This window comes from Aedes albopictus, chromosome 2 (genome assembly GCF_035046485.1).
Source record: "Aedes albopictus strain Foshan chromosome 2, AalbF5, whole genome shotgun sequence".
NCBI classification, from domain to species: Eukaryota; Metazoa; Arthropoda; class Insecta; order Diptera; family Culicidae; genus Aedes; species Aedes albopictus.
Genome location: NC_085137.1, coordinates 24,934,064 through 25,078,242, shown reverse-complemented (window position 1 = coordinate 25,078,242; position 144,179 = coordinate 24,934,064). Strand labels below are relative to the sequence as shown.

Sequence of the window (144,179 nt, the reverse complement as noted above, 5' to 3'; positions counted from 1 at the left end):
TTTGTCTCAAGACAGGTAATTATGTTCCCTACCAACCGTCCATACATCACAAGATAGGCACTTTTAAGGAAAAAAAGTTTTTCTAACAAAAACTTTTTCTTGTTCGAATGATTTTTTTTTTCAGTGTATTTTGTTATCAACAATAAAACCAGTGAAGGCCATAACAATCCCAGAATCCAATGAAACTCTTTTCTAGGAGATTTTGTGTTATTTATTCAATCATTTGGAAGGGTTTTCCTATACATAAAAAACTTCAAAATATTACAAATGTATTTTCTTAGGAAATGTAATGTTTGATTTTTTTTTAAAAAAAGTGCACTTTTAAATATACAATTATTTATAATTATGAATTTTTCAAATATATATATATGTGTCTTAGAGCCAATTTCAAACATGTTCTTTTCTATTTTTTCCGATCATACTAAATATTTTTGGTTCATCTTCTGAATTAGAATACCTGTTTGCCTTTACTTTGTCGCCAGGAATAGGCAAAAAACCATGGAATTTCTGAGTGCCTGGTATTGTTTTGGCGTTATTATATATTTCTTCGAGATCTTCTGACATTTTAATGTACTGTTCAGTGGATACGTAACAGAAATTTAATTTAGTTATATTTTTATCTGTCTGTACAACTGCCCAGTTATATAACTCTCGTGGAGTTGTTATGGTATTTCCATAATCTCGAGCAAGACTTGCTCTCTTTGCCATTCGCTTGAGACCTTTACCGTGGGACGTTGCAAAAAAATGCCATTCTGCTCTTAATGCATGCTTTGACTGGAATCTACATAGACTAGCAAAGTTCTTCTTATTTTTGTATTGTGATGCTGCCCCATCAGACATAAAATAAATTTTAGAAAAGTTCGTTAATTGTTTCATAAAATCTATCATTTTTGAGATGAACAACTGGACCGCAACTGTATCGTGAGCCATTACTTCCGATATGATAATGAAGCTAACATTTACAAGTTTATTATCTTTCATATAGTAAATTTCAAATGGGTGTATTGTTGCTTGCGAGTTGTTCCAATGATATCCTTGAGCAGCGTTTTGAATTATGAATGAATAGTTTTCAGAGAAATCACAAATCGCAAGAATTTCATCATCCTTTAATGTATCTTTTTTATTTCTGATTGTTGTTTATGAATAAAGTCATGTGTTATAAGTTTGTCAATTTTATCAACAAGATACGGAACAAATTCATCAACAGGTTTAATAATCGTTTCTAAATTACAGCGATCAGTATTCAACCACTGCTGAAATATAATCTCTTCTTTGTCATTTGATTCTAATATCAATGTAAGTTCCTCTTCAATGTGTTCATTACAAGCACACTTTTCACAAGCACGGAAAAAGCAATTATCTGTTCTGGTGGAAATATCGCAAAGCATTTTTTGTATTATTTCATCTTGTGACACAATTCTTATACTGTTGAACATTAAATTTACATTTTCATGAATAGTACATATGCATACATTATGTATACCAGTAGAATCAAGTAAAATACAATGCTTTGGTCGCAGCTGTGTAAATACTGTGAAACCAATATTCACAGTTTTGTACATATCTACAAAAATCATATAAGCCTCTTTGAGCGACATCATCAAAAGTCGTTTTTGAACTTGTTGTTTTTTTTCCATTTCGAACCTCAGAAACAAAATCATTTGTTCCTGGCATTGGCCTGCTGATATCATTATCATCAAAAAATTCTCTTACTATTTGTTTTGTATCGTCATCAATACCATGCCCCCTTCTTTTTTCGGTGGTACAAAGAATACCCTGTTCATAAACAAGATCCTTCACCTGCCTCGCCATATACATTGGTGCGTTAAACTCTCTTGTGATTTTATTTACCGACCAAGACTTAGGAAGTACAGATAGTATTTTAATCTGTTCGCTTCTGTCAGTTGTAGGGTGATTGAACTTATCCTTTAACTGCATAATTATCTCGTCATACGCCTCCACTTTGCCAACATCCGTTGAATCTATTCCGAAGATATTTTTTCGAACTGCTTTCGTAATCTGCAATGATTTGTTTATGCGATATTCCATACTTCTCATGTTTCTAGATGAGATTGGCGATAAACTCAATGTTTCAGCAATGGTATTAAACTTCTCAATATTATGGGGACCCTGTAGTTGATCTGTTGACGGAATTGACTCCAATGATGGAATAGATGGTACCATATCTGTAAGATAAAAGTTAAGGTTAACAATATAATAATGAATGCAGTGGAAAGTTAATGATAGTTATTTATGCAACGAGTTGCAAAAATGATTTTTTATTCGCACAAGTAGTACATTTATCCAACGAGGCTTGCCGGGTTGGATAAATACGAAGAATACTGAAAAATGTAGTTTTGCAACGAGCTGCAAAATGAGTTATATAAAAGAAGCTAACACGTTGAAGGCTTACTTACCCAGCTCATGTTCGATTTGTTGACCACTCGTTGACGGTTCTGGTTCTGGAACATCATGATGTTGCTGCCCACTAAATGATGGTTGCATAGTTTCGTCGTTTCCATCCGATCGGCGTTTTTTCGTATTCGGGCTTCTGTTGTGACTTATCAATCCACGACATGACTCACAAATACTCATCGATTCGTCGATTTCATGTGTATATCCCATGGAATGAATTTTATCTATCAATCTTAATGACATGCCCCGTAGATTATGACGGTTGCACTTTGGATTGTTTATTTTTGCACTGCACTTGAATTTGTTGAATTTTGATTTATACGATTGATCCATTACTTTTCAGAACTGCCTTTAATAACCAAAGAGAAGTAACACGTTGAATGATACCGATTCATTTTCTTGTTTTGTTCATATTTGCTTTAGGTACAACTCTTGATTTGTTTTTTTTTCGATTAGGTAGTTCGAATCTAATAAATAGCCTTACCTAATATTAGGTAAGAACATGGGGTAGAAACGTTTGGGTAGAAATTACAGCAGCACGTATGAAATGCGTGTTCTAATTGTATATTGTTTCGTACTTCTAGAGTGCTGCTGCGTGAATATGGGTGCATTGCATTGTCGCATATGACACAATAAGTTCCATTGCATTTTGAGATTACTAGATAACCTTCACTGGTTTAGTTTGTTTTTAAAAAAAGACACTGAAAAAATAATAATTTGGACATGAAAAAGTTTTTGTTAGAAAAACTTTTTTTCCTTAAAAGTGCCTATCTTGTGATGTATGGACGGTTGGTAGGGAACATAATTACCTGTCTTGAGACAAAATTTCATCAAAATCAAAAATGGTGTTTTTTTCTAAATCAACTTTGAATTTTTAGAAATGATTTTTTTCAGTGTAGGGCTCATTTTGGATTTTTTTCAGAATTTTTTTCTTAAAATTTGACTTATTTTGTGATAATCACCCATACAACACTTTTTTGTAGGAGTTGTCATTTTTTGATTAAAAACATTTTTAAAAAATCCATAAAAAAAGTTTAGCCCTTTTCAAAAGTCAGTCCAGATAAATTTTGAAGAAACTAAGTATGCAAAGTGGCTTATCTAGTCTTGGTGTACATACCCAGAAAGTTTCATTGTAATCTGAGAGGGTGCTGCCAACTCCGAATACGATTTGGGGCGAAATTCGTCATGTCCAAATTACTTACTATTTCTGAGTTATGGACAGATAATGTTTACTTTGAACATATGTTGCACAACATTTTAAAGTCAACGTTCTTTTTATATTTATAGTAAACAGTAGGCCGAAGAGCTTTGACGTCTATGAGAAAGTTTTTTTTGTCAATATAATCAACTTTCTCGAAGAAACCAACTCTCTAGAATGTCACGGTAAAAAAGCATCCATGTTTGCTATCACTGTTACAAAACATCAAATAAATCTCAAAAATACCAGTAAATGCCTTTCCAAATTTATGATAATTGTTTTATTCTTCAATCACTTAACCTAATTTACAGCTCTTTTGTCCACCAGGGCACTGCGTGAGCGATTCCAATTGGCGGCTGCACTTACACCTTGTACAGCGCCTTAATGTATTCTATTAATTCTTCTATATCGCACTGGTTTGCCTTTTGCGCTGCTGTCACTTTTCTACCCTATCCATGAGAATGATGAGCACGAGGATGTTGATGTGTGGCTCTTGTTCCTTCTCCAGTCCGATTGGGGGTCCATTTTTGTTCTTCTTCTTTATGGCTCTACGTCTCCATTGGGACTTGTCCTACCTCGCTTCAACTTAGTGTTCTTTGAGCACTTCCACAGTTATTAATTGAAGGGCTTTCTTTGCCTGCCGGGGCTGGGATCGAACCCATGACCATCCACTTAAGGAGTGAACGTGCAGCCACTACGCCACGGGCTCCGGCAATTTATGATAATTTGTTCGCCTGGTATAGGGCACTGCACTGTTTTGATTTTGTATGGGATTTTGACGTTGCTTGGCCTTATTGTTTACAAAATTTCTGTAAGAGTGAAAGAGAAGGAGAGAATTTCATGCAGTGACCTATTGCTTTGTACTTACTGTAAATTTTAACTTGCGATCTGCTGCGTTTTGGAAGATGTTCTATTTTAAAAATTAGGTATAGGATTTTTACGATTTTTGATTTGATTCTTTGATTTTTTTTTTGTAAAAATTATGTAAAAATTCCACCAACCTCTGTACAAAACTTATTTATTTGACATATCATTCGTCAGGCGTAGGGACAATCCGCGAAATTGGGTCTTGACCGCGAAATTTGAAATATCCCGCGAAAAGCCGCGAAATCTGGTAAGTTTGAGAAAACACCCCACAAATTTTCATTATTTTCAAACTTTTTGGTAGGAATTGGCTGTTAGCTTTTGACAGTGTTCAGTAATTTACGATTCCTTATCTGCATTATAATAATTTAATGCATTTTATATCTATGCTCTCATCTGATTTTCATCAGTTTTGTTACTTTTTTGATGAATTTTTGATTACGTTTTACAAAATTCAACTTTTTCTCAACAAAACGGTCAAAAATATGAGTCCGCGAATTTGACGCGAAATTTACAATGGTAGCCCGCGAAATTTGAGATTTTTTTTCGTGAATTTCCATTGTCCCTAGTCAGGAGATATTGCAGAAGCATGGTACTAACTCGCTATTGGTCAAGTGCAATAGATCAAACCACCGGACCGATAATAATTCTTATTCCCTATCTTCCGAAGCAACAATGCAATCGTTCCCCGAAGCTACATCCTGTTCTTTGATCGAAGTCCCATGCTAAAATTAATGATGCTGCGGAAAAGCCTCATGCAGAGCGCACCGAAGGAAGTCAAGTCCAATGATGCGAGACTGGTGCAGAGTAAATGAACAGACCTGTAGGGATTTGTCCTCTGTCACTCGAGATAAATAATGACCGCTCGCTGTGACGACGGATTAAAAGTAGCAAAGGTGCTGGAACTCCAAGCGAACCTGACAATTTTCGGGAGAAAATTTTAAATGACTCCTCGGCTAGGTGACAATAATGAAGAGGAAGTCCATCAATGTGTGTGCTTTTTTCTGCTCGAAGAAGAGTATCAATCATTGCCTTTGTTAGGAAGGGCTCTGGATTGAAGTGCGTAACATTTCATGGCCTGCTTTTTGCCTACTCGGGAGTAAATGGAAGAGGCCAAAGCGTCTGATAGGTGACTGTTCCTGGAATTTCGATCAAAGCAAAGGAAAGTGGCGGCAATCTTTTGATAGTGAATCTGTTTTGGCTGCATGGTTTTTGCCAAATTTGATCCGTCAAAATATACATCTGGTTGCGTGGACAAGAAAAAAAAAACTTGCGGAGCATGATTCTCACGCTTCTATCATCAATGTTCGAGTAGAGTCCCTAAAAGTGTCCCAATCGCCAGCAATGTTTGCGGTTCACTAGTCTTTGGAGTCCCTTCATTTCATGGAAACACCCCTCGTTATCAAATGTCATCAGTCACATCGGCCCCATGTGTGATTTATTCAGCGTTGCCAGTTCTCCGGATTTATTTGGAGTCGGTTCAAACTTTCAAATGCGGTTTGATAAAAATTTACCCAGTCAACCAGTGATCGTATAAGATGTTGCATAAGATGTTAAAGTGGAGGCGATATACGTACATTTTACATGCGTCTAAATGGAGGCATGTACGCATATGGCCTCCACTTTATCATCTTATGCAACATCATATACGATTACTGGTTGTCTGGGTAAGATCAGAGATTCAGAGCAGAGCATTGTACTATTTTTTTTCCTTCAATTCGCCTGGCAACACTGGATCGATCCATCGCCGTCAAGTGACAAGAAGCGGATGAATATCATATACGCTGCAGTTTGGCGTAAAGTTATTTGAAATTTGATGTCTTGGTTTCGCCAACCGCAGTCCCTGTAGCTTCGACGTCCGATACTTATCCGTCCAGTCTGGGAAACCTGATGGAAGAGGAAAAGAACGACGAACAAAATCGGGGGCGCACATGTGTTGAAGAGTGAGCTGGTGCAATTTTCGTTCTCTCTATGTTCTGCCAACAGTAGTGATAGTGAAAACATTTTGCAATTCTTGGAGGCGATATCGAATTACCTCGTAAATATAGAAGCATTTTTTTTTCATACATTCATGAGTTCATTCTTTGCAACGTTGGTTTGCTAGTAAAAATTCCCACGATCAGTTGTCAGACCCCCCATAATGGGGATAATGTTAAGCGATTCTTGTGGGTGTTTGCATTGGCGTAGCTAGAAGGGCCTGGGGGGGGCGCCCCTCCCCCCCCCCCCCCCCCAAGCATCCGCCAGCCCCACCCCCAGACATCAGAAAAAATCTGAATAACACTGTCTTAAAAACAATTATAGATCTATAATAGACATATGTGTTTAAATTGCAATGGAATTCCAGAAAACGTTTTCGAACCTCTACAGAAAATTTAAATGATCATTGAGGAAGTTATAATATCATTAAAAGTTCTCATGAAACTCTAAGCTGATATTCGGGCGTTATCCTAGTTTCGACGTTATGCCAGAAAGGAAAAGCATTATTCCATACTTATCAGCGTGGTGCTGGTGGAGATGGCCAATTTCTAGAAGATAATAGTTATTTATGTAACGAGTTGCAAAAAGTTGATTTTTTCAGTACGAGTCGTACATTTATCCAACGAGGCTTGCCGAGTTGGATAAATACGAAGAGTGCTGAAAAAATCGAGTTTTACAACGAGTTCCATACAAAATTTTATGCAATGATTTTTTCATTATACAACTCATTTGAGTTGCATAATGTTCATAATGCAACTCAAATGAGTTGCATAATGAACATTATGCAACTATTTTTCATTATGCAACTCATTTCAGTTGCTTAATGAATCGGTACGGAAAAATAAGTCATTATGATACTGAAATAAGTAGTATAAAATAGAAATTATAATACTGAATTGCATAAAGGATTTTACTTTACTCGTACATTGTTTCTTCTGGAGCTTATAATATTTTTTATGTTTATATCTACAAAATTATAGCTGAACTACGAATTCTTTTTATGATTAACCCAGAATTTTGTTCATGATTTCCTTCAAAATTTCCTCCAGTTCTTCAGTATATAATGGAAACCCGTCCCTAGATCTTTTGAGAATGTCTACATAATGTCTTTTTTGACTAACTGGAGTTTTTTCAGTAATTAATCATCTAATTTGTCTAATGCTTATTAGCCATCTTGGAATCACCTGGATTTTAAAGAATTTTTGGGAGGTATTTCCAGAGAACTTTCAATTGATGGTGTTTTTTCCTTAAAGATTTCTCGGAGACAATTATAAAAGAATTCCTCAATAACTTCTTGAAGGATTTCCTGACTCATGTATCCAGCTAAAATTATCTTAAACAAATCCGGTACAAATTGCTGAAGGAATTTTCTTACAAATCCTTCAGGCATAATTCAGCAAATTTCCGGTTGTTCTGGAAAAATTCCTGAGTGAATCCCTGGAAGAGATGATGAACGAATTTCTGAAATTTCTGGCCGAGCCGCTGAATAAATTTTTGGAAAGATCCCGAGAGGTATTTCTGAAGGCATCACTACAGGAATTCATGGAGCAATCCCTGAAAGAACTTCAGAAGCAATCCCTGAAGGAATTCTTGGAGAAATCGCTAGAGGAATTCCTGCAGGTATGCCTGGAGTAAACCCTGTAGGAATAGAAGCAAGAGACGAACCAGCCAAGGGCTGAAAGTCTCTATAATATAGCTTAATCAATCAACCTGTAGGAATCCTTGGAGGAATTTCAGAAAGTATGTCTGGATGAATTCCTGGAGGAATCCTTAGAACAATTATGGGAGCAACCATTGCAGGAATTTCTGGATGAATTCCTGCAGGAATCCTTACAAGAATTCTTGGAGAAATCCCCGAAGCAGTTCCCATAGAAATCCTTGAAAAATTCCTGGAGGAATTTCTGAAAGAATACCTGGAGGAATTCGTGGAGAAATTGCTAGAGGATTTCTTGGTGAAATCTCTAGAGGAATTCTGAGAGGGACCTCTGGACGAATTCCCACAGAAATCCTTAGATGAATTCCTAGAAAAATCCCAGGATGAATCTGTGGAGGAATTCCTAAAGAAATTCCTGCAGAAATACCTGAAGGAAACCCTGGGGGAATTCTAGGAGAAATTCGTCGATGATTCCTTGCAGAAACTGCTGGATAAATTCCTGGAGGATTCCCTAAAGGAATTTCTGGAGGAATGCCAGAGCAATTTCAAGATGAACCTCAGAAGGAATGATCTTGTACCGACTTTTCGAACTCTCTAAGCAGAATACCCTCTACGAATGAGTGTAATCAGTTTTGTACCTTTTAATTACGCCCTTTATTGCTTATCCTTTGACAGATTCGCGTATTTCAACTACGATTTGTAATCTTCCTCAGTGTGTGATTACTAACACTGAGGAAGATTTTTTTTTTTTTTTTTTTATCTGTATTAACGAGATTTTTAGCCCTAGGCTAGTTCATCTCGGGACCCACGCTTTACTTCCCTTCCGAAGGAAGAACTCACATTTTTTGCGAGTTTGTCGGGAGTGGGATTCGATCCCAGGTCCTCGGCGTGATAGTCAAGTGTTCTAACCATCACACCAGGTCCGCTCCACGCTGAGGAAGATTATAAGTGGTAGTCGAAATACGCGTATCTGTTAAAGGATAAGCAATATAGGGCGAATTTGAAAGGTATAAAACTGATTACACTCATTCGCTCAGAATGAATGCCTGGAGATACTGGTGGACAAATTCCTGGTGGAACCCCAGGAGGAATTCCCTGAAATTCCTGAATAAACTCTTGGAAGAAACTCTGGAAGAATTACCGCAGGAATTCTTGGAACAGTTCGTAAAGGAATTCCCTGAAATAATTTCTTCAGGAATCTCTGAATGACTTCCTGGAGAAATTCCACGAGGAATTGCTGTTGTAATTCCTGTAGGAATTCCTGGAGGAGTTTCTGAAGAAATACCTTGGGTAATTCCTGGAGGTATTCTTGTTGGAATTCTTGGAGGAGTCCCTGGTGAAATGCCTGGATGAAAACCTGGAGGAATGCCTGGGGGAATACCTTAAAAATTCCTGGATAAATTCCAGTAGGAATTCCTGGGATAATTCCTGGTGGAAACTGTAGAGGAATTATGGAAGGAATCCCTGGAGAAATTTCTGACGAAACCTCTTGGGAAATTTCTGGAGAAATTCTTGGACTTATTGAAAAAATACCTGGAAGAATTTCTGGAGGAATCCCTGAAGCAATTTCAGGAGGAACCTCAGGAGGAATGCCTGGAGGAACTTTCCTGATGGAATCTCAGGAGGAGTTTTTGGGTTCTTTCATGGAACAAGTCCTGGAAGAATTCCTGAAAGACTCTCTGAATGAATTCCTGGAGGATTCTCTAAAGAGTTCCTGAAGGAATCTCCTTATAAATTCCATGATGAATTAATAGAAGATTCCCTAGAGAAATCCCTGGAGGAATTTCTGGAAGATTTTCTTGAAGAATCACTGGAGAACTTTCAGGAAAAACCCCTGGAGAAATTCTTGGATGAATCCCTGAAGGAATTTTACAGGAAACTCTGCAGGAATTCCCAGAAAAATCTTGGAATCCCCAAGGAATTTCTGGAGGAATTCTCTGACGAATTCCTGGAGGAATCCACGGATCAATTTCTGAGGGAATTCTAGGAGTAGTTTCTGAAGCAATTCCAGGAGTAAGTACTGAAGAAATCGCTGAAATTCTTGAGGAAATCCTGAAAGAATCCTGAAAAGAGTACGTAGAAGAACTCTTGAAGTAGTTCCTGAAGAAATCCCAGGAGGAATCTCGGAATCAACCCCAAAAGCAATTCCTAAGAGAATCTCTTAACAATTCCAGGAAGAAGTCTTGAATTAATTCGTGGAGAAGTTTATGAAATAATTCCAGGACGAATGTCTGAAACAATTCCAAGAAGAGTTCTTAAAATAATCCCGGAAGTTGTTGCTGACGAATTTCGCGCCAACCCTTCTATGCGGCTGGCAGCACCCTATCAGAATCGAATGAAACTTGGTGGACATAAACAATAGGTGTTTCTAAGCAACTTTGCATACTTTGTTTTTCAAAATTTTTCAAGAGTAACTTTTGAAAAGGGCCTAATTTATTTTCATTGATTTTTTTTTAAATCGATGTAACTCAAAAATGACAAGAGCTACAAAAAAGTGTTGTATGGCGGAGTATCGTGAAATTCTTTGAAGTTTTGTAGAAAAATATCAAATAGTATAAAACTACTTTCTACACTGAAAAAAAAGGTTTTAAAAATTAAAATCAATATTGCAAAAAAACCCTATGATTTTAAATCGATGATTTTTTTCTGGAGAAAGGTATTTCAATTACCTACATTTTCTTCGAACAATGTTGCTGTGACATATTTGAAGAAACAAACTTTTTTCATGTCTTCATTGAAAGAATATTTTTCAGCGTGTTTCGTGCCAACATGACCATATATAGGCTCAGTAGCCTCTCATCAGCCGATGAAACTTTATGGATGTATAGAAATTCGTTTATGAAGCAATTTATATATTTATATACATATATGAAGCAATTATATATATGTAATATAATTTTGAGTTACATTAATATAAAAGTTAGAGAAAATATACGCCCTTTTCGAATGTCAGTCCAGATAAATGTTAGATTTTTCAAAGTTGATACATCCATAAAGTTTCATTGGTTGACGAGAGGCTTCTGAGGCTTTATATGGCTATGTTGGAACGAAACACACTGAAAAAAAAACCCTCAATGTAAACACAAAAAAAGTTTTTGTTAGAAAAACTTTTTTTCCTTAAATATGTCACAGCAACATTGTTCGGAGAAAATGTAGGTAATTGAAAAACCTTTCTCCAGAAAAAAAAAATCATCGATTTAAAAACATAGGGTTTTTTGCAATATTGATTTTAATTTTTAAAACCTTTTTTTTCGGTGTAGAAAGTAGTTTTATATTTTTTTGATATTTTTCTAAAAATGTTCATGGAATTTCACGATACTCCGCCATACAACACTTTTTTGTAGCTCTTGTCATTTTTGAGTTACATCGATTTAAAAAAAATCAATGAAATAAAAATTAGGCCCTCTTCAAATGTTACTCTTGAAAAATTTCGAAAAACAAAGAATGCAAAGTTGCTTAGAAACACGTATTGTTTATGTCCACCAAGTTTCATTCGATTCTGAGAGGGTGCTGCCAACCGTTGGTCGAGTTGGCGCGAAATTCGTCTGCTGAAAGAACCACAGAAAGAATTCCCGGGTAGTGGTTCATAGAGGAATTCTTGGAGGAATCTCTGAAACAAGCTTATGAGGAATCGCGGAAGTAATCTTTAGGGAATCTAGGAAAGGTAGAATTCCTGGTTTCTGATTTCAGGAAGAATTTCTGCAGGAATCCCTGGATAAAAAAGTATTGAAGGAATAATTGGAAGGCCTCCAAATGGATTTTTTTTGTACAAAATGTTGAAGCAATTCCTGGATTAATTTTTGAATAATCTCAGTAAAATTATCTGAATTACTGGAGCAAGCTCTAGTGGAATTCTGAAAGGATTATATTAAGAAATTCCTCAAGAAATCTCTGAAGGAATACCTCAAAGGATCTCTAGAGGAATTCCTGAAGAAAATAGCGAAAACAGCACTGGAACAATCTCTGGAAGAACGTCTAAAGATATCCCAGGGTAAATTCCCGAAGATGTGTCTGGAAGCCCTAGATGAATTCTTGAAGGAATTTCTGGAGGAATCCATGGTTGAACCACTGGAAATTTTCTGGAGGAATTACTAATATTATTTACGAAACTATAGAAACAAATCTACAACAGTCATTTCTAATTCCTCAAAACTGTAATGCCGATTTTCATATTCACATAGCGGGCGACCATGCCGTTAAAAAATCATCTCAAGTCAGGCCTCCCCAGGGCCCCCTCTATAAAAAAAAAACCTAGCTACGTCAATGGGTATTTGTTTCGCTCCAGAATAGGGCACCGCACTGTTTTGATTTTGTATGGGATTTTGACGTTTCTTGGCCTTGTTGTTTACAAAATTTCTGTAAGAGTGAAAGAGAAGGAGATAATTTCATGCAGTGCCCTATTGCTGTGGTATTACACCACAGTTCCGAAACTGTCACGCACTTGAACTTGTGCCAGTTCATTTTCATTTATTTAGTTCACATCAAATTCATGATAATACTGAATCAACAATTTGCCGCCATAATACTCGATTTGCAGCTGCAGCTCTCCATCCTCGGTCACGCCCAACACTCGCTAGATCACGCTCCACCTGGTCCGCCCATCGTGCTCTCTGCGCTCCACGCCTTCTTGTACCAACCGGATGGTTAGCAAACACCAACTTTGCAGGGTTGTTGTCCGGCATTCTTGCAACATGCCCTGCCCACCGTATCCTTCCAGCTTTGGCCACTTTCTGGATGCTGTGTTCGCCGTAAAGTGCAGCGAGCTCGTGGTTCATTCTTCTCCGCCACACACCGTTCTCCTGCACACCGCCGAAGATCGTCCTTAGCACGCGTCGCTCGAAAACTCCGAGTGCTTGCAGGTCCTCCTCGAGCATCGTCCATGTCTCGTGTCCGTAGAGAACCACCGGTCTTATTAACGTCTTGTGCATGGTACATTTGGTGCGGGGGTGAATCTTTTTTGACCGCAGTTTCTTCTGGAGCCCATAGTAGGCACGACTTCCACTGATGATGCGCCTTCGTATTTCACGGCTCACGTTATTGTCAGCCGTTAGCAAGGAACCGAGGTAGACGAATTCTTCTACCACCTCGAAAGTATCCCCGTCTATCGTAACATTGCTGCCAAGGCTTGTCCTGTCTCGCTCAGTCCCACCTACCAGCATGTACTTTGTCTTAGCCGCATTCACCACCAGTCCGACCTTTGCTGCTTCACGTTTCAGGCGGGTGTACTGTTCTGCCACCGTTCCAAATGTTCTGGCAATAATATCCATGTCATCCGCAAAACAGACAAATTGGCTGGATTTCGTGAAGATCGTACCCCGGCTGTTGAGCCCGGCTCGTCGCATAACACCTTCCAGGGCGATGTTGAATAGTAGGCAGGAAAGTCCATCACCTTGTCGTAGTCCCCGTCGAAATTCGAATGAACTGGATAGTTCACCCGAAATCCTTACGCTGTTCTGCACACCGTCCATCGTTGCTCTTATCAGTCTAGTCAGCTTCCCGGGAAAGCTGTTCTCGTCCATAATTTTCCATAGCTATCGACCGCACAATACTGTTGTATGCCGCTTTGAAGTCGATGAACAGGTGATGCGTTGGGACCTGGTATTCACGGCATTTCTGGAGGATTTGCCGTACGGTGAAGATCTGGTCCGTTGTCGACCGGCCGTCGATGAAACCGGCTTGGTAACTTCCCACGAACTCATTTACTTTAGGTGAAAGACGACGGAAGATGATCTGCGATAGCACTTGGTAGGCGGCATTCAAAACGGTGATCGCTCGAAAGTTCTCACACATTAACTTGTCGCCTTTCTTGTGGATGGGACAGATTATCCCTTCCTTCCACTCCTCCGGTAGCTGTTCAGTTTCCCAGATCTTGACTACTAACTGGTGCAGACAGGTGGCCAACTTTTCCGGGCCCATCTTGATGAGTTCTGCTGCGATACCGTCCTTACCAGCCGCTATGTTGTTTTTGAGCTGGTGGATGGCATCCTTAACTTCCCTCAGCGTGGGAGTTGGTTCGTTCCCGTCCTCTGCTGCACCAACATAGTCATTTCCTCCGCTGCCTTGGTCCTCCGTGCCTACATTCTCTTCGCCATTCAGGTGCTCGTCGAAGTGCTGCTTCCACCTTTCGATCACCTCACGTTTGTCCGTCAGGAGGCTCCCTTCCTTATCCCTAATGTTGAAGAATCGGCCCTTGATCCTCAACCTGCACATTCTTTCGTTGATCGGCCACCAACCGATCACGCGCCTCTGCATGTCGCCCATCACTATAAAAGCTGTTCCCAGCTCACGTGTGTTGCCGCAACTCTGGTAGATGGTATGATTACCTCTAAACGTTTGCACCATAGATCCTGTCCAACACACCTCCTGCAGCGCTACGATTCCGAACCCGCGGTCCTTCAGTATATCGGCGAGTATGCGGGTGCTCCCGATGAAGTTGAGAGATCTGCAGTTCCACGTACCGAGCTTCCAATCGCAAGTCCCTTTTCGTCGCTGTGGTCGTCGCCATTGGTATCGGTTCGCATTCTTCTCTTGTTGATTTTCCGGTGCTAGTCTTTTTTACGGCTGGCTCGCAGGGCCTGTCACAAACCCACTAACCCAGGGAGCTGGGCTTACCTTCCCGGAAGCTACGGGTTCTGCATTGGCATTTCCTCCAACTACAGTGCTAAATAGCTAGGCTCGAGCGCCAGTCTTCGCCGGGGGTGGTGTTTTTAATGGGCGCCCAGGAGATAATATTTTACTTGAGCTTCCACTTGTGCCAGTTATGAAATCTGATACAACCATCCTGGTTGTAAACTGCACAATGTTTGCAAACATTTGGGTGATTCTTGGGTTTTGCCAAATTTCAACAAAGCATTGCTATCCACATCTAGGTAAACGTGATTTATATCTTTACCCGGATGAAGAAAAGCGACAAATGAAAGGTAGCCAGATGCAATTAAGTAAAAAAGTGAAAATTGATCCATTCCGAGAAGGACCTCCAACAGCGTCTTCAATAAATTCTATTATGAGTAATCATTGAATGATGTTTCTGTGGTGGATTCATTTCCTCAAATTTCTCTCGCATTCTGTTGGTTTTATCTTTTTGTTCGATGGTGAAGATCAGAAATTATTTGTTGTTCTGTTTGCCTGGTCAATGTTAAATAATGTTTTCGTTGATTGTCGAGAGCACAGCGAGCAGCAACGGAGTAGTTTAGCCGGATGTTGAATTCCCAGGACAGCACAGAATTGTTTCGGTATCAGCAGTTCAAAATAATAATTGATTTTATTGCACTTGATTTCACTGTAGTCACACGATTTATTTAAATAGTCCACTTTATTACACGAATTTCAACTTATATTAATTTTAATTCTAAATCACTTAATACTTTAATTTGGTTTAATTCAATTCTAAAGATTTCTCAGGGTGTACGAAGATACACTTCACGTGATGGCGCCGAGATGGTGCTTTGCGGCAGAAAAGAGATCGATGAACATTCTCGATCTCCTTTTATACAAGGGTGTCTCCGGAAGATGGTTGTACGCCATGGTTAACGAATAGTTCCCCTTTTTAGCCGAATAACAACTGTCGACGAACAAGTGTTGTTTCTGCAGGTGAAATATAGGCGGCGCGCTATTTCTCTTTTTCGTCGTATGCAGGGCATACACGAACAGTTGATATTTGTTGATATTTTCCCCGAAATAGTTTTCTGACGTCATACCATCCTTTGCTAGATGATTCGTGGGCCAACTATGAAATGTTTACGTTATACTCAAACCTCTTTTACGTGCTTATTGTTTACGCCACTTTTTTAGGGTTAAAATACTAATTTACGTCCAACTCAAGAATATTATATATTTTGAAGAAATACCAAAAACCAACACGTGTAATTTTCAGTTCTATTCTATTCTATTCTATTCTATTCTATTCTATTCTATTCTATTCTATTCTATTCTATTCTATTCTATTCTATTCTATTCTATTCTATTCTATTATATTCTATTCTATTCTATTCTATTCTATTCTATTCTATTCTATTCTATTCTATTCTATTCTATTCTATTCTATTCTATTCTATTCTATTCTATTCTATTCTATTCTATTCTATTCTATTCTATTCTATTCTATTCTATTCTATTCTAGTGCTTGCACAGCCAGTGTTGAAAAGCATCCTGGAAATACCAAAATTTCTTCCGATATTTTCTTGTCAGCATTAATATTTGCAGCATATCAGAGATGATGTGCAGAGCCGTAGCGTGTGGTTGGCCAGGTTGGCCCCCGCCAAGGGCGCCAGCCTCAGAGGGGCGCCAAAAAGGCCTAAGGCCAGAAGGAAATCGAATGATGGTATTCTTTTTTTTAATGTTATCAAGAATTCAGGTTGATCATGTGTTTTGCACGTTCTGCATTCATAAAAATTCAGATTTCTCTAGATTTGTTTGAGTATTTCTTCGGAATTTCTTGCTTGGTTTCCTTCAGGAAATCTTTCAAAAATTCTTTCAGAAATTCTTCTAAAACAATTCCTCCAGAAATTCTCACATTAACTCTTTCAGGAATGCTTAAAAAAAATCAAAAATCCTTCTGAGAAGATTACTCTCGGGGGATACCTATAGAAACTCCTCCAGAGAGATATTCAGAAGTTATCTAGTAATTTATACAGGAATTGGTCAAAGGTTTTCTTCTGATATATTTCTAAGGATTTTATATAATAAACTTCAATTGTTTTCTTAACCCTCGTCGTGCATTGAGGTCATTATGACCCCTAAACGTGCACTAGGTCAGCGAGGTGAGCGCGAGCTAATGCACGAAGAAGGTTAAGAAAATTATTTCAAAACATCTTTCGAGAATAAATTTGGAAATTTTCTTTTAGGATATCTTCAGAAATTTATCAACAGATTCTTTAAATGTTCTGGTGGTTCAAGCTTCTATTTCTCAATACTTCTATCTCACATTTTTTCCTCATTTCCCATAGAATACGAAATATTTTAGAGATTCCTTAGAAATCTCACCTAACAATGCCTCTGAGAAGTAATCTCTCATATCGGCTATGTCATTGATTTCTTCCAAAATTGTTCCATGTTCACTAAAGATTTCTCCATAAATATCTGCTGGAATCTCTCTATAAAACCATGAATTTTTCCATAACTTCCTCCAGAAAATCATAAATTTGGATTTTTTTTTCATAAATTTCCCCAGGTATTCCGTTAGTTAATCCACCATTGATTTCATCCAAAATTTCTCCAAAGGTTTCCTTCAGAAATTCCTCCAGGGATTTCTTCGTAAAACCTTCTGGGGATTTTTTAGAATATCCTACAGGAATTCCTTCAGTTTTTTTTTCACGAATTCCTTCAAAAAATCTTCCAAGCATTCTTTCAAAAATACTTCCAGTGGGTCTCCACAAATTCTCACAGGCATTTCTTCATAGACTGCCCCAGGAATTCCAGGAATTGATTTTTTTGCAGAAATGTTTCCCGGGTTTTCATCAGGTATTCCTCCGAATATTCCTGCAGGAACTCCTCCAGAGTTTCAGAAGTTCATTCAGTGATTCAGCAGGAATTCTTCTGGAGATTCCAACAAAAACTCATGAAGAATTTTTTTCAGGAATTTCTCCCGGAATTCCTCCATGTACGTGGTGCGTCTAATGATTATTAAAAAATCACTTTCTTCTGGGAAATATTTTGATTAAACTTCAGAGGAAGCATTCGTTATTTAGCAGAGAAAATTTAAATTTGAATAACAATAAAGGTAAATTTAAAATTGAAAAGGTCGTTTTAGGATTACTGAAACCCTTGAACTAAATTAAGTATTTTTGAAAACAAAATTCTGTTAAACCAAAAATCTGTACGGTTTCTTGGAGAAATATATGCATCATTTATGTTAGAAATCTGAAATGTTATTTCGAATTATTGTGCTACTCGTGTAAGAGAAATGAATTTTGGATAATTTTTGGTTGACCCCCATTCAAATTCCTAAAGAAATACACGAATAAAAAATAATCTAAGAAAAAAAATGGGGAAAATTTGTTTCTTCGGAACACCAAAACCCAACTTTTACAGAAAAAAATAATAATAACTGCAATCTTTTGCGATATCCAATTAGGCTGACACAAATTTCGATTTGCTCTCATGTCACCACCCACTCCCCCCCCCCCCCCCCCCCGGATTTTGTTTTGCCACAATTCGACATTTTGAGGGGATACACAAATAAATTATTCAAGCAATTTAAAAATTTTTAAGTGAAATTAGAGCCGTCGAGAAAATTTCTTAACAAATCCGATGAGTTTGACGATTTTGCCTAATTGTTTGGGTAATTTTTCATCTAATACAATTATTATTTATCATCCCCCCCCCCTTTACGAGTCCACGAGCAAAGTGACAAAAGAAGAAAATGAGATTTGTTCCGGCCTTGTGTTTTTTTTTATTTTTTAAAAATGCATTGTTTTTTTATTTTATACGAAAGAGCACCTTTTTCTGAGTCTTTATGTTTTTTTTTTCAGATTTTTAGAAATTTAATTTGGTACCTTAAATTAGTTTCAGAGATTTTAAGCAGTACAAAATGCAACCAGGGGTGATTCAACAAATCGTTCCCATACAAACTTCGATCTGATTTTTAAATAGGTTCCCGGGCACCAAAATTCAAGAAAATTTGGATTTCGGCTCAGATTGACATGCAGATTCAGAATATGGAATTATCTCAACACCGCTAAAGAAGCCAATTGTTGTGGGGCGCCAATCTGAATGCTTGCCAAGGGCGCCATGGGACCACGCTACGGCTCTGATGATGTGACACAAATATTAAAACGGCCAGGCCCACTGTGCAGTCTAATGGGTTGGAAGATAATTCAAAAACTTAAGGCAATCAGGTTATCCACTTATGAATAACATGATGGACAAATTTTTTTGAATTGAATGAAGGAAGAAACGGGGACAACCGTACCAACCGTTTCGTTTTAGGGGAATGGCCAACACGTGTAATTTTCAGTTTAATTCAAAGTAAAATAGTGGAACTGGTGAAAAAAAAATAGAATTCCTTGCGCAACATATCATTTTTTCCCAACTAAGCAAATGAGAAACCTACTTCAGCAGCAGTTCCCAAACCGAATGGATTGGCTACCACATCAGTGTTGCCTATTTGTAGAGGGCCAGAACAATGACCATAACAAACTGCTTACACTTATAGTAGAAGCAAGAATTCGTTCCTTTTTTTCTAAGCGAAGCGCCACCACCATCATCGGAACATACGGATACAGCAGCATTATTTCAGTAGCAGCCCGAGCTGCTGGGAATAATTTATTTCAGAAAACTAATTTGTTCCTAATTTGGTCTAATTTGACGCGCTTTTGTTCTTTTTTCCTCTCGCCCACCCTTCGTTGGTAGTATCATATATGTAAAGTATGAACGTCATAGCCTGCTTCGTTTTTATTTCCCTTCGCTCAACTTACCAACTCTTTTCACTGTTAATTCAAATTTATCGTTTGTTTACTGTTTCATTCCGCCCGCGAGAGAGAGAAAGAAAGAGGGTGCTCTAGGGTGATCGTAAATATCCAATTATTTAGATTTGAATAAATTTGAATTTGGATCGGTCTTTCCTTTCCACTAGGCCTTTATTATATTTCTTTCTGCGTGAACCTAGTTGGAGATGCTGCGAGAGAGTTTTTTTCTCTCTCCATCCTATCTCGGACAAACATTTAAACAGGAAGTCAGAATCAAACGGTTTATGTGCGGTCATTTTCAGGATGGGGCAAACAAATTAGCTGCGTAGGTAATCGGAGAGTGTTTCCAATGTTCGCCACCTTGATTGCGGACCTAATTTCGTGCAAAATTTTAACACGCGCGAAAAACGAATTTGATGATTATAGAAAAATATAAACAGACACCAGTAATACGCCCAGTGGAATGTTTCATCCTAAATTGGCCACAATTTGGAGTCATCAACGGGCCATCGCATCGGACGTCGTCAGTGGTTATGATGCGGTAGACATTTTAATGCGCCCGTAAGATGTACAGAAAGTTTGATACAAAATTAACAGCTTTTCATTTGCATCAATGGTTTTTGTTGCATTCTGACAAAAATAGCCTTGTAAATGTTGGCGTAGACGACCCTATTGTCAAATATACGCGAGTACACCCCTGTCCATGTAGCACTTCAAGTATGACCTTTTCATTATTATGTATTTTATAAGATAAGATCCAAACACCTTTATATGTTTGTATGTATGTCCATTAGACCTGTTCACTTTGAAACTTTTTTTCTCTGATTCACCGTGACACATCAAATTATCAATCCACATGCAAAAACAAGTCTTCAATCCAAAAATGAGCCAAATTGATATAGATTTAAAGGTGTATCAAATCGATTTTGTGTTTTTTTTAACCGTTTTCACAGAAATTTACTCATAAATCCAGAAAATTGCTCCAAGAAGGTGCCGAAAATATCGTTAAAATATAGTTAGAACAATACTCTACAACTTTGCCAAAGATACTATGGTGTTTAAATTACGTATTTCGAAGTTATTCAATAATTTTAGTTGAAAAATCACGGAAAAACGCGATGATTTTCGGATTTTACATATAAAAGTCATGTAACATTACACTATTTTACGTGAATAAATTAACTAGCTAGTTCTCCTTTGTGTAACGAACATTTCGTCCATACATCGTTTTTGTGTCGGAATTCGTTTTCATTGACTAATTATCAAAAGTATGTGACGGTGATACTAAAAATCGCATAGTTGCCAGCACGAATTAAAACAATGTTACCCATGATTAAGACGTCATGCCATCGTATTCTAATGTCTTAATCTAAGTATCAGAAATGGTGCAGATGATAAGGCTCGAGCCTGCGGATCAGAAGGTCTCAGGTTCAAGCTCAAATACATGATAAACTTTTTTTTATTTCTTTGTAGCAGTTAGGATGATGAATCTGCCATGACTTACACGCAATCTCCCAAATAATGATGATCGGGAACTGCCAATTAAGCCAATTTCAGGACTAGCTAGATATTTAGCTTACTTGTTGACAAGAAGTTGTGTCGACGAGATCAGCTGGACGAAATATTGGACATCAGTTTGATATCGATTAATTTAGCTAAACAACTCAATACGATGATGGAACTGCATCTGGATGCAAAATTTTTCATACAACTGTGAAGATTGCTTGCATCTAGTTAGCCACAGGCATCAAAGCTACACGATGAAGGGAAACTTCATTTTTACTATGCACTCTACGGTTTCGAAACAAGGCTATGATGCCAAATTGCAATAAGATGCAGAGCGTAGTTTCATTAACTTATAGCTGAATCGAGACGCAAAAAAAAATCCTATTCCAGGGCTCGAACCTTAAATCTTCGAATTGTCAGTCTCATGTTCAACCATCGACACCAAATTGAAACTGATGTAGATGAGACAAAGAAATGTAATGACGTTTTAATCATGGGTAACTTTGTTTTATTTTGTGCTGGCAACTCTGTGCAATTTTTACTATCAACGTGGCAAACTTTTGATAATTAGTCAATGAAAACGAATTCCTACGCTAAAATAATGTGTGGATGAAATGTTCGTAACACATAGGAGCAATAGCTTATTAAATTAGTCACGTAAAACAATGTAAATTCACATGACTTTTACATGCAAAATTGTAAAAATATTGTTTTTTTTTCGTGATTTTTTAACAAAAATTGTTGAATAACTTTGAAATAAGCAATTTAAACACCGTAGTGTCTTCGGCAAAGTTGTAGAGTATTGTTCCAACTATATTTTACCGGTATTTTCGGTACCTTTTCGGTGTAATTTTCTGGATATTGGAATACATTTTCGTGAAAATGCTCGAAAAAAACACAAAATCGATTTGATACACCTCTAAACCTTTATCAATTTGGCTCATTTTTGGACTGAAGCCTTGTTTTTGCATGTGGATTGATAATTTGATGTGACACGGGTAGGTCAAAAAAAGTGAACAGGTCTAATGTCCATGAACCAAAGAAGGCAAGTTGATTCCTGCACTTTAACAGCTTCTTGTGCGTCTTTCGATTTCGTGATAATTTATTCCCGGGGTATTGTAGTTCTCGGATGTCCTGGCCGTTGCACAGGTTATAGGCCCAGCGTAATATCACGAAATTGTTAGTTTTTCGGTCGATAATATCGTGAAGATTTGATCAGTGATAACTATTAGTGGAAGAGCACAAGGTGGAGGAACAGCAGCGCTTCCCAGGATTCAGTATTCCCACTTCCGAAGCTCAACAATCATAATTTCTAGTCATTGAAATTTAAAATGGAAATGATGTTAGTGCTACGGTACGTGATCACGCCTGATTCCATCACGGATGCCTGGAAGAAGGAAGATAACCAGACGAGCTTGGTACAAGATTGTACCTACGCGAAGGATGCGTGAAAGTCCTTAAAGGAATACCATGATAAAGAATCAGAAGTTTAACTTTTCAAAAAAGGTCACTGAAGACGACAAGCTAGCAAAAGATGGAGATATGAAGCAGCATATCCAGAGCTTCACGGATCTCGTTCAATGGATTGGGGATATGGATGACAAGGTTCCACCAAAACTGCAGGTTGCATTGCTACTATACTAAAACCATGATTATTTTCAAAAGAGTTACGATTCAGTGAAGTTCATAACGAGTCCAACAATCTGCGAAAAGAGTTGGCTGATTACGCACTTTCATAATAATTAGACGCAATCTTTACCATTAGATAATTTTTTTGTGAATTTATTGTGCGACTGACTCACACCAGTGATTCGATTCTTTAGACCAAGCCGACTCATGGGCTCAATCAAGCGTTTTAACGTTAAGTAGAGCCTCGAACAAAGAAGCGAACTGCACCGGTCGCTGCTAAGTAGGGCTCGAAAGCGAAAAGTTTACGTACGGTTCATAGCAGGGCTTAGAATATAGAGACACGCAAAGTACGGTCTCTATCCGTAGGCTCGTGCGCTCTCTCGCGTTTAGCTCTCTGGGTAGCGCAAAGAGGAGACGAAAGAACATGAGTATGGATTTGTTGCCAGGTATATAGTTTCTAGAGAATGATTTTCTTGTTTTGTATAGGTAGGAATTTATTTTAGTTTGCATCAAATATTTGAAATTTTCAACCAATTAATATCATAGATCGTTACACGAGTAACACAACAAATTGTCTGACATAGAATTGTAATAGAGTGACAATACAAACGCAGAAAAATAATAGGTTTAAATTGACAAGCTTTGCTTAAGTATGTTATGAATAAAAAGTTTTTGCTTCTTCGCCAATTTTAGGATCATGCATATCGAAAATGATTGATTTTCTCTTAAAAATAGTTACGATTGCTCATAATCGCACCTTTAGTTTTTGATTCGGCCGATCGTTTCGAAACTAATATTTGAAGAAATGTATAGTGATTCAGTGAGTTTTGCTGTTTTAACACGTACATGTTTGAGCCGGGTTTTCTACGCAGCAAGTAAAGCTTAGTTTCGCACATTTAAAAAAATGTCCAAATAAATAACTCGCGAAGTTCGTTCCGACAAGTTTCAAAATTATCGTCATCCGACGCAGATTCAGGTGAGAAGATGTGCGTATTTTCTAACCCGAAAAGAAACTATTTGACGGTAATAAGTGACCACAAGGTTTTCTTTCTTCACTTTCCGGGCTGAGATCCTCCGCTTTGAAATAGCTGTGCCTTCCTTTTTTTTTTGTCGTGTATATTTCAAAAAGGCAAAAGAGTTTTGGTTTGATTGCTGTTTTTGAAAATGGTGGTCGTCAGTGGGTGGTTTATTAAATATAAATTTAAAAATATAAATTAAATAAACGAGACATTAGGAAGAAAGTGTGCGAAATGGGTAACTTCACCGTCCACGCATCCTTCCTCCCCTGTAAATTCGAGAAGTACCTTGCCGAAATAAAATATTCTGTACTCCAAGTATTTCGAAGAATCATCTTTGCGCGTAAATACAACGCAGTAGACCAGGCTGCTTTGATGCATGTGTCATATCTCTGATATGCTGCAAGCATCAGTATTGACAAGAAAAGTAACACGATTGCTTTCCAGGGTGATTCCGCGTATGTATGAGATTAGATAAGAGTAGTTACGATTTTTCAAAGATGCATTGACTGTACCTAACTCAACTCAGATATCATAGAAACACTACAGTTATTTCTTTTTGTAAAAACTAAATCATACCGATAAAAATCTTAAAAAATGTAGTCGAGCTGCCAAGTTTCAGTTCAATTAAAATAGGCGGTGTGCAGGACCAAGGATGGAAGAAAATCACTTCTAACGATAAATGACACACCATACGAACAATCAAAGATAGCCGTTGCTCTTGCGGTAGCATGATGCGACACCCTCGCGCTGTGCTCGTATCACAGAGCAATCAAACATCTGATGCACGCTTTATCGCGGGATCCATCGTTATCGGATCATGTTACAAGTCGCGATAAACTTTATTCATCACGATTATGGCCACTTTTGCACCCGGAACCAAAATTCATGATCTGGAATATTACATTCATATGCAGATCGTGAAGCTTCAGCAATAAGAATGCACAAAAAGTGATCGAAAATCGAAATTTATCATTTCGACTTCATGATAACGATCGCATCGCGGCCGCACATGCCGAGCGATTCATTATTCGAGGAGCATGGGTTGTTATGAATGCTTGACGACAAAATTCTATCGTTGTTGCTATGATCGCGCGATGCCTTCCAACCGCGACACATTTGGGATCCTATCATGATCACTAGATTTCCATCCTTGTGCAGGACTGCCATATTGTAGGTTCCTCGGTATAGAAAAAGCAAGGCGTTGGATTTTAAAATACAACAATTGTTGTATGAAGTGCCAAAAAGGAGAGTGGGCTCATTATGTACTTTGACAAATACGCAGTCTACTTCAAGCGCATAGAATCTGCTTCCAACAAAATATTCATATACCAGCATCCAAAAGATCGCAATATATATTAAGATTTGCGTGTGATGCTTTGTAACTAAAAGGTTGCGACTGAGTTTAGAATTAGCTGATGTTAAAATACACGTTAATGAAAAAAGGTTGCGCAAACTTATCGCAGACTGTTAGAAGACAGCTTCTACTATGACCAGGATTCAAGAATCTTGACCTACGCGAAGTTGTAAAGGAGACAACTACGTTATAAATGTGTTGGAAATGCAAGGAATGTAATTATTCAATAAACCTAATTATTAAAAAAGATGCTCATAATCTCAAATTCAGATAAATTTCTTGCGAGAAAGACAACATGAATATTGTAAGGATAGATATTATTTTAGATAAAAATTCAACCTACAAGTCATACAGTAAGCAACAAACATATAGGTTAAAAAAAGATTGCTTGAATTCCGGGATTAAATACAATCATAAATTATTGAGAAAATGATATCTTTAAACGCACCAAAACTGGTACAAATCTCCAAGGGAATTATTTATTTGGATTCAATTTTTACTAACAGTTTTCAGTCTTATCCAAACCCCCTTCTTTCAAAATATGAGCACAAATTATTATACTGAATAAGATTTGCAATAACACCATAGAAATACACAAAATATTGCGATGATTTACTGAAGTGCAAAAAACCGATGGTACGGAGAGAATAGAGACCACCGGTGCGCAAAGGCGAGCGATCATTATTTTACTCACATGGAAACGAACGACCGGTGCGAAAATGGGTTGATAACGAAATTAAAAATCGTTAACGACGTGCTGTTGCGTGTGTAGTATGAAGCTCACGGGTGGGCTTGGTCTTAGTGGCACGAACGAAAATCTGTTTTATCTTGCATTTTATCACGTCATGCTAAGATTGTTAATTCGACGTCAACGTCCGTACGAAGAGAGCAGATTTTCTCAAAAACTGGACATCTGTTTAGACTCCTGCGCGAAAATTAGTTGCGTGGGCCCACAGATATAAAACCAGACCGCGTCCTGGTGAATATTCTACACTGCGTTGTTAGGTACACATTTGGTGATAGTTTTGCATTGTAAACAAATATTTATACCGCACCTACGCGGAAAATGAGCCTAATCATTTATTTGCGTCGGAATCTATAAATCTTCACAACGGGCAATATTACTGTGAAGTTTATTCCGAAAGTGGGTCGTGCGTCGTATGAAGAAGCAAAGAGTTTCAGACCTATCAGTTTTACCTCTTTTCTTCCGAAATGCTTAGAACGCATTGTGGATCATCACATCCGTGATGTTCATCTGGCCAACGTGCCTCTTCATGTGAACCAACATGCCTACCAATCTGGTAAGTCCACTGTGACTCTTTTACACAAGGTTGTTTACCATATCGAGAAAGCATTCGCTCAAAAGCAATCTTGTCTGGGTGTTTTCTTAGATATCGAGGGTGCCTTTGGCAATGTGCCTTTCGATGCCATATTGGAAGCCGCACGGAGTCATGGTATATCTCCAAATGATTTCCAATTGGATTCACCAAAACCGACATCTCTTCTCGAAATTGCTTCAAGTAGTGATTAGGAAATTGAATGTTTGTGGATGCCCCCAATGGGGAGTCTTGTCACCAATTTTGTGGAATCTCGTAGCAGATACGCTATTCGTTTTCCTACTTATGGGTTTGCTAACGGCTATCTAACAATGTTCGACCTAATGCAAAGCGCTCTTCAGATAGTTGAGGGTTGGTGTCGGCAATATGGCCTTTGGCTTAATCCTTGTAAAGCAACTATTCTTCGGAAAGGCGAAACCGTAATGGCATTCGACCTTTGCGTCGCTACGTCTCTTTGATTTTGAAATCGATATGTGCAAGTCGAATAAAAAAAGTATTAAATGCTTGAAAGGTGTTTTAAATTATTACTGTTAATACCGATAAGATAGGTTGAACATTGGCAATCTTTTCAATTGCAAAAGCATTTGTACAGTAATGTGTACAATAGTGTGGCCCACACTTATATGGAAAACAAAAATTTTGAAAAAATGCCAAGTCTTACACGGACAGAAATGTTGTCTGGTTGATATAACTTTTCCCATAGTTCTACCAAGCTTCATATATATTTTTGGTATAATAACTTTAATTGGCTGTGTCTCAATGATTTGATGTTTGCATCAGACATATATTTCGTTTGAATCAACCTCACTAAAGATCAAGCATCCAATGCTTAAACCAAGAATATGTCATTACTTGAACACTGTTGGCTGCTGTCACAAAGAACTTGATCAATTTGTTCATCATGGCGGCAACAGTAAGAGATGACTTCAATTCTATCGAATTCTTCTGAAAACTGTGGGTTTGTATAAAACTAAAGTTATACTTCTATCAGCGTATTTCAATGAATTTCGTTTTAGTCAACGGGAATGATACTTCATGACTGCAAATTGAGCGCGGAGAAATGGCTCCACCACGTCTAGCAAACAATAAAGCTAATACAACAACAAAGGCCAATAAATGACATATTTCCGTTATAGTTACTATACTAACGATAATTTTATCCTCGTGTTCATGCTGAATATAAGGCTTTTAATTATTTTAAAAATAAAAGAAAAACATCATTTGAACGATGTTCAGTGCATGCTTGAACCAACCATCCGATATAGTTAGATTAACCCTCAAGTGAAGGGTCAGTTTAAGCATAAACATGCTTGAATCTACCATGAGAATAAGTGAGCTGTCAAACCATCAAGCATAAATATTGTTGATGTATGCATAATATGGTTCAATGAACCATATTCCCTGCTCTCATCAATGCTTCAACTCAAGTTAATTCAAGCCCCCATTATTCTTCGACCTAATGTATTATGCGCGGTGATACAATCTCAAAATAGGTTTATATAAAAGTCAGTGCACAAATATGCTTGTTTGGGACCGCAATATGATTGACATGACTTTATATTTTTCTCCATGTACCTCCTTAATCAGTTATTTTGGACTCCCAGAAGCTACGTTCAAAATTTGAGCAAAATCTATAATGCCTAAGGGGCGCTCAACAAGCTTGAAGTTTGTATGGAAAATCTTGGCCAAGTGTATTCAGAAATTTAAAGTTCTAGAATTTTGCCACTAGGTGGCGCTGTAAACGTTCAATATTCAAACCCTTTGGTATTTTTTTTAGGTGACTATATACCAAACTACTTTGTCGAAGACCGCAAAGTGATCCAAAGTCTGTGAGAAAAGTTATACCCTAGGCAAAGTGAGGCAAAGTATTGAGATTTCATTATTGATGTTATTCCCTCGATGATTTGTGGAAAAATATCAATAATGTTTCACCTCACTATACCTAGGGTATGTATAACTTTTTTCACAGACGTTGGATTACTTTGCGGTCTTCGACAAAGTTGTTTGACATATAGTCACCTACAAAAATACTAAAGAATTTGAATATTTAACGCTTACAGCGCCAAGATTTCCCATGCAAACTTCAAGCTTGTTAGGCTTTATCGATTTTGCTCAAATTTTGAACGTAGCTTCTGGGAGTTCAAAACAACCTATCTAGGAAGTAGGACTTGGCAATTTTCAAAATTTTCGTTTTTCATATAAGTGTTTGGCCACCTTAGTGTACATTAGGCCTGTCCAGCTTTTCAAAAATGTTCTCTGATTCTCAAGTCCACCCCCGTATTTTGATTGGCATCCTAAAAGAAGTAACTGGTCAAAATTTCAGCCAAATCCATTAACATTAAGAGGTGCATCAAATCAATTTTGTGTTTTTCGACTTTTTTTGAACTTCAAAAATTCATAACTACACTAAAACATGTCAAAACTTAATTCTTTCGGCAGAAATTGAAAGCTATACTTGTCTGCTACAACTTCTCCGAACAACGTGTGCCAATAAAATTGAAGGAAACATGTGTAATTATCACATTTGTAATCAGAAAAACCTTAAAAAGTTGATTTTTTGATAGATTTTGTTCTGGAATACCCTAATATACGTAATAAGTTGGATTTTTTAAAACGGCATCATATTCTCCAATGTTTTTTGGTTATTTGCTTCTTTGGCACCAATGCTGTAGGAGTTGAGCAAAAATTACTAAAATTCGTGAAAGCCAAATGTGGCCTAAAAACTGGCTTTTCGGGTGCAATCACGCTTTGGCGCGTAAAAAGTGGCATCGCGTCAGCACTGATATGATAGCCAACACCTGTCATCGCGCTTGTTTGTTATCACCCGTGGTAGGGGGTAGCCAAGGCAAACTACTAGGAAGCAAAGCTACTACGTTCAGTACAATTTCGCGCCACAACGTGATTGCCTCTAAAAAGCTAGTTTTTAGGCCACATTTGACTTTCAAGAATTTTAGTAATTTTTGCTCAACTCCTACAGCATTGGTGTCAAAGAAGCAAATAACCAAAAAACATTGGAGAATATGATGCCGTTTTGAAAAATCCGACTTATTAAGTATATTAGGGTGTTCCAGAACGAAATCCATCAAAAAATCAACTTTTTAAGGTTTTTCTGATTGCAAATGTGATAATTACACATGTTTCCTTCAATTTTATTGGCCCAAGTTGTTCGGAGAAGTTGTAGCAGACAAGTATAGCTTTCAATTTCTGCCGAAAGAATTAAGTTTTGACATGTTTTAGAGCAGTTATGATTTTTTGAAGTTCAAAAATAGTCGAAAAACACAAAATTGATTTGATGCACCTCTTAATTTCAACGGATTTGGCTGAAATTTTGACCAGTTACTTCTTTTAGGATGCCAATCAATCTGTGGGGGTGGACTTGAGAATCAGAGAACATTTTTGAAAAGCTGGACAGGCCTAGTGTACATCATAATTTTAGTTCAGCTATCATTACTATCATAAAACAACAATTCAGCATGCATGCTTGTTTGCGGCTTGCGATTGTTAGTTGGAAAGTATTTCGGATGGCATCGTATGTTACACTGATGGCTCCTTTCTCGAAGGGTGAGCTGGTGCTGGTGACCACTCCCATGAGCTAAGGCTACATCAGTCTTACTCACTTAGTAGACACTGCAATAAGCATTTCAGTAACTCGTAATGGGCAAAGTAATATACTTCTGTTCAGATAGCCAGGCTGCAATTAAAGTACTTTCTTCGGCCAAGTCTAGGTCGAAGATAGTTATCGCTTGTCGAACTCAAATCGAAGAACTGAATTCAGAGAACGCTGTTCACCTTGTATGGGTACCTGACCATTCTTCCATCGCTAGAAATGAAATGGCTGATGAGTTAGCTCGCACTGAGCATCACATGACTTCATTGGCCCTGAGCCAGCTATTCCGATGTCGAAGTGTTGGGTGAAGCTTCAGATTCACACCTGGGCTTCCACTCAACACAGACAATACTGGAATAGTTTGGAGTCATGTCGTCGAACCATTGTACTGTATTGTATTGTACTGAGCCATCTCCAAGGGTCCACCCTATTTGGCATAATGCCGTTTGGTATTTCGGCCATTTGGCATAATGGCCATTTGGCATAGCAAGGATTATGCATATTCTTACCAAAAAGGCTGTTCTTTGTATTATGCCAAACGGCGTAATGCCAAATGGCATTATGCCAAATGGGGTAGAGCCATCTCCAAGGGTGGCGAACTATCTTACAAATCTGTCAAAGCAGAATTGCAGCATGCTGGTCAAAGCATTGACTGTCAACTCAGCTATCACATGGCGAATATTTATATGTGATAGTTGTGAATCTGATTATGGAACTTCGTATCATTTGATATGTAACTGTCCAGTTTTTGCGCAACTGTGTTTCCGAGTACTCGGAAAACACTTATTAAGTGAAACTTACTTAAGAAACCTGAATCTTCAGGATGTTCTGTTGTTCTTAACCCGCCATGGTAAAGGCACAAATGGCACAAATGTCCCAAATGTAGGATAACGTGCCTCTGGAGCCGGCCTTCTGGTACCTGATACCATCTACGAATTTGTGCGACTTGCCTAATGCTAATAAATTGAGGTTTTATCGTACTAGTATCTTCAGGTTTTGACGTACTTCAGTTTGTTGTAATGCAAGCCACACGAGCAATTGTCGCAAAAACATTTCCCCGTTATGACGCATGCAGCAGTCTCGTCGCCAACCGCGAGATGCGATTCAAAGTGGATGCTGCACTATTGAAGGAGAAGGAAGCAAAATGAAAGAAAAAAAAAGAAATGAATCGTGACCCACATTTTCCCAATAGAGACCCTCCGCCGTTCGCTCTCTATCTGGTTTCTGATCCGGTTGGGTCGACATCATAGAGTAGTGTGCTGGGTGGCGGTGAGTCAGTGAGCAGAGTGGTCGAGACGAGACGGTACACACTGCCTGGGGAGAGGGGGTAGTTACTTGTTGCACTTTCATGGACTCTGTACCCCCTTGGTAGTCGTCATCGTCGTCGTCGTCGTCGAGAGTGAGAGTGAGTTGCACTCTTGAGTCTCGGCGGCACAGCGGTGTGGCGGTTCGTTCCTGCTTCTCGCTTCGGGTTGTGATGCAATCCGAAAAGAGGTGCGCGGGATCGCTGGGATGAAACGATGGGCGGAGGGAAAATCAAAAGTCAATATAAATAAATTGGTAATTCTGTTTCCTAGTTGTTGAAATGGCGTTGGGATTGCCCGCTGGAGCGATTGGTAGGTCCGCTGGGTGGCTGGCTGGCTGGCTGGTGTTGCATATTTCTTTGGCGAGCTCTCGAACCTTTCAAGATTGCATAACAAAAAAAAACGTGCATGCGGCGGTTGGTGTTAGCCAACTCAAAGGCGTATTGGATGAGTAAGGGGCTGTTCATTTATTACGTAAGGCAATTTTTACGATTTTTCGACACCCCCATCCCCCCTTGTAAGATTTTTTGTATGAAAGTCCAAATATTTTTGTATGGCGCGTAAGATTTCTCAAACCCCCCCTCCCTTCATAAACCCTTACGTAATTAATGGACGGCCCCTAACCTACTGAAGGGAGGTAGACGATGTTTTCGCTGTTAAGTATGTACAAGAATAAAAAGAAAATTAAGATCATACCCATAGTAGAAATATTTTGGCTCTATTACATTTGTCCTTAAAAATTCCGCGAAATGTGCTTAAAATGTCTTAAATAATAGGCATGAGATATTCAGAGGTACTCACGATTCTACGACGAAATCCCCGAAGGAATTCCAGCGGTACAATTTGTAGATACTTGCCTTTTATCAAACTCCTGTTGCGTCTCCATAAAGCGAGGGGTGTTTCACGACGTGAACGATTAGAGGTAATCATACCATCTGCCGAGCTGCGGAAATTAATGAGAGCTAGAAACAAATTTGTCGGGAGTGGGATTCGATCCCAGATCCTCGGCGTGATAGTCAGGTAGCTTCACCGTCACACCAGGCCCACTCTACAAAAACGGAAAGATGAACTGATGATGATGATGATAGAAGTGTACCCACCCATCAGCGCAATGATTACCAATGGCTGCAGAATCATTCCGGAAGGGCATGATCTACCTGATGTAGCGTTGGGAAATTTTGAATCGATGTTCGCAACATCGATGTTTTTGTTCCGATTAATCGATTTTTTGAATCGATGTTGAAGCCCCACAAATCGACCGAATCGATTTTTTACATTCGATTTAAAAATATTAAATTTCTTTTTTTAGAATGCACTGTAAAATTTTACCATTAAAAAAAAATACTCAAAATCGAGGTAAAATGTACATAAAACCGAAGTTCATAAAAACGAAGGTCTATATAACCTAAGGTTCACTAAATCGATACCTGTATATCACAGGTTTCTTGGGCAACCCCTCCCAGGAGTCTAAGTGAATCTTTCTCAGGATTCTGGAGAAATCCTTCTTATGGTCTAGAAAGCCCCTCTCAGGGTTCTAGCGCATCTTTCTCAGGATTCTGGGTCAGTCCATCTCTGGATTCCTTTTTTTTAGAATCCCTCTTATGATTCTTGTTGAATTTCTCTTAATAATGTGGAAGATCCCCTCTTAGAGTCCCTATCAGAGCTCTGGGGCAATCTGATTCATGAATCTAATGGGATGTCTTTCAATACTGCAGGAGAATTTCTCTCAGGGTGAGGCAATCCATCACAGGATTCAGGGAGGATCCATCTCGGGAATCTGAGGAAACCCCTCTGGATTCTGGAAGATTTCCTCTTAAATTCTGAGAGAATCCATCTCAGAAAACTGGAGTAATCTCTCCCGGAATTCTAGGGAAATCCTTAATAGAATTCAGGGAGAATTCCTATTGAAAGAGTTTTTCTCTCTTTTCTGGGATAAGGTCTCTCAGGATGGTGGTGTGATGATTTTCAGCATTTTGAAGGAATCTCTCACAAAATTTTAGAGAAACCCTCAGGATTATGAAACCATGATTCTGGAGAAATCTTTGGGATTCTGGGGCTATATTTTTCAAGATTCTAGGGCACTTTCTTTCGGAATTATTAATTATTGGAGAATCCTACGAAATTGTGGGCAGAATTTTCTAGAGAAATTTAGACTTTGGAGAATCCCTCGCATAGATTTTGTGATTCCTCTTAGAATTCGAAAGAAATCCTTTTCAGCATTTTATGAGAATCTCAGAAGAATTCTGTTTTCTGTATTCTGGAGCAGTTGCTCGCAAAAATCCCTTTCAGGATTCTGGAAGAATTCCTCTTAGTAATCAGGGAAAATCCCTGACAAGATTATGGTGTAATTATTTAAAGTATTCTAGAGGAATCACCCTCAGAGTTCTGGGACAACCCCTTCCAAGAGTTCAGGGGATTATGGGTCGATTCTTTTAAGTTTCTAGAGGAATTCATCTTATAATATCGAAAATCTTTTTTTTTTGTGAGAATCTCTCTCGGTATTCTACATGAACTTATTTCAATAATATGGAAGAACCGCGCTTGGAATTCCTCTCAGGATCCTGGGAGAATTCATCTTAGGATTCTGGGATAATCGTATTAAGGATTCTTGGATAACCCCTCTTAGGATTCTGGAACATTTTGGGAGAATCCCAAGGGAGAACTTCACATATGATTCTGAGACGATCTTTCACAGGATTCTGAGAGAATTCCTCTCGGGACTCTCGGACAATCCGTCACATTGATATGGAGTAATCTCTCTCAGGATTCTAGGTAAATCCTTAATGGAATTCAGAGAGAATTCATTCCAAGATACCGGAAGAGTCTTGCTTTCTTTTCTAGGTAATGTCGCTCAGGATTATGGTGTGATCATAATCAACATTCTTAACCCTCTAATGGATACCTGGGGTCCATTGGACCCCAGAGCCACTTTGAAGTGGCCGCAAAAAAGTTTGGATTGACATATCGGCCCCATTTTCACAGTATCTTCAAACTACACCGCGATGAGTTATTTGTGCAAAAATAACAAATATTCCATGGCGTACTATGGATTATTTTTTATGTCAAAGTTGAACCGAGCGATTTTGGTCCCCTGGGGTCCATTGGGCCCCACGACACGAATGATCGTATCTTGTGATCGTCACTTCCTAGAATAATGCTGTCTTCGACAAAATTGTTCAATAGACCAAGGGCAATCTTATGACGAACAAATTGAATTGGAATTAGCCCGGTAGATGGCGCTAGTGTGTATTCAAATTATGGATTAAAAGTTAAATTTAGCTTGAATATCTTGAGATTGTGAATGTATTGAAAGTTTGTGTCTTCGGCAAAAGTGTTCAATACATCAAGGGCTATTTGGTAATGAAAACTGTTTTAAAGTTTTCCTGCAAAATGGCGCTAATTAGTTCGTATATGCCCCGCAACCTAGATTCCCGAGTGACAAGCGTCTTCAAATAAGTACACTTCTTTTGAAGTGAATATCTTGAGAATAACACAATATAATTACATTCTGTTCACAACACCAATACTACCTATTTATTGGATAATTTACTTCAGAATTGACTCACCCGAATAACTCCAGGAATTCCTGCCAAAATTTCTAAAGGAACTCTTCCCAGGATTCTTTCAAAAATTTCTCCCGAGGCTCCTCCAGAAGTTCATCTGGGAAATCCACTTAGAAGTACTCCGGAAATTACTCCCAAGACTGCTTCAGTAATTCCACCAGGGATTCAACTAGAAATTCGTAAAAGGATTCTTCCACAAATGCTTCCCGGGATTCCTCCATGAATTCCTCTCAGGATGTCTCCAGGAATTCCTCTCCGAATCGGCCCCGGGGTTTCTTCAGAAATTGAAATTTATCCAGGGATTCCTTCAGGAATTCCTCCCGGGATTGCTTCAGGAATTCCTCCCGGGATTCCTCAAAGAATTCTTCCCGGCATTCATCCAGGAATTCCTCCCGGGATTCCTCCAGGAATTCCTCCTGGAATTCCTCGTGAAATTCCTTCCGGGATTCCTCCAAGGCATACAATTTGAATGCTAACTAGCACCACCATGTCATTCCTTTCTGTTCCTAGAGTTCCGAACCAAACGGCACATCAATTTAAAACCTTGATCTACCCTACACATATCAAGATAAGTTTTGTATTCACCACCGACAACAGCGTGGGAACTTTGCGATAGCAGCGTCACCATGATGTTGCCACTTGTGTTGCCATTTCAAATGACCGTTTAATTCCTTACACAGTTTTGAAAGTCGACTTGGATGTCTGTTCTCTGTGCTTGTATGGAACGTTCTATGCAAGCATCATAATTAAGCCATCCTATTATTTCACAAAGCGATGGAAAAATAAGTAGATTATGATCGAGGTATATATCCCATATTCTGTAATATAGACACTATAGATTCCATATGCTGCCAAGGTGCCGAAAACTGTAACCAAACGATCTGTCAATTCGTTTAGCCAAATGAGATTTACGGAACGATTTCGATAACGACAGTGGGTTGTGTGACGTCATTTTCTATTAGTTTAAACTAAATTCACTACAAAACACTATAAAATTGCGTTATTCAACTATAGCTCCGCAAGTCTGTAGATTCTCTAATGTCTATATTCTGTAGGTCCATGTTCTGCCAAATAACTTATCCGTAGACACCATCTCTATAAATAATAAGCATCCCGCACCAGCGCCTCCTAATAGGAGAGACCGTTTCAAATGGCTCATCATCTCCAAATGTTTGACTTACCAAACAACTAAGACACCAATTTTTTTTTTTAAGAAATCAGGATCCTGAGATATATGATATATAAAATTTGCATGCTCACTAGCACTGCCTAGTGGTGGAATATCGAATCAAACGGTCCATCATTTGTAAGTTCTTGACCAACCAAACAACTTTGCCGAAGACTATATAGGTGAATTCGGATGACCCCCAATTGTAGGGGCGCTAAGTGAGATAAGGTGAAAATCATATTTTGCCTTGGTGGTTGCTATTTTCCATTGGTAATGGCTTCTATTATCATCAATCTCGATGCCCACGGCGACGGACACCGGATTGACCAGCTAACAAAAAATCCGGAAGATTGCCCGCCGGAGGCATAGCAAGAGCTCCTCAAATTAATCACATAAGTTGTTCGTAAGTACCTACCGGATCTAAGCGCATCTGAAAGATAATTAGATTTTCTTTTCAAAAAGTGCTCGTTTGTTCCTCTACGATGCGGAATTCGATATGAAAAAGTGAAAAAAGTGCAGTTTGCCTATGCTGCGCAATGGCAAATTTTGGAGGAGCCCCTCTTTTCATAGGTTTCTCATTCCTGCCACCAGATGCGGAGGGATCGTTAGCTTCCGTTGGAGTTGCCTATAAGCAATTAGCATCCTGAGATTTAAATCTCATAAATTTTAATAGTGTTACGTCTGTTTGTCCGCTTTGGGTTCATTCAAATATTACGTAATGCAAAATTTGACAATTTTAGAGTTCCTCCCTCCCCCGCATAACAACTTATGTATGGGAAATTTGGAATGAAACGTAACACGGCGCTAGACCTCCTCCCACCCCTTGCGTTACGTAATATTTGAACGACCCCCTTTGATCCGCCGGATATATATGTCTACCCGTCTACAGCAGTGCGATTTACCCTATTGTTTCGGTGCGTCTTGTACGCTTGTTTAGATACGTTATATCCTATTGATAAGGAGCATTTTTGAATGCCTAGTTCCACCTAGCGGAAGCTTCGCGAACTAAATTGTTAATCACTAGATAGCCCTTGACTTTCCCCACATCTTTGCTGAAAACATCATCCTTTCAAAAAGTAAGGATCACGAGATACGCGAGAATATATATTGGGGTCCAATGAACCCCAGGGTCCCAAAACGGACCTTCATTTAAGGTATCCTCTTGAGGGTTAAAAAATCTCTCATAATTCTAAAGGAACTCCCTTCAGAATTCTGGAGGAGTCTCTTTAAAGATTCTGGGGGAGTTTCTCTAATAGTTTTATTACTTTATAACATCGAATCGATGTGAAAACATCGATTCAAAGCATTCGATTAAATCGGTGAATCGATTCTGCTGATCCGATTCGAATCGATTTACAAAAATCGATGTCTCAGTCAGATTTGCCCCATGCCAACCTGATGGTTTGTTATAGCAGGGTTTGTTAAAATCGCTGAATTCTTTCGGTTGTCAACAAGAAGTTCCTGTCTCATGACAAAAGTCTGGCTACTCCACGAACTTTAGTCCGGTCATCAGTTCAATCAACTCCCTTAGGCTACCCCTCCCCGTGTGTGTGAGCCCCTCCATATAAAAAATAAAAATTGTATGTACAATGTTAAATTACTGAATAGTTCAATCGAAACGAACTCACCAGCTCCTCAAGTTTTGATTCGCAATCCATTAACAGTGCGGAGAATCCTTCTGTAGTTGGCAGTTCAGATTGATGGTACCTATCGTTCTGTAGTTGCGTTCGAGCGGTTCTTTTTACCTTAGAAAATGTTCTTGATGATACGGAACGGACTCTGATGTAGCAAACCGTACAGCATATCCCAACGTTGATCCTTCGCGTTGCGTAATCCGAAGCTTTCTTGTACTGTAAATAATCCGGTACCACATTACCACAAAGTCTTTAAAATTCAAAAAGCTTTTGCTATTTTTTGCAAAGAATGACAGAGCTGACGGTAAAAATTCTGCACGCTCGATGTAAGGGAAAAATCCCTCAACTATTCAATATCTCAATCCACATGATCAGAAATACTTTTCCTTTGAAATCGCAATGCTGTCAGTTTTGATTTGAGAACCAAAACAAACCCACCGAAAAAATCAACTGAAAATCACTTCGATTTGGACTACTGTACAAAGCAGTACGATTTAAAGTGAAAAGTTGTTGATTTTGCAATGACTGTTTTAAGCATGAAAGTAAAAATAGATGACAGGTTGTAGAAAGTGTTTCGCTGCGATTCATGCCTCTCAAACAGGTGTTAAGTAGTGTAGTGGTAACACAAATGATAGTGAATCTGAAGGCCTTGGTATCAAATCTGGGTGCGGCGAACACTTTTTTTTCAATTCTTGATTTGAAATCAAAACATTGTCAACAACGAATTGAAATGAAATTCCATTAAAATTGAAGAGGCCCTGGATGTTCTTTCTCGAATGATATTTAATTATTAACAAATTGATTAAACAGTAGTGCGAATTTAAATGCCAATCAATTCATATCACAGTGCAGATTTCTTACCGTGCACGGTAAAAATTCTGCACGCTGGATGGAAGGGAAAAATCCCTTAACTACACGGTAAAAAATCTGCACGCTCGATGTAAAGGAAAAATCCATTAACTATTCAACATCCCAATCAACGTGATCACCAATGTTTTTCCTTTGAAATTGCAATGCTGTTACTGTTGATTTCAGAACCATAACAAACCCACCAGAGGAATTAACTGAAAATCACTGCGATTTGCACTACTGTATAAAGCAGTACGATCCAAAGTGAAAAGCTATTGGTTTGGTAATGACTGTTTTGGACATGAAAGTAAATATAGATGGCAGGTGGTAGAAAGTGTTTCGCTTCGATACGCACCTCTCTAACAGATATGAAGTAGTGTAGTGGGGAAGCAGATGATTGTGAATCTCAAGGTCCTGGTATCGAATCTGGGTGTGGTGAACGCTTTTTTTTTAATTTTAGGTTTGAAATCAAAACATTGTCAACAACGAATTGAAGTGAATTTCCATTAAAATTGAAGAGGCATTGAATGTTCTTTTTCGAATGATATTTAATTGATAACAAACAGATTAGACAATAGTGCGAATTCAAGTGCCAATCAGTTCATATCAGAGTGCAGATTTTTTACCGTGTATTCAACGTCCCAATCAACATGATTAGAAATTCTTTTCCTTTTAAATCGCAATGCTGTCAGTTTTGATTTGAGAACCAAAACAAACCCACCGAAGAAATAAACTGAAAATCACTTCGATTTGCACTAATGTACAAAGCAATACAATCCAAAGGGAAAAGCTGTTGATTTGGTACTGACTGTTTTGGTCATGAAAGTAAATATAGATGACAGGTGGTAGAAAGTGTTTCGCTTCGATTCGCACCTCATCATCAGATGTGAAGTAGTGTAGTGGTATAGCAGAAGACGGTGAATCTCGAGGTCCTGGTATCGAATCTTGGTGTTGCGGGGGTACACTTTTTAATTTTTAATTTTGAAATCAAAATATTGTCAACAATGAATTGAAGTGCACTTCCAGTAAAACTGAAGAGGCATTGGATGTTCTTTTTCAAATGATATTTAGATGATAACAAACTGTTTGGACAGTAGTGCGAATTCAAGTGCCAATCTGTTCATATCAGAGTGCAGATTTTTTACCGTGGATGTATCTTCATTTTCAAGGGAACCATTTGGGGGTCTCCGATGTAAGGGAGACAAACCAAATTTTTGAGTGTACTTTTTCTAGCATAGGCCAATTAATAAGAATAACAAAAACTAGTACAGTTATACTAAAAAAGTATTTTAAATTCATATGATTTATAAGTGAAAAATTTCACTTAAAGTTTAATGGATTTTTTCGGTAGAATATTTTTACTAACTAATCATTCAAGTTTCAAATGATAAGGGGCTGTTCATAAACCACGTAGACCAAAATTTGGTCATCTCAGACCCCCCTCCCCCCTCGTAGACTTTTTTCCATACAAAAATTTTGAAATTTGTATGGAGCGTAGACTTTGGCTAGACCCCCCCCCCCTCCCCACTAAAAGTCTACGTGGTTTATGAACGGCCCCTAAGTTAGATGGAAAAAATCTACTTAAGATTTGTAGTAGAATTGAAGTTAATTTTTCGCTCAGTATAAGATGAATTTGTGATGAAATCGCGTACTGATTGATTCGAACCCACCCACAGTCGTCTATTGTTTGCGAAAAAAAGATTCTTCCATCCAGCAGGTGAAAAAAAAATAAACATGGAACTCCACGTGGCGCGGACAGCACATGGGAGTGGGTTCATAAAAATTGCAATGAGTTTGTTGAGTTTCCGCAAGTAAACCGAGCCAAGAGAGAAATGTGTTTACTTTCCTGATAAACAAACGTTCGGGTGTAATTAGCGCCGAGTATTTATTCAAACACGTACTTATAGTTAATCCCATCCGCATTCGATGTTTGGAAGCCGGACTTCGCTGACCGGATCCAAGGTCGCTTCTATGGGGAAACCTGTGTTTTATTCCCAGTTCAGGTCGAGTTTTATTTGGCCAAAGGTACATTTAAGAACAGACAATCCACCTTGTTGTACAGTTACTGACGCAACGAAATTCAATTGTTTACATATTTGAATAGGCGTCGAACTCGACAATAACAAGAACAACAGTCAGTATAGAAACAAATGGGTAAATCTGATTCCCATTCGATAATGGCCGTTAAAACACAATCGAGAAATTCCCGAGAAAGCGCACGCAACATGAATAACCAAGTTGGCTGTGGCGGGTAAACACAGTGTTCTTCCGACGCACATAGCCTACTGTGTTATGTATCTTATGACACGCGGTAAAGGGGAGGGACACACGAGGCACAAATGACAACCAACGGGTTCTTGGAACTCTCTCTCTGGCATAATATTCAAATCTTGGCGACGTTGATGGACGGCGCGCGCGACCTTCCCTCCCTAAAAATTGCCAAGTCTGCTGAATGACCATTGCCCGAGTCCGTCATCGATATATTTGTCTGTCATCGCTCGGTCGCGAAGCAATTGTTTACAACGCGATTGATTTTCTCATGGAAATGATAATTCGCACTTGTCGTCAGTCTCTGTGGAACGAACGGTCGCGGCCCGGAGTCCAATGACCAATCAAAGCGGGCGGAGGGTCTTAGCAATCCGCGCGCCGTTGGAATGTGGGAATGGCCGCCCGATGGATGATGACTCGTGTCGCGGCGGCGGTGTAGGCACCTACTTCAGCGGGCTCTTCGATCAATAAACGGGAGAAAGAAGAACCGATGATGGGAGCACGGCGATTTTAGTGACTTTACAGGAAATAACACCTTTTGCATACCAAATATAGCAAATGAGTGCGCAGCGGTTCGAAGAATTTTGGGGCAACCATCCACGGGTGGGAACTATTTTGATCGCTAAAACCGGACTTTGGGGTTTTCGGATTAGGTAATTCGAATTTCAATATCAATTATTGATTATTATTCTAGCAAATCAGTGCTGTAGACATCTGCAAAACTACACGAAAAGAACGATGCGTTCATGCAGTGATTTTTTTTTACTTCACTGCCGCACAGTGGTCCATATTTGAAAATACCTGGCAAAAATTGCCAAATCATACACTCAGGAAAATTGCCTCATACTTAATGGCAAATATCCATGTGCCAAACCAGATCCAAAGTATATGCAACCCATACCCGATTACGCAGGCAAATTAGCGCATGAATAGTATGTGCTCTAAATTGTATGAGTCGCTGCTGTATGGTGCCTCATCAAAAGTATGAGTCGCACTAATGAAAACCGCAGTGGGCTTCGTGGCCGTGCGGTTAGCGGCGTCAGTCGTCTAGGCGTTTCGTAAGCCTCGGAGTGCGGGTTCGATTCCCGCTCCAGTCGGGGAAAACTTCTCGTCAAACGGAAAATTCTCCATTAGGCCACTGGGTGTTATGTGTGTTGTCCGTTGTCTCATGTTAGTGTAATGTTCAGTCTGTGCAGCCTTTGGCTGAAGATGGTGTCTTAAAAAAAAAAAAACATTTGTTTACCCCCATTGCAAAAATCCATGTCCCGGACACACATAGAAGGAATGAAGATTTTTTCCCAGTGTAGTAGTCTGCTAGTTTTAACCTAAATGAATATACTGAAACATGATTGAGCTATCAGTTTCATAATAATGACATTTCCATTATTTGTCGATTTCTTAGAACGAATTCCAAACAAAATTTCTGTTTTTCGTACAATTTGGCTACACACATATCATTATGGCGCTAATGTTTTGGCAGCTATTGGCAGCTGCAATTTTCTTTAATCAATTCTGCATAGTTAGACGAGTGTTTGAACCGAATATATGCGCGGGGAGTAGCTGGGAGCGATTTGTAAGACACTTTGAAGTTGAAGTATAAGAAATTCTAGTACTAATAATATGTAATGATAATTTTGAAGCCATAAGTGTTATTTTGATCTCTTTTTCCATTGCAGGTGCCTAACATACACAAGAACTTACGAATAATCCTCTGGAAGTTATTGAATTATTTATATTATTAGACTTTTGAAGTGGTTGAGCTTGGTTGTGTTCTTTATAAAATATCAGCAATTTTTCCATCAGCAGCTATTTAGGGCTGTAAAAGGATACAAAATCATGATTTCTAATCAGGGTACGAAAAACGGATCACGCCGAAAAACAAACGCTTTGTCCTAAACGGTGTATGTCGGTAACAGAGGCGTTCCGCAACAAGCGCATGTCAGGCGATGAGAGTAATAAAACAAACATCGCTTGCCGTGCGTGTTCTGATATTCCGGCTTTTCTGCAGAAATTTTCGATCCACATCATCAAGTTCATACGCATTTGGACGGATTAAGACTCTTGCAAACCTTAAAGGCGAGTTTCAGTTGTTTAACAATGCGAAAATCACGATGTGAACAAAACGAGACAAATATTCCTACCGTTTTTGTTTCAAACAAACTCGGGAGCGATCTTTGTCATTATCTGCTAACGAAAAAACAAAGCGTTGTTGCTGTGCTTTCTTTGTTGCCCATTTTTCGCTTGCGGTGTCATATTCTGCGTACCCTGTTTCTAATTTATTTAAAAGACCGCAAACGCATCTGATATTGCAGATGAATTATTGGTATACTGACACCGATGTTCAAAAAATGAGTTTCTGCCAGCTTTTCACAAAATTGAACCATTGTGTGCCGTGAATCGCAAGTCAGTCCCATCTGCATTTTGGGCAAAATTGAGTTAATGGCAGTTTTCGATCTTTCTTCGGATGATCTTTCAACTGCGTGAATAAAAATTTATACTTTGTTCAGTATAATCGAAAAACAACACCAAGTCAGATTATCCCTTAATGAAACGTTATCGCAAGTCAGTCCCATTACGAACTTGTGTACCCTGCAGTACAAAACCGATTACTGTTTTAACCAGTTTTATATTTTTCACAGATATGTTTTCATGTTTGGAACAATTTGTGGAAGCTTCGAGATGATCGCGGAAGTGTTCAATTTATGGCGATTTTTTGAAATTTCACATAGAAATTGAATTTGAAAACTTCAGAGTCCAGTTTCTCAATGCTTACTTCTTGCAGATGGGACTGACTTGCGATTCACGGCAGTTCAGCTATGTGATGAATTATATCGATCATCATGAATACTATTTCTGGCACGGTAAAGGCTGGGTATGCTGCGCAATTCAGATCCCATTGTGATCCACTAGCCTCTGCCCAGCAACTCCTATCCCTACCTCCACGCGGTACCGGCCGGAAACTATGAGCAACCTTAGGGAAGATCGGGTAACCAACCCCGGTGGGAACTTTGGTCGTAGGCTGACAGGGAAGGGGAGGTTTGCTTCGGCAAACCTGAGTGTCTGTTCTCCAGGAGGAGCGGCTCACAACTGCGTCTGATCCCCATGTTAGGGGCGGCTGATCTACGTCCGAGTGCCTGGGAAGGACTCTAAGCTCAACTGTGCACTATGGTCCTCCGGAAAGTAGGGGGTTGGTGTCAGGCCCTACGAGCCAGCCGTAAAAAACCATTGATTGTAGCGGAAAATCAGCAATAGAATAATTCGAAACGGAGACCAACGGCAACGACCCCAGTGAACAGAAAGGACTTGCGATTGGAAACTCGGTACGTGGAACTGCCGATCTCTCAACTTCATTGGGACACCTGCATACTCGCCGATCTACTGAAGGACCGCGGGTTCGGCATCGTAGCGCTGCAGGAGGTGTGTTGGACAGGATCCATGGTGCGAACGTTTAGAGGTAATCATACCATCTACCAGAGCTGCGGCAACACACGCGAGCTGGGAACAGCTTTCATAGTGATGGGTGATATGCAGAGGCGCGTGATCGGTTGGTGGCCGATCGACGAAAGAATGTGCAGGTTGGGGATCAAGGGCCGATTCTTCAACTTCAGCTTAATAAACGTGCACAGCCTACACTCTGGAAGTACTGATGATGACAAGGACGCATTTTACGCGCAGCTCGAACGTGAGTACGATCGCTGCCCAAGCCACGACGTCAAGACCATCATAGGAGATTTAAACGCTCAGGTAGGCCAGGAGGAGGAATTCAGATCGATGATTGGTAAGTTCAGCGCCCACCAGCAGACGAACGAAAGCGGCCTACGACTTATTGATTTCGCCGCCTCCAAAAATATGGCCTTACGTAGCACCTTTTTCCAACACAGCCTCCCTTATCGTTACACCTGGAGATCTCCACAGCAGACGGAATCTCAAATCGACCACGTTCTGATTGACGGACGGCACTTCTCCGACATTATCGACGTCAGGACTTATCGTGGCGCCAACATCGACTCCGACCACTATCTGGTGATGGTCAAACTGCGCCCAAAACTCTCCGTCATCAACAATGTACGGTACCGGCGACCGCCACGGTACAACCAAGAGCATACAGAAAAACTTGTAGTTAGAAGACACAGATTGTTGCTAATTGACAAATTGAGAGATGAATTTTTGAAAAAAATCGCGTTCTGTTTGGGATTCGAACCCACGACCCCGTATTCGCTAGACCGGTGCTTTAACCAACTAAGCCACAGAACAGGTAATAATTCTGCGGAATAGAAAGCCAAACTGAACCCGAGCCCTCACCATGAACATTCACTTTTTCAAGAACCATATCTCTTTCGGCTTAGATGTCAATCCACAACACAACGCATACTGAATTAGACACCAGCAAACAGACTGCTTGGTGGCTAGGTATGCGGAGTGCGAGAGTAAGTCTCGGCTTTAAATAAAAAATAATACGCTCTCCCTTGTAGTTGTTGGGCACAAACGAGGCTGTTTTGTGGATTGACATCTAAGCCGAAAGAGAGATGGTTCTTGAAAAAGTGAATGTTCATGGTGAGGGCTCGGGTTCAGTTTGGCTTTCTATTCCGCAGAATTATTACCTGTTATGTGGCTTAGTTGGTTAAAGCACCGGTCTAGCGAATACGGGGTCGTGGGTTCGAATCCCACCAAAACGCGTTTTTTTTTTTCAAAAATTCATCTCTCAATTTGTCAATTAGCAACAATCTGTGTCTTCTCACCTAACGAATGAGTTCAAGCCGGCTTCATCGACGGCCGGTCGATAACAGACCAGATCTTTACCGTAAGGCAAATTCTCCAGAAATACCGTGAATACCAGGTCCCAACGCATCACCTGTTCATCGACTTCAAAGCGGCATACGACAGTATCGACCGCGCAGAGCTATGGAGAATCATGGACGAAAACGGCTTTCCTGGGAAGCTGACTAGACTGATTAAATCAACGATGAACGGTGTGCAAAACTGCGTAGGTTTTGGGTGAACTATCCAGTTCATTCGAATCTCGCCGGGGACTGCGACAAGGTGACGGATTCTCATGCCTACTCTTCAACATCGCTCTGGAAGGTGTGATGCGACGAGCCGGGCTCAACAGCCGGGGAACGATTTTCACAAAATCCGGTCAATTTGTGTGCTTTGCGGACGACATGGACATTATTGCCAGAACATTTGGAACGGTGGGAGAGCTCTACACCCGCCTGAAACGCGAAGCAGCAAAGGTCGGACTGGTGGTGAATGCCTCAAAAACAAAGTACATGCTGGTAGGCGGAACCGAACACGACCGGATCCGTCTGGGTAGTAATGTTACGATAGACGGGGATACTTTCGAGGTGGTGGAGGAATTCGTCTACCTCGGATCCTTACTGACGGCTGACAACAACGTGAGCCGTGAAATTCGGAGGCGCATCATCAGCGGAAGTCGGGCCTACTACGGGCTCCAGAAGAAACTGCGGTCGAAAAAGATTCACCCACGCACCAAATGCACCATGTACAAAACGCTAATAAGACCGGTGATCCTCTACGGGCACGAGACATGGACCATGCTCGAGGAGGACCTACAAACACTCGGAGTTTTCGAGCGACGTGTGATAAGGACGATCTTCGGCGGTGTGCAGGAGAACGGTGTGTGGCGGAGAAGGATGAACCACGAGCTCGCTGCACTTTACGGCGAACCCAGCATCCAGAAGGTGGCCAAAGCCGGAAGGATACGGTGGGCAGGGCATGTTGCAAGAATGCCGGACAACAACCCTGCAAAGCTGGTGTTTGCTACAGATCCGGTTGGCACAAGAAGGCGTGGAGCGCAGAGAGCACAATGGGCGGACCAGGTGGAGCGTGACCTGGCGAGCATTGGGTGCGACCGAGGATGGAGAGCGGCAGCCACAAACCGAGTATTGTGGCGTACTATTGTTGATTATGTCTTGTCTTAATGATGTTGAACAAATAAATGTATGTATGTATGAATACAATTCCTATAGATGTCCATACATAGTATCATTATCTTATTGTCTCAAAAATTGGGGTGTAATTGTGTGTATCGAGTTCAGGAAACTCCAAGTAACAATTCTGAACCATTAATAAGCAAAGCATACCAGCTTAACAAGTTCTACAAAAGCGCAGGCAGTTGAACAAGAGCATATGTTGAACAAAGAGCGTGCCTCTAGAGCCGACCTACTGATGTGTTGAACGTAGTGACGAATAAATGTAGTAACCATCGAAGTATGCCTAGGATTTGATTATGATAATAAACGTCATTATGTGTTAAATCACCATACCTAGCAGACACGGTGTACAATATTAGTGTGGGACACCAAAATACATTTTACTCCTGTACACTTTTTGAGTTCCATTTTGGCCCCATATCAACTGTGCAAAATTTCAGCTCGATCGGAGAAACTATATTTTAGCGCCAGCCGTTTTAATTTTTCATACGATTTACTATGGGGAAAATCACTTTTTTAAAGAAAAATCACCACAGGTTGCCCCTTAACCCCTAAAAATATATCGATGAATGATTTCTGTTGGAAATTTTACGGGGAACAAACCCTCTGAAGACCGCAAAGCGATCGAAGGCATGTGGAAAAAGTTGTTGACTGAAAACCGTATGACATGCCCACGCTGTTTAACATGTAAGGAATAACAATAAATAATAAAATCTCGTCATTTGATCGATCGGGTAAGGCTTAATAACTTTTTCCACGAATATCGCATCGCTTTGCGGTCTTCGGTGGTCTGATTCCTCGTGAAGTTTTCTACATAAATCATTCATCGACTTATTTTTAGGGATCAATGGTTGACCTCAAGCGATTTTTCTTTGAAGAGGTAAATTTTCCCCATAGTAAATCGTATGAAAAACTAAGAATGGCGGGCGCTAAAATATAGTTTCTTCGATCCATCTGAAATTTTGCACAGTTGATATGGGACCAAAATGGAGCTCAAAAAGTATACAGGAGTTGGAGTTTTTCCATTTTTTATATTTTCCCATATAAGCCGTGTACCAGGCTAGTACAATATTCAGAAGGTGATACATTCCGGTAATCTGACAGTTTTTTGATGACGTAATTCAAATCGTTTATAGGCCTGAACACTGTATTATAGTACTCCACACCAATGAGATCAACGTAAAACAATAAGAACGTCGTCACATGTTTACATCCAAAATTGATGTTTACATAGGTTATTAGCCTGCCTTGTAATCTTTTGATCTTTATGCCGTGCCTAGCAGACGTATGCTTCAAAAGGTTATGAGCCCTAGCCGTAACCAAGGATGCGGCTCTGTTAGTGAAGGATCCGTCTTTAGATTTAGTAATGCTTGCATTATTGATTGCCATAAAGCTTTTAACATGGTAATGCAATGAAGCATTAAACATCGGCCCTATAGAACTATACCGAACTGTCAAAATTCCATAATGCTTCAATGCTTTCATAATGTAGATGTAACGCTTCATTACTTGACAGATGTAGACTTAAAGTTATCTTACGTTAGCTTAACAATAATATAATTGGGATAATGCTATGATATAATGCTTGTGGTTACTTGGGAGCTCATAAAGTAAGTACCTTTTTATCTGAACTTTTGATTACTTGGAGGTTGCCCTCTCGACGATGGTAGCCGAGTATATGGCAATCTCGGCTGCTACCCAACTAACAATGATAGCTGAATAACAGCTTAAAATAGCTCAAATCAAACTGAAGAGCAGTTTATTCATCTATTGTACGAACAATGTTTGTTGAGTACGCAGGAAGCCATTTGGTGAAGAGATTTTCGAGAGAAACGATCTAGAGCTGCAGAACCGGTGTCCATCTTCTTGGAGAGGACCAGGGAGCGCTCAACGTCCAATGGGATTGGAAGTGATTGGCATGGGACTGAGAATCCAGTGGAGAAGGGTACTTACGGCGTAGATTCGACGGAGCGAATTGAAGCCCACCAAGGATACAAATGGGTCATTGCGGACATTCCAGAATTTTCGGGCAGTTGGGTTGGTGGAGAAGTCACACGGAAGAAAAGGGCTTCTTCTTGTTGTAACGTCCCAACTGGGACAAAGCCTGCTACTCAGTGTTCTATGAGCACTTCCACAGTTATTATGTGAAGGCTTTCTCTGCCAGTGATCATTTTGCATGTGTATATCTGCAGGCACAGACACGAAGATACTCTATGCCCAGGGCACTCAAGAACATTTCCTTTACGAAAAGATCCTGGACAGACCTGTAGTATTGTGTAACAGATTGAGTCAGAGTAGGCTGCGTCTAAGGGACTGTCAGATATGATGCGTAAATAAAGTCAAGAATTTGGAAAAAAAGTATTTCAAATTATTTCCTTTTGGAAACCGAAACAAAACACTGAAGCAACCAATCAACTTTTGGAATGTTATTTTTCAATGTATTAGGAAAAAAATACAGAGCAATTGGCTAGCGCTAACCCTACTAACAAAAGTAGTTGTACAACAGCTTGTGGGGCAATTGCTCTAGTAAAAGTATTATCAAAATTATTACTGAAAAAAATAGTTTGGAAAGTCACATAGAACCAAGCGTCATTTGAACCACATTTGGTCGGCGTTAAGTCAGACCGGACCATCTGTTTTTCAATGATTTCGAGAAAATGTCCTGCAGGCACTTGAAATTTCAAATATCTGGTATTATTTTAGAAATACTATTATTCCTTTATGTAATGACACATCTGCATCAAAATAACGTCGAAAAGTTCAGGTTTAACTAATTCCTAAGCTTATCTTTACCTGCCCGAAAAATCGCGTAGTCCACTCTGACTGAATGCCGACCATTTGATCTTCCTATTTATCAACCAAAATAATAATAAAAAAAACATGTAAATAAGCAAGAAGCCTTATATTTTTTAACAAAGTTACCATACTAAAAATAATTTCATTGATGGAGAAAACTTGGAAAAAAATAGTACTTAGTAGTCGAAATAGTTGAAAAGTCCTGTTCAGAAAGTTCACAAGTTTGTGGAAATTTTATATGGACGTTTTACTTAATGTAAAGTGACAAACTTTATGATGGTTTATACTAAAAATTTACTAAATTTCCATGAACGCGGTGAATGAAATATGATACAGTGTGAGAAGTTTTGAGCACTGGTTCAGTGAAACTAAATTAGTCCAAGTACTCAAGGACATATTACGGATGAAAAGAAAGATGAAAGAAACTTGTTCAGAAACGTAGGTGTCTAGATAAATGCCTCGAAAGTTCTAGTTCGTTTCTTTCGCATCCAAATATAAGAGATATAATTATCCTAGTCTATTTGGAGGTGAACAATGCGTAAAACAAGTCATATATCCTAGAGTGAGGGTGAAAGATTCTATCCCGTATGAAGGAATTATAAGAAGCTCAAGAAACTTCAGCCTGATTTCTTGCGAGACACGTAGGGAGCTTCAGTGCCTGTCCATTTCTGTATAGGAGATGAAGTAATCTCAGGTTATTTGGATGAACTCTAGTCCATTGAAGATCTAATAAGACAAAGATTGATTTTAATCAATTTGGCCCAAATCCAGTCTACCATGAGATGCAGGAAGTACAACTTCAGTCCATCTATGGTAAAGGGATATGACAAAGGAAACATGAAGTTTCAGTCTGCATAAGAAAAGACCAAATGTAGGAGTCCGGCTCAGTTCATTTGGCAGTCCAGTCTATCATGAGATGAAGGAAGTGAGACTTCAGTCCATCTATGATAAAGGGATACGCAAAGGAAACGGAATGTTTCAGTCTGCAATGAAAGACCAGATGTAGGAGATCCATCTCAGTCCATTTGGCAGTCCAGTCTACCATGAGGTGCAGGAAGTTCTACTTCAGTCCATCTATGGTAAAGGGATGCGCATAGGAAACAAAATTGTTTCAGTCTGCATTAACAAGACCAAATGTAGGGGATTCGTCCTAGTCCATTTGGCAATTCCTAGTCCATTTGACAATTCGTCCTAGTCCATTTGGCAATTCGTCCTAGTCCATTTGGCAATTCAAGGGAGGACCTTAATCTTTCATTCAAATTATTTAGTGCTAATAAGAGGAAGAGAAACACGTTTTTTAATAATATTTTTATAAGTCTCCTATAGGAACATGCATGATGTTGAACATTGCTGCTGAAGGTGAACGCGCAATAAGAACCACATGCTGGTTGGAAATGGATTAGGTAAGATTTTAAATCTGTTGAAAAAGGAAGAGAATGGCTGATGTAAAAGATAAGTAACAATAAAATAACATATAGTTTATTCTAATTTTTGTTGAAGTATATACCCAAACAAATAGGTGAACAGGACGACTACCCGGGAATGATGAATGACGCTGTACATGGATGGTCAACCCAACATTTACCTGCTTTGACGTTGTTATCATCTGAACTATGAGTGAAGACATGTATGGAAAATATATAATCATAATTGAACAAAATGTTATAAACAGTGAGGAGATCGAGGAACATGTAGAAGTAAAAATCATATTTGTAATTTTATTAGAAAGAAGGAGAGATGTAGTATTGTGTAACAGATTGAGTCAGAGTAGGCTGCGTCTAAGGGACTGTCAGATATGATGCGTAAATAAAGTCATTGTTCATTAATACCCCGAACTGTAAAGTATACTTTCTACAAGACCAGGACTCGAAACCGTCGCCCTCATCACGGTGATGATGAACGCCTTCACAGCTGTGGCTATAGGGGCCCTTAAGAAAGGGATCAAATTTTATTGAATAATATAAACTGTGTTTATGTATAATAATGTAATGGTGCCCCGAAGTGAGTCAGCTGGAATCCTCGCGCACATGCCAAATCAGCTAATCCAATCGAACGGATTTTTTTTCCTTCCCCGTTCCCGCTAGCACCACCCAAACCGAAGCGATGACCCCACACTGAACGCCCAATAGAAAGCAAACCGCGCGCGCCAAGAATAGGATTTTAATCAAGCTACTTTTTTCGGATAAAAAAAATCAATTAATTGCTCTTACGGGGCCGCTGAGCTGGCTGGCTGCTGGGCTGCCGACCTCTCCTGGTGCTATTACGGGCTAATCTTCAATCGCGTTCTTTGGTATGTGCGGCCGGCGGTGTGGCCTGAATCGGGCTTCCAAGCTCTTCCCGAAGCTAGCTTTCCTATAGCTGCTGCTGATGATGATGATTTTATGTACCTACATCGCGATGGACAATGGTGCCACCAAGGGCGCTTCCACCGGCAACTGCGGCAACAGCAGAAGCGACTAGCAAGAGCCACAGAAGGCCGAGGTCATTCGTTCCAATCAACTGACTCGATCGCGGTCTCGTCATCTGTCTGGATTCTGGAGAAGTTCATGCCACCTCGGCAAGTAGAGCTTATTCAAACAGCGTGCAAAGAACTCCAACGATTAAGGTCCCGGATAAAAAATGACCATTCAGTACATGGTAAATATTATTAACATATAACTGGTTTTATTGTTCACAATAAAACACATAGTAGATATATTGTTACTTTTTACAATAGAAATCAAGCCCATATAGTTCGTACAATAAGTGAACATTAGCTTTATTAGTGACTAATTAATTCGATTGTTTTTCAATAGTTCTATAATAATTTAAAGTTACTATCAGTAAAAATCAATTTAAGTTGTTTTTATATAGTTGCAAAAGTGCTTGCAAAGTTCTCATGGACTTTTTATTAAAAAAGAGTTTATTTCTCAATTACACTTAAAAACAATTCGTAACATATAAATAACAATAAATAATATTGTTGCTTGGATCATGTTTGTATAATCAAATACAAAATCACTTGACATATTTTTTTTATAGGTTTCGCGTTTTCGTTTTAAATTTGAGTACAGTAGATATTTCGGTTATCGAATGTTATTCGCTGAAACTTCAACGACTGACAGACGTCGAGCCGTGTTGGCAGAGGAAGCTCTCAATGAATAACTGAAGAAGTACTTATAGAAAACTAGCTGATAAGCAGGTTTTAGCCAAGTGAGGACGTTAAGACAAGAAAAAGATGAACAATGATTTTTCTAATGTTTTCCAATAAATTAAAGGAATCTAGTAAATAGTAAACTACCATTGATAACAATACAAATACAATTTATTTAATGGGGTCAATTGAATCGATGTTAAAATAAACATGCAATAATATGTGTTGTTATGTAAACAGATTTCGACTTTGAAAAACCAAAGAATTCATATTTCTTGGTAACATTTTTCTTCAGCATTTACAGATACTAATGGCCACATGAATTGTGAACGATTTATGGTATGGATCATACGACCTGAGGTCTGACTTGTGATATTTGGCAGTTATTTGAAAAGATTGATGATAGATCTTATCAACAGCTGCCAAGCAACACAAACCAGACAGACATCAGAGTGTTTGACACTTATCATAAAATGTGCATATCATTCTGGCGGCCGTTAGTGCTCGTAAATGCTGGATATAAATGTTAGCGGGAAATTTAAATTCTATGGATTTTCAAAAGCGAAAACTGCTTACAAATAACAACAAATATTATTGTATTTTTATTGTAACAACGATTCATTTGACGCCATTTAATTAATTGTATTAGTATTGTAAGAACAATGAAAAAACATTAAGATATATTGTTTCCTTTTGAAAATTGCCCTAAAAATGTCTCATAAAAACACAATACATTCTATTGTTTTTCGCGAAAAAGTGTATGAAAATTTTCTCAAAATTTTATGGTTAAGATACATAACGACCACCATTTTTTATTGTAAAAGTGCCATTTACCATTCGCCGAATGGTATAGAACAATAGGGGTGATGGTGAGTGTGTCGTGTAAATTACAATACGTTTAATGGTGCATATTTTTCGAAAAAATGGTGTTGTAACAATAAAATGTATCGTAGTTTTATGATATTTTTTATCAGGGGTAGGGCGGGGAATTTTTAAATATTCGTTCTCAGTCAAAGTTTACCGTGGACCAACGCAGTATTCTGATATTTTGAATATTTTTATGAGTCTTCATAAATATTCAGTAAACATAATTTCTAGAATCAATAATAAGCTATTGAATAACTCACAAAATCCTTTCGTTGCCTTATAAATTCCTTCGTTTTAACCCACCCCGCTGCGCCTTAGCTAATACGAGACGTAAGACCCTAAAAGCCCCATCTCTAGTCAAGCGAGGAAGGTAGATCAAAACAAAAAGAGCAGAAATGAAACTCAGGTTAATCAACTTTTACGGAATAGAAAAGTAATTTATTAAGAAGCACACGCCAAAGACGATCAAGAAGCACATTTCAAAGATGGAGCACAGAACCAGCGAGAAAAACAAAAGCGAGAAGGAAAGTATACACAGCAGCCAGCAGCATAAGAAATGACTAGAACCAATTGGAGCCTTAAATTAAAAGGAAGGCAGCAGACTGGCGTTGGCGCGAGGAGAATGTGGAGAAAAGCACCCGCCCGAAAGATTGAAGAAACTCTGCCTCGCTTTTGCCTGGTCCATCTTCTACATTTCCTCAAATTTCCCCAAACTTCCCTCAATCGCCCCTCCCCGGATGATAGGCCAGGCAGGCACATTCCCCAAAAAGCGTCTATAATTTACCAATATTTTAAGCCACAATTACTTCTAAGCTCCAAACGGTTTGCAATTATCTGTTGTCCGCCGCTCCTTCCACCCAGCAGCCGTGCACGATGGGACCTGCAGGATGGATGAGTCGACCAGCAGCATGCCCTCGATGGTGGCCAGGCGCCGTTGCAGATCACCGATGTATTCCACCGCGCGCTTCAGCGTTTTCACTTTCGACACCCGCTTCGGTGAGAAACGAGTCGTTGGCACCACCTGGCGGAGTCTAGCGAAGGCTTCGTTCACGGCACGCACACGGACGCGTTCCCGCTGGTTGCGACGCTCGATGATGGTGTGTTTGCCGGCGGTGGTGCGTGGTTGATGCTGATGGTGGAGGAGGTGGGTGTTCTGGTTGGTGGTGGTAGTAGGCGGAAGCGTGGACGTTGAAGCTTGCGATGATGATGATGGTAACGGTGGGTGAACTAGAAGAAATCAAAAAAAAAAGATAAGCGTAAACATAGAGGTAATGTTGATTAAGACTTTGAATTTGAAGATGGCATTTTGAAATTTGCTGGCCATGTTGTTTTAAATTTTAGAAATCTAAGCAAGTGACCAGAAATAATATGCACTGATGCGGGACACAGTTTTACTAATAGAAATACACTAGAACTTCAATGGCGCTATTGTCACTTTTCCTATTGAATTAAATTCATAACTTTTATGCTATAATTGATTGTTTAGTCATACAAACAGTCCTTACATTGGACTTCTGTGGCTAGTTATTCTAATGTTTTACTGGAGGAGTTCTCGAAGAAACCCAGGGCCGGATTTAAGGGGGGAGCATGGCCCCGGGCCCCCACATTTCAGGGGCCACCACAAAATCGCACTTCACGAAGAAAAATGTGTAACAAATAAAAAATCGAAATATTTTTTAAGGATTTTAAAGAGAGCAAAAAAACGTGAATTAACTATAAAACATTGTAGAATGTAGAGTTAAAAATTCCTGCTAAATATTCATGCTCATTTCTGTCAAAAATTCTAGACATATTTTAGAAGAATTTTCCACGGTATTTTGATAAGAATTGTAGGATTTTTTTTTTTCGGAAATGCATGCGGTTCGATGGTTGTAACTATTTTCACAAGCATCGGATCGCTTTGTGATCTTCAAGTTTTTCAGAACATCCTAGGCTATCATTTTACAATATCTGTGAAAAATGCAAAAAAGTATGTTTTCCCATACAAATTTCAATTGCAATGCGTAAAATGTAGACGCAACCGATCGAGCTCAAATTTTGCACAGATACTCAGGAACCGAAACGGAACCAAAAAAGCTTTGATCTGAGAAAACGGTTCCGATGACCCACGCTAATGGACATACACAATAACGTTATTTGCCTAAAAGTCCTTAAAATATTAAAAAGTTCAGAAAATCATTCAGGGTGGCCTTTGAAAATGTCTTAGAGGATTTACCCTGGAATTCCATTACGAATTGCTTCAGAAATTCCTTCATGAATCCCTTCTGAAATTTCTCAAGGGGTTCCTCGGAAATTTAGAGATTCATGACAAGCACTTGATATAGCGCGGTAACTGATTGTGCTGTATTTGTCGAACGATCTTTCTAAATGTAGGTTTATAACGCTTTTGCGATGTTAAATAAAATTAGGTGTACTAAGAATTTTCAACTTTATTACGACGGTCTCGGAAGAAAACTTTTCAAAATTAATCACCATGTTACAGATTATTTCAGAAAATCTTCCATGTGTTCCTTAAGAAGTGTCATTTATTTTCACAAATCATTTCAGAGATTGTTTGAGAAGTTCGCCCAGGAACATCCTCTGGATGTTTATTCAGAAATTTCTTTAAACATTAATTTGAAGAATCTATTGGAGATACCTTTAGAAAATCTACCGAAAATTTCTAAAGAAGTTCTTCTAAAAAATCTTACTTAAAAAAAATCTTTCGGAAATTTGTCCGAGTATTGGCCAAAACTTCCCTCACGGGTTCTTTCAAAAAATCTCCTAAGGATTAATTTGGAAATTTTTTTCAGGGGTTTGCTCAAAAACTCCTCTTATTCTACTAATTCCATAAAGATTTTTTTTCAAAGCATCATACACATACACTGAAGTATTTTTTACGACGGTAATGGTACCGCGTAAAAAAAACCGCGTTATTTCAAAAAACGTCGTAAAAAAAACCGCGTTATTTCAAAAACCGTCGTAAAAAAACCGCGTTATTTCAAAAAACGTCGTTAAAAAAGTCAAAAAAATCAAGTCACGTTAGATGTAATCCTGACTATTTTGCGCGTGTTTTTGAAAAAAAAAACTCGTTTTTTTTACGACGGGTTTTGAAATAACACGATTTTTTTTACGACGTTTTTTTTTTAAATAACGCGTAAAAAAACTTCAGTGTACATGATTTTTTTTAAATTCTCCCATTTTTTGAGCAGAAATTCCTCCAAGGATTCTTTCAAAAATTCGTTCAGATATACGTGCCTCTGGAGCCGACCTACTGATACCAGAGATATTTTTGGAAGTTTCTTCAGACATGTACTCAGAAATTTCTCCAGGGATTTCTTTAATAAAACTTCCAGCGATGCCTTCAGAACTATTCCAGAGTTTTTCGAAATATATTTCAAAAGTTCCATCAAATTTTTTTACTGGAGTAACATTGGAAATTCCTCACAGGACTTCACCAGAAATTCCCACAGCAACTTCCAAACTTTCCAGAAATTCCACTTAGGACTCCTCCATTAGTTTCACATAGAGTTGTGTAAGAAAGTTGTGTATGAGTTTCTGCAGAAGTTCCTTCAGGGATATTTTTAGAAAATTCTTCAGAGATTTACCCTATTTTTCGGGACTTCTCTAAAAATTTTTTTTCCGAAAAAGCCTTCGGAAATTCCTCTACACATTATCTCAAACGATCTTCCAAGTATTAATTCCAAAGCTTTCTCCGGGGTTTGCTTAAATCTGAATTTCTGTCAGAAAATCTTCCTGAGCTTCCCTTTTGTATTAAAAATCTGAATTTCTGTCAGAAAATCTTCCTGAGCTTCCCTTAAAAATTTCTCCGGAGATTATTTTTAAAAATGCGTGAGATCCATTAGGGATTTTTTTTGCAGGAATTCCTATAAAAACTTCCCTAAGGGTTTCTTCACAAAATTTTCGAGGCATTCTTTAAGAACATCCCGTTGCTTTTATCATACATTTGACTAATAATTTCATTAGAAATATCCCTAGGTTTTCTTCCAAAGATTTCTTTACAAATTTCTCCAAGCATCAATTTGAAAATATTTTCACAGATTTATCGATAGTTCTACCATGGACCCTTGTTGGAAACCATCAGAGGATTTATTTAAAAAATCTTTCACGAGCTCCTGAAAAAAATCTCCCAGGGATTCTTAAAGAAAATCTGTACGAGTTTATTCAGTTTTTTTTTCATGAAGATTCCTCCAGAAATTTTTGGAAGCATTCATCTAGAAAATCTTACATGAACTCTCTCGAAAATACTTCATGGACATTTTTTTTTAGAAAATGATTCACGGATATATTAAGAATCGGAAATTCAGAACTTCTTCATATTTTTTCAGAAGCTTTATAAAGTATTTCCTCCGAGGATTTCTTTAGAAATTCCGCAAGAGATTATTAGGCCGTTACAAATATTTATTTCACTTTTTGTCCCACCACTCTTTGGTTGGTCGAGGGGGGGATAAAAATAATAAAGCATTTAATCTAAAAAATATTTAAAACTCATCGGATTTCGGTGAAAGAATTTTCACCAAACCCCGAAATGTTGATTTTTCATCTGCCCCCCCCCCCCCAAATTCCAAAATCCAGCCAAAATTTTTTGAGGGGCGGTTTGGGGGGGGGGGGTCGGTGGAGGAGACAAAAAGTCAAAATATAATTTGTATCGGCCTTATGGAAATTACCTAAATTTCTTTACATTCGTTTAGATATTCCTTCAAGACATTTCTCTTCCAGAAATTGCTCCAAGGGTGTCTTAAGAAAGTCTTAGAAAATCCTTCAAGGATTCCTTCAGAATTTTTTTTTACAGATCTTTCCAGAGATTCTTATAAGGATTTTTACGCAATGATTTGAACATTTCATTAGAAATTTTGCCGGGTATTCCTCTATGTGCTTCTAGGAATTTCTCTATGGATTCCTCCAGGAATTCATTAAAAAATGTTTAGGATTTTTATTAGGGGATTTCTCCAGGATTTTTTTTTCAATAAGTTTACTTAGGTATTCAACCAGAGGGTTTCAAGTGTTTCTTCAGGCATTCTTCCTAGGATTTCTTCAGAACATCCATCTATGAATTCTTAAAACATACCTGTTTTTTTTTCTTCGAAAATCTTTTAGGAATTCAAATAGATTTTTTTTAGATTTTTCCTGGAATTTCTTCAGCGATATTTTCAGAAATATCAAAGACTTCTTCAATATTCTTAGAATTACTTCAGAAATTTCAGCAGGGATTTCTTCAAAAGTTGTACCATGGATTCTTTCAGAAGTTGTTCCATCAGTTGCTTCAAGAATTGCTCAAGCGATTCCTCCAGATATTTCTCCAGGAATTCATACATGGGAATGTAAATTTGAAAAGACGCTGAAATCGAGTTACCTAGGAATTTTTTATCACACATCTTGTCAGTAATTTACAGCAACTTTTTTTATGGAATTTGCTACACATTTTAGCATCCAATCAGCTGAGTACGAAAGGCAAGCACAATGATACACTATGCTCAGGGAGTCGAGAAAATTTCCCCGACTAGAACGGTAATCGAACCCGCCGTTTCCGGTTTGGCGATCCATAGCCTTAACCACTAGGCTAAATAAGAGACAGACTAATACATAATTGAAGTTGTTTTCAAAGATATTTCATGCATGAACGTTTCGAATAATCTGGCAAAAGTTGAATTTATTCCACCAAGGTAGGGTGACGATGGGTATTATCGGCAGGTTTGTTTTCTTTGTCATGGGGGGTTTTTGTCGGCCAAATTCCCTGAAACTTGGTCGTATGATTCAGCTTGGTTGGGAAGGATTTGAGGCCAACTTGAGGCCTAAATTTTACAGTTAATTTTTGGGTGGAATCTGCACACTTAATTTCGATTACCGTTTTCGGTAAATTTTTGACGAAATTAGAACAGCTGAATACAGCAACAATGGATTGTTTACCTTTTGCACCCGGTTTTGACAGTTGGTGCACCAAGCCTTATGTCGAATTCGTTTTTGAACCTGGGTTGGAACTGGATTGGCGGAAAATGTGTAAACAAACAAACGTCAAACAAACTCAAAGAAACTTTAGTACAAGCGAAACCGAAGTCGGGTTGGGGTTGAAACTGTGATCTCATCCAGTTCCAACCCAGGTTGGAACTGAATCAAAAACGAATTCGACATTAGTAAGATCGATCACTGAAACTACCGAAATCGTACCGTCCTATTTTCGTAAAAAAGAGTACCGAACAGGCAATTCAGGATTGATATGTACTAGCGTGGTTCAAAAAATAGTTTTTTGCTCCACACCGCTTATTCGATTCCTAACCAGATTATATGTCTTCTCACAAAATTTGAGCTCATTTGGTTGAAAATTGAGACTGCACAAGCCCGTCAAAGTTTGTATGGGAATTACTATGGGGAAAAGACTTTTTTCATTCAATCAACCGTAGCATTTCCCCAAGTGCCCTAATGGGTTAGTCGACCCTTGGTAATACTAGGCTACTCTATCAGCTACAACTTTGCCGAAGACCGCATTCAAATCGGACGCCTCATTAATTATTTTTGCAATTTCTCATCGTAATAGGCTGTTTTACCTCACGCAAATCTGACAGGAAAAGGCCTACTTTCCCACACCAAATTAACAGTGCTGTAATGGTTCATTACAGCACTGATTTGCGTTGCGTAATGAACCATTACAGCACTGTTTTCAGTTTTGATCAACTTCTTGATGCTTTCTGGACGCAGGTTTGAAAAATTGTGACAACTGCACAGTATAACCTGCTATGATCAGATTTTCTCGAACATTGTTATGAGCATCAGCATACAGTTTGATGAAAAAGTTTTGTAAAAACTATCCTCAAGCGGTAATTTATGAACTTGCAAAAAATGTTGTACGCAACTCGGTGCAGAACTCGATTTTTACAGCACTCGTCGTAATTATCCAACTCGGCAAGCCTCGTTGGATAAATGTACGACTCGTGCTGTAAAAATCGTCATTCTGCACCTTGTTGCGTAAACTACTATTACCGATTTTTATCCAGAATCGAAATCTTTATTCATGATGGTTAAACTATTCGGTGGGCATCACTGCATTCTGCAGTGGAACATGATAGTAGCCATGATTTCAGTGTGCTATCTTTGGCGCCATATGCAGCAATGTTGCCTGCTGGAAAGCTGGAGGATCATAGCTAAAGTTTGCCCAGTTGGATACAAATCGATAACTAATTGATGAGGCGTCCGATTTGAATGCGGTCTTCGGCAAAGTTGTAGCTGATAGAGTAGCCTAGTATTACCAAGGGTCCACTAGCCCAATAGGGCACTTGTGGAAATGCTACGGTCGATTGAATGAAAAACATCGTTTTCCCATAGTAATTCCCATACAAACTTTGACAGGCTTGTGCAGTCTCAATTTTCAACCAAATAAGCTCAAATTTTGTGAGAAGGCATACAATCTGGTTAGGAATCGAATAAGCGGTGTGGAGCAAAAACGATTTTTTGAACCACGCTAGTGTGTACCCTAAAGAACCCAATAGTCTATTTTATGAGGCTAGTCAAAAATATTTATAAAAATGTATTATTCAGAAGCTGTCAAGACAGCTGACAGTGACGGTGTAGGGCCATTTTTTGTATGCGGAGGGTTACTACTCAAAAAAGAATTATGGACAAAATTGACATATAAATTGTCGCAGATTTTTTTACGATAAGGCCGTTACAAATATTTATTTCACTTTTTGTCCCACCACTCTTTGGCTGGTCGAAGGGGGGGATAAAAATAATAAAGCATTTATTCTGAAAAATAAAAACTCATCGGATTTGTTAAAGAATTTTCAGCAAGACCCGATATTTTGATAAATATTTTTCATCTGCCCCCTCAAAATGCGAAATCCAGCTAAAATTTTTGAAAAAAGTCAAAAATTTTTGACAAAAAGTCAAAAATAAATTTGTATCAGCCTAAGTGATATAAGATAGTGATATAAATAAAAATTTCGTCCCAGAACGTTTGAGACAGCACGAAGACCTAGAGATTGACAGTAATTATAGGTGACAATTGGGTTGTTTAGTGAATAAAATATTGCAATTTTCTACATCCCAATCGAAAGAGCTCATTTTTCTGAGTATAACGTGATTTTATTGCGGTCCAATTCCTTTGTTTTGATGGTTAAATAAACAAAACTAATTTAATTTTTGTGGATAGAATGACAGTTCATTCGATAGATTGACAGTTCGCCCCGAACAAAAAAATTTCCCCATACAAACTTTAAATGCATTTTAAAAATAGTTCCCGGCTACCAAAAATTATGAAATTTTGGATTTCGACTAATTTTTAGATGGAGAATCCGAATATAAAATAATCAGAGTACCCCTAAAGAACCCAATTGTAGAAAGAACTTCAAAAAAGTTTGTTGAAATATTTACTTTGAATCAGTCTTCCCAAACGAACACCGAACTCGCTAAGTACTGCTGTATTTAAACTCCGTCTGTACTCCGACCTGGTGTTTATACCGCAACACACAAATCTGTACCCAAACATGTACTTCTGTTCAAAGTTCGTTTTAAATACAAGTACGTACATATGTACAGTACACGAGTACCGCGCGAAACGTAGTGGGAAGCAATCGTGCAAAAAAGAACTTTCTCGAATGACGATTGACACTTCGGCACCACTCGTTTACCAATCCGAAAGCCGCTTCGGGTTTCATTCTCGGTTTGCGCTCGGTTCGATTTTCGTTTTGTACTTCTGTACGTACAGAAGTTTTGTACTTGAGTACTTTACTTTTCGGTACGGAGTACACTAGCAAACACGGGTACTCCGATGTTTGGCGTTTGATGTTCAACACAAGTGCATGAAAACGTACAGAAGTTGAACATGTGTTGAGTTTGTGGGAAGACTGCTTTGAATAACAAGCTATTGTTAAAATCAAAAACTAAGCTGAATCATAAAAAGTTTGAGAGTCTTCACAAACATTTTCAAAATTCCGAAATTTTAAAAACTTTGTTAAAATCTAGTTGTTTCATGATAATATTAGAAATTCCTGAAAACATTCGTGGACTTTGGAATGCTTACTTTTTAATTGAAAATTTAGAAGAGAGAAAACCCCTTTGAGTGACTTTCTTTTGTAGTCTTCTTCAAAAAGGCAGGTATACAATGCAAAAAAGTCTGTGAGGTGACACCACCGACGAACCGACGTGACAGTGGTGTTTCGAAACTGTCCCCCCTAAATTTAACGGTCGACCAGCGAAGCGAGCGAACGCTTCTGTCAAATCAGCACAGACGCGAACCCCTTCCTATACGAATACACGGGGGTTTAGAGTCAAGCTATCAAAACAACGCGAACCGTTATAGAGGAGGCGGTAGTGTTCGGCTGTTTTTCATCATGGCGTCGGGGACAACAAATTTGAATTTATTTGTTCTAGCTGTCACGTCGGTTCGTCGGTGGTGACACTACTTTTACTAAATAAAACTTAAACAACAACAAATATGTTCTGCCTTTAATAATAAGAAGACATCAATAAAACAAATAAATATTTAATAATAAGAGTTTATTCTTTGTGTTTTGACTCAAGAGCCTGCGGCGCACCTGAGAGATGTTCATGGCGCTGCGGCGCACAGTTTGGGAAGCACTGGTTTAGTGATTAAAATATTGCTACTTTCTTTATCCTAATCAAAAGAGCTCATTTTTTCTAAATATAACATGATTTTATTGCGATCTAATGACTTTGTTTTGATGGTTAAATGAGCAAAACAAATTTAATTTCTGTGGGTAGAATGAAAGTTCATTTGACAAAGTGACAGTTCGCTCCGAACAAAAAAATATTCCCCATACAAACTTTAAATGCATTCTAAAAATAGTTCCCGGCTACCAAAAATTATGAAATTTTGAATTTCGACCATTTTTTTGGTCGGAGAATTGATTTTGAAAAATTCGGATACCCTTAAAGAACCCAATAATGAAAAGAACATGTTTAATTCTGGCAACACTGAAATCTGAGTGCCCGTCCCGTGAGAAACTCACAAATCAAAACAAATACGTTCGCGGTTGATTGTGCTGCTACCTAAATTCAACTGTTTCAAGAATTGCAGCGCATTCAAGCTTTAAAAAACTCTTCCATGTAATCGAAAAAGTTACCAGCATTAACGTTGCCATAATGGCCGGCCATATTTGTCGCATTTGTTTGGAAAGTGCCATCTGTGTGATGTCTGTTTTTGCCCAGTGGGAAGGAACCGAAGCCGAAGGAACATCGTTCGTCGCTCAGATCATAACCGAGTGCACCTCGGTGCAGGTGAGTGCTGAGTTGCTTTTGTTGGTAAATAAAAATGTGGGGGAACACGGGGTCGGGTGGGATGATAGGATTCTTTTCTGATTTTCATTAGGTGTACTTAAATTGGGTTGTTTAGTGAATCAAATATTGCCATTTCCTTTAGTCTAATCGAAAGAGCTCATTTTTGTGAGTATTCCACCTGTTTAGACTCCTGCGCGTAAAATAGTTGCGTGGATTTTTCTTGCGTGGGCCCACAGATATAAAACCAGACCGCGTTTGTAAACAAACATTAATAACGCACCTACGCTGAAAATGAGCCTAATCATTTATTTGCGTCGGAATCTATAGATCTTCACAGCGGGCAATATAAGGTGATTTTACTGCCTTCCAATTTCTTTGTTTTGATGGTTAAATAAACAAAACAGTTTTAATTTCCGTGAATAGAATGACAGTTCAATCGATAAAGTGACAGTTCGCCGCGAACAAAAAATTTTCCCCATACAGTCGGAAACCGCTCGTTGAGCCACAACCTCCACCCAACCAACGAATTCGATTCGCTAGTTGGGTGAAGTTAAAGACACTATATGCTAAAGACACGAAATCTGATGATTGTTGCTGTTGATGATGATGCCCGCATCATGACGATGATGCTGCCGGACAATGCCTTTAAAGCGCGTTTGACAGGTCTCCTGCTCGATTGGAATGACATTGACAGTAAATTTGGAATTCCAATTGGAACATTTCGTGTCTTTAGCATATATATAGTGTCTTTAGGTGAAGTGACAGCAGCACAAGGGGCGTGCGCATTGTTTTTTTAATCATGTTTAGGTTGGAAGTATAAAGTAAAATTTTTCAATTTGTTTTGCATTTAGAACAAAACTGATACGTTGTGCAAGATACATATATGGCCAATGCGAGAAATAATTATGTTCACCCATTTTTATTCGGTGAAGTGAAAATATAGATGTTTATGAAACCACCCGGACCAAAATGCAAGCACAAAATGCTTTCAATGATCGACAAAATAAAGATTGCCGATGTTTTGCATTTGTTTCGAAGTATTGAATTATATTTCGAAATATGAAATAGAAATTCTTCTCGATTATCAGTAAAGTTAAAGAAACCAAAAACTCATTAGCTCGTCCCTCGGAATTGCAGATTGGTTGTCATTTTCAGTTTGACATGGAATTATGACATCCAGGTGCTTTTTAGTTGGCTGACAGCTCAACTAACGGAGCCCCAAGTAAAAAGCCACCCAACTATTAAGCCCCCAACCAGCGAGTCATGACTGTATAAACTTTAAATGCATTTTAAAAATAGTTCCCGGGCACCGAAAATGATGAAATTTTGGATTTCGACCAATTTTTGGACGAAGATTCCGATTATGCAATAATCTGGATACCCCTAAAAACCCAATTGTCATTTTAAGAAACCACAAAATACTAAATGATAGTGTTCGTGCATGTGTTGGATTGGAAAAATGTGAAATTTGCTTAATAACATGTTTTACAATGAGCTGCATACACATTTTTATGCGTTTTAGTATTTTAATGAGCACATTCAAAATTAGGGAAACCTATAGATGTTTAGGCTAAAGACCACCCCAAAATGTATGCACGCAGTAAAAAAATACTGGCATTACAAAATTATTGACGAAATCACAGAGAACAGACATCCAGGCTAGAACAAATTTCATTCGGAAAGTTGTGTAAGGATTTGAATCTTTACTTGAGTAAGGTTGCAAACCAATACACGATGACAACACTAACGCCACCAAACACCATATTGCCACAGTCAGTGGTGAATTGAAACATTTCAAGTGGTGAATTAAATTAGTATGGGAAATTAACCGATTGCAGCGCCACGCTATTGCCACTTGTGTTGCCGATTTCAAATGGCCGTTAAATTCCTTACACAGTTTTGGAACTGGACTTGGATGTCTGTTCTCTGTGACGAAATTGCTTATTCTACTGGCCATTATTCATTATGTTAACAGTTTACAGTAGAAATCCTCTACATAGAGATAAGCGGAAGTTACATATGTCGATTCGGCAACGCTGTTCATTTTGTTTACATCAGCTGCCAACACTTGCTGCAAAGCTAGATGTTCAAACTTTGTGCGTGACTTCGTAGTGGTTCAAGTTGTTTTGTTTACATTTTCTAATTATGGTAGATTTTTTTTTCTAAATTTTGAAAAAAATAGCGGAGCAATCGATGAAATCTGAAATTTATTGCAAAGTGTTAAGCTAAACATATCGGCAGAAATGAAGCAAGAAGCAGCAATGAAAGTTTTTTCGAGAAGTGCAGCAACAAAAGTTTCGTCATAAGCTTGAGCTTTTGAAAGCAGAATTAATTAAATTCTATCTTTTTACTAAACTTACATATACCGTCAATTTCTCGATATTAAAAATAAATAATTTTAATTTATTTAGTTCGGATTGCAATACCGCACGAAAAAAAAATTCCATATTGAATGTATAAGAAAATGTTATACTTTTTTGCCATTTCGTTTTCCTCATAAATCTCATCTGTAAGTGTATTATGAAGCATAACATTCAACTAATAAAATCTATAATTCTAGCTTATGAGTGTTATTTAGTATTTTTAATAACTTGTATTAGAAGTTTTATAGTACGTATGCGTTGAACCTAATGAATTTTATTGCCGTATATTTTGGTTATGGAAACTTAATAATTTAATTTCATGGTGAAAAAAAAAACGAAAACAGATTTTGAAACACTAGAAATAATTTTATTCTCTCATTTAAATTGCCGTTACAACGTTAACTTAGCAAACGAACATGAATCGGTTCTACGACCCTCCCAAAGCTGCTTCGTGCTGGAGGAATCTTCCCCCATAGAATTCCACTGCGCTTGCTTCCACAGCAGTTGCCTTCCACCGGATCCCAGAGCGACGCAGTTGGTGATCCCTTTCAGCTCTCCGGCGTACATTCATGTTCAGCTCAAGGCTGGTCCGCTCTCGAGAAGGCAACAACGATGACGATCTTCCTCTAGTTGCCAGTGGACCTTTATTTTCCCAGGCCAAGGAACTCGAGAGCGCCGGAATGAGTATTGCGATGGTAGGGAACTTTATTGGGGCCGTTTTCCTGTCGAAGAGAAAAGTTGTGTTAGCGTATAGAAATAAAGAAAATTAATGTATGATACCTACCGTGATCTTTAAGCACTTCCTTTTTGCGCAATTTGCTCTGCCATTTGATTAGTTTTCCCTGAGTTTTAAAAGAAACAGAGAAAAGCACACTTTTCAGCGAAGCGATGATAACAATGGCTTCCTCCGTTGAATTTACGGCGACAACGTTTGTTTGTATTGGAGTAAATGTTCAAAGCACGATCTTATATTATGTATTATTTAAAACTTATACATTTTCACCATAACACAAAACTTATACAGGGTATAAGAAAATGATATAGCTTTCATTATGTTTCCAAATAAACATAATTAATTGATATTATGAAATCAATTACGGTGTAACTAATGAAAAATATCAATTAAACCTTATATATTAAATCATTAAATTTCTTTTCGTGCGTTCAATCGACGCCTTCTTATAAGAGTATAAGTTCGTATACGAACGATCAGCCTGTTCATTTGGCTCACACTTTGACAGTTCTTTCTGCACGATTGGCTTACAATGGCCGCCTCCGCAGATCTCTATAATGTAGGATTACTAGTTTACAGCTCATGAAGATATACACTTGTAAGAACTTAGTATAATTTGTTTTATAGATAATTGAAAATGATGGTCTTCCGGAAAATATTTGCCAACGGTGTGCCGAGCAGCTAAAACAGGTCGAGGAGTTTATCAAACAAGCACGACAATCTGATCGAATACTTCGTGACAGGATTCGACTCGAAATACCCATAAATGATATAGAAGAAGAAAATGACGGTAGTATAGAAGATGTAACGGAAATTGATGCACATAGCATTTCGGATGAATCACATTTAGATTCGAGGGAAGTTCACAATTCCAGCTCTGAAGATCATGATGATGATGATGAGGCCAATGAAAGTGACTGGAATGAAAGCAAAGCTTACATTTCTAGAAAAAGAACTCGCAAACGAGCTTCAGAGCCGGATACGTCCTTGGATGTATTGGAGCACTTTGAAGTAATTGACATTGACAGCGATAAACGGCTCTGTTGTGCTTGTTGGAAACAATTTTCCAGCAGGGAAGAATTGAAGGTACATTGCGATGAAAGTCATAGAAATGATCAGTCTAAGCCGCGAATCAAAAAATTTTCATGTCAATTTTGTCACAGTAGTTATTCCTCAGAAATCGCGGTAGGTGCTCATGTACGAAAAATGGCAACCGTTAGAACTGTTTACGAATGTAAAACATGTGGCTCAAGAATGTTAGAACGTCAAAAATGTCTACAGCATTTAAGAATACACCTAAAAAAGAAGCCCACTAGAAGTAAAAAGGAAAAACTCAGCCTACCAGAGCTCTACGCAAAGTTTGGAAGAATATGTTGTGCACTGGGATGCACGGAAATATTCGACACCGAAAGCCAGCTGCTCACTCATGCCCACACTGTTCACAAGGTGAATAAGGTAGAAGGCGGATTAACGTACAACGAAGGAAAACCAATAGAATGTCCAATTTGCTTCAAACGGTTCAAACAGGAAGATAGTCTGGAGCGACATCAGCGCTTCAAGTACAATGAAACGTCCAACATTTGCACGCTTTGTGGGGCCAAGTTTCCCACGCTGACATCCCTGACCATTCACGAGCGCAGTCACACCAAAGAGAAACCGTTCGAGTGCGAAATTTGTTCGAAAGGATTCGGCGATAAGCAAAGTCTGAAGCGTCACTACGTAAAGCATACGGACGATAAACCGTTCGTTTGCTCGATCTGTGGAGTTTCATTCAAGAGGAAACGGGCGATGCAGTCGCACATGATCATCCATGCACCGGGCGAACTTCCTTTCAAATGCGAGGTTTGTGAGAAGCGGTTCCGCGTGAAGGCTAAGCTGTTGTATCACATGCGAACGCATACGGGAGAGAAGCCTTACGGGTGTCGGTAGGTTTGCTTGGAATGTTTTATGAAGATTTGTCAACACAAAAAGTTTCGTTTCAGATACTGTACCAAATCATTTGCCGATTTTTCCAACCGTATGAGACATGAGCATTCCCATACAGGTAAGATCGTCTATTACTTTAAGGATGTTTTTAAATAAATTTGGTTCTTTCAGGCGAAAAACCTTACAAGTGTTCCTACTGTCCAATGGGTTTCATTACAAAGCGGTTCTTACTGCAGCATGAGAGAAACCATACAAAATCAGAGAAACAAGCAAGTGCTGACATCGTACATTAGGACCAAAGTATCCCACAACATGGGCAACGACAACCAAGTCTGAGACCTGGTGCACTCACAATTCGGTAGAGCATTTCTTGATCAACTGTGCTACATTGGCAGACCTAAGTCGTCAACACGGGATTAGAAGTAGTCGATATGCACTGATCAACGACCACGCGAGCCAAACCAGCATTGGCGTATCTAGAATTTCTTCTTAGGGGGTGCCAGTTTCAGTGGCTTCCAGGTTGCTTTGCTTTTTTTTTTTGTAAAAAGAAATACCAATCCACCTTCAACTTCTTAGTACAATGATGTAGGGTATCGCGCCACTTGGGCGGTGGCTTCTATATTCGTCTGTTTTCCACTATAACTCAGTTAATTTTGAACCAATTGACTTGAAATGTTGTACACGGGTAGATACTATACCTATCTCACCACATTCCAAAAGTTGTGTCAATTAGTCAATTGGTTCAAATTTGACTGAGTTATAGTGGAAAACAGAGAACAGTTTTTTTTAGAGCTTGATAACATTATACGTAATCATACATGGAATTTGTATTTTCAGTTTGAACTTTATAATCATCACAACCCCTTTGTTTTGTGGATTGAATACATTGATTAAGAATACATTTTCAGAGCAATTTGTGTTTTCGGCAAAACATTGTTTCGATAATTCCTCAGGGAATATTCCCGGGCAATTTATTTGGAAATTACTGTGCAATTTATTTTAATTAGGACTTCTTCTCTCAGTAATTCCTTTAAATTTGCGAATTTCTTCGACAATTTCTTTAAGAATTCATTTGGTAATATGTCTGGAATTCGATACTAATCACTTTTTACGCATTTATTGAAAATTTCATCGAAAATTACTTTGGAAATTTCTTCGGAAATTCCACTAAGAGTTTATATGGCTTTTTTTATTCCATTGGCAAATCTTTTGAAATGTTTTCTCGAGGGTTCCTTCGCCAATTTTTTAGTATTTGCTGGTATTGATATTTGCTTTTTAAAATTCTCCTATTACTCTTCTGGCAATTCCTTCGGGAATTCATGTAGTGAAACCTTTGGTAATTCATTCGATATCGACTCTGCGAACTTCATCTCAATTTTGTTTGGAAATGTCTTCGGCAAATCATTCTACTTTTTTTTCTCGATGTTCATCGATCTTTTGGACTTCCATTATCTATGCTATTAGGTGTGTATTCGCCTTCTAGATTTCTTCAGTAATTATGTAAGGAATGCAGCAGATGATTTCGGAACACATTCGGCATTTCCGGTGTTACTTGCATTGAACACTTATTTGGGAATTGGAAACTTCTATTATTACTTTAAGAACTTCTTCGGTATTTCCTTTGGAAATTAATTCGGCAATATTTTTAGAGTTTTCCTTCGGGAATTTCTTTGAAAAAAAAACTCTGGTGGTTCTTTAAAAAATCTGTTACTACAATTACTTTTGGAATTCTTTCTAAATTTTTTTCAGAAATTCCTTCGAAAATTCTTTGAAAATTTCTTCGAAATTTTTTTGTGAATGTTAGTGGAAATTTTTATAGAATATATTTTGGCAATTTACTGTGATATTGAATTCGGCCAATTTATTTAAAAAGCCTTACTATTTTCATCAGGAATTCCTCTGGTAGTTCTTATATGAATTCTCTTGGCAACTACTTTGAAAGCTCAAAGGTAATTTTGATGGATTTTTTTCCGGCAATTTCTTTGGGAAATTCTCAGGAAATTTTTCGTGAATTTCATTGGATTTTCTTTAAGCAAGTTCATTTGAGGATTTCTGAATTTCCAGTTCAGCAATTTTTGTAAGCAATAAATTTAATAAAATAAAATCATAAAGAATTACAAAAGTATTCACAATAAAATTGCCTGAGAAATTTTCAAAATAACTGAAAAAGAAATTGTTAAAATAATTACGGAGGAATGGCTATTGAAATATGAAAAAAATAAAGAAATTGTTGATTGCATTTCCAAGAAACGTAACTAGCTGATTATCAGTTTCTTACACTAGTTTGCTGAAGACTGGTTTGTTCCTCTCCTAAAATGCTAAAATGTGCTTTTAGCTAAAATAAATCAACCATGCCTAAGGAACCTCTAAAGAAATGGCCCTACTGCGGTTTAGTAAATACGGAGCCGTGTGTTCTCGAATCCCACCAAAACGCGATTTTATTCCACAAATTCATCACTCATTTAGTCAATTAGCAACATTCTGTTCCTTCTAATTATTTACAAGTTTTTCCCGTACATTCCTATGAGATTTCACTAGAGATTCCTCTAGTAATACCTCCTAGGATTTTTCTGGAAATTCCAACTATTCTCGAAATTCGTTTAGGGATTTCTCTAGAGATTTCTATTGGGATTCCTTCAGCTAGATTTCCTTGAAGAAGGCCAAGGAGTTCCAGGTACCATGATTAATTTCCAGAGTAATCCATGAATTCCTGGATAAGTCTTTAGAAAAATCCCTGGAAGAATCGAAGGCATTTATGGAAATATCCTAGAAAAACTGCTTAGGAGAATCCCGCAAAAATTCCAGGAGAAATGTCCAGAGGGATTCCTGCAGGTATCACAGTAATAATTTCTTGAGGAGACCTAGGAGGCATTCCTGAAACATTAGAAGCAGCAGGAATCGCTTATGGAATCCTAGGAGGAGTTCCTGGACGAAAGTCAAGAGGAGTTCCTGGAGAAATCAAACAAGAAATATTTGGAGAAATCCCAGACTTATTTTTAGGATTTTCAGGAGGACACAGCTGAGGTACTTCTGCAAGAGTGTGAAGAATTAGCCTAAGTTAAAATTCACGAATAAAAAAACCTTCTGCAAGACTCCTAGGAGATCCCAGCAAGTTTTTGAAGGAATCCCTGGAGACATTCTTAGAAGAATCCCTAGAAGAATTCTGGGAGGTATTACAGTAAGAATGACTGGAGGAGTCCTAGGAGGAATTGCTGGAAGAACCACAGCAGGAATAGCTTGAGAAATCCAGTTGAAATTCCTGGATGAAGGCCAAGAGGAATTCCTGTAGGAACTCCATGGGGAATTTATGAGAGAATCCGTGGACAAAATATCTTGTATAAAAATTCCTAGAGGAATCACCGGAAAGTTTCTGAAGAAATCGCAGGAAAAATCTCAGGAGGTATTCTTAGAAGGATTCTGGGATGTAACACTGAAGAAACCTCAGCAGAAATCCTAGAACGAATTACTGGAGAAAACTGTACAGGAATTTCTAGAGAAACCCCCTCAGGAATGCCGGGGGAATCCAAAGAAAAAAATCCTTGGAATACCTAGAGAAGTAACTGCAAGAACCGGTAGAGGTATTCTGGAAGAATTTATAGAGAATGCCCTGAAGGGATCACAGGAAGATTTTCTGAAAGAATTCCAGCCATAATGCTAGGACAAATTCGTATAGGAATCACTAGGAAGAATTTCTGGACGTATCATAGTAAGAATTTCTGGAGGAATTGCTGGAAGAATCACAGGAGGGGTTGTTTGAGGTATTCTTGGAGAAAGGCCAAAAAGAGTTTCTGCAGGAATTCCATGAGGATTTTCTGGCGGAATATTTGGATAAAATCTCTGGATGAATTCCTGGGTCAGTCCTTGGAGAAATTCTTGGTGGAGCAACCAAAGCAATTTCTCAAAAAAAATCCAGGTAGATTGCCTGGAAAGATCTCAGCAAAAAAGCCAGACGAAAGCTCTAGAAGAATCCGTAGCATAATTTCTAAAGTACCACAGTTAGAATTGCTGGAGGAAGAACAGCTGGAAGAACCGCATGAATTGCTGGAGCAGTCACAGCTGGAATATCTGGAGGAATTCCAAGAACTCTGGGAGATATCATAGAAGTAATTTCTAGAGAAATCCTAGAATCATCAATGCCTGGGGTATCTTAAGAGAAGTTCCTCTAACAAATTCCTGGAGGAATACCTACAGTTCTCCTTGATAGAATCGGTAGAAGTATACTGGAGGAATCCCTGATGGAATCGCAGGAGAAATTTCTGGAGGAATCTCAGGAAGATTTCTTAGATTTCCTAGTAGAATTCCAGAATGTATCACAGTGAAAATTTTTAGAGAAGAAGAGAAATGGCTGGAAGAAACGCAGCAGGAGTTATTTGAGAAATCCTAGCCACAATTCCCAAATGAAGGCCAATATAAGCGCCTGGAGGAATTCCATGAGAAATTTCTGGAAGAATCTCAGAATGAAATCTCTGAAGGAATTCCTGGAAGAATCACCGAAGGAGCTTCTGAAAGGATCCCAGGAAGATCGCTTGAATAATTTCACCAGAAATTCCTGAAGAAATCCTAATAGAAATTTTTAGAGGAATCCTTAGAAGAATTCCGAGAAGAATCATGGTAAGAATTTCCAAAGAAATCCTAGCAGAATTAACTGGATCATTCTCTGCAGAAATTTCTAGAATGTACAACCCCATCAGAACTGCCTGGTGTATCCCAAGGACAGTTTATTAAAGAAATATCGGGAGGAATCCGTAAAGAAAGGCTAGAGAAATCACTGTACGAATAGATAGAGGTATTTCTGGAGGAATCTATGGAGAAGTCTGTTGATTGTTCTTACCAATATCCAAAACACCAAAAGGTACAACAGTTATATAAGTAATTCCGAGTGTGCTTTAGTTTTATTCAAATGTGCCATTAATAAATATTGGAATTATTGTGTAAAGTTTTAAATTTTTGGTGACTGTCATGGAAAAATTCTAGGGGTGCCAAATTTGTTCTAGGGGGTGCCAGGCACCCCTGGAACCTCCCCTGGCTACGCCAATGCAAACCAGACTTCTTAAGTTCCTTAGGGAGGCTGATTTATCCAACGACATTCAATTCGAAAAGCACTGTGCTGCCTATGATCGCATAACTGTCCCATATGAATAGGAAACCTAGCAAAGATGGGACTGATATGCGATCATGGGCAGTGTACTACTTGAACAAGCCCAACAATAAAATTACAGATGAGGCATGCCATTAACAGTTCTCGACGATTTCTTGTTTTTTTATCTTCCACCCACAAAAAGCAGCATAGGCAGGCTCACCCCTGACGGGTGGAGGCTCTGATCTAGGCCACCTGATAAATCGACAGAAGGAAATACCTGTGAACTGTGATGAATGACGAACGGATCCCCCTAAGTTGATATGCTTAAAAAACAATGTGCTTATATGTTTTACTATTTCAAAACTGTAAACGAAGTGAGGAGGTTGAATCGTTCAGGTTCTTTCTTTTTTTCTCTGCATTTTGAAGCCTCGTAATTAGAGTTAATAAGAATAACTACAGTGGCGCTTAAACGATTATAGACAGTATTAAAAAACGTGCAACGCATTGAACAGGTTGAACGGACCAGATGCATTTGTCGAAAAAAAAAAACAGAACTCCAATTCAATAAAAATCGTTTGAACTTTTACAATATTTATTACACGAAATGTCATATGAAAAAAAAATAAAGTAAATAGTTACATAATAATTATTTTAGAACTGTCAAACGGATAAGAATTTTGAGGGCGGAGATTTTTCGAATGTGTCTTCTCATGATCTCTCTTTAGTCGCTTGGTGATAAATGTCTTTTCACAATAATCGCATTTGTACGGTTTTACACCTAAAAATAAAAAAAAAACACGTTAAAGTTTTATGAAAATCGCTACTCAAATGAAACGAAACAACTACTAACCAGTGTGTGACATTTCATGTCGCAACCGATTGGTACTGTCGGCAAAGGCTTGCTCGCAGTACCGGCATGCGAATGGCCGCTCGCCGGAATGCACCCGCTTGTGATAGATCAGTTTGGCCTTTACGCGGAATGCCTTCTTGCAGATGTCACACTCGAACGGCAGTTTGCCCTCGTGTTTCAGCATGTGAGCCTGTAGGTTGTGCCTCTGCATGTACGACTGACCACAGATGTTGCACATGAACTCCCGGGTGGCCGAGTGCCGTTTGACGTGCGCCTTCAGCTGGTCACTGGAAATACATTTGATTTTTAAATTTTAAACAGCCATAATTATCATTTGTTAAAATAAACACCACGATGCACCTTATGACATTATAAACCTTATGACGACTGTCTTATGAAAATGTAACAGAGCTTTGAGTTAAGGTGAATATTAGACTGGGTCAACAAAGTCGATTTTTCGGAACAAAGCTTTTTCGATTCCTTTTAGCGTCCAAAACAACTGAGCAAAATTTGGGAGCGATGGGTTGCTTCCCCGTATTCCGCATTGCGATTGAAATTTGTATGGAATTTAGTATGGGAAAATGTGCTTTTTTGCATTTTACTCATAAATTGAAATTTTTCGTCTAAAACGATCTAACTAATGACGTTGAAGTATAGCCTAGGATATTTCGAAAAACTTTGCCGAAGACCGCAAAGTGATCCGACACTTGTGAACAAAGTTATAACGTACCGATTGCCCGGTGGTGTTTAACATTTAACATGTAAAGGAATAACATCAATAATAAAATCTCAATTTTTGGCCTAAGTTACTAGGCGAATAACTTTGTTCACAAGCGTCGGATCACTTTGCGGTCTTCGACAAAGTTTTTCGACATATCCTAGGCTATACTTTAACGTCATTAGTTACATGGTATTAGGCAAAATAATTCAACTTATGAGTAAAATGCAAAAAAGTACGTTTTCCCATACTAACTTCCATACAAATTTCAATCGCAATGCGGAATACGGGGACGCAGCCAATCGCTCCCAAATTTTGCACAGTTGTTTTGGACGCTAATATAGATTGAAAAAGCTTTGTTCCGGGTTGATACGATCAAGTTTGAAGCTTCTCCGTACAACGTTGACCCACTCTAGTGAATATATAACGAAGCCACACCTCAAATTTTCAAGAGCACAAATCTGAAGAACCGAATGTCGGTTTGAGCTGAAAAGTTGATCGGTTGGTCACCCCCAGCGGGTAACCAATCGATCAACTTTTCAACTCAAACCGACATTCGGTTCTTTAGATTCGTGCTTTTGAAAATTCGAGGTGTGGCTTCGTTATATATTCACCTTAATAGTAATAAAATTGTTTTGAAATTTCCACCTACAAATCAAGTCAACATTCAGGAGGCCAACCCGTAATTCTACGGACCATATGGTTGTTAATTGCTAACACAGTTTTTAAATTGCACTTACAGAACAGGCAACCTCTGCGATTTTGCGATTTTGAAAATTTGCCTAGATATTCGTTTAGCCGAATTGTACATTTTTTAGAACTTCATAATAAAAACTTTCAAATTTCGAATAATATCCAATGCAATAATTTTGTATGGTGACCTGCATTATAGATCGACTTGTAAATCATGAATTTGATCATTTTCAGAAGTGTTGCCATATTAATTTTACATGCATCTCATCTCTCTCTCTCTTCTTGGCGTAACGTCCTCATTGGGACAAAGCCTGCTTCTCAGCTTAGTGTTCTATGAGCACTTCCACAGTTATTAACTGAGAGCTTCCTCTGCCAATGACCATTTTGCATGCGTATATCGTGTGGCAGGCACGAAGATACTCTATGCCCAAGGAAGTCAAGGAAATTTCCTTTACGAAAAGATCCTGGACCGACCGGGAATCGAACCCGTCACCCTCAGCATGGTCATGCTGAATACCCGTGCGTTTACCGCCTCGGCTATATGGGCTACATGCATCTCATATAAGTAAGTTATAATATTGAAAATGTTTAGAAATTGAGATTTATTGTGGTTATTTTCATCGGAAGTGTTTTAAAAGATTCCAATAAAAGTATCACGACGACTGCAGGTTGAAAATATACTAGAAACATAACTTGTAACAGAAAAAAATGCCGTAAACCATCAAAAAATCACGTATTTAAGTATTGTTTTGATAAAATATGATAGTTTAACTTGCATAAATCACAGCGTTTACTACTATTACGTCTTCTACTAGCTCCCAATATCTGCTAGACTGTATTCTGGCTGAAATAACATACTTTGGACGGATCACATTTCGAGAAATGGCACCGAAAGTATTCAAATTTCTAGCATGAACTACTTGTTTCATAATTTTCTTTTCAAAAAAAATATTGTAAAATGAATGTGGTTCCAATCTTAGACTCATTTAGAGATTGAATGAAATAAGCCAATGTTTTGACCATGTCATGTGTTTTTGTATGAGCATTTGCTGTAAAATAAACAGGGTTCAAAAATTCCGACTCTTCTTGCAGTTCTTTCGCTTGGCAGTCTTCTAATTCATTTAGTAATGCTAGTATTATACAGTTATACTTCAGAGGCATTAGGATACGTCTTTATTACTACACAGAACTTTAAGGTTAGCTTTTATCGATCCCATTTTGATGTTTAACCAGTCGAAAAACCTATATACTTTATTTTCTCACGACATTTTATGCAATAATTTAAACATTTCCTACAATAATATTGTGCCATATTTTAAAAACGACTAATCTAGCTTTTTTCTGTTCGGGTGAGCCACTGCGACCAGTATTTAGGTCTTTTGTGGCATTACCCGTATCCTTAGTATTTAGTGCAAGTCGTACTACTCCATTATCATTGAGAGGCAATGAAGCATCGGTTTCTGTACAGTTCCTGTTTTGTTATCCCAGAGGTGCAAGAAATCGATTGCGATAAAAAGGTCCCGTTATCATAGAGATTTAAATCCCAGTGAAAGAGCGCCCCTAATCAAACACAATCTATTTGAATTCTGAGAAAAACAAAACGGTGGTACTGATATTTATCCATGCATCGGAACTCTAGCCCCATCCATGTCTTGCTTCTAGTTTAGTCCCAGGACAACAAAGAAAAACCCGGGACTTTAGGCTAGTTGCAAAACTCTGTCAATTTAGAGAATGTGTTCTACAATAAGAACGCACGTGAGTCCTTGAATTACCAGAACGTAACAGTCCTCAATAGGTTAGTACGCAATTAGATACGTAAAGCATGTTTGTTTTCCTAACGTCAAGTGTAGTCTCGGGTGGGCAAAGTCCGATTTTTTAACTATCAGCAAGGCAGAATAAATGCAATTTTAGAAACTGTCACCAGTAACAAGGACTTTTCATGGTACCCTTATTACCAAAACACATTACCCAAACTTGACAAACTGGATGTCACTAGGGTTCGGTTTGGTAGATCTTGAACCGTAACGCCAGTCTAGCTTACATAAGAGTGTTTACAGTGTGAAGAATTAGCCTAAGTTAAAATTTACAAAGAAAAAGAAATACAAAAAAAGTGTTTACACAAAGCATTTTTCTTAAATAAATTAATTTATCATCGTTTCTCCGTATCGTGTTAAATTTTTGTAATATTTCTTTATATTTCACAAATAAATAAACTTTTAAGGTCAATTACCTTGCTAACATGTCATAAACTAAATGCCTTGAGGTATATCCGAGTAATACAGTCACGAAATTACAAAAAATCTTTTGAAAACCAATTTTTCATTCAACTCGGCTAAACGAATGTCTAGACAAAAAATGACATTTGAAGGGTTTTCCCCCTTGTTTTTGTTTCAGTGCTTATGTAAATGTGATGTATTCACCTTTTCATAAATCAATACTAGATATACTATCAGCATAGACTAATTTCAAGACCTCGATGTACCAAAGAAAACCATTAAATTTTCTGTGTCCAGTCCGGTACCCAATAAATATTCATTATCGTGTATTTTTTTCCGTGTGTAAATTATATTTAGCGTGTTACACCGATCTGACAGCTCTGACAATAAGGGACTAAACATAAATTACGTAAAGTGGGTACCGAGGATTGTTCACAATCTGCGAACTTGACTGCGGAGAAAATCGCGACCATGACGCCGCTGCTATCAGTGCCATAAAAAAGTTTTATCATAAAATCATTGGATGAGTTTCCTGACACTTTTTTGACAATTTTTGGGCCTCGGCTAAACGAATGTCTATCACTGTATTTGCTTCCATACGTAGTTTCGTCCACTAGTTTAAGGTGTTCTTCCGAGATTTCTGGCAGTTGTTGCTGGAATTTTCACCAGAGTTTCTTCCAGCATTTCTGCAGGAGTTCACGGGGTCTTTATTGAAGTAAATCACAGCATTTCTTCTATATTCTTACCCGATATACTTCCAGAGCTTCTCGCTTGATTTCTCCTGGAGGTCCCTCCAAAACATATCCAAAGTTCCTTTAAAATTATCTATTATCGGGATTTTTTTTTCGCGGTTCTTGCAGAAGTTTTATTTGCACAAGATTGCTTCCAAAAAGCTTTAGGATATTTTTATTGGATTTCCTCGCGGATTTCGCTAGTACTCCGGGGATTTCACTTTACTTAGCGGTTATCGGAGTTCCACCTTGGGTTTACCCTCCGGGATTACTCCCAGGATTACTTCAGGATTTCATCCGAAGTTCCTTTGGAGATCCTCTCGAGATTTCTCCAGTAGGTTTAAGATGCGGAGTTTCTCCAGAAATTTCAACTGGATTTTATTTCACCAGAAAATTCTGATAGGCAGTTTATCTAAGGAGACGTTTCGAGAAAAACTTCTGGAAAAATCCCTACAAGAACTCCGGGAGCAACTATTAAAGAAATACTAAAAAGAGCATCCTGAATTTTGTGACGATTTTCTGGTAAGATTACGAGAAGAACTTTAGGAATAATCCCAAGAAAATCTGCAAAACAAATAATCTCACTGTAAGAAATGCGATTAACAAATACGAGGAAAAACTCTGACAGAAATCACTGGACGAATTCCATGAGAAATATCAGCAATAGCTTGTGAAGAAATCTCAAAAGGCATTCAAGAAAAAAATCACATGAGAAAGTCCAACATAAGTTCGGAACAACTCGGAGAGACATCCCAGGATCAACACCAAAAGAATCTTCGTAGATAAATCCTGGGAAAAGCTCAGGTGAAACTTTGAATATCCCGCTCAAAACTCCTGTAGAAATCCAGGAAGAAACTCTAGAAGAAAATACTAGAGAAACTTCGTTAGAAATCCCGGGAGTAGCTCCTGCAGAAAATTCATAAAAAACTCATTAAGAAATCCTTGGAGGAGCTCTAGTATAAATTCCAGAAATAACTTATGTAGAAACTCTGGGAAAAATCTCGGAAAGGTGTTCAGGTGAATTTCCATGGGGAACACCAAAACAATCGCGAAAAATCTTCAAGAGGAATCCGAGAGAAACTCTAGTAGAAATTCCGTGACAACATTACGCTATACCTGTATACTGAGAAAAATTCTTTTGGAGCTCTGGCTATAAACCTTGGAAGGAAGCCCACGAAAATTGTGTTGGACAAAACGCAGGAGCAACTCCGAAAAAAATGCCACGAGAGACTCTGGGTGCAATACCGGAAAAACCTCTAGATGTAATCCAGGATAGAAATTCTGTAGGATCCCCGTAAAAAACTCCAGGATAAATTGATCGGGATTCAGAAATAATACAAGAATTCCTAAAAATATTGTAGAACTCCGGAAGAATCTCCAGGAGAAATTCGACAAGGAAAATTAAGATAAATGACGTGAGAAAATACTGAAGGAATCTTGTGAGAAGTTCTGGGAGCCATTCCAATAGGTATTTCTGTAGAAGTTACAGTAAGAAATCCTAACGGAATTTCTGGAAAACATCTTTGTAGGGGAATGTTTAGATAGATTTTAACTACCAGATTAATCTGCGTCCACATAGAACTTGCATCCTCTTCTTGACTGCACTTACATTTTGAATAATCATCCGGAGGAATTTACTGCGGAAATTTATTCAGGTGATCTTTCCTGTATTGCTCCAGTATTCACTCCGAGACTACATTAAGAAACTGCTTGAAACCCACAAGTTTATTGTTTTATCCTTTCAGAAATATATTAAGTTTTTTTAGAAGTTCCTTTCCTAGTTTCAACACTTTTTTTTTTTTCAGGAGTTTCTCCTGGGATTATTTCTAGGATTCATCCAGTAAACCCAATGTACTATTCCAGGAGATCCATATGCGATTCATGAAAGTTTCTTCCGAGATCCTTGCATAAGTCCATTCTATGGTACTTCCAGAAGTGCCTTCGAAGACTCCTCAACGCTTAAATTTCCTACACATTTCCGACCAAATCCTATGATTTGTGGGCTTCGTGGCCGAGCGATTAGCGGCGTCAGTCGTTTAGGTGTCTCGTAAGCCTTGGAGTGTGAGTTCGATTCCCGCTCCAACCGGGGAAAACTTTTCGTCAAACGGGTGTTATATGTATTGTCCGTTGTCAAATGTTAGTACTGTTCAGTCTGTAGAGGCCGCAAGGTCGAAGACGGTGTAATTGTCTTTTTTTAATACTTTCCATATGGCAATCTTTGGGTTAATGAAACACCTTCGTATAGAAAAAAATATTGAAACATTGCAGTTTAAAAAACGACATGTGCGGCATGGGCGTCGGTTAAAAAAATATGTACAGGGGATGGCCAAAAATTTTGGGATAGGCAACTTTTTTTTTCTCCCACAAAAAAAATCAACATGCTGTAACTTTTCATAGAGTGCATCAAAAAATCTCAAATTTTGACTGTTTGTCAACCTATTATATGTGCATCATTGGTACAAATTTAGGCTCGATTGATTAACTTTTTGCGAAGTTAGAACCGTTCGGGTAAAACACAATTTTTTAGACAACTAATTTTTGTACTGTCATATCTCAGAAACCAGTGTACCGAATTGAATGATTTTTTTAACGTTTATCAACAATATATTGATACTTAATACGACGTTACAAAATGTAATATTTTTTCACGGCGAATTAAGTTATACCGGGTTGAAATTTTTACCCATATAGAGGAAAATAAGTCAAATTTACAATATCACACAAAAAATATTAAATGTGTTCTTCCTTCAATCTAAATAGGCTCTAATATATCTGATTAGAGATAATTTGAGAACAGAAGTGGAAAATCTTTGGATATCAACACTAAAAATTATTGACATTGATGTAAAAAAATAACATTTTTTCGAGAAAAATCCAAAAAGTGTCAATCCATGATAACTTTTTTCAACGCTTAAAAAGTATCCATATTTTAATAGTTTGTGAAGCATTTACATATTGTTAGGGTACGTTCAAAATTTCATTCAATTCAGTTTACTGGTTCCCGAGAAATGACAGCTCAAAAATTAGTTGTCTAAAAATAGTGTTTTACCCGAACGGTTCTAACTTTGCGAAATATTAATCAATCGAGCCCAACGTTGTACCAATGATGCACATATAATAGGTTGACAAACAGTCAAAATTTGAGATTTTTTGATGCGCTCTATGAAAAGTTATAGCATGTTGAACTTTTTTGTGAGACAAAAAAAAGTTGCCTATCCCAAACATTTTGGCCATCCCCTGTAACTCAATTCCTGGATCTCCTTTCGATTCTTCTGTCAATTCCTTGAAATCTTTGAGGAATGAATCAACGGAATATTTCCGGAGATTCTTCTTAGAGTTCTTCCAGAAGGCTGCTGCAAAAGTACCTTCCGAGGTCCGTCCAGGAATACCTTTCGGTATTTTCAGTATAAATAAAACAAGTTTAAGGGATTCATCTAGTAATTCCTCCCAGGATACCACCTTTTTTTTGGTAATTCATCACTTAATTTCTTCCGAGATTTTCCGGATTCCCCCAAAAAGATCTTTCCCAGTTTACTTCAGGAATTCCTGCCGAGATTCCGTTATATGTTTCTTCCGGAATTCTTTAAGAAGAACCTTATGGTATTTCTCCAGAATATCCCATCTGCTTTCTTCCAAAATTTTCTTCTGAGATTACTTTAGTTCTTTCCGGGAGTCCTCCACGAGTTCTCTCCGGACTTCCTAATGGGGCTTTGACGATTCCGGAAGCAGAAATAAAAAAAAAATCGGGATTCATCCAGTAGTTCCTCCCGGGATTCCTCAAGGTATTTCTATGATAATTCATCAAAGAGTCCGTTTTTCCAAATTATTCCAGGAGTTCCAAAGATTACTCCTTTCAAATGTTTTTTTTTTCTCGAAAATAACTTTAGGAACTCCTATTGGCATAACACTACATGTTCCATCCTGAATTCATTCAGGATTTCCTTCTGGGATTCCTCCAGAACATTGAACTTGAATTCATCCAGGATTTCTCCAGAAGTTTCTTCAAAAAATCCTCATGGAGTTGCTTCTGGGAGTCTTCCAGCATTCCTCTAGCAGGGGTTTTCAGGCCTTTTGTCTCGCGGTGCACTTTCTGGAGACAAACTTCACCGCGGTACACTTAATCAAAATGTTTAAAATATGAAATTTAGAGTTTGTCAGAAGTGTTAATGTATTTTCCGATGCGAGTTATTATGTTCATCGCATGTCGAAATGATTTTCAATTCTAAGATTTTTTTTTGGATAAATACTTTTTAAAGTTATGATCTGGTTTCTGATGAAATTATTGTTTGGTTCATATCCGAATTTCAGTGGATTCCTGACGAGATCCTCGACGAAGCTCTGGGTAGATCTCTGGATTATGATTTTTTCTAATAAATATTTTCTGAAAGATATCTAAAAAGAGGTTCTAAAAAAATGCTTAAAATAGTTCTGTTTTCAGAACTTCATAACTTTTTAAATATCGTAGCGAAATTCCCAGAGAAATCATTTGAATCTTTACTTTTTTTCAAAATACTTTAAAGATCATTAAAAGATTCCTGCTCAAATTATGAGAAATACTAGTCATATTATTTTTGGAATTTTTAGTGAAGATCAAACATACCTTGTAAGATTTTTGGTATTTCTTGATGAGAATTGTTTCATATCTAACGAGCCCCTTGGCATTCTTAGGAAATTCACTACATAATTCATTATAAATTTGTCTGCTTGCCGCAGGACCGTGCTGCTTTAATTTTCTTCACGATTTCCGAAATTTTATATTTCAGATACAATAGTCATATAACAAGTGCCATCAGTCATCCATGTTGTAGATCGATTTATTTATCTAATATTTGTCATCAAGCTTGTAGCCTGTCCAGAACGATCGCGGTGCACTTGGCAAGGCTTCGCAGTGCACCAAGTGCACCGCGGTGCACGATCTGAAAACCCCTGAGAAGATTCTTCCGAAAAGATTCCTCGCTAGGAGTTCCTCCTGGTATTCTTTTAGGAGTTTCTTCCGGGATTCCTCCGGAAGATCCTTCTGAAATTCTTCTAGGATTACTCAATGAATTTCCGGAAGGAAATCCGAAACAAATCGTGGATGAAACTGCTGGAGATTTTTAAAAGCAATTCTGGGTGGAATTTCAGAAGTATTATCGAACAATTCCGGAAATTATTCATGGGGATATCTTTAAAGGAAAACTCTGGAAAGGAAATTCAGGAACAAAATCATGTGGAATCCCAGAAGAAATTCTCGAATAAATCTTGGACGAAATTCCTGGAATAATACTGGATGAGATTTTGAGCAGCTGCATTTTTTGCAAATAAAGAATCCCAGAAATAATTCCAGGAAAAGCACTGGAAAGAATTCTTAGACAAATTTTGGAAGGATTTCCTAGAGGATTCCCGCTAGAAACCCCTGAAATTCCTGGAGAAATTCCAGAAGCCTGGAAAAATCCCAAAAAGATCTCCTGGAAGAAGGCCTAATAAAAACTCCTGGAGGAATGAAGAAAGGAATTTCCGAAGGAGTACCGAAAGAAAATTCCAGAGGAATCCCAGGAAGAACTTCTGCATTAATCATGTGAGGAAAGTAGTTTTGGGGGGATCCTGGAAAGAAATGCTTTAAAAATTCTAGGATTGGTTGATTGATTTGTCTTTATTATAGAGACTTTCAGCTTTTGGAGGATTCTCGGAAGGAATTTCTAGAGGAGTGCCAGAAGAGACTCCTGATGCCAAAAGGAAGCCGATTCGACACTCCTAAAACAATACTGGAAAAATCTTCCATAAATCTCAACAAGATTTCGCGGAGGATCCTTTGAAAGAATTTCTGGATGAAAACCAGAGGAAATTTTGGATAGATTTCCGGTAGGAACTCCAGGGAGTATTCCAGAGAGACCTGCGAGAATCTCAGAAGGGATTCCTGTAGAAACACCAGAACGCGAATTTGCTGTAAAGATTTTTTCCGTCGAAGCACGGCAGGATTTATCAACATGAAAACAAACAAGCATGTTACGGCACAAATGTCCCAAATGGAGGATAACGTGCCTCTGGAACCGGCCTTCTGATACCTGACCGTTCATATGGTGTGTTATAGATAGCTTCTTGAGCAGAAGCATATTGATCTATTCTATATATATTCTGATTCTCCTTCAATTCTTCCCACACTTACCGGTGATAAAACGCCTTGTCGCACTGGTCGCATTCGTACTTTTTCTCCTGCCCAACATGTTCCGCTTCGTGTCGCTTGCACTCGCTTGCCACTGCAAACTTCATCCCGCAAACCGTGCAAACGTGCCTCTTGGGCATGTAGAGTCGCTGCTGATGTTGTTTCAGTCCCTTCTCGTCGATGAACCGTCGGTAGCAAATTCGACACTCAACCGGTCGTCGCGTATCTGCGTTCAGCATGGCTTGCACACGGTTTGCCTCGTGTTCCACTTCCGAGTGGGCCAGCAGTTCTTCCTCGGTATCGAAAACCTGATTGCAGCCTTGAGCGCAGCAAATTTTACCAGCATCCAGGGCATCGTGCGGAAGTGTGGCGACGATGGCCGAACTTTGCGAAGTTACCGGAGGATGTTTGTGGGCATGCTGCTGGCGCTTTTGCGGTGAAGCGATTCTTGCGCGGCAGAGCCGGCAGTCGAATACTCGTGTGATAGAAGCAGCTTTTTTGCAATGCGCTTGCAAAGCGACCTTGGATGAGTATCTTCTAAAGCAGAGATTGCAAACGTGCGGTTTTGAAGGGTTGCAGCTTCGTTTAGCTTTATGTACTGCTTTACCATGAGCGATGAGCTCACTTTCTCCGTCAAAGAGTTTCAAACATGTACAACATAGGAATTTACTTCCGACATCGACAATCATAAAAATATCTTCTTCGACTTCGTCTAGTTCGTCTGGCACTGATTCATTATCTTTTGTAATTTTAGTACTCCTTTGCCGCTTTCTCTTGGGCTTAGCTTCTTGATCTGAGTCACTACTGGGTACGTCATTTGCGTCCACGAAGCTCAGCTCAGCTTCTCTTTTTCTTGTAATTAATTCCTCCGGTGTGTAATCTTCATCCGAGTCGCTATTTTTCACATCACTATCATCACCATAGTCCACATCTAATCGAACGTCCGATTCTCGATCATCCTCTTCGAACACTTCATCATCGGCCACCTCTATTTTAGACACCAACTCCTTCGGTTGGTCCAGCAGGGATATTTCCAATGCATATAGCTGTTCTTCTTCCTCCTTCACCTCAGCTTTGTACACTTCCCTCAACATTCGATCCGATTGCCGAGTTTTGTCCTGGAAACTGGCAACGAATTTCACCTCCTCTGCACAATCGGTACAGATCCATTCCGGCAGGCCGTCATCTTCTTCTACCTAAAATTTCACAAGTTCATTAAAGGTGTTCCGAAGTCGGATCCCGTCCAAGTTATAGGGCTTTGTTTACACTTACCAGCACGGCGGTACTCTCGGTGATGACGCTTGCGATGACTGGTCCACCTTTGCCAATCGCGGAAAAAATCGAAAACATTTCCGTGCGATTGTCCAAACACACGCGGCACACCATGTCCAAACCCGACTGTTCCGCTGCCGTGGTCATCTTTATCTAATCGCTAGTGGGGCAATTTCTAGGAAAACTGGACGATTATTTCAAACAAAACACAAAAATGCGGACAGCAAAAACATTTGCGTTCTGCTGTTTTGTTTGGAACTTTACCTCTTTGACAACTTGATTGAGTTCCTCGGCGGGCGACAGACGGTGAGTGGCTGAGTGACCCGAAACACGGAAAAATCAAAATCAATGAGGGTACATTCACAAATTTCATAACGCCAAAATTGGCCTTTCCTGACACCCACCCACCCCTTCGTATTAACACTATTTATATGGGGAAAATTTTTATTATGCGTTGCACGAAAATTTTTGAGCGCAAGTGCTCGTATACCTCCGCCAGTACGGTAAATCGTGTTGGTGTTTTCGGCGCAGTATTCTTTGGCCCATTCGCGCACTTATTGTAAAAAACACCAGAACGATTAAACGTACGAGCGGAGGTCTATTAGCGATTTTGCACCATTTTCGCTCTCTATTTTCTTGCAACGGATAATATTTTGTTCGGGCTGTAACACCAACAAAATCTATGGTAAGGGAACGTTCAAAAATTACGTCCATGATTTGGGGGAGGGGGGGTCTAGAAAAGTGTGACAGTACGTGTATTGATTGATGCACCAAGCGAAAAGAAGAAGAAGTTTTGACATCCAAGCGGTGTGCCGTCGATTAGATCCTCGTCGCTGATTGGTCGATGGATGTAAACGGCACACCGCTTGGATGTCAAAATTCTTCTTCTTACCGATTTGTGCATCAATCAATTGGGTATAGGAAAAGTGCGTGACAGAGGGGGGAGGGGGGGTCTAGAAATCCCGAAAAATGATGGACGTAATATTTGAATCTTCCCTAACACGATGCAGGAAACCCACCCACCCCCTCCAGCGTTATGACATTTGTGAACAAGCCCTGAACAAAAAGTAAAAACCAGGGGACTGGTCTTCTTGTTTTCTTACCCAGCATTAACTATGCTGCTGTGTTGAGAGATAGGTTGTCAGCTTGAGTCTCACGCTTGAGCCGCAGTTATGTTGGCTACGAAAACATTGCATTGGTGGGATAGGGATGCCAATTCCTTGGTAAAAACAAAGTGAGAGAACATACATTAGCCTGGGACACGGTTTATATGGGAATAAATGAATAATGGAAAAACTCCAACTCATGTATACTTTTTGAGTACTATTTTGGTCCCATATCAACAGTGCAAAATTTCAGATCGATCGGAGAAACTTTATTTTAGCGCCCCCATTCTTAGTTTTTCATACGATGGATTTACTATGGGGAAAATTTACTTCTTTAAGGAAAAATCGCTTGCGCTTACCCCTTCTTCTTCTTCTTGATTCTGGGTGCTCTTTTGGGAACAAAAGAGCGAAAAATGGCGCAGCGATATAGCGCTATATCACCGACGAAGCTATATTGCCAGTTAATCTTCGTTTATACTCCGATGGAGTTTACATTCTGTGAGCACGCCGCGAACACGACCAAACGTGTTGATCGCTGCAGTCGTACCATAGACTAATTTCAAGACCTCGATGTACCAAAGAGAACCATTAAATTTTCTGTGTCCAGTCCGGTACCCAATAAACAGGGAATGAAATTATCGATCACGATCGCGATCATAGAAAACTCTCTCACACGCATTATCAGCGAAAAAAGACGTGCGATAAATTCAGACCCGGTTTTCTCCCGAGAATGTGTTCTCAATCGTCCCGCAGCGCCGAAAATGGATTATCACCAGTCTCAGATCACCAGCAATGGAAAGCCGACTGGTTTGCTCTCTGCGCTTTGTTCGCCTTTCCGTCTGGCCGTCGCCACTAAATGAAGCTTTTATGAATCAAATTTCTTCCTCCTTTCGAGCAGCTTGTATGGTCACGTGGTTATGCGCGCTAAGAAACATTTTTGTGGAGGGTCTAGGTTCGAATCCCATTGGCGGCACAATTTTTGTTATTTGCCTCCTGATAATTATCGCGATAATCGGCAAGGTGATAAAGTTGGATAGCGAAAATGGCAAGAGCGATCGGCTATCTTTGGTCGTGGACAACAGCAGCGAACGATGAACATTTCTCGCTGGAAAAAGAATCGTTGAATTGGTCGGTTGCTCGGAAAACGTCAATTTTCGTCTCAATTTGCTGATAATTTCATTCCCTGCCAATAAATATACATTACCGTGTATTTTTTTCCGTGTAAATTGCCTTTTGTGTAAATTATGTTTAGCATGTTACACCGATCTGATAGCTCTGACAGTAAGGGACTAAACATAAATTACGTAAAGTGGGTACCGAGGATTGTTCACAATCTGCGAACTTGACTGCCGAAAAAATCGAGACCATGACGCCGCTGGTCGTACTCCGCTGATCCCTTGATCCCTAAAAATATTTCAATGAATAATTTTTGTAGTAAACATCACGAAGAATCAGACCTCCGAAAACCGCAAAACGATGAAAAAGTTTATTAAGCCTTCCTCGATCGATAAAGTTTTGAGATTTTATTATTTATTGTTATTCCTTATATCCCGGACAGACATGTGATACGAGTGTGATTCATGTACAACGGTACGCAGTGCCAAGAAAATTCTAACAAAACTGACTTGAACTGAGAGAATTTTCAATACGGCACTCATTTCAAGCGCAATTGTACAGTGATTCTTGTATCACATGTGTGTCATAAGTATTACGTGTTTAACGGCGTTGACATGCTATTTGGTTTTCAGCCAATAACTTTTTCCACATGCCTTATATTGCTTTGCGGTCTTCGGAGGGTTGGTTCCTCGTAAAATTTCCAACAGAAATCATTCATCGATTTATTTTTAAGGGTATGACCAACCTGTGGCGATTTTTCTTTGAAAAAAATGATTTTCCCAATAGTAAATTGTATGAAAACTTAACATGACTGGCGCTAAAATATAGTTTCTCCGATCAAGTTGAAATTTTGCACAGTTGATATGGGGCCGAAGTGGAACTCAAAAAGTATATAGGAGTAAAATGTCTTTTTGAGTCCGATACTAACAGACATACAAGTGAATAAATCTGTGTAAAAATACTCTCCAATCATATCTACACTGAACGGCGGCTTGCGGTAAAAATTACTATTTTGAGGGTCAATTTAAATACACAACGCCACTAAATTTGTGCAGTCTGAGTTTCGTTTCAATTCAACAGAATTATGTTTTCAATTTTACTATGGACTCGATTTTCAATTTAAAAAGTATCTGTTGGCAAGCGGATTCGAACCAGAACCTTGACATCACCAGGCTTGCACGCTACCACTCGGCTATCGAACCTGTTGATATGAGAAGAAACAAAACGCACACAAGAAGCGTTGGTGGGTCGATGACTCAAAACATATGGTAAATTTAAAAAAAAATTTATGCAATTCAGCATCATAATTCACATTTTATATAACTCATTTTGGTATCATAATGGCCAATTTTACCGAACTGGCTCATTAGGCAACTGAAATGAGTTGCATAATGAAAAATAGTTGTATAATGTTCATAATGCAACTCATTTGAGTTGCATTATGAACATAATGCAACTCAAATGCGTTGCATCATGGAAAAAATTATTGCATAATAATAATAGTTATTTATGTAACGAGTTGCAAAAAGTTGATTTTTTCAGCACGAGTCATACATTTATCCAACAAGGGTTGCCGAGTTGGATAAATACGAAGAGAGCTGAAAAAATCGAGTTTTGCAACGAGTTCCATACAAAATTTTATATATGAAACTTCTTTTGGAATTCTTTCGGAAGTAGCTTCGACAACTTATTCGGTATTCTTTTTGGAAATTTATTCTGCAACGGAAATTACTTCGGGATTCTTCTATGCAATATTAGTAGTGATTCCGTTGGATAGTTCTTTGGTTGTTCTTTAAGCATAGACAAACAGACGTGACTCTTAAAGGAAATTCATCAAACTCTTTTGCCCGGTGTCTTTTTTATGAGCATACTGCCACCTGTTGGTATAACCGCGCGAGACACTGTCGGCCATGATCAATTTCGATTTGACGTTTGCTAATACGCACGCTACTACACAAATCGCCTGTAATTTTCGTTTGCATCATTCAGCAACGTGTACACTGGTAAACGTTAAAGCGATCGAACACTAGCGTCTCTGGTGGAAGGATCGCGCAAATCAAATGAAATTTGAATTGATCGTTAAATGCATATGCCAAGCTGATTTGAAGAGTGTGACGTCTGTTTGTCTGTGATTTAAGGGTGCCTTCAGCTTTTTTGATATTCAAACGTATTTGGGAATTGATTTTTGAAATATTTCGTAATTTTTTTGGGAACTTCTCTGGAAATCATCTTGATTTATGTAATTCCTCTGACATTTTCTCAGGCCATTCTACTATATTTTTTTAATTCGTAAGAGAGTTTCTAATTGGCTATTAAAGATAAAGGAAGTTTGTAAGGGAAATACTGATTCCCTATCAGCTTAATCATTCATTTTTTGATAAATTTACCGGTAAATCAATTTTTTCTACCCAGTTTTCACAATAAATATTATCTGAAACGACTCAATCACTAAAATACGAAATGGGATTTTACAAAACATAACCTCTCTTTAGGAGGTCAATAGAACTTCTAAAGTAGTAACATAAATTATTTTCTATGTGAAAGCTCTAAAGCTCTATGGGAAAATGGAAAGTACACAGAAAAAAACTGTTGTGCAATATTACATCTGAACTGCTGCAACCCGATCAATCTGACGGTTGCATGAATATTACATAGGGCAATGTACACACAAGAACAAAAGATTTTACATCAAAACGATGTTATCGTACATAGGAATCATGAGTACATTAATTATTTAGTACAGCGGGATGAGTTACATCGGGCGGGTTGCATTTATGTTTTGCTGTGTAGCCTCATGCTTTCATCAATATCTTATTGTTGCGGTTTTTTTTTTTATTTTTGTGTATTTTAACCACAGAGAAACGCGACTGGTCAATTGACCAACTACCGAATATTTGAATCAGCCGTTAAAAGTGTAATCGATGGGAAGCGAGTAGAGTGTGACGTCTGTTTCTCTGTGTTTTAACTATTGCTTATTCTACACTTGAAAAGCTTATACTTTTAGCTTTCTGAAAGTGAGTTCATATTTCAAATCGGTGGTTGCGAATACAGCGAAAATTGTGGTTTTATAACAAAATTCAAAATGGCGTCAAAATCTTAGATGGCAGCCAAAAAATCTACAACTTCAAATGAAAGGTCTATACATTTCTGTAGGGAATGAGAGTGGGTAAATATTGAGGATAAAATATAATTGATGCATATAAATTTAGAGTGTGCTGGAGCAGCCCTGTGAGCGAAACGAAAGTATAATTATGAAAGGGGCTTACACGGATTCTTGAATTGGGACAGAAAATGTGGAAAGAGAAGGAAAGGAACAAAACAGAAAAGTGAGTCAGTCTTATAACGAACTTTGTGGAAAGATGTTTGGCGATACGAACGCTCTGAGTTTGTAGGGCAAAAGTAACACCAAGCCAAATGAAGAGATCACCAGTGCCGAAGTGGGATCGCGGCTTCCGCGAAACACGACAATTTCCTTCATAGAAATGTAAAATTTTTTACATGTTACAAAATGAATTTTTGAGATATTATGTTTCGAGCTCAAAACCTGGTACACCTGGTACTCTATACAGCGCCTCACTTGCGACAATGTTTTTAACGCAAGGCAAAAGCAGCGGAAGTAAAAGAAAAAATGTCACTAATTCGGTTTTGAACTGGAAACATAATATTACTCAATAAATTCGGTGCGGTGCAGCTTGATGTAAAATTTGATGATCGAATTTCATCGAAATCATTAGTTGTGGTTGATCGAATCAATCAATTCAAGCATAGTTTTTTTTTAAATTTATTTCTGTTTCGAAATAACGTACAAGGTGATTTTTTTCCCGAATAGAAATTTTAATGTAATAAACATCAGCATACATCTATAAAACCATAACATTTAATGTATATCGTTGTTATCCTAATGTACTCAGACTTCAATGTAACATCTAAATACACAGTAATACATATGATATGTAACATTGAAGTCAAACTTCAATGTGATGTTGAATTTAACATCATATAACATCCAAAGACAACATCTTCAAATGTTTCATTAATATCAAATGTCATATCGATGTCAACTGTTGCTCGCTTGAACCATCAGACTACATCTAAAGACAGATAAATGTAATGTAACATTAGAATCAAACATCATATTAATGTCGAGTGTTGCTCACTTGAAACATCAGAAAACTTGTAACCACACCAGAATAAAACGTTACATTAGAATTAAATTTCATTTTGATGTTAAGTGTTGCTAGCTTGAAACATCAGCATACATCTGATGACAGATGAAAGTAATGTTACAAGGCTCAACCATTAATAGGAAAATAATAATTTGATCACATCAACACCAAATAAAGTTTTTCCAATCCCTTTTACGTCTAAAATTACCACAATTTGGGTGCTGCTGGTTGAGCTCTCCTCATTGCGATTGAAATTGGAAGGGAAAATTTCCTTTTTGTTCATTTGTCATGAGCGCATATGAGTACATATTCGACGAGAAAGGCACTACCATCACTAGGTGGATTAATCTGGTTGTAACCTTACTGGTTGTTACAATTGTGTACGTACCTCTATTTTTAAATGATGACAAAATAAGACTTCATTATTCATTTATGCTACATACCATTATTGTCTATTGTATCCATCCTATTATGTATTTCACTGCAACTGCTTCCACAATAATTACTATACTCAAACTCGCAATACATTTCATCGTTAGTTATCGTCTCCGATTCACAATCACGATCACATTCTTCATCCCAGCTCTGACAAACAGAATCAGGACTCACTTGTCTACCAACTTCAGCTGTATTTTGACAATTTTCCCCAGCACTGGCAGCATTACAGTAGGCGTAGAAATAGCACTCGTACAAATCCTGCATGTTGACTGGATCGCCGCCGCCTAAACCGTCTATTCATAACAACGCGTAAATTACTTTTGATGAACTTTTGCGGGTAAACTTGAGCATCGCCCTCGGAAGCATTCGGAAATGACCGGGAAACGGGAAGGATTCTACGCATCGGTACGGTCGGGCACGGTTGAAAAACCTGCTGGTAGGTTAACGTAATGATAACACCTTTATTCCTCCTCTGCCAAAGGGAGTGCGCGATGCGCGCACGTCAAGCACGTGGTACAGTCATCAGTGATCGCGCGCTTCACCTCTTCCAGAAAATGTGGGTGATAGGTTTTGTTCTAAGCGATGACGGACGGCGCGTCGTACCTTTATGGGCAGATGTGCATTTTTTTTTTTGCTTTGTTTCTGTTTCTTCAGTTGAAATGATAGAGGAACAAGGAACCATAAAACACCTTTTGACTTCCGAATAAGTTGAACGCTTATGTAAGATACCGTAACCGGGATGGACATGGATAACTTGTCAGTCATTAACGATTTTAAAGTAGTTTAATACTTTGTCGACGATTTTTTTTAAAGAATAATTTATTTCGAGTCCGGGTAATAAGAGCTATTGAGTGATGTTAACGAGTTTATTGCTAGTACAATATCCAGAGCTATGGAAAAGCAACTATTTTTTTCTGAATTTCTGCTAATTTTTAAATAGTAAAAAAAAATAAATGCAATACGCGTAAAAAACATTTTTTTTGTTAATTTTAGGCAACACCATGTGTAGTGAAGTAAATGAAATGCTAAAAACAAAAAAAAAATATGTGAACTTATTGATTTATATTTTATTCATTTTGAAAATATCACATTTCGTATTGGTTGGCGCCTTTGGCAACACGGTCCAATGTGACGATACTATGCAAAGTGTGACGATACTATGCAAAGTGTGACATCCTTTGCATCTTGTAGCGTAGCAAGGTTAAATGAAAGAGTATGCGTACAAAGTATGGAGAAAACCAGAGAGAAATTCTTGTTGGAAAGAGAGTTGTCGAGGTGAGCACGGAGGCTAGCGGTTTTCTGTGATGGTATATGTGACAAAAAGAGCAGTCAGCTGTTTTGAGCGATATACCGTTGCTTAGCGACAAGTGGACTGAAAACTCATTCTTCAGACGATTTTTGTGCCAGTCAGTCGCGTTTTTCTAAACGGAAGAATTCGAATTTTTCTAAAGAAAATTTGAAAAATGTATTCGGCCGGTTACCACAATGGCGCAGCCGACGACGATCCAGAGTAAGTATTTAAAAGAAAGTGAAAAAAAATAAGTTAGAGAATGAAAGTAAAACTAATCTGTTATCACGTTTGATAATTTTGAAAATTTTGCTTGCGATAGGACAAGCTTTAAAAAAAACAAAATGGCGACAGTTCATGTGAAAATTTGCGAGAGGTCCAATTTCACTGGTGCGAGAAAACAAATGATGATTAAAAATAACTTGCGAGAGGACAAGTTTGATTGACTTTCATGTGAAAAACCGAGAATCTGGAAAGCAAAAATTGGTTGAATAATAGACGAAAGTTATATATATAAAAAAGTGATACGAGTGGTTGTACAAAATGGAAATGTTTTTTTTTACAGAATTGATCAGTTGGCATTGACCAAGAAAGCGAACAAAATCAGGAGAAACAAGGAAGTAGACACGCTTCGAAGTGACCTGAGCGCAGAGAGAGCCAGATGCGAGCAACTAGAGAAGGAGCTAGAGCGACTACGTAGAAGAACAGTGTCAAATGACGTCACCGGTGAACAGGATATGGAATCTGCGTTGGATCATCCGATGAGTGACGACAGTAGCCTTGAATTTCGTCAAGTTCTGGGTCCTACGAGTACTCAGCGGATAAATGCATCGACTCGTATCAGTTCGAAGGAAGGGTCCCAGTTCATGGCATCGGTAACACAGCTTTCGTTATCATCCATCAACATACCGGAGTGCAAGCCTCTAGACGGCGACGACGAAATTTACCGTCACGCTTACGAAGCATGGAAAGAATTGTTAGAAGATACGATGAGACTGGCCGGAGTTGAGGATGAGCAGACGAAGTTCACTCTATTCAAGATTAAGGCAGGCACTCGACTGTTACAAATCTTTCGCAATACAAAATCGCATGGAGATTGCCCGGACTCAGAAATTGAACCTTTCGCTAACGCCATGCATCGATTGAAAACATATTTCGGATCTGGTTCAGATGTCATGTTCCAACGTCGTAAGTTGGCGCTTATGATGCAGAATCAAGGAGAGTCAAGCTTGGCCTTTATTACTCGTGTTGGAGCAACCGCTCGACTTTGTGAGTACGATGAAGAGAAGGAAATGGAGGAAATAGTCGGCACCGTAGCGGAACATGCTGTGAGCAAAGACGTACGAGTAGCTGCACTGAAAATGCTTAATCGGAAAGGGAAATTTTCAAGTCTAGTGGACAAAGTACGAGAATTGGATGCGATTCAGATGAACGAGGAGTATTTCAAGCTCAAACACCAGAGACCGGAGACAGCTTCAGTTGCAGCAGTCAGCGCTGCATACCCGATAAACGATCGACCATCATTCCAACGTCAAGGAGGCTCACGAGGAGGCAGATATCAGTTCTTCAACTCACGTAGACGAGATTCCCGATTCAACCCAATAAGAAATCCAAGATCTGCTGGAGATGCAACAGTGCGACGCCATGGATTTCGTGAACCACCGACAGACAAACGCGACAGATGCTGGAGATGCAACAGTGTCTACCATCTACCTTCGGAGTGCAACGCAGTCGATAAGGTGTGTATTGGCTGTGGACAAATCGGACACATAAGGAGAGCATGCAACAATTCAGGTCTTGAATCAGTTCGATACCGCGGACAAAGGCAGCCCATCTCAACACCAGCTGAGGTCAAATCGTTGATTCCGGCGGCGGTGAATAATGTTGAAGCCAAAACGGAGCACAACGAAGATCGATCTGAAGTGAGTGAAATTATCGATAATTAATAAGTAATGATTTCCTTATGACACGCATTGGAATTGATCGATTTATACTTTTTTCATTGAGTTTTTTTTTGTATGTACTGATTGAATTTACTGCTTTAATAAACAAGAAAATGAAATTAAACATTATGTTTATTGTCGATCGATAAATGTGACGTGGCATATGGGTCCCTAGTTGATTTTGTCTACTTAGTTATATATTTTCATTATCAGATTATTGATCGAGAACCAGACGCAATGGATTTGATGGCACTATCGGTTTGCCAGATCGGTACAAGCAGAAGAGATGGGATGATTACGGCCACAGTGGCAGGCATGCCATGCGAATTTTTGATTGATTCTGGAGCACAGGTAAACACGTTCACTGAAAGCAATTTCAATCGCATCATGAATGATGGTAGGTACAAAGGAGAAGTGCTCAACGTCAAGACGGGTTCTGACCGTCCGCTAAAGGCGTATGCAACGTCTAAAGAGATACCTGTGTCCGCCACATTCGAGGCTAATCTGTTCATAACAGATGACAGGCCAATGTATATGGAGAAGTTTTACGTTGTTAATGAAACAAGGGCTTTATTGAGTAGATCAACCGCTACTAGGTATAGTGTTCTGCTTCTAGGACTAAATGTACCGGTGTCAACGGTTCATTTGGATCAATCGACAATCAATGGCAGAGAAATTGCTTCAGTCGTATCAAGTGAGCCGTTTCCCAAGTTCAATGTTCCACCCGTAAAGATATACTATGATACTTCAAAGCCGCCATGCCGCAATGTGTATCTAAATATCCCACAAGCAGTTAAACCGCTAGTAGAAGAACGACTACAGCAACTAATTTCTGCTGAGATCATTGAGAGAGTGACCGATGACATGGACACGGCATTCTGCTCATCTCTGGTGATAGTTCCTAAAGGAAAAGAAGACATTCGTCTAGTAATTGACCTGAGGGGTCCAAACCGCTACATTCATCGATCCCCTTTCGCTATGCCAACTCTCGAATCCATCGTCGCTGAGCTTGATGGGGCGAAATGGTTCTCCACGATAGATTTGACCAATGCTTTTTTCCACATTGAGCTCGATAAAGATTCCCGTCATCTGACAAACTTTTTTACCGAATTTGGGATGTTTCGGTGCGTTAGACTCCCGTTTGGTCTTTGTAACGCACCTGACCTGTTCCAAGAAATAATGCAAAGGAAAGTTTTGGGTGGTTGTAAAGGACAAATTAACTATCAGTACAGCGTATTTTCATAGAGTACAGGTAAAGGGAGATGTAGTGAAGTAAATGAAATGCTAAAAACAAAAAAAAAATATGTGAACTTATTGATTTATATTTTATTCATTTTGAAAATATCACATTTCGTATTGGTTGGCGCCTTTGGCAACACGGTCCAATGTGACGATACTATGCAAAGTGTGACGATACTATGCAAAGTGTGACATCCTTTGCATCTTGTAGCGTAGCAAGGTTAAATGAAAGAGTATGCGTACAAAGTATGGAGAAAACCAGAGAGAAATTCTTGTTGGAAAGAGAGTTGTCGAGGTGAGCACGGAGGCTAGCGGTTTTCTGTGATGGTATATGTGACAAAAAGAGCAGTCAGCTGTTTTGAGCGATATACCGTTGCTTAGCGACAAGTGGACTGAAAACTCATTCTTCAGACGATTTTTGTGCCAGTCAGTCGCGTTTTTCTAAACGGAAGAATTCGAATTTTTCTAAAGAAAATTTGAAAAATGTATTCGGCCGGTTACCACACCATGTTAACCGTATTACATATTAGGGGTACTCACTAAACAGAATAGGGGGTTTCACTTAACCGCGTAAACCGCTTATTACAGTTTATTCTGATGAAACGTCGCGATCACCAAGGCAATCTTTGATTATTTCATTCGCAATTTCATGAAACATTTCAAATAAACAGAAAATCATGACTTACGCAGCAATTTAACCTGTTTAGTGAGAACCCTTATTAAATTGCTGCGTAAGCCATGACTTTCTGCTTATTTGAAATGTTTCATGAAATTGCGAATGAAATAATCAAAGATTGCCTTGGTGATCGCGTCGTTTAATCAGTTTACGCTATTAAGTGAATCCCCCTATTATAAGTATTAAATAAATATAATCAGTCCACACTAACTCATTGCTAAAAAAATGTGGCAAAATAATTATACAAATATCATAAACGACCATTAGCAGACAACTTCGAAGCATCATAAGCTTTCGCTTTCAAGTGAACAATTTCACCACATTGAATGATGTCACCTCAGTCTACGGTACTTAAATGCTGGAAATTTGTCCATGTGGGTTGTTACCTGTCCATGTTTTTTTTTTTCATGGAGGACCATTTAAACGCTTCATCCTCTTATCTATTCTAATTTTGATGATTTCTTTTGTCTCAATGTGGAGAACGCAATTGCTGGATGAGTCATTTTTATTTGATTCGACAGTAGTTTTTTTTATATACAACAAAATCTATTTATTTTACATCTCACGATTCCTTGGTTCTTTTCTTCTACTGGGTTTATCAGTATGAAAGTATAGTTGGTCGTGAAACTCGTAATTTACAATTCTATAGAGTCAGCTCATAAAATCTTCATGATTTTATCCGAACGCAATCTTTACAAATCACTTTCATTAACACAGCGAAACAAAAATTACCTATTGGTTTGTTTCAAGAGCAAACTTATGTGTCTCCGACGGATTTTGGGCCGCTGAATTTGAATTCGGGCTCAGATTTGCTCCAGCACGTCACAATTTTGAGCTATACCTCTTTTTATAGGGTAAAATATAATATTTTGGGCTTTTTTTTACTGCAAACCAGCAAGCGTGGAAATATATTTTTACGCAATCAAAAGGTAAATTGGTTCATTAACATGTATATTTCATCTCTTAAGTATTTTATAGTTTCAACCGATTCATGTTATGTACGATATTTCCCATACAAGTCACCCTCCAAAAGTTGCATGCAAGTTTTCTTACTAACATAAAATGCTTAAATCTATTAAATTTGATTTGTTAAAACAAAATATGTTAATTGACCAATTTACCCTTTTATTGCGTAAAAACTATTTCCATGTTTAGTGGCTTGCAATCAAAAAACCCAAAATTGTATATTTTGGCCTAATTGAGATATAGCTCAAAATTGTGAAGTACTCCCGAATACAAATTGAGATGTAGCTAAGCATTAGCAAACAACATCAATACACTTAGTACTGTCGTTTTATGTCGTAGCTTTAATGTACTCTGACTTCAGCTTGACATATGAAAACACGACAATGCATCTGACTCTAATGTTAAATTAGCATCTAACGTCCTACTGATGTAAAACGATGTGCATATGAGCGCATCATGATTCATAAAAAAAACGTTGTGATCTGATATTACATGAAAATGTAACGTCATGCTGTTGTAAAAAAAAACGTACTCATGAGCATCAAGATACATCCGAAAACATTAGGTTCTAATGTTACATCAAATTGTAACGTCATGCTGATGTATAATGATGCAAGTATAAGCATCAAGAAACATTCAAAGACATTACACTCTTAGAAAAAATCATGTAAATTTAAGTTCACTTGGATGCACATAAAAGGAGCGGCCCGTTTGACACAAATTTACGTCATCTATCACAAATAAAGTCGAGCTAGCAATCGCTAGAGCCGAAGTGAGAGACAAAACATATGTAAGTAAAATAATGAACTGGATTCGAACTCTGGTCCGCTGATTGAGAGGCACGTACACTCAGGCAAATAAACCTAAGATTATCATTAGGTCTAACTTATGAAATGGCCTTTAAACAATTCATAACGGCTAGAACGATTTTCATAAGGTCGGTCTATGACGCAGAATAGACTCACAGTTTGGCTTTTATACACATTTAGCAACACGATATTCTCAAGCGTCGATAGTCGCATGGGTTGGGCACGAGCTCAGTGATCTCGACGTTCATGGATCGATTCCAGTCTGCATCATTTTGTGATTTTTCTGCTCTTTTCATAAGTTTATCTTATGTAATTAAGTCATAATAAGCATGTTCAATTTTCATAAGGTATTCTTATGGCATCCATACTTTAAAGTTATGGCTAAATTTCATAAGGTATTTTGATGAATTTCGGTAGTTTACTTCGCTGAGTGTACCTCTCGGCTGTATCACCGAGTTGTGAGACAAACGATAAATGTAAAACTGTTTCTATTTATCTGGTCACATAGGTTTGTTGACATCTTGTGCAACCAACTCGAACTTACATGATGGATGTAAAATTCAGTCACATTTGCCATTCAGTCATGAAATGTTCACGTACGTTGATGGTTTACGTCACGTGTAAATTCCTATTTTTTTAAGAGTGTAGGCTCTAATGTTACATTTAAAAGTAACGTCATGTAATGTAAACCGATGTTCTCATAAACATCAAGATGCATCTAAAAACGTTAGATTCTAATGTTACATTATGAGCTAATGTCGTACTGATATTAAACGCTTTAAGCTAAGTTTCCTGTTGCCACATAAAGCGCTCAAGTAAAATTCCATCTTTTTCCGCAAGTAATTTTGACAACTAATCCAGTATGGGGAGAAACGTTACTTTTCCTTACGGAATAATAGAACGGACTATTTTTCCGCACAGAAAAGTGACAGCTCCATTTGATTCGCACGGGAGGCGTTACGAGTGTTACACTTTTTTCCTTACTTGCCATCTGCGAACTGCTTTGAAGCGGAATCATTACTTGACCATTACTTGTCCTGTCGTTTTGCACAGTACGTACGAAGTGAAAACTAGCCATTACTCTTTAAAAATCAAGCACATTAGATTTAGACGTTCACTGATGTCTCATACATCAGGATTACATTGCGATTTAGATGTGTTTATGCAAGGTAGCATACATCAGGAAATCAAATGTTTTTGATGTCATGAACAATACCCAGAACATCACAACCTGATGTTTTCAGACATTTCTTGATGTGCAAATCACAGAGAAATAGACGTCACACTCTACTCGCTTCCCATCGATTACCTTTTTAACGGTTGATTCAAATATTCGATAGTTGGTCAATTGACCAGTCGCGGCGCTGGCATCGTTTTTGCTCCTGTTTGACATTTGCCCACTACCATCTAGCCATCTAGTGGTGGCTTGTCCAAACACGGCATGATTAGCATTGGGCGATTACGATTTCATGAAGATGATTTTTAATATAATTTGTTCTAAGTGTTACGTCTGTTTCTCTGTGTTTAAATATTTACAGAAGTTTTCTAATGTGCAAAAACATAAGACGTAAACGTTTTCTGATGTATGTTGATGTATGTTAACATTAGATGCAAACGATATTTTAATGTTTTACGATGAAAAAAACGTTACCTCTACGTAAACGTAAACGTCTACAAATGCAGATACATCTGAAAACGTTGGGTTCTAATGTTACATTCTAACCCTTATTTCGTACTGATGTTGAACGACGTATTCATAAAAATTAGGAAACACCCAAAAACGTTTACTTCTAATGTTACATTAACAGCAAACGTCATGTCATGTCGTTATGTGCATAAACATTAAAATGCACTCAAAAACGTTATCTTCTAATCTTACATTATACGCCAACGTCATGCTTAAGTAAATTGAAGTACGTAAAAACATCGAAATAAACGGGGTTCAGATTCTAACGTTGAATCACGAAGATATCAATCGATAACGAACTTGGTTCTCCTATTATCGAAAGGGAAGTGTCGGCTCGTGTATTGCGCATATCCAAAATTCTGATATGCATTTTTTGAAGAGGGTTACCGGACCACATGGTGACCCTCTTTGGGCCTACACGCAGGCAAATAAACCTAAGATTATCATAAGCTCTAACTTATGAAATGGCCTTTAAACAATTCATAACGGCTAGAACGGCTTCCATAAGGTCGGTCTATGACGCAGAATCGACTCACAGTTTGGCTTTTATACACATTTAGCAACACGATATTCTCAAGCGTCGATAGCCGCGTGGGTTGGGCACGAGCTCAGAGATCTCGACGTTCATGGATCGATTCCAGTCTGCATCATTTTGTGATTTTTCTGCTCTTTTCATAAGTTTATCTTATGTAATTAGGTTATAATAAGCATGTTCATTTTTCATAAGGTATTCTTATAGCATCCACACCTTACAGTTATGGCTAAATTTCATAAGGTATTTTGATGAATTTCGGTTGTTTACACAAGCTGAGTGTAATGTGCCCCTTTAGCAAACGGTTAAGACAACACCTTAAAACATGGGTAATATTCTTGACATCAAAAAACGATTGGTTTCCTGATGTATACATTATGTTATCTTGCGTAAACACATCTAAATCGCAATGTATTCTAGCGTTCAACATCAGAAAACATTCAAAACATACGAGAACATCAGAAATATATGCGAATCGAATGTTTCTGTGCGTCAAAAAAAAAAAACATATAAAAACGTCTAGATTTGACGTTTTGTACATCAAAAACCACAGGAAAACCTTGGAATGTAACGTTTTCATACATCAATATACATCAGGGAACGTCTGAATCTAATGTTTTTTGCATCAACATACATCGGAAAAACGTTTGAATCTTACGTTTTTGTACATCAAAAAACATCTGAAAACGTCAGGTTTCGATGTTCTGGATAATATTCTTGACATCATAGAACATTGGATTTCCTGATGTATACATTATGTAACCTTGCATAAACACATCTTAATCGTAATGTATTATAATGTTCAACGGCAGAAGTACATTAAAACTTGATGTTGATGTACACATCAAAATTAAATGTCAGGCTAATGCAATTTTTTATTCGGGCTGGAGCAAATCTGAGCACAAAATGGGATTCAGCGGCCCAAACTCCGTCGGAGACACATAAGTTTGCTCTTAAGACAAAAAAATGTTGCGTCAGGTCATGCGAAATCATTAGCATATTTCTAGAAACTTCTATTCCTACCTACTCGTGGCACCGGCCGGGCAGCGAGCAATCTTTAGGAAGATCGGGAACCCTGGTGGGAGCTTTGGCCATAGGCTGGCAGGGTAGTGGTGGTGTTCATAACTGAATAATACGAACTGAGACCAATGACTACGACCCCTCTGAACATAAAGGACTTGCGATTGGAAACTCGGTAAGTGAAACTGTTAATCTCCCAACTTCATCGGGAGCACCCGCATACTCGCCGATCTACTGAAGGACCGCAGATTCGGTATCGTAGTGCAGCGTAGGAGGTGTGTCGGATACGATCGATGGTGAAAACGTTTATAGACAATCATACCACCATACCACCATCTACCATAGACGTGGCGGCTCACGCTAGCCTGGGAACAGCTTCCACTCCACCGTTAAGGGCAATATTCAGAGGTGCATGTTGAGGATCAAGGGCCGATTCTGCAACTTCAGCATAATCAACGTGCATAGCCCACACTCAGGAAGCACTGATGACGGCAAGGACGCATTCTATGCGCAACTCGAAAGTGAGTATGACCGCTGCCAAAACCACGGTGTCAAGAACACCATTGGAGACCTAAACGCTCAGATAGGCCAGGAGCAGGAATTCAGACCGATGCTTGAAAAATTAAGCGCTCACCAGCTGACCAATGCACAGTGGGAAAAATCGACCCAAAAAACGGATCTTTTAACGCCGCTGGTTTCGGTATGTGAAGTTGACCATTTCTGACGTAAAAAATACGAGAAATCGATTGGTGCTAAATTCATTCACCGCACGGCACGGGAAATTTGCTACAACTTTGTAGAATTTTGAAATTGTATAGAGAATAATTAATCAGCAGATTTTTGGGTAAGCCACACTCGAGTGACCGTACTCATTTCACAATAATACAAAAAAAATGACAGAACTTGGCAGAAACTTTTTTGTCTTCGTAAATACGACTCTAAACCCATTGTGCACTGAAAAGCCCGCATCCGGCAGTGTGCTGTTTACTAGTGGAAAATTCCTAGTAGACAATAGGACGCGAAGCTCAGCAGCGAAGCGAAGGTTATTTTTAGAAACAACCCGGTTCAACTTCTCGGGTTTGAATAGCGGTGTTTGTGTGTAGTGGTATGGAACCTGTGGAACCGTGTAGCGCATCTTAATACAACGAATAGATTATGATTTAACACATTTTATGTACGTTTTTAATACATTAATTGGTAGAAAAGACATATCTCAATTTTTGGTAGCTTTTCTTGTTTTACGTGTTCTGTGGCTTAGTTGGTTAAAGCGCCGGATTAGCGATACGGAGTCGTGAGTTCGAATCTCACCAAAACAAGTGCTTATTTTTATGACAAATTTATCTCTCAATTTGTCAATTAAACACACTATGTATCTTCGAAAAAAAATGAGTTGTTTCGTCTTCTGAGATTACTTCTTCTAAGATATTTTTTTTTCTGGGACCACTGCAGAATCTACTTCTAGGATCCTCAAGAAGTTTTTTTTTTCAGGGAGTTTCTTCTACATTTGGAGTTTCGTCTAGTATTTCTTCAGTAGAATTTTTTTTGTGTTCTTCCTGATCTTGCTGCTGTTTTGTTTTTTTTCAGGGATTCCTTCTAGTTTTTTTCCCTGAGGATATTTCTCAATTAGTTATCTCTGGGATTTCTCTAGGAGATCCTTCTGCAATGCCTTCAAACTTTTCGTCTGGGCTTCCTCCAAAAATTCCTTCCCTCTTTCGTTTCTCATGGAGCTCGTTTTGGGGTTTCCACCGGCATTTATTCTAAGATTTCTCCTAAACCTTCTTCTGGGATTCTTCCAGTAGATCATTTGTGTGTTCTTGGTGTAAATCTTTTCGAGATTTTAAAAGAAACTTCTAGAGAAATACTGGAAAGCACTACTGAAGGAATTTCAGAAGGATATTCAGGAGAAATCCGAAAAGAAACATCTTGAACAATCTCAGTATGATTTCATTGATGAATCTGAGCAATACCAATAGAAGAACTTCCGGAATTTAAGAAGGAATCCTTGAAAATATCCCAGAAGAAACTCTAGAAAGAATAGCACAAGAATGTCTCGGAAATTCCCAGAAAGACAGCTTCAGAAGTCTCAGAAGATTCTTGTTGAAGAATCCCAAAATATATATCTGCAGGAATATCAGATAAGGATATACATTTTAAGGCATTATTGTTGTAATCTAGATTGGCGTATCACCTTAAGCTCAAAAATCTGAGGTTATCTTTCTCACAGACCGCACTTCTTTCGGATGTCCATCCACACTACGCATCTATTGTATATGTAAAGCCTAGGCGAGAGCGCATTGTTTTAAGTGTGTTGGAAGTCTCACATTTTTGTTGATTAAGATTTTTGTTGCTTTGATGAGTCGCTTGCTCAATTGGAAATCTAGATGTACATTTGAAAAGGGACTATCTACTTTGCGTAAACAAACATGGTTTTGTGTCTGCAGGGTCTATCTACATCCACCCACGCACATAAACACCCTTATCAGAAAGAGTGTTCTTCAAGCTATCTGTTAAGGGTGTTGATGTGCGTGTGTGGATGCAGATGGGCCCTACAGAGATGTAAACAAGTTTGTTTACTAAAAGCAAATAGGCCCTTTTCAAATGATCGTCTAGAAATATGTAGAGTTTCGACGTTTCTTCTCTTTGTTTTTCCAGGCTCTTAAAAAATTTGTCATCGTCCTTAAAGTAATTAATTCGTATATTCATAACGATATATATTTCGAATAAAATGAACATTCCTTACGATGTAAATCGTCTTAGACTGTTACTTTTTTCGGTGTCAAATTGAACCAAAATCCATTTTCTGCCGTATAAGTCAAAGACATCTTATTCAGTTTGATTGGCACATCCATCTTGTCGGAAAACTCCACCGAAAAGTTAGTGAACAGATAATAAAGCAGACATTTAGCTTGCATCAACGCCAACCTCGATCCGATACAATTCCTCGGACCACTTCCAAACGGCAGGAAAGCATCCTGGTTGATTTTCGATTTGTTCTCATCTGAAAACCGTTCCGGATCAAAACGGTACGGGTCGGGGAAGAAGTTCGGATCCCGATGGAAAGACTGCACGGGGATTTGAATGAGCTGACCCTTTTCGACGGTTACCTTCGTTCCGTTGTGGTCCTCGAAGGTGTACGGTTTGACGCATACTCGATTGGTGATTCCCAGCGGTGGCCATCGACGCAGAGTTTCCGTTACGACCATGTCGAGGTACTTCATCTTCTGAAGCACCTCGTATGATAAGGTAGTTTCTCCTAATTCTTTCCTAACCGAGTCGATTTCGGCTTCCAGTTTTCTTTTAACTGACTCATTTGCTGCCAGTTCATACAGAGCGAAGCACAGCACCGTAGTTGTAGTTTCGATGCCTCCGAAGAAGAATGAAGCAGCGACTGCAGTGATGTCCAAATCCGTATATTGACTGTTTTCCGTCGATGCCTCAATGTGTTCTTCAACCGTAGTAAACCCTGCGCTCTTAAGCTCATCATCAGCTTTATCTTCTTTGAGCTCATTCTTCCGAGCTTGTACAAACAAGTGTATGAAATCTGGCCGTACAATCTTGTACTCTTCGCGATGCTTGATGGTTTTCGCTACAACATCAACGTAGAAATCAGCTGCTTCCTTGGGAAGAAACCGAATCCCGAAAAATTTAAAGACACTGTCCGGTACCACAATCGATAAGAAAAATTTAAGTCCCTGAATTCCTCCAGTAGCTGCCAACTGCTTGCCCCTTTTGAAAAACTCGTTATTTGGATTATGCACCGAATCAATCTCAACGCCAAACGATATCGACGTGATGATGTCATTACCAAGTCTGAAACAGAGTCGCAAATCGTGTTACTTCCCTTAGCGTAGAAATGTGTGGGATACTTACTTTTGAAACAGATCACGTATCTCCAGTTCCAACTTGCCTTGCCCGGCATCTTGAACCAATCGTTGCATGGCCCCATCGACATACTTCGACAGCAAGCTGAACATGTTTCTCATCTTGCTTCCCGTGAAGGCCGGACTCAATCCAGATCGCCCATGACGCCACCGTGGTCCGTCCATGAAGAACAGCGCTCGTCCGAAAATCGGATCCACATCCACCGAAACCGTATTCATATGATCGGTAAAATGATCGAAATCCTTGATCATTATCTGTTTGGCCAGAGCTGGATCATGAATCAGGTAACCCGGCCGGCGGAAAGCGAAAAAACCCGAGAAGCGATTCTCCGGGAACATGTCGTACCCTAAAACGGCGGCATCCCCCGGATGGAGCTTACCGGAGAAAACCGGCCACAGACCACCGACGAAAGGGTATGGTTTCACAAATGGAATCTTCCGCTTTTCAAAATAATCGTAAGTGGCCACGGCCCAGCGGTAGATCAGGTACCCGGCGAGCGGAATCACAACAACAAACCACTCGAACACGCCCATTTCACTTGATTGCTTAACCTACTGCGTAGGTAATACGACTAACCGGAATAAACGCTCGCAGCGAAGGAAGACTCGATAGGCACTGACTCATTGCGTCATGATTTGATCAATTTATGAGTGGAACCAACGAAAGAGAAGAGCGAATTTCGTAAAAGATAGCGACAATTTCAATATCAAGATTAGACTGGATTTATCGCTTGTCTGACTCAAGCTGATTGAAATATTTTTTTTATCTAGTTACCTACTGTTTCTATGGTTTAACTTTGGGCTAGCACGCTAGCATGTATCTATGTTATTGGTAAATTAGGGTGGCACGTACTTGTGGGTAACACCTTTCATAAGTGTCCAATTAATCTTCTTTTCCCATCTCTCAGCAGTCATAATGACCGTTGAATGATTGCATCAATTTTGGATAAGAGTCAGTGATTTTATTTTATTTACCCTTGTGCTTTGGTACGGACGGGAAGGAAGCAACCGCCACAACAGCGGTCTGTGGCTGTACCCGCCTACGAATTTATGCGACTCGCTGAATGCTAATGGGTAATGCTAGGGTGACCCACACCTGGGCTCATACTTGTAATACAATTGATTGATTAAAAAAAATATTTTCATGCTTAATGGCTTTGCAGTCAAAAAAGCCCAAAATCGCATATTTTGCCCTATAAATTTAGGTATAGCTCAAAATTGTGACGTGCTGGAGCAAATCTGAGCCCGGATTCGGATTCAGCGGCCCAAAATCTGTCAGAGACACATTAGTTTGCTCTTGAGACAAAAAAATGTTGCGCTGTGTTATCAGCGGACTCGTGTTTTTAGACATTTTACAGTCGGGAACACTTACCCATTCAAATTAACTCATATCAGTCCAGCGTCCTATTTATAGGACAGTCCTTTTGGCGTGAATATTTCCAGAATCAAGCAAAATTTTAGAATACTTTCTGTTCGGACGACTTAGAAACAGAATTTCCACAGCAGTGTTTTCTATTTACAGCAGCTTAAAACTAAATTTATTGCGTTAATTATCATTTAGTGTCACAAATATTTACAAACTTACATTTTATAGTTTCCTTTTAATCCCCGTTTTGTTCTTCACAGGTAATATCCGACTGCTCGGGACTCGCCAGCTGATCTACAATTCATCTCAATAAATATCGAATCACATACATTTTTAATCCTATTCTACTTACAAACAAATCCGAAACGACTCAAGCAATCTCCGGACTATTTATTCTTTCACCTTCAACTTCCAATTCAATTAAAAACTCCTAATTACTTCCAAATTTAACTGTTTCAATTCACTTTCAGCAAATCGCTATGGCACCGATTCTCTAACTCGCTACTTCTATTTCTTTATTTACATTCGCTCACCCCGTCTGAATTCAGCCACTAAATTTTCGCCTACCTTTTCTGCACCTACTTTGCACTGTGGCGCTACCTAGTCGTCACAGCAGGGCGCTCGCTGCTGACCGGTTTTCGATGCTGGGTGGTGCGTACATACCCCCTCCCCGTAATTCTGGGGGGATCCTCCAGCAGCACCAGAGTTACGCTCTTGAATTTCCAGCACAGCCAGCTTCGCTACCGGCCGCCGGAACTCTCCTTTTGCCGTCTTGACCAGTGCTTGCCGTACTCGTTCATCAGGGCCTGGGTACACCTTGCTGACCACGCCTCGCGTCCAACTCTTCCTCGCTCCTTCGTCCGCTATATGCACCAGGTCGCCCTGGCTGATCGGTTGTACCTCTGCGTGCCACCTGGTACGCTGGTTGATTGCTGGCACGTACTCCGCTACCCATCGCTTCCACAGGCGGTCTGTCAGTGCCTGCGATCGCTTGTAGAGGTCCCGCAACGCTTCACCCTCGTCTGTCTTCGGAACCCGCTCTACCGCCACCTCTGGACCTTTCACAAAGTGGTTCGGTGTCAACGCTTCGCTAGCCTCCGGACTTAGCCCGGCGTACGTCAACGGGCGAGAATTCACCAAGTCCTCCGCTTCTGCCAACGTAGTCAGCAGCACTTCATCCGTCAACCTTCTTCCGTCTTGGAGCACCGTCAGGGCTGCTTTCACGGACCGGACCAGCCGCTCCCAAACGCCTCCCATGTGGGGCGCGCTCGGCGGGATGAAATTCCACCCTGTCCTCGCGTCAGTGAAAGCTTCGTCGCAGTCTCCTTCTATCTTCCGCACAATCTCCTTACTTGCTCCCTGAAAGTTCGTCCCGTTGTCTGAATAGAATTCGACCGGCTTTCCACGGCGACAAACGAAACGCCGAAGAGCCATCAAGCACGCTTGTGTCGTCAAACTGTGGGCCACCTCCAGGTGAACTGCTCTCGTAGTCAAGCACGTAAAACGGCAGACCCACCGCTTTTCCGATCTGCGTCCAACTGTGACCGTGACCGGACCGCAATAGTCCACCCCAGTGAAGCTGAACGGCCGCCAGCCCGGAGTGATACACACCAACGGGAGGGGAGCCATCCTCGGAATCTTCGGCACACACTTCTTCGTCCTGCACCAAACGCAAGCCTTCATCACCGCCTTCAGTTCCGCTCGAAGATTCGGGATTCGGAACCGTTGCCGGACCTCGTTGACCACGGTCTCTGCGTTGGCGTGAGTTGCCTGCTGGTGGTAGTACTCCAACAACTTACGGGTAATAGGGTGTCGTTTCGGCAGGATAACCGGGAACCGGAGTTCGAAAGGGAGGAAAGAACCCTGTGCCGCTCTGCCTTCCATCCGCAATATACCTTCCTCGTCCAAAAAAGGGCTGCCGCTGTACAGACTGCTGCACTTCTCAATCTGCTGACGCTCGCTTCGGGGAAGCTCCCGGTTCTTCGTCAAAACTTTGACCTCTTCTTCATATGCATCGGCTTGTGCCGACCGCCACAGGTAACCTTCCGCTCGCTGAAATTCCTCTCACTTCAGTGGGACCGCTGGTATAACCTTCTTCACTACGCTGCGCACCCTTGGTGATGCTGGAACCGCCTCGATTGCCAGTCCTCTCCTTCTTCTATCGCAGTTGGATGTGATTCGATACACGCACGCTACAGTTCTGACCAGCACTTTCCAGCGGGAAATGCGAGACACATCGACCATCGGCTCTTCTGGAGCACTATCGTGGACGAGAAGACACGCCCGTACTTCCTCTGGTGTGTTCGGTTCTACCGCTTCCTGCTTCGTCCACCGCTCTTCCGGCTGGTAGAGAAACGCCGGACCTTGAAACCACGGTCCGTTTGACTCCAAACTGCTGGCGCTCTTCCACTTCGTCAAATCGTTGGCGATATTGTTCTTCGTGGAAATCCACCGCTACTCGCTGTGCTTCGTGAGGCTGAGAATCTCGCCGATCCGGAAAGCCACGAACGGTTTGTACCTACGCTGCTCCGAATGGATCCATGATACGACTGTTTTGGAATCTAACCAGATGAACCGCTGCTTGATTTCCAGCGAGTGCGCTTCCACGACGGTTTGCAGCAACCTTGCTCCGATCACCGCCGCCTGCAGCTCCAGCCTCGGGATGGACATCATCTTTAATGGAGCTACCTTCGACCTCGCCATCACCAGCGCGCAAACTGGCCCGTTTCCCGTGAGCACACGGAAGTACGCTGCTGCTCCATACGCATCTTGGCTGGCGTCTACCAGCACGTGAAGCTGTACAGTGTTGTAATCCACTGATCTCGAACCTTGGAAGTAAAAACGGGGAATTTTCACGTTCTCGATCTCCGGGAGCCGAGCAATCCACCGATCCCACTTTTCGCAGCTTTCGTCGTCGATTGGTTGGTCCCAGTCGCTGCCACTACGCCACAGATCTTGGATCATCATTTTCCCGTGGATAACGAAGGTAGCCAGCATTCCTAGCGGATCGAACAGGCTCATAACGCTGCTCATCACCACTCTTTTTGTCGGTCGACGTTCGCCGGAGAAATACGGCGCCAGATCTTCCCGGAACTTGGCCAGGAACGATAATTCGTCGCTGACTGGATTCCACACTATTCCCAGGACTCGCTCTAGGTTTGACTCCTTGTTCTGAAGAATCTGCACGCTCTGATCAGGTGCACGCTCGCCGATGCCTTCCAGAAATGCGCCCGAATTGGACACCCAGTTCCGGATCTCGAATCCGCCTTTGGAATGGACGAACTTCACTTCTTGGGCCCGCTTCACCGCTTTTTTTTTTTTTTTTTTTTTTTTTTTCCTTCTAAACCATAGGGGGATAATCTGCTCAACAGACACCCTAACAGAAGGTTAGGGTAGTGTAGGTCTGACAGGCCGTCTTCTACAACAAAAGTAAAATCCAGGACTACTCTCTCCTCGTACCCACTAAACCATTCCTATGGTCGCCAAACCCTACGTCTCTCCGGAACCACCAAGAAGGTATTGCTTCAGAGAGGGGCTAGTGCACATCGCACCCACAAGGTTAGCTGCGTAGCCTGCAGCAACGAACATCGATGACTCGCTTTGGAGAGTTCATCACGGTAGCATGCTGGCGCTTAGCCAGTTTCCCGAGTGGTCCTCGCCACTCCCTTTGTCCTCGGAAGGCGGGCAGGGTCAACCCCGCCCGCGCCCTACTGCTGAGCGGACATCAAGAACTGATGCCCACGTGCAACCCGATCTGACCTGCCCGTAAGGAAGGGTATCACTACCCTTCAGGCCCTATCAGATGCACCCGTAGGTTGCAGACAGCAGGATCTCACCTACCCCGACCCTTGCCGGGGACCCCTTTCCAACCGCGGGCTCGGATCCAACCCAGTAGACCGACGCCACGACAGCACCGCTACCGGGACTTCCTCTCCGCGGCCACTTAATCGTTGTAAGGGTCGATCTCGACCGCAGGGCACCGGTATGACCTACGAAGCCGACTCCGAACCCCTGGACCACCTCTTGTACTGCATCTGGACTAGCCATTCTCCGAGTCCACGCGCCACCTCCTCTGTAGCTCCCAGACGATGTGGGTAATAGCCGTTGAAACGGCGTTCCAGCCAAACTCATCCCTACACATCCTCTGGACCAAGTTGTCCGGAGTTGTGTCCTCCCCGCATGTGGCAAGCATGCGGTCACGCATTGTGCGAAAACGCGGGCACACGAACAAAACGTGTTCCGCCGTTTCCTCTAAACCATTGCACACTGGGCATTCGGGAGAATCCGCATGCCCGAAACGGTGTAGATACTGTCGGAAGCAACCATGACCTGTAAGGACCTGTGTCAGGTGGAATGTGACTTCCCCATGGCGCCTATTAATCCAACTATCTACCCTCGGTATCAACCTATAGGTCCACCTTCCTTTGGTGGAACTGTCCCACGCGCGCTGCCATTTGACCATAGAGGCCATCCTGACAGTCCTGCGTATGCCTCTTGTGCCGCGCATTTCGAAGCACTCCATGTCCTCACTGATAAGAATGCTGATAGGCACCATACCAGTAATGACGCAGAGAGCGTCGTGTGACACGGTACGGTACGCGCTCGCAACCCTCAGGCACATAAGCCTGTAAGTACTTTCCAGCTTCCGTCGGTAGCATTTAGTACTTAGCGCGGTGCCCCACGCCGGGCCGCCATACCTAAGTATGGATGTAGCAACACTAGCCAGAAGCTTGCGCTTACTGGCGTACACCGCAGAGCTATTGGACATCATCCGGGACAGTGCCGCAATAGCTGTGGAGGCTCTTTTACAGGCATAATCGACGTGGCTACCGAAGGTAAGCTTATCGTCGATCATCACGCCCAAGTGTTTGACGGAGCGCTTTGACAGGATAGTACAGTCTCCTACACTGATCTCCGTCTGCTGCTCCGACTTCAGGTTGTTAACAACCGTCACCTCTGTCTTGTGGTGAGCCAGCTCCAGTTTCCTGGACCGCATCCACGCCTCCACAACTTTGATCGAGTGGTTGGTAGTCAACTTTACCTCCTCGATCGTTTCACCGTAGACTTCGAGCGTAATGTCGTCGGCAAATCCGACAATCACCACTCCCACTGGATACTCTAACCTCAACACCTCGTCGTACATGACATTCCATAACACCGGACCCAGGATGGAACCTTGCGGGACTCCTGAGGTTATGTGAAAGCACTTCCGACCCACCTCCGTGTCGTAGACTAGTACACGATTCTGAAAGTAACTTCCGAGAATCTTGTACAGGTACTCCGGTATCCCCAGACGCAAGAGCGCATCGGCAATAGCAGACCAGCTGGCGCTATTAAACGCATTCCTTACATCCAGAGTCACTACCGCGCAAAAGCGAATTCCCCTCCTCTTAGGCTCGAGTGCTTTCTCGGCGGTTTTTGTAACCGACAAGATAGCGTCTACGGTGGACCTCCCCTTCCGGAAGCCGTACTGGTTACTCGAAAGACCATTTTCGCCCTCGGTGAACCGCAACATTCTATTGAGGATGATCTTTTCGAGCACCTTCCCCGCCGTGTCAATCAAGCATATTGGTCTATATGCCGACGGGTCTCCGGGTGGATTCCCCGCCTTTGGCAATAGTACCAGGCTCTGCCTCTTCCAAGCTTCTGGGAAAACTCCCTCGTCCAGGCATTTCTGCATAGCAGACCTGAACATCCCGGGAGCCTCTGCAATAGCTACTTTTAAGGCCAGGTTCGGAACTCCGTCCGGACCTGGGGCCTTACCTACGCTAAGGGACTTAGCTATCCCCGCAAGTTCCACATCGGTGACCCTCTCCTCATCGCCAGCCCCAGTCCCCGGCTGTCCTACGAAAGGAGGCCAAGGACTAGGATCATGACGTGGAAAAAGTCCTCCAATGATCCCCTCCAACATCTCTGGAGATTGCTCTGTAGGAGCCATCACACCTCTCGTCTTGGCCATAACGATCCTGTAGGCGTCACCCCACGGGTTCGTATTGGCACTCTGACAGAGACCCTCAAAGCAGGCCTTTTTGCTTGCTCTTATCTCGGTCTTAAGCGCGGCTTTTGCAGCGGCGAACACCACCCGCCGTTCGTTTCGCTCTTCCTCTGATCGTGCTCGCTGCATCCGCCGCCTAGCCCGTAGGCAGGCGCGGCGCAGGTCCGCAATCGCGTCGGTCCACCAGTAAGCCGGTGGCCTCCCATTTCTAGGGTGGACTCGCCTAGGCATGGTCGCATCACACGCACGTGAGAGCACCGCTACCAGCTCGTCACCGTCTAAACCGATTAAGTTTCGCTCACGGCGGAGCGCCTCCCTAAATACCCCTTCGTCGAAGTATGATGTCTTCCACCTGCGAGGGCTTGGCCTTGGCCTAGCCGCCTCTTCTTCTATCCGCTGTCTGCTGTTATTGTAGTCGATACTGTAGCGAACCGCCAGGTGGTCGCTGTGAGTGTAGCCATCATCTACTCTCCAGTTCGAACTACTTGTTAGGCCAGGACTACAAAAGGTCACGTCAATAATTGACTCCGCTCCGTTTCGACTAAAGGTACTCTTGGTACCGACATTAGCCAAGTCGACATCTAAGATGGCCAGTGTTTCTAGCAGGATCTGACCCCGCTGGTTCGTGAAACGGCTTCCCCATTCCACAGCCCAGGCATTAAAGTCGCCCGCTATTACCACCGGCCTTCGCCCTGTTAGCACGGTCGTTAAGCGGTCCAGCATTTGCGTGAACTGCTCGATCGGCCACCGCGGAGGCGCATAACAGCTACAGAAGAAGACCCCGTTTACTTTGGCGACCACGAAGCCCTCATAGGTAGTAGACACCAACTCCTGAACGGGGTATTTACCCGTCGTCCATATCGCCGCCATTTTTCTGGTCCCATCCGCGACCCAGTTGCCGTTGCCGGCGGGTACTCGGTATGGGTCCGATATGATGGCGATATCCGTCTCCCACTCAGAAACTGCCTGACAAAGCAGTTGCTGAGCCGCATCACAGTGGTTTAGGTTCAGCTGCGTTACCTGCACTGTGATTTGTTGTTCACTGCGGCTTTCTTGAAGGCCGGGCACCTTGGACCACCCATCGGATGTCTGTTGTTCGAGGATTTCCCGGTACAGATCATGCAGATGGGCGGACTCGTGCAGCTTTGGGCCTTATGACCTTCAGCGCCGCATCGCCTGCACAGTTTGCGCCTGTCGGGGCCTTTGCAGTCCCACGACTTGTGTCCTGGTTCCAGACACCTGAAGCAAACCTCTGGTGGCTCGTGGAATGTCAGGTGACATACACACCAACCCACCTTTATGCTCCCTACTTTAACGGACTTTTTGACGTCCGCCACAGGTAGCTGAACCAAAGCTATCTGTGTCCCTGCTGGCCCTTTCCGTAGCTTAACGGCTGCGGCGGCCACCTGCACATCGCACTGTTGCCGCAGTGCCGTGACGAGCTCTTCCACTTCGGTGATCTCATCGATGTCTTTGACCTTCAGAGTCGCCTCATGTGTCAGAGCCCTCACCTGCACACCCTCACCAAGGACCTCTTCTGCCAGCCTCTTATAGGCGGCGCCCTTGTGCTCCTTCTGGCGCTTCAGCTCCAGGATCATCTCGCCCGTACGAGTACGTCTAATACTGCGTACGTCGGCTCCAAGACCCTCAAGCTTAGCGTCGCTTCGCATCATCTTCAAGACGTCCGAGTACTTGGACTGTTCCGTCTTGATGACGATAGCGTCGCCTTTTTCGCGCTTGGCACCTGCCCTCCTACGCCTTGGCTTGGCGTCCTGCGCTACTACCTGCGGATTCGCCTTCTTCTTCCTCTTCCGCTCTACCTTCGTCCAAGGGGGGTCCACCCCTTGGATCGCCCTACTCTGTGGCTGTTGAGGGCCCACTAGCGGTCGCAACCCCTTGTTCCCATCGTTCCGGGACGGGCCAGCCTTTTCAGGCCCACCCTTCCCAGCTTTCCGGGAACCCTGGCTGGGGTCCGACCTTCCGGCATTATTACCGACTTTCGGGGTAATGATTCGCCTGGCCTTGCGGGCACCGCCAGACAGCTCCTCGCCTGACGGTTGCCTCGCCCGCTTCTGCGATTGCTTGCCCCGTTTGTCGCGAGCAGTCGCTTCCGCCTTATTCGGACTTCCTGCGAAGGAGAAGGCCTCCGTTTGGGTAAACTTCGGCACTTTCTCATTTGCAGGCTCCGCTGCTGCAGCAGTCAGCAACGCGAGTGCCGCGTGCTCCTGCTTGGCATTGTCGATCGACGCCCTAAGTCGAAGCAAGGCCGTTTTCAGGTCCTTGCTTATATTCGACTTAGTGGACGCAAAGTCGATGATTTTGCCAAGCTGCTGCTCAGCCACCTCTATTGCGGACCGTCCTTTGGATCCTCGGTTGACGGCCCTCAACAACCACGCTCCGTCCATAACCTCCACCGGCTGGCTTGCCGGGAAGTGGACTGGAGCACCCACGCTTGAGCTGCGTACGCAACTCCCAGCGCCTATCTCCTCACTTCTCCTTGTCGGAGATCTCATCAACCCGCTTCTTGCGAAGGGGTTGATCCCACCACTACTACCTGCTACACTTGATTTCTGTATTGGTTTGTTACTCATATTTTATTCCCACGAGTCGCACGAGAAAGAATGTCCACCACGCCAGAGCTCTGCATTAACGCGGTAAGGGACAGCTTTCTGTGGGGGGTGCCCAGGTGCCCCACAGGCTCCGTTAAAGATCGAGCATCTTTTTCACCCCCTCGATCACTCATTCCTCGGCACGGGTCGCTTGACACCTTGAATTGGGGTTAGTAGTCCTATTCTTAGCCGGCAACTACGCGGCTGACTCGCAAGCGGGGGGGTGCGTCGGGCCCCAGGACATCCGTCCCTGCTGCCCCGCCGCTTCACCGCTTCTTCGACTGTGTCCGTGCTATCGAAATAGTCGTCCACGTAATGGTTTTCCACAATCGCTTCGGCCGCTTCCGGAAACTGTCCGGCATACTCTTCTGCGTTCCGGTTCTTGATGTATTGCGCCGTACACGGAGAGCTTGTCGCGCCGAACATCGTCACGTCTATGATGTAGACCTCCATCTTCTCTGACTCACTTCCACGGAATACAAACCGCGCTTTCTTGTCTGTGTCTCGCACTCGAACTTGGAGGAACATTTCCTTGATGTCGCCGCCGAAGCCTACTACTCGCTCACGGAATTTCGCTAGGACGTTGGGGAGCGGAGTTAACATGTTCGGTCCCTTCGCTTCAGCAGTTGTGAGTTCAGCGATACTCCGTTGACCGCCGCTGCTGCGTCCCACACCAGACGCACTTTTCCCGGCTACTTTGGATGCACCACCACGCTGATCGGCAGGTACCACACTTCGTTCGGCTCGAACCGCCTCAGTTCGGCCTCTGTCGCTACGTGAATGTAGCTTTTCGCCGCATAATCGTTGATCAGCTCGCTCACCTTCTTGCGCAGCTGGTCGTCTTTCGCTAGCCGCCTCTCCAGACAGCGGAATCGCTTCACCGCCATGGGATAGCTGTCGGGAAACCGCACTTCGTCCTCCTTCCACAATAACCCCGTCTCGAAACGGTCGCCCACTCGAACGGTCGTGCTATTGAGGATCGCCTTCGCTCGCTTATCTTCTTCGGACTCCGGCAACAGCGCCACGGAAATCACCGACTCCTCCAAAGTGTAGTGGCTTCGCAGCATGTCGTGCAACTCCTGGTTCGAAACCGTTTCGCATTGGTGATGACCGACTATGCCTGGTTCGACTCGGCCAGCGCATGTTGGCCCGTAGATGGTCCAGCCTAGCTTCGACCGGACGGCGATCGGTTCGTCAGGCTTGCCGATCCTGGATTCCAAAGGAGCGTAGAGATGGATGTCCTTGAGGCCGATGAGGATTTGCGGAACTCCACGTGAGAATTCCGTTACTGGAAGTCCGCGCAGGTGGGAATGTCCTCCTATGACCTCTGCCATGGAAACCGTTTGCTGCGGCAACTTTAAACTGTCCACCGTATGGGCGGCTTTCATGCGAAAGCGCTGCGTCGATCCTCTTGCCGATACAAAGAGCTCCACCCTTTGGGACTGCTTCTCCACTCTGGATACACCCGCTGTCCAGGTCACTCGGAGCGGTTGCGTTACGCCTTGGACTTGCAGCGCAATCGCCAGTGACTTTTCCAGTAGCGTGTATGACGACCCCTCATCCAGGAACGCAATTGTGTCCACGCTGAGGCTCCCGTTGTACAACGTGATCGGTATCATTCGAAAAATCACCGACTGCCGATGTAGGTGCACGTTGCAGTTAGTGCTAACACTCTGCTCGATATGCAGCAGCGGATTGTGGCGTTCGTTGCACTGGTTCACGTTGCACCGCATGTTGAGCTTGCAGCGTGCACTTCCGTGCTCGTTGAGGCACAGATAGCAGAGCCTCCATTTCCGTACCGCCTCCCATCTTTCTGGCAACCGCATCCTCTTGAAGCTCTCGCAGTTCCGGATACGATGATCGCAGCGGCCGCAGATCCTGCCGGGCTTCTTCTCCCGATTCGGAGCCTGGTTGTCGACTCCGCTGGCTTCGGCACTATGCGTGTGCAGAAATCCTTCTTGCTCCTTTCTTCCCTTCTTCCGGAACGCTTGATCCGATGCGACGGACGCCGACTCGCAATACAGAGTGATCTCGCTAGCATCCTTGACAATCCTCGAGAGAAAGTTGGATAATGTCCGGAGCGTCACGAGTTGGGCCTTCCTCCGATACCGCACCCATTCCAGCTGCGTACTGGCCGGCAACTTCTCCGTCAACTCCTGGATGAGCATCGGGTTGATGAGATGCGCTGCCAGACCTGTCGCCTCCAAATGATCGGTTAGCTGCTGTACGACGACACCGAACTGGATGAACGACGCCAACTTGTCCGCTCTTGGAGACGGTGCCTTCCGCACGTTCGACAGCAGCATGTTCAGCAACTGCTCAGGCCTGCCGTACAGCATCCGCAAGGTTTTGATGATTTGCGGTACTGCACTCGGAAGTAGGAGCCCGCTTCTTACCGCTTCTAGTGCTTGACCCTTCAAACACTCTTGAAGTCGCGCCAGATTCTCGACGTTCGAAAGTCCGCACGCCGTTGTGGACGTCTCGTAGGCACTAATGAACATAGGCCATTCTTCGAGTCGCCCCGTGAATATCGGAAGCTTCTTCGACAGAAACTGCCGAGCGGAGAGTTGAGCCTTCATTGGACCACGCACCATTACCTCGGATTGCATTCCGAAGTCTTCTTCCTGCGACGAATTCTCTTCTTCCGACTCCGAATCCAATTCTTCGGACTCCTCTTCACTTGGTTCGCTGGCTTGGTACGAGCGTAGAGCGACGTCTTCTTTGAACTGCGGCCTCTTCTTCTTCTTCTGCACCTCCGGGTACCCGAGTGGAGTTTTCTTGTTGCCCACCGGTGGGAGCGAGGTTATGTCCTGCAGGACGGGTGGTGCAATCCCAAATACTTTCGGAGTGGACAACTTGCTGAAGGCTCCTCGGTAATCCTCGCGATCTGCTTTGGCCGGTTTAGCTAGATTCCGGTCCGATTTGCCCGACTTTTGCTTCTCAGGCTCCTCTTCTTCCGGCTGTTTCATCCCCGGCTTCGCTTGCTTGGACTTCCTACCTTCCTTGTATCCTCCTTTTCCGCCTCCGGATGCTCCATCTTCCTCCAGGTCGGCTACCTCTTCCCTCGCCGAATTGAGCTCCACTTTCTCCAGCTTCCTCTGCACCTGCTTAAGCACTTCTTCGCGCTTCTTCCGGAGCTCCATTTGCTCCTTCTCGTGCGCCAACTCCATTTCGCGCCTTTCTCTTTCTGCCTCCTGTCGCATCAGGAACAGCTTCTTCTGGTGCTCCAGCCTTTTCCTGTGGAGGATCGTCTGCAACTCCATGGCTTGCCTCTTCTTCTCCATCTCCTGCTCAAGTTTCTCTACCTCCTCATCTAGGCCGGCTGGCCCCTCTTTGTCCGCCGAATGGCGCAGACACTCTTCGCAAGACCAAGAAACGTCCCTCACATCGGCCGATACACCTGCGCATCCAAAATGGAACCACCGTTGGCAATGGTCACAAATCACCATCTCACTTTCGTCATCATCCGGACGACGACATCCCGCGCAGTTGAAACCCGTCTTTTCTGGATCTTGATTCAGTCGCGACATTATAAAATTTTCAAGAAAATGTTCGGACGACTTAGAAACAGAATTTCCACAGCAGTGTTTTCTATTTACAGCAGCTTAAAACTAAATTTATTGCGTTAATTATCATTTAATGTCACAAATATTTACAAACTTACATTTTATAGTTTCCTTTTAATCCCCGTTTTGTTCTTCACAGGTAATATCCGACTGCTCGGGACTCGCCAGCTGATCTACAATTCATCTCAATAAATATCGAATCACATACATTTTTAATCCTATTCTACTTACAAACAAATCCGAAACGACTCAAGCAATCTCCGGACTATTTATTCTTTCACCTTCAACTTCCAATTCAATTAAAAACTCCTAATTACTTCCAAATTTAACTGTTTCAATTCACTTTCAACAAATCGCAATGGCACCGATTCTCTAACTCGCTACTTCTATTTCTTTATTTACATTCGCTCACCCCGTCTGAATTCAGCCACCAAATTTTCGCCTACCTTTTCTGCACCTACTTTGCACTGTGGCCAGGGTTGCCATTATGCCAGATTTATCTGGCACAGCCAGATTTTAGATTGCCGAAAAGACAAAAAGATAAACCTGCTGTTTTGCCAGATTTTTGAAAATTTTGACAGATTTACTTAATGCTATGAATCAGTAACAACAATGTTAAATATAAATACTGTTATCCATTAATGGAGACGATATTGCGCATTTCCCACCCTACTGGACCCCTTTCGCAGTAAGCATAAGTGCGGGATCGTGAATAAAACTGCGATTTCACATTGAATTGTGTCGGTGTCTTCTGGGCACTTATTCAGCATCTTTGAATAAATAAGTGCGCAGAAGACACCGACACGATTCGATACGAAATCGCAGTTTTATTCATGATCCCGCACTTATGCTAACTGCGAAAGGGGTCCAGTAGGGTGGGAAATGCGCAATATGTGATTGATTCCATGTTCGCTATTCCTAGGCTGACCAGATCTGTCCCGTTTAAATACGGGACACATTTTGGAAATTCAACAAAAAGGAAATCAATGTCCAAAAACAGAACTGGATATTGTTTATGATGCTATTACAACTGAAAAGAACGAATAATTCAGTCAAAAACATGAACAATGTACCAGTGGTGAGTATTTGAAAATTAAGTTGTCCCGTTAAATACGGGACGGATGGTCAGCCTAGCTATTCCAGTTGTGATGTCAAGAGTGTTGTTGTTTTGAAATTGTGTTACTTGCGAAATTTAGAAAAATAAATATTTATCAAGTTTTGATATAATTTTGTCATGGCGAGAACTGCCAGATTTTGCCAGATTTTCGTTTTCAAATTTGCCAGATATTTTTAAAAAAGTAGTGGCAACCCTGACTGTGGCGCTACCTAGTCGTCACAGCAGGGCGCTCGCTGCTGACCAGTTTTCGATGCTGGGTGGTGCGTACACTTTCTTCGAAGAAGTTGTTCTCTACAGCCACAGACAAACAGACGTAACACTTGCGAAATTTCCATCGACCACGCTTTTAACGATCATTTTAAATTTTCATAGTTGTGACTTTCACAACCAGAGGCGCGCGCATCGTTTTTCTATGCGTTTGACGTTTCACACTAGCGCCTTCTGTTGACGATATTGCACAACACAGTAATTCGTGCAACTTTTCCACCAGGTGATGGTAGTGTGAACTGGGCGATGGATTTCCATGAAAATCGTTCAAGGTGTTACGTCTGTTTGTCTGTGCTACATCCATACCTTGTTCATAGTGAACATTATAAATTGAGACTGGTTCACTAGGTACGGTGAACGATGCTGCAAAGATTACATATTGTCACGATCTATGAGCTTCATTTCCAATGCGGAATAAATTTATTTCCCTGGCATCTTGACAATGGTAATCAATACAAGTAAAAGCCAAAATTTGGACTGTTTGTCAACGTATTAACCCTTCCGTTACTAATCCCCCCCCCCTAACGAGAGTGCGAAAAACACTCTTTTCGCTTTAACTTTTTTGTTTTTCAATATTTTTCAAATTTTGACACAAGAAGCACATCTCATTCTTATTTAGGGATTTCTTGGGGGTTGTTGGAATGGTCATCCGGTTCCGGAGTTCCCTAATCAAAATGGGTCATTGGAATTGGTCATTTTGGGAAAAGTAAGCTTTCGATATGAGAACAATTTTGTTTTTAGACCTAAGTGAACAGGACTGGAATGATAGAAAAATATATCTGATAGTCCATTCCGGTCAATCAGTGCCTTGGAACCAGTGTTACGGATGTTCCGGGGAACCGGTTCCGGGGTCAATTTATGAATATGTTTCAATACCATCATGCGACACCTCAAACTTCGTGATTTTTCAATAAACATCATTCTGAGCTATTTTTGTACGCAATACTTTTGGCCACTTTGGGACCGATATGGGGATTTCACGGGAATCGGTTCCAGTGGTCCCGGGGTCCATTTTTCGAAGATGAACAAACACCATCATGCGACATATCAAACTTTATGATTTTGAAAGTTATAGCATATTGTCACAATAATTGGTCACTTAGAATACATTCGGACATTTTGCAAACAGTTTACCGACTTCCCGAAATCCAGTTCCGGAGTTTTGAAAATAGTTCAATATTGTCATGCAGCATTTTAAACATCGCGGTTTTCGAAGTATATCATTATGTGCTAGTTTTACGGTGTCTGAAATACTTATGGCCATTTGGGACCCGATATACGGATTGCCCGGGAAACCAGTTCCGGTGATTCCGGGATTCATTTTTCGAAAGCAAACAAATACCGCCAAGCGACCCCTTGAATTTCTTGATTTTTCAAGTTACATCATTGTGAACCGTTTTAGTATTATCCGAAATATTTGCTTCTGCGATTCATTCTGGTCTTCCTCCTCCAATAATTCCTCTAGGAATACCTCTATCGGTTCATTTTTCAGCCATTTCGCCTAGAATTCTTTCAGAAACTCTAACTGTGATATCTCCAGGAATTTTACTAGGGATTGCTCTAGAGTTTTGTTCTAGCATTCCTGCTGGGATTCTTTGGGATTTATCCAGGAACTCATATTGGCCTTTCTCAAGCAATTCCTATTAGGATCCCTCAAGAAATTCTAACTGGGATATTTCCAGGAATATTTCGTGAGATTCCTCTGTCTAGGTATTTCTCCTGGTATAGTTACAGCAATACTCTCGGGAAATCTTACTGAGATTCATCCAGAAATATCTCCTGCGATTCCATCAGAGACTAGAAGTCCCTTGGAGTCCTCTAGACTACCTCTACCGATTTTTGAAGGCTGAACTGTAGGTTTTCCTCCAGGTATTTATTCAAGGAACTTCTCCTTAGGATTCCCCCGGTATTGCTGATGGGGTTTTTACCAATAATTCCTGTAATGATTCCTCTAGCAAAATCATACTAGGGTTTCTCTAGAAATCTCATCTATGATACCTTCCAGAATTCTACAAACTTCACCAGAAATTCCTTCAAGAATTTTTGGTGGGGTCATTCAATATAGCCTTCCTGGGATTATTCCAGATGTTCCTGTGGTGATTCCTCCAGGAACATCTTCAGGAATTCAATTCAGAAATTCCAGCCGGGATCCCTCAAGCAATTGCAACTGTGGTTCTACCATTCCTCCTGAAAAATCTTAGAAAGAATCTTTGGAGTAATTCTTAAGAGCATTCTGGGATGTATCACTGTGGCAAATTCAGCAGAAATCCTATGAGGAATTGCTGGAGGAAACCGTACAGGGATCTCTACATAAACCCCATCAGGATTGCCTGGGAGCATCCAAGAAGAAATTTATTGAAGAAATACCTGGAGGAATACCTAGAGAAGTTGCTGAAAGAACCGGCAGAGGTGTTCTGAAGGAATGCATAGAGAAGGCCCTGAAGGAATCGCGGGAGGAATTTCTGAAGGTATCTCAGGAAGATTTCCCGGAAGGATTCCAGCAAGAATGCTAGGATCCTATATGAGTTACTACGAGAATTCCTGGATGTATTGTAGTTAGAATTTCTGGAGGAAAAGTTGATGGAAGAACCGCAGGAGGAGTTATTTGTGGAATTCTTGGAGGAAGGCCAAGATGTGTTTCTGCAGGAATTCCACGAGGAATTTCTGGAGGAATCTTTGGATAAAATCTCTGAAGGATTCATGGATGGTTCCTTATAGAAATCTCTGGAAAAACATCCGAATGAATTTCTGCAAGAATTCTAGGAAGCTTGCCCGGAAGGTCCCAGCAACAAAACCAGGATAAAACTCCAGAAGAATCCCAAGCAGAATATCTGAAGTATCGCAGTCCTAGCAAGAATAGATGGAAGAACCGCAGGAGGAATTCCTGGAAGGAATCTCATGAGTGTTACCTTCAAAAAGGTCCCATTATTTTTGTAAATTTCTATTTGTATATATTATTTCTTCAATCTTATTTTCCTAGTTAATTTCACTATTAATATTATTATTATTATTATTAAAATAATTAAATTGGCTTATTACTTAATCTTTAACAGAATTGGAGTTGCATTCACAAAAAAAAAGTTTGAAATTAAAATGAAAAGAAAATTAATGAAATTAAAGAATGATCGAATCTTCCAAAACACCCTGCCCATCCCTAAACCCTTTTGCATAACGCACCACCACCACTATGTTCGGCGCCGATGAGTTGCCGACGACGCCGACGCCGACCGCGAGACGATCGCCAAACGAGGCAACAAAACGGCTTTGCACCATGAAGCCGCAGCTAATAGGTGACCGGCAATTGCCACCATAGGTTGTTCGCAGCTTTAATCGAGTGTTTTTTCTCTTCTCTGCTTTTCATTAAAAACCTAGTGAACAAAAAGTGCAATACGGGCCAAACGCGACAGCCATCTTTTTTTATCTGGTTAGAAGCCACCACATGGACTGCGTGGACAAGTGAAGTTTTCCAAGTAACGATTTTCGGAATCTACCGTAAGAGAAGATAATCCCACGCCGGTGTGCCTTTTCCGCCCTTTTGGCCCGGCCGACGGGACAACAAGTGTCCACAGTGTGCAGTGGTGTTAAGAAGCAAGCCATCGATTGTTGGCCAGTGATCGTATTCAGCCACGTCGCCGGAGCGCCATTCCCCCAACTTTTGGCCCGGCCGAGTGATCTTCATCATCTGCTTCGCCGGTGTGCCGCTTCTGCTGTTCTGGCCCGGCCGAGTGATCTTCATCATCTGCCCCGCCGGCGTGCCATTTCTGCTGTTCTGGCCCGGTCGAGTGAACTTCGTCAGGAGCTCCACTGGTGTGCCATTCCCGCTTCGTTGGCCCAGTAGGCGAACAGGACAACCGTATCATCCGATGCTCTTGGGGTGTCGTCACAGGAGCCTCTAGACCGACCGAAATGAAGACCGAACGACAAAGCCTCTGCTCCGACAGGGGTTCACAACGCACATTCGGCGGACCCGATCCTCATCACCCCGAGTGGTAAAGCAGCATGTAATCGGTATGTCCTTATATTTCTATTCCTTTCCATCTCAAAAATGAAAGTTTATAATACAGAACTGATCGTTGGATATAAAGAATGTTAAGTTGAACTATTTTTGTAGTTGCCCTTCATTTTCTAGAGCCAAGCCTTGCATTTCACTACCTCTTATTGGAATCTTCTCCTTGGACGTTTTTTATTGGGAAGTCGTTCCACTCACCCCCAATTCCCCCTCGGAGCCATTGTAACGACCCTGAGGCCCAGGACATAAGCCTGGGTGGCCACAAAAGGGTGGCCCACAAAAGTAATTTCTAACAATTGGCGCCCAACGTAAAATAAAGGAAAAGGTTTCCATTTTAACCATAAAGTGGAACCCTTTTCAGAGTAGCTCCGGGAGGAATTGGAATCCTTTATATTCCAATTGTTCTTTTTATGAATAGTGAAGTGAATTGTATCGAAATAGTATTGTGCCAAACGAAATTCTTTTGTTCTTTTGGAATCGTTCGGATGATGAGAACTACTGCTGTGAATCGTTCTTTTCCTTTCGATTCGTCTTTATAAATTAGTTTCTTCTCTTCATAACAAAAAAAAACTGAATTATTCTATTAGTAGAGTTAATTAAATTTGTAGTGAAATTTTGCTTCCTTTTATACACAGTGCCTCTAATTTAAAATTCTTTTGTAAATATTTTTCTTTTTTCATTTTTATACTTTCTAGTGTCTAGTTTAGCATAATATATGCTGGATTAGTTTATTCATTTTTCTTTATCTTTTTTTTTGTATTTTTTTTTCCTAATTTAATAGAAATAAGCTATTATTTAAGCCACTTCTTCGTTTTTTTTGGGCGAAAAGTAGCTGTACTGTTTTTTTTTGTAGGTTTAGCTTATTTTGTTTATTTTTTTGGTTTCATTTCTTATTTTTAATTTTACATTCTCATTTGAGAAATGGCGGAGGCATTTGAAACACAATTCGCACACGCCGTTGAGAAGATTCGGGAGTGGTACCACGGCTTAAGGGTGGACCATTTGTCTCCAGAGGAGTTGGACTTCGAAACCAATATTCGATCGATCGTCATTCGGGATGATCCCACCTACTCACGAAGGCGAAGGTGGCTCCGTGAGCATATGAAAACTGAGAAGCAGAATGATACTATTATTGAAGAGGTAGTTTTAGAGGGGAATAGTGAGGAAGTTGTACAGTTCTGTCGACGCAACTTTGACGAACTTTTTGCAGGGTTGCAGCAGAGCGATAAGAATTCAAGGGTAAGGGGCAAAGCAAAATTGCTACATTTCGGTCACCGGCTTATCCTTTATATAAAGCACTTTAGGGATTCGGAGGAAACAGAAAGTTTCCTCAAGTCAATGCTTGTTGATGTGGTGGATCTGTTGGACCGGTATTTTTACACTAAAACCTCTGCATCTGAACAGCACAATCAGGAGGGACTGGAGGAACAAGCTCTGATCGACTTGTTTCGTTCAGAGAATGTTTCGGCTGTTCCACCTCTTCGAAATGCAGATCCAGGTGCAGACGTTCCAGTGAGTACTACTGCTTCAGGAATTCCTGCAGTAGCTAACCAGTTTGAAGGCAGCGACTGTGTACGCTCTTTACTAGCTCGCATTAATGAGTTGGAAGCGAAAATGGCCAGGATGGGAACACCGAGTGAAGAAGAAGCTCAGCACAATGAAACGGAGCTTCCGAGTGGAAGTTTACAGCCACTGGTGGGTGCGCCACCAGTTCTTCAAGTTTCTTCAGCTCCTCATTCCTCTTTCACACCTTTTCCGGGATTCACCAGCCTCTCGCAAGGGTTGAGCTCTTCAGTAGCTGCTAATCCTTCTAGGCCGATTACTAGTGTAACTTTTTCGTTACCGCAAAGTCATCCTACTGCACAGCCGCAGCCACCTTCATCGTGGCACAGCTACCTTCAGAACCATCAACAGCCGTTTCAACCTCCGACCACCAACCCATGGTTAGGATTCCCTGGTTCATCTACCGTACCATCATTGAATCCTGTTCCGGGGTCCGCGGCTATGAGCCTTGGACATCCTGGAAATCCATGGCTTGGAAATCCCACTTTTACTACTCCGTCGGTCAATCCGTGGGCTGGAACCTCAGTTCCGATATCAACCCCATTCGCTCATCCTTCGCTCGCTTCGTTGAGTTCATTGCCTCTGAGCAACCCGGCGCGGCATACTTTGCCTGTGTCCAAGTGGACAGTTACGAAATACGATGGCGAAGATCAAGGGTTGAAATTAAACCAATTTCTTGGAATGGTTCACGCCATGGCCGTCGCAGAACATGCATCGGAAGCTGAACTATTTGATTCGGCGATACACCTTTTCAAAGGGCCGGCATTGCAGTGGTATATGACCATGCGTGCCACAGGTCGTCTGGTGAACTGGCAGCATTTGGTTCTAGAGCTCAGGAGGACTTTCATACACCCTGATCTAGACACGCTGATCAAAATGAAGGTGTATCAGCGACACCAGTCACGAAACGAGACCTTCCTACAGTTTTATCACGGTATGGAGGAGCTTTTCGGGACAATGAGTGTTCCCTTGCCGGAACACGAGAAAGTCCAAATCCTTCTTCAGAACATGAGGATTGATTACAAAAAGCAACTCAATTTCCTCCCTATTGCTGATCTTCCGACACTTGTGTCTGCTGGTCAGAAGATCGATGCCGTGAACTTCTCAGTCTACAACAAGGTTTTTGGACCTGAGAAGTCGGTTAACGTAGTAGAGTACTCGGAACCGAAGAAATGCTTATCCCAGGATAAGCCCAATAAATCCTCTACTCCACATCAACAAGCATCGTCGAGAAATACGAAGGCCCACTCTCCTCCACAGACCAATCAGAATCGGAAGGGTTCCGAAAGCGGAACCGATACTTCTCGCGGACCAGCTAGGGCCCCAACCACCTTGGAAGACATGATCAAGTCTCATAAACCCTTATCCAGCCGCCATTGTTTCAACTGCGGCATATTTGGGCATCGGATGGACCAGTGTAGGCTTCCTAGGGGAGTCCTGTGCGAAAACTGCGGTTTCAGAGGCTATCCAACAAATAATTGTCCATATTGCGTAAAAAACGCCTTAGCAGCGAGCCAAAACCGCCGCACAGTGATGCGAGAGCGGCGAAAAGTCAAAAAATCAACTTTCAGATATGGGTCCTGTATTATTTTTGTACTATTTCTATATATTTCGAGAGCTTATTACCAAAGTTTCAAAAAGATTGGACCGAAATTGATTTTTTTACAGCATTACAAAGTATGTGTTGAAAAGTGTTGCATTTTTAGTTTCTTTGTAAAATGTATGGGGAAACGAAAAAAAAATCAACTGAGCTTTCACATATGAGGACGCAGTTGGACACATTTCACGCTATGCTTATTTTGAAGAATTCCATGTCGTCTTTCAGAAAATCAATGGGTCATCTTGCGCAAACTTGCGCAACATATGTTTTAAGTTCCTTGAACATATAGTATGATACAATATTAGTACAAAATAATACCGTCCGTGCCTGGAGTTGGTATGCATATCATTGTAGTCAGGGTAAAAGCATCTGTTAAAATGTTTTTTTTTATTTGTAACTGAGATTGGCGATGCTAAAATGATTCCATTTCATTTTTGTGTTATTCACTTGAGCCGTTCAAGCTCAAACGTCCCAGAGTTTAACGGAGCCGTACATGCAGTTCGGATGAAGGCAGCGTTCAGCCGTTAACTCTATTAGTATACTAAGGTCAATATGACCCAAAATCGAATATAAAACAGACATATCTTAATTATTCATGTACGGAGATTTATTATTCAGGGGTAACATAAAATGGCATCAACATTTTCGGTAAAGTATAAACCGTACCAGCTGAACAAAAAACTTACAAATAATACACTAGGGTCATATATAAACGCGGAAAATCAAACCCTTACAGCCCAGTGACATTTTAACCAAACAACATTTTATATATCATTCGATTGAAAATTTTGTTAAGAACTCGATGTTGAAGTGAAAAATTTATTTGTTGTACAATGATCACCGGGAATCGACTACAAAGCATATCATGTTGACCATAACACTTACCGTATCTTCAACCATTTAGGTTATAAGTTAAAAAATATGTTTTGATCCCATAGTGTATTCTGCTGGCTGAAACTTGGACAGATCATCGAAAGCGGAAGCTATGCTAGAAAATTTTCTGACTTTTCGTGGTGCCCCGGGGAACTTGTGGCAAGAGACATGTATGTAGTAACATCAAAACATGGCTCTTTCGTGTGATGTTTTATGAATGTTCTTCGGGTTGAACGAAGTACTGAAGTACGAAGTACAGAACGTCTAAAGACAAAAGGTCGAAGGTCTATGGATAAAAAGTCGAATGGACAGAAGGTCGAATGAACAAAAGGTCTAATGGACAAATGGACGAATGGACAAAAGGCCGAATGGACAAAAGGTCGAATGAATAAAAACAATTTAGTAAAATATGCTCTCAGGGGGTTGTAGGACAAAAGGACAAAGATCAAAAGGCCGAAGCAAAAAAAAGTAGTACAAAAGGTTGAAAGGACAGAAGGACGAATGTTGAATTGACAACATAAAGAAGAGAAACAATGCCGGTGCGACCATCTTTTTTTTCCTGTTTTATGTTCTCACTGCAACTTGACCTGCATCTCTTCAACTTAGAGTTCTTTAAGCACTTAAGCAATTATTAAAACCAGGGTTTCTTTTGCTTTCCATTGTATTGTATTTGTATATTGCATAATAAGCATGATACCACACTATACCCAGGAAGTCGACATTTTTTTCTGATAGGAATCGAACCTCTAATCTGGGCTTATTATAATAGTTGGTGTTTACCTGGTGTAAGTGTTTTGAAGAACTTATACCTCTTTTGAACGATGGCTGTTCACTCGAGTAACTTGTTTTTACTTTTTTTAAATAATATTCTATATTCTTTTGAATAATATTCTTTCTAGTAATGCAAGAAAACAATTAGCGTACTTACGAATAATACATTTGTTTCTTATATTTTTAATCTTGAAAAATTTGTCATTCTGTCAAGCTATGTTGTCCCAGAGATTATTTTAATTGGTCTGTCAATATTTCCAAAGAAATCTCTTTGACAGATCTTCTCAACCCTTCAGAACGCGCGCGTGTGTGCTTCTTAAAGTGCATCGCGCTCACGCTATATACGATGGGCGGGACTTTTCGGTAGTGCTGTACTTTTTTACAACGCCACGCGTCCTGAAGGGTTGGAGAGATGAGCAATTCCTCTACATTATACTTTATTACTATATCTGATTTCGTTTTGTTTGTTGATATATCAGCCAGAAATTTATCCTTCTTTAATTCATAGCCTGTTCTACGACATTCTTTGGTTGGAATTTAAAATGGAAATATTTCAATCAAATTTTATTTCTTTTATCTATAGGCTACCTTTCAAGTCATATGGTTGCTGTTTCGAATTGCAATGTAGTACCTTTTGCCTTTTCTACTCTTTGTTCATTTAACCTTTTATCCATTTGACCTTTTGTCCTTCAACCTTTTGTCATTAAAATTTTTGTCATATATTCAACAAGCTTCTTCATAATTATCAACGTCGTTAGCAATCGATTCACCCATGGATATCAAATGAATATTATTCTTATTTTTTCTGGTTTTTTTTTATTAGGATAAGTCAAAAAGAAAAATTAAAAGTTTTAAAATAATTACTGATCAAACGAAATGTATAATTAATTTAATTTTTTTTTTAATGTAATGACATATTGAGCAATTTGAGCAATTTGAAGAACTAAATAACACACCAACTGGTATATATTTCAATAATATTTAATAATCAAACTTAATTTTTGCTCAATATAACACAAATATTAGCAATTGTTTTATAAAGCCGCGATTTAAGAAAATAATCTTAGACGGTTCCGTATACTTGCACATGTTCATTCGTTTGACTTTTGAGTAGAATCTTGTTTTCTAGATGGCCATCTAGCAAAGGTGCTGAAATAACTACTAATGTACATATTTTTAAAGTTCATGAAGAATGGTGTGTCGCAAGATGGGGTTTGAAAACATCAAAAAAATGTCCTCTTCCCCCAGGGAACCAGGATTCCGGAACGGTCCTGAAAGTGGTTAATCTCGCCCAAAAGTCCGGAAATGACTTCTACTGGAACGTGTTTGCAAAATCATGAAAAATGGTGTGTCGCAAGTTGAGTTTTAAAAACATCAAAATATTATCCTCTTCCCCAAGCAACGGAACCAGGATTCCGGAACGGTCCTGAAAAAGGCCAATCTCGCCCAAAAGTCCGGAAATTATTTCTACTGGACCTATTTTTTAAAATCATGAAAAATAATGTGTCGCAAGATGGGGTTCAAAAATATCCGAAAATTATCCTCTTCCCCGAGGGAACCAGGATTCCGGAACGGTCCTGAAAGTGGTTAATCTCGCCCAACAGTCCGGAAATGACTTCTACTGGAACGTGTTTGCAAAATCATGAAAAATGGTGTGTCGCAAGATGGGTTTTAAAAACATCAAAATATTGTCCTCTTCCCCGGGGGAACCAGGATTCCGGAATAGTCCTAAAAGTGGCCAATGTGACTCATGGGATGTCAAAATGTCTTCTTGGTAACTAATTCTAATAAATAACAAAGTTTCATAAGCTGTGAAGGTATATAATTCATGTTAAGACTTTTCGCCACCTTTTGTATGGAGCCGCATCACTGTGCGCCGCCCGCTGAACCCAAACTACTAAGCGTAAATCCCCCTCCATTTTTCGAAGTGGCCTCCGAGAACCTTTATCCGGAGACGCCTGCTTCCTACACCATCTCATATCCACATGCCAATGACAACCGTCCATACATTTCGGTTGACATTTCAGGGATTACTGTTTCTGCCTTACTTGACAGCGGGAGTAATCTCACGTTGATCAACGATGCAGTGTACAACATGGTTAAACCTAAGCGCTTATTCCCTCTCCGTGATCCACCCGTCTTGCGTACCGCAAGCGGAGAAGTGCTCGAGGTTCGTGGTAAAGTTTATTTACCTTTTTCATGGAACGGCACCGTCAGGGTTGTTCCGACATTAGTCATCCCGAATCTGGCAATAAACTGCGTTTGCGGGATGGATTTCTGGAAGAAATTCCAAATTCAACCCACAATCGTAGGCTGCGCTATGGTGGAGTATACGGGAGAAATCCCTACCCTGACTCCGTTGCCTTCATCTTCTGTTTTGACTGCTTCAGAACAGCAGACAATCGATCAGATCAAAACCCTTTTCATACCTGCCCGTCCGGGAAGGCTAACAACTACTCCACTGGCGGAGCATTCAATTGAGCTCGCCGAAGAGTGGCGAAAAAAACCGCCGGTCAGGCAGTTCCCCTACGTAATGTCTCCCAAAACCCAAGGTTTGGTGTCCGTGGAGCTGCAACGTTTGCTCGACGCTGGCATAATCGAACCCAGCCATTCTGATTGGTCGCTGAACTGTGTACCCGTTATCAAGCCTCATAAGGTTCGGCTCTGTTTGGATGCGCGCAAGATCAATGAACGAACTGTTCGTGATGCTTACCCCTTGCCGCACCCCTGTCGAATTCTTGGCCAACTTCCCAAGGCGAAATACCTATCAACGATTGACTTGTCGGAGGCTTTCCTGCAAGTTCCGCTGGAGAAGTCTTCAAGGAAGTATACGGCCTTTAGCGTGCAAGGTAAGGGGTTGTTTCAGTACACCAGAATGCCTTTTGGTCTTGTAAATAGTCCAGCTACGTTGGCAAGACTGATGGACCGAGTTCTAGGCCATGGTGTACTGGAACCTTATGTCTTCGTTTACCTCGACGATATCGTCGTAGTAACGGAGACATTTGAGCATCACGTACAGCTCCTTCGTGAAATTGCGCGCAGGTTAAACGGAGCCAACCTTATGATAAACCTGGAGAAGTCTCAGTTTGGGGTGCCGGAAATTCCCTTCCTAGGGTATCTCTTGAGTTCGGAAGGCCTTCGTGGGAATCCCGATAAGATTCGACCGATCGTCGAATATGAAAGGCCAACCACTATTACCAAACTCAGGAGATTCCTTGGGATGGCGAATTATTATCGCCGGTTCATCCCAAACTTTAGTGAGACTTGTGGGCCTCTGTCGGATCTCCTAAAGTCAAAAACCAAAGTCATCGGTTGGAACGAAGCCGCGGAGAGAGCTTTCTGCAAAATCAAGGAGCAGCTTATCAGCACTCCTATCCTGGGGAGCCCGGATTTTTCTCGGGAATTCGTCATCCAAACGGATGCCAGCGACGAAGCCGTCGCTGGAATTCTAACTCAGCAGCAGGAAGATGGTGAGAGAGTCATCTCATACTTCTCCCGGAAGCTCACCACTCCGCAGAAGAACTATCACGCTGCTGAAAAGGAAGCTCTCGCCGCTCTTCTCTCAATCGAGGCGTTTCGGGGGTACATTGAAGGCTACCATTTCACCCTCGTGACGGATTCCTCCGCACTCACCCACATTCTAAAGACGAAGTGGAAGGTGGGATCCCGATGCAGTCGGTGGAGCTTGGACTTCCAGCAATTCGACATGACAGTAGTACACCGTAAAGGCAAAGAAAATGTGGTTCCGGATGCTCTGTCGCGTAGCATTGCTGTAGTCCAAGATTCACCGGCCTCAACGTGGTACTCTTCTTTAATGGAGAAGGTCACCAGTCGCCCAGACGACTTTGTCGACTTTAAGGTCGAGAACGGCAAACTTTTTAAGTTCGTTACAGCCAAAAATGTACCCTTTGACTCTCGATTTGAGTGGAAGGAGCTTGTTCCAACTGATGACGTCCCCCGGGTGCTACTAAACGCACATGATAATAACTTTCACCCGGGGTTTGACAAAACGCTATCTCGTGTCCAACAACGTTTCTATTGGCCCAAAATGGCCAAGGATATAAGGGCGTATGTACAGGCTTGCCCAACCTGTAAGGAAGTCAAACCTTCCTACGTCCAAACTGCCCCCGAGATGGGCAAAATGCGTTGCGCGTCCCGACCATGGCAGATCATTTCTATGGACTTCGTTGGTCCGTTGCCACGTAGTCGAAAGGGAAATCAGCATATTTTAGTAATATGCGACTACTTTTCCAAGTGGGTAATGATTCACCCGGTGAAGAAGCTGGATAGTTCAGCCGTGTGTGTGATTTTGAAAAATCAGTGGTTCTATAGGAATTCTGTCCCTGAAACCATTATCACCGATAACGGCAGCTCTTTCGTTTCGAAGGAGTTCAAAGAACTATTGGACCACTTCAAAATCACACACTGGCTGAACTCCCGCTATCATTCCCAGTCGAACCCCGTGGAGCGAGTGAACCGAACAATAAACGCGGCCGTCCGCACTTACGTCCAAGAGGACCAAAGGATCTGGGACACCAAGATCCCGGAGATCGAGCTGATGCTCAACACCAGCGTTCACTCCTCCACTGGGTTCACTCCGTATTTCATTACCCACGGACACGAGATAGCGGAACAGGGATCCGACCATCGTCTTTCTCGACACGACGAGGAACTTTCTGCGGAAGAAAAGGAGGAAAGGCGCAAGCAGGCGTTCGCCAAAATCCACGAGATCGTTCGCAAAAACCTCGAAAAGTCTCACGAGGTCTCTCGGGACCGGTACAACTTGCGAAACCGTACTTTCGCGAAATCTTTTACGGTGGGACAGCTGGTCTACCGCCGGAACATGAAACAGTCCTCGGCGGCTGAACATTATAACGCCAAGTTAGGGCGTCAATATCTTCCCTGCAAAGTGAAGGGCAAGATAGGCTCGTCTTCCTACGAATTGGAGGACTTAAGTGGGAAAAATTTGGGAATCTGGCCAGCTGTTCACCTTAAACCCGGATGATAACATCCACGTAAGTACCAGAGATCATGCTTCGCTTTCCTCCTGCCGATTCTCCGAATTCCCTAAAAAGGACTTCACGGCCGGTAACATATACCGAATACTTACCTGCTGCATCCTGTTTTCCTTTTCATTCATGCCTGTTCGTCGATGTCGTCAGAGCTATTATGTTTTTATTTATATTCCTCTTCGCCTCATTTGCAACACCATCTGCTTCTTTTCTATTTTGTTTTGTTCTCTTTGTTCTTCCTAAAACAGGGTCGAACTAAGGAGATTGTTTACATTTTGCGTAACGCCTCCCAGGTGGCGAATTTCGATCGTAGTTTTATGATCCAACCGAGGGGTCTAGAGCGTTGTTGCTAGGCCTCCTCACATTTTTTAGTAATAGGGTGCCCTAGAATCTTAGTTTAAAGAATATTAGCGTGTGAATGAATTGTGTGTTGTCCTGGAGTGTCCAGTTTTGATCCAGACAACCGTGTGAATGAGATGAATGAATGAATGTGACTGTATGAATGGTGGGGGGAATGACTGTGTATGAGTGTGTGCGTATATTTTCTGTTCCCGAACAAAGTATTCGGTGATAAAAAAAAAAGGAAGAGCAGGTTTCCGAAAGTTTATTTTCTCTCCTAATTAGAAACTAAAAAATAAAAATAAATATATATATAAAAATGTTACAATAGAGTAACAATTAAAAAAAAAATACAATTACAATTAAAAAAAAAATAAAAGTTGAATTTATGAAGATTTGATGGTGAGAGGATGGATAAGGACGGTTTTTTTCTGACGAACATTTTTCTGGAAGGCTGTTTTTCAATTTCACATACTATTTCGATACAAATCAATCATCGACCTCATAGCCGAGCAGCAAAAGAGAGCTTCTTCGCTGAACTCCTCAATCGTCCCTTCCTGGTGGACAGTCTCTATTATTAAGTGTTATGTGATTATGTGGGAAAGAGTTCCTCTACATGGACAAAATCATTCCACATAATCAGCTAACACTTAACAAGAGGAGGGCCACTAAAACAAATCCATTTCCCCTTCGTCCCCTTAAAAAAAAAACAGGTTTTTTTTTTATCTGGAGTGAGGGATAAATGTTACCTTCAAAAAGGTCCCATTATTTTTGTAAATTTCTATTTGTATATATTATTTCTTCAATCTTATTTTCCTAGTTAATTTCACTATTAATATTATTATTATTATTATTAAAATAATTAAATTGGCTTATTACTTAATCTTTAACAGAATTGGAGTTGCATTCACAAAAAAAAAAGTTTGAAATTAAAATGAAAAGAAAATTAATGAAATTAAAGAATGATCGAATCTTCCAAAACACCCTGCCCATCCCTAAACCCTTTTGCATAACGCACCACCACCACTATGTTCGGCGCCGATGAGTTGCCGACGACGCCGACGCCGACCGCGAGACGATCGCCAAACGAGGCAACAAAACGGCTTTGCACCATGAAGCCGCAGCTAATAGGTGACCGGCAATTGCCACCATAGGTTGTTCGCAGCTTTAATCGAGTGTTTTTTCTCTTCTCTGCTTTTCATTAAAAACCTAGTGAACAAAAAGTGCAATACGGGCCAAACGCGACAGCCATCTTTTTTTATCTGGTTAGAAGCCACCACATGGACTGCGTGGACAAGTGAAGTTTTCCAAGTAACGATTTTCGGAATCTACCGTAAGAGAAGATAATCCCACGCCGGTGTGCCTTTTCCGCCCTTTTGGCCCGGCCGACGGGACAACAAGTGTCCACAGTGTGCAGTGGTGTTAAGAAGCAAGCCATCGATTGTTGGCCAGTGATCGTATTCAGCCACGTCGCCGGAGCGCCATTCCCCCAACTTTTGGCCCGGCCGAGTGATCTTCATCATCTGCTTCGCCGGTGTGCCGCTTCTGCTGTTCTGGCCCGGCCGAGTGATCTTCATCATCTGCCCCGCCGGCGTGCCATTTCTGCTGTTCTGGCCCGGTCGAGTGAACTTCGTCAGGAGCTCCACTGGTGTGCCATTCCCGCTTCGTTGGCCCAGTAGGCGAACAGGACAACCGTATCATCCGATGCTCTTGGGGTGTCGTCACAGGAGCCTCTAGACCGACCGAAATGAAGACCGAACGACAAAGCCTCTGCTCCGACAGGGGTTCACAACGCACATTCGGCGGACCCGATCCTCATCACCCCGAGTGGTAAAGCAGCATGTAATCGGTATGTCCTTATATTTCTATTCCTTTCCATCTCAAAAATGAAAGTTTATAATACAGAACTGATCGTTGGATATAAAGAATGTTAAGTTGAACTATTTTTGTAGTTGCCCTTCATTTTCTAGAGCCAAGCCTTGCATTTCACTACCTCTTATTGGAATCTTCTCCTTGGACGTTTTTTATTGGGAAGTCGTTCCACTCACCCCCAATTCCCCCTCGGAGCCATTGTAACGACCCTGAGGCCCAGGACATAAGCCTGGGTGGCCACAAAAGGGTGGCCCACAAAAGTAATTTCTAACACGTAATTTCCACGACACAATTTCTAACGACGTAATTTCTAACAGTAATTTCCACGAGGAATTTCTGGAGGAATCTTTGGATAAAATCTCTGAAGGATTCATGGATGGTTCCTTATAGAAATCTCTGGAAAAACATCCGAATGAATTTCTGCAAGAATTCTAGGAAGCTTGCCCGGAAGGTCCCAGCAACAAAACCAGGATAAAACTCCAGAAGAATCCCAAGCAGAATATCTGAAGTATCGCAGTCCTAGCAAGAATAGATGGAAGAACCGCAGGAGGAATTCCTGGAAGGAATCTCATGAGGGATCCTAACAGGAATTGCTTGAGGAACACCAGCTAGAATACATGGAGAAAGACCAATATGAGTTCCTGTAGAAATCCCATTAGGGATTTCTGGAAGAAATCTCAGGAAAAAGTCCTGCATAAATCCTTGAAGAAATATCTAGAAGAATCACCGAAGGGATTTCCGGAAAAATACTAGGAAGATTGCAAGGAAGATTGCTAGGAAGAATCCTAGCAGGAATGCTAGAAGAAAACTCTAGGGCAATCCCTAGTAGAATTCCTGGAGGTACCACAGTAATAATTTCTGAAAGGACTCTAGGGGAAATTGCTGGAAAAACCGCAGCAATAGTTGCTTCAATTCCCAAAGGAAGGTCAATGGGAGCTCTTCTAGGAATCGCTTGAGGAATTTCTCGAGGAATCCGTGCATAAAATCTCTGAAGGAATTCCTGGAAAAATCACCGGAGGAACTTCTAGAATAATCCCACAAAGATTGTTTTGAATAATCCCACTTAGAGTTCCTGAATGAATCCCAATATCAATTTCTAGAGAAATCCTGGGAGGGATTGATCGAGGAAACTCTGCAATTACTAGTGAAATCTTGTCAGGACATCCTGGAGGAATCCTAAGAGAAGTAAATTTCAGCAATATCTCGAACAACCCCCTTGCGAAATCCCGGGAAGAATCGATAGAGGTACACTTCCGTTTTCTGAAATCCGTTTGCTCCGGCTCGCATGAAAAATCTCTCGGTCGTCCAAGGTGATAAGCCCACGGCCGGCCGATTGCGTCCACGAAGATTGGTTTTGTTGCTTTTGAGTTTTGAGCTTTTCTCTCAGCTCATTTCTGTTTCATTTGTATGGGAGCCCCCCACTTCAGTGGGGGGAGGGTTTTCACGCTACGCTAAGAACCTTTCCCGGTTCCAAAAGTACCCACATACAAAATTTCACGTCGTTCAGTAGTTTCCTAATCCATAAAGGTGAGACAGACAGACAGACAGACAGACAGACAGACAGACAGACAGACAGACAGACAGACAGACAGACAGACAGACAGACAGACAGACAGACAGACAGACAGACAGACAGACAGACAGACAGACAGACAGACAGACAGACAGACAGACAGACAGACAGACAGACAGACAGACAGACAGACAGACAGACAGACAGACAGACAGACAGACAGACAGACAGACAGACAGACAGACAGACAGACAGACAGACAGACAGACAGACAGACAGACAGACAGACAGACAGACAGACAGACAGACAGACAGACAGACAGACAGACAGACAGACAGACAGACAGACAGACAGACAGACAGACAGACAGACAGACAGACAGACAGACAGACAGACAGACAGACAGACAGACAGACAGACAGACAGACAGACAGACAGACAGACAGACAGACAGACAGACAGACAGACAGACAGACAGACAGACAGACAGACAGACAGACAGACAGACAGACAGACAGACAGACAGACAGACAGACAGACAGACAGACAGACAGACAGACAGACAGACAGACAGACAGACAGACAGACAGACAGACAGACAGACAGACAGACAGACAGACAGACAGACAGACAGACAGACAGACAGACAGACAGACAGACAGACAGACAGACAGACAGACAGACAGACAGACAGACAGACAGACAGACAGACAGACAGACAGACAGACAGACAGACAGACAGACAGACAGACAGACAGACAGACAGACAGACAGACAGACAGACAGACAGACAGACAGACAGACAGACAGACAGACAGACAGACAGACAGACAGACAGACAGACAGACAGACAGACAGACAGACAGACAGACAGACAGACAGACAGACAGACAGACAGACAGACAGACAGACAGACAGACAGACAGACAGACAGACAGACAGACAGACAGACAGACAGAAAGCACCTGGAATGCGGTGAACAGGGCTGTGGGACAGATCCTGTCGTCACTGCAGCGGAAATGGCGTGAAGACCAAAGGGCATCGGATCGCGATCGGAGTAGGCTAGATCCACCGTCGGGGACTAGTCCGAGTAGTCGTAACGCTCTGGTCTTGGGTCGTCGGGGCGCCGGTGAACCGGAAGCCACCCTCCAACCGGAATCATCGAACCGACCTCGGCACCTGACTGGTCGGGATCAAACCACCGTGTTCGGGAGAACTTCCATCGCCGGGGAACTCTCCGTCGGAGTAGGCTAGCTCCACCGCCGGGGACTAGGACGAGTATGTCGCGAGAAGCACCAGTGAATGGTCGTCGGGGCGCCTGTGAACCGGAAGTCACCCTCCAACCGGAATCGCAGGACCGACCTCGGCACCGATCTGGGAAGTATCGGTTCGGAAGATCTTCCATCGCCGGGGAACTCTTCGTCGGAGTAGGATAGATTCACCGCCGGGGACTATCTGAGTAATCAGCGCCCGTGGAAAACCACTGGTTCGGGTCGTCGGAGCGCCAGCGTACCGGAAGCCATCCTCCAACCGGAATCGCCGGACCGACTTCGACACCCTGCCAATCAACATCGAAGGAATACGCAACGCGAACAACGGTTTCGGGAGATATTCTACCGCCGGAGAACTCTCCGTCGGAGTAAGCTAGCTCCACCGCCGGGGACTACGCTGAGTCGCAAGAAACTACGTCGAATCAACCGGGTTCGAGTCGTCGGGTACGTCGAATCAACCGGGTTCGAGTCGTCGGGGCGCCAGCGAACCGGAAGTCACCCTCCAACCGGAATCGCCGGACCGACCTCGGCACTCAACCGGTTCGCCCAGGAAAAGGTCAACGAACGCAGCGAGAAAGCCACCCGAAGTAGAATAGCCACCCTCCAATTGGCATTGCCGAACTGACCTCGGCATTCCACTGGTCAACTTGGAGAGCAGCAGCAGTATGTCAAAGCTCACGAGAGCGCAGCAGTTAAAGCTATGTGATTAAGATAAAGCTCATGAGAGCGCAGCAGTTATGTCGGAGATAAAGTCAGCGATCTAGCGTGACTAGCTATGCCTGATAACAAGTGAAGTGCATGAGCACAGCCCCCCCGAAGTAGTCGCTTCTAGTGGAATCCGGGGGAAGCAGGCACTGTAGACCTTGGTGGAGGTTAGAGGCGTAGGGTTCAGAGTTCTCTTCTCTGTTCTGAGTCCCTCACGAACTGGCACGCGATGGACGAAATCGGTAGCACTGGTCATGCTTATCGAACGCGTGTCGGGAAGGCAGAAAGGCTTTACCACCAAGTAAAAAAAAAAAAAAAAAAAAAAAAAAAAAACAGACAGACAGACAGACAGACAGACAGACAGACAGACAGACAGACAGACAGACAGACAGACAGACAGACAGACAGACAGACAGACAGACAGACAGACAGACAGACAGACAGACAGACAGACAGACAGACAGACAGACAGACAGACAGACAGACAGACAGACAGACAGACAGACAGACAGACAGACAGACAGACAGACAGACAGACAGACAGACAGACAGACAGACAGACAGACAGACAGACAGACAGACAGACAGACAGACAGACAGACAGACAGACAGACAGACAGACAGACAGACAGACAGACAGACAGACAGACAGACAGACAGACAGACAGACAGACAAATCCTGTGGGTCAAAATTTCCGTCGAAACTACTTCAAAAAATCCTCAGGGAAGTACTAACACACATTCCTACGAGAACGCCACCGGAAATTCATCCACGAAATCCTCCGGGCATTCATAAAGGAATTTCTCAAGAAATTTCTCCAATAATCCTTCCGAGAACTATTCCAAAAATTCTTTCAGAATTTATTTGGAAATTTTTGCAGAAATTCCTCCGGGAACTCCTCCGTTATTTCCTCAAAAAAATCCTGAAATTCTTTCTGGAGTTAATCCATAAATTTCTCCGGGAATTCTTCATAAAATTTCTCCATAAAATCTTCTGGGAATACCTCGAGAAAGTCCTTTAGTAATTCCTCGCGAATTTCTCAGAATACTCCTCCAGAAATCCCTCAAGGAGATTTTCCAGAAATTCCTACAAGAAAACCTCCAGAAAATCCTCTGGGAATTTCTGGAGGAATTTCATTATTCCGGGAATTTCTCCAGAAGGGTATTCCTGAAAAGGCTCCGCGAGTCCCTTCTAAAACTTCGCCTGGAATTCCTTCACAAATTCCATCAGCAATCCTTCCAGAATTTTCTCCCCGAATTCTTCCAGAAGTTCTTCTGGAAATTATTCGAGAAATTTCACTGGCAGTTTGTCCAGAAATTGCTTGGAGAACTACTCGATAAATTCCCTGGAAATAACTCAATAACATTACTCCCGAAAATCTTCGGTAAATCCTCTGGGATTTTTTTCGGGAAATCCTCCAGGAATTTCTTCGGGAATACCTACCGGGAAATTTATCTAGGAATTCCTTCCGGGATTCCTCCAGGATTTTTTTTGGAAATTCATCCAGGAATTCGTTCGGGGTTTTCTTCCAAGAATTTCTTCGGAAATTCCTACAGGAATTTCTTCGAGAAATACTCTCGGAATTTCTTAGGAAATTCCTCCAAGGATTTATCCGGGATTTCCTCCAGCAATATCTTCGGGAATATTCCTCCAGGAATTCCTTCAGGGATTCTTCCAGGAATTCTTCCGATAATTTCTCCAGGAATTGCTTCGGGGACTCGTCCAAGAATTTCTTCGGAAATTCCTCCAGGAATTTATTCGGGAAATCCTACAGGAATTTCTTCGGGAATACCTCCAGGAACTTCTACGGACATTCATCCAGGAGTTTCTTTGGAGATTCCTCCAGGATTTTCTTCGGGAATTCCTTCAGCATATCCTTTGGAAATTTTTCTAGGAATTACTCCAGGAATTCCTTCGGGGATTCCTCCAAGAATTTAGTCGGAAATTCCTCCAAGGATTTATTTGGGAATACCTCCAGAAATTTCTTCGGACATTCCTCCAGGAGTTTCTTTGAAGATTCCTCCAGGATTTTCTTCGGGAATTCCTCCAGCATATCCTTTGGAAATTTTTCCAGGAATTTCTTCGAGAATTCCTCCAGGAATTTCCTTGGAATTCCTCCAGGAATTTCTTCGGGGATTCTTCCAGGAGTTCCTTTGGGAATTCCTCCAAGAATTTCTTCGGATATCCTTCCAGGAATTTCTTCGGGAATCTTCCTCCAGGAATTTCTTCGGGAATCTTCCTCCAGGATTTTCTTTGGGAATTCCTCTAGTAATTTCTTCGGAAGTTTCTCCATAAATTTCTTCGGAAATGACTCCACGAATTTCCTTGGGAATCCTTCCAAAAATTGCTTAGGGGATATCTCCAAGATTTTATTCAGGAATATTCGTCCAGGAATTCCTGCGGGGTT

The 144,179-nt window shown here is 40.8% G+C and overlaps 6 protein-coding genes and 1 long non-coding RNA gene across 7 annotated transcripts; 3 read left to right on the top strand and 4 right to left on the bottom strand.

Moving 5' to 3' along the window:
• Positions 1 to 50,755: 50,755 nt before the first annotated feature.
• Positions 50,756 to 51,329, top strand: LOC134288854 (uncharacterized). Its single transcript, XR_009998149.1, has 2 exons — positions 50,756 to 50,904; positions 51,002 to 51,329. It is a non-coding gene; the product is annotated as an uncharacterized LOC134288854 (long non-coding RNA).
• Positions 51,330 to 53,839: 2,510 nt separating this feature from the next.
• On the bottom strand, positions 53,840 to 58,876 carry LOC134285993 (achaete-scute complex protein T4-like). Its single transcript, XM_062847555.1, has 2 exons — positions 58,855 to 58,876; positions 53,840 to 54,728 (listed from the first exon to the last, which is right to left on the bottom strand). Exons 1-2 carry the CDS (start codon positions 58,874 to 58,876, stop codon positions 54,310 to 54,312), a joined length of 441 nt encoding a protein of 146 aa, XP_062703539.1. The 3' UTR covers positions 53,840 to 54,309.
• A 4,590-nt stretch (positions 58,877 to 63,466) lies between these two features.
• Positions 63,467 to 69,463, top strand: LOC109622657 (zinc finger protein OZF-like). Its single transcript, XM_062849324.1, has 4 exons — positions 63,467 to 63,731; positions 67,455 to 68,752; positions 68,810 to 68,871; positions 68,925 to 69,463. The coding sequence occupies exons 1-4, from the start codon at positions 63,597 to 63,599 to the stop codon at positions 69,044 to 69,046; spliced, it is 1,617 nt and encodes a 538-aa protein (XP_062705308.1). The 5' UTR covers positions 63,467 to 63,596; the 3' UTR covers positions 69,047 to 69,463.
• Positions 69,464 to 74,388: 4,925 nt separating this feature from the next.
• On the bottom strand, positions 74,389 to 86,650 carry LOC109622656 (zinc finger protein 431). The gene is made up of 4 exons (XM_020077063.3): positions 86,456 to 86,650; positions 85,187 to 86,379; positions 74,684 to 74,970; positions 74,389 to 74,611 (listed from the first exon to the last, which is right to left on the bottom strand). Exons 1-4 carry the CDS (start codon positions 86,600 to 86,602, stop codon positions 74,469 to 74,471), a joined length of 1,770 nt encoding a protein of 589 aa, XP_019932622.3. The 5' UTR covers positions 86,603 to 86,650; the 3' UTR covers positions 74,389 to 74,468.
• Positions 86,651 to 94,470: 7,820 nt separating this feature from the next.
• LOC134285992 (uncharacterized) lies at positions 94,471 to 97,757 on the top strand. Its single transcript, XM_062847554.1, has 3 exons — positions 94,471 to 94,791; positions 95,135 to 96,491; positions 96,726 to 97,757. Exons 1-3 carry the CDS (start codon positions 94,745 to 94,747, stop codon positions 97,755 to 97,757), a joined length of 2,436 nt encoding a protein of 811 aa, XP_062703538.1. The 5' UTR covers positions 94,471 to 94,744.
• Positions 97,758 to 106,135: 8,378 nt separating this feature from the next.
• Positions 106,136 to 107,946, bottom strand: LOC109429650 (cytochrome P450 9b2). Its single transcript, XM_019705653.4, has 2 exons — positions 107,312 to 107,946; positions 106,136 to 107,251 (listed from the first exon to the last, which is right to left on the bottom strand). Exons 1-2 carry the CDS (start codon positions 107,854 to 107,856, stop codon positions 106,195 to 106,197), a joined length of 1,602 nt encoding a protein of 533 aa, XP_019561198.3. The 5' UTR covers positions 107,857 to 107,946; the 3' UTR covers positions 106,136 to 106,194.
• Positions 107,947 to 109,288: 1,342 nt separating this feature from the next.
• Positions 109,289 to 117,895, bottom strand: LOC134285991 (uncharacterized). The gene is made up of 4 exons (XM_062847553.1): positions 117,535 to 117,895; positions 111,211 to 111,954; positions 110,801 to 111,051; positions 109,289 to 110,740 (listed from the first exon to the last, which is right to left on the bottom strand). Exons 1-4 carry the CDS (start codon positions 117,893 to 117,895, stop codon positions 109,289 to 109,291), a joined length of 2,808 nt encoding a protein of 935 aa, XP_062703537.1.
• Between the last annotated feature and the right edge of the window lie 26,284 nt (positions 117,896 to 144,179).

Coding starts and splice junctions, on each gene's coding strand:
- LOC109622657 (XM_062849324.1), top strand. CDS start 63,597: ATGGCCGGCCATATTTGTCGCATTTGTTTGGAAAGTGCCATCTGTGTG. Junction 63,732..67,454: donor CCGAGTGCACCTCGGTGCAG/GTGAGTGCTGAG, acceptor TTTGTTTTATAG/ATAATTGAAAATGATGGTCT. Junction 68,753..68,809: donor GAGAAGCCTTACGGGTGTCG/GTAGGTTTGCTT, acceptor GTTTCGTTTCAG/ATACTGTACCAAATCATTTG.
- LOC134285993 (XM_062847555.1), bottom strand. CDS start 58,876: ATGTGTGATAAAAAATTCCTAG. Junction 54,729..58,854: donor GTGTGATAAAAAATTCCTAG/GTAACTCGATTT, acceptor GATTTCTTCTAG/TTCACCCACCGTTACCATCA.
- LOC109622656 (XM_020077063.3), bottom strand. CDS start 86,602: ATGACCACGGCAGCGGAACAGTCGGGTTTGGACATGGTGTGCCGCGTG. Junction 74,971..85,186: donor GACAAGGCGTTTTATCACCG/GTAAGTGTGGGA, acceptor ATGTATTTCCAG/TGACCAGCTGAAGGCGCACG. Junction 74,612..74,683: donor ACATGAAATGTCACACACTG/GTTAGTAGTTGT, acceptor TTTTATTTTTAG/GTGTAAAACCGTACAAATGC.
- LOC134285992 (XM_062847554.1), top strand. CDS start 94,745: ATGTATTCGGCCGGTTACCACAATGGCGCAGCCGACGACGATCCAGA. Junction 94,792..95,134: donor GCAGCCGACGACGATCCAGA/GTAAGTATTTAA, acceptor TTTTTTTTACAG/AATTGATCAGTTGGCATTGA. Junction 96,492..96,725: donor ACAACGAAGATCGATCTGAA/GTGAGTGAAATT, acceptor TTTCATTATCAG/ATTATTGATCGAGAACCAGA.
- LOC109429650 (XM_019705653.4), bottom strand. CDS start 107,856: ATGGGCGTGTTCGAGTGGTTTGTTGTTGTGATTCCGCTCGCCGGGTAC. Junction 107,252..107,311: donor ATACGTGATCTGTTTCAAAA/GTAAGTATCCCA, acceptor ACTCTGTTTCAG/ACTTGGTAATGACATCATCA.
- LOC134285991 (XM_062847553.1), bottom strand. CDS start 117,895: ATGTTAACTCCGCTCCCCAACGTCCTAGCGAAATTCCGTGAGCGAGTA. Junction 111,052..111,210: donor ATGGATCCATTCGGAGCAGC/GTAGGTACAAAC, acceptor CGTGGTTTCAAG/GTCCGGCGTTTCTCTACCAG. Junction 110,741..110,800: donor CGGTTCCAGCATCACCAAGG/GTGCGCAGCGTA, acceptor GAGGAATTTCAG/CGAGCGGAAGGTTACCTGTG.